The 144,179-nt window shown below is 44.9% G+C and overlaps 1 protein-coding gene and 1 long non-coding RNA gene across 2 annotated transcripts; both read left to right on the top strand.

Annotated features, from left to right (window-relative positions):
- Window positions 1-33,248: 33,248 nt before the first annotated feature.
- On the top strand, window positions 33,249-122,431 carry LOC147453323 (putative protein phosphatase 2C 80). The gene is made up of 9 exons (XM_086518726.1): window positions 33,249-33,538; window positions 54,497-54,759; window positions 100,412-100,473; window positions 120,461-120,524; window positions 120,641-120,728; window positions 120,958-121,121; window positions 121,201-121,344; window positions 121,486-121,614; window positions 121,710-122,431. Exons 1-9 carry the CDS (start codon window positions 33,286-33,288, stop codon window positions 121,860-121,862), a joined length of 1,320 nt encoding a protein of 439 aa, XP_086374852.1. The 5' UTR covers window positions 33,249-33,285; the 3' UTR covers window positions 121,863-122,431.
- On the top strand, window positions 100,501-103,294 carry LOC147453324 (uncharacterized). The gene is made up of 3 exons (XR_015188968.1): window positions 100,501-102,034; window positions 102,126-102,336; window positions 102,777-103,294. It is a non-coding gene; the product is annotated as an uncharacterized LOC147453324 (long non-coding RNA).
- Window positions 122,432-144,179: the final 21,748 nt, after the last annotated feature.

Below are 144,179 nucleotides of genomic sequence, written 5' to 3'. Positions count from 1 at the left end.
AAGGTATGTGTGCATATTATAGATGCTTCATTAAAAAATTCTCGTTAATAGCAAGCCCATTACATGACTTAACAAAAAAGAACGTTAAGTATTCATGAACTACAAAAGTGCAAGAAGCTTTTGAAGAAGCTTAAGGAGAATCTTATCTCTCAATGCGTGCTCACACTACTAGATCTCTTAAAGCCATTTGAGGTCCAATGTGATGCTTGTGGTATTTGTCTTGGAGCTATTTTACTTCAAGAAGGTCATACCATAGCATATGAGAGTCAAAGACTCAACTTCGATAAGTGAGTATTGGGAAACTATGAAAAAGAGCTACTAGCTATTCTATATGCCCTAAACACGTGGAAACACTATCTCTTGGGGACTCCATTCATCCTACGAATGGATCACAAAGCCTCAAGAACTTCATAATGCAAACCAAGCTCTCCGACAAACAAATGAGGTGGGCAAATCTCTCTTGCAATTTATATTTCATATTGCTCACATTGTTGGCAAGCACAATCAAGTGGTCGATGCACTTTCACAACGACCAAGGGTAAATGAGGTGTCTATAGCAATTCACAATTATCTATCTTTTATGATAGAATAGTATTCTACTGACCAAGACTTTAAGTATGTAATTCCATCCATTGCATTAGGGAAAAAAAAAAGAACCATTCACCTTGAAGGATGGTTATCTTCCAAACGGCAATAGGCTATGTGTTACTCACCCATACAATAAGAAATTCATGTATGAATCCCATACTTCTCCTTATGCGGGGGAAAAGGGCTTCCATAGTCTCCTCTTTGAGCAATAGAAATGTATTTCTGTTGTTCTACCATGAAAAGTAAACATACAAGAGTATGTTTCAAAATGTGTGGTATACCAAAAGTTGAAATTTGATCGAGGGAAGCAACTTGGATTGTTTCAATCGACAGGCTTAACAAGGAAACACACTCTATGCCTGTCAAAAAGATTGTTAAGGCACATCAAATGGCAACCCTCTTCAGATCTCAAATTTTCAAGCATCATGGCTTTCCAACATCCAAAGCGTTGGACAAAGATCCTAGAATGACTAGTAAGTTCTAGAAGTGTCTCTTTGAGAATCTAGGAAGTAGATTAAATTTCTCTTTCGGTCTATCATCCACAAACGGATGACCAAAGTGAAATAACTAATCTAACGATTCTTGATATACTAAAAGCCTATGTCATGGAAGTAGATCAATGTTCTCAAGGATAGAAGTACCTATCAATGCCAGAGTATGCGTACAATGATATTGTACATACTTCTATGGGAAAAGTACCTTTGGAGGTTAAAGAAGGAAGATCCAAAAGTCCTTTACTACTTAAAGTACATGGGAAGATCTTCACTGCTGATGAATATAGCCGAGACCTACAAGAATCTTTTCCAAAGATTAAAGGGGTTATATCCATCTCACAGAAAAGGCAAAAAGGGATGTTGCTAATAAGCACAGAAGAGCCTTAGCCTTTAAGGAAAATGATTGGGTCTTGCTAAAGTTTCTCAAGGCTCGTCCAAGGCATACTACGGGCAAGAATCCTATGGGCCACAAAGAGTATTATGCTAAACTAGCAAAAAGATACTATGGTCCTTAATATTCTTAAGCTAGTCAATGAGATGGCTTATCAATCAAAGTTACCCAACCATTGGCTCATGCACAATGTTTTCCATGAGAACCTACATAAGCCTTATAAAGGAGTGCCATCAAAAGAAGCAATAGTTGCAGACCCTCCAAAAATCAAAGATCCCTATATTTTTCCAAAAAGATTAAGATTATTTTTATAGTTCTTCATCGGAAAGCCGCGTGGAAACTGATCTAGATCGAGAACTGGGAGAAAAGGGGACTAACTTGATTGAAAGATAAAGTTAAGAGATAAGAATTAAGAAGAAAATTGGGGTCCAATAGGAATTAAGAAGAGAAATGGGGTCCAATGGCATTTGAAAAGAGAATTGGGATCCAATAGGAATTAAGAAGAAAACTGGGGTCCAATAGCATTTGAGAAGAGAAATGGGGTCCAATTGCAATTGAGAGGAGAATTGGGGTCCAATAGGATTTGAGAAGAGAATTGGGGTCCAATAGGAACTGAGAAGAGAATTAGGGTCCAATAGAAATTGAGAAAAGAATACCCACCATTTCCTATATAAGCACCCCCTCTCCTTTGTAATTTTAGAACACACATTATTGCTAAGCTACTTGCATACTTGCCATGCTCAAGATTATGCTTAAGTAAATCCAAGTTTCCATTAAACCTTGCTCTTGCTCTCTCCCTCTCTTGAAGGCCAAACCCTTGAGGGTTTTGTGAAGAAGCTCCTCTCTCCTTCCTCTTCATCCTAAATCCCTTTCCTTCCTCCTTGAGCCTCACATCTCTTCAAGAAGGACTTCAACCCCATTTCCCTCTTGTTTAGAGGAGGTAATCTTCATTTCTAATAGGATTAATTAATCCATGTGTTTTAATACTAGGAAGGTTTATGTGCATCATTTTAGGTTTAAGTTTTAATGGTAACCCTGGAATTAGGGTTAAGTGTTAATGGTATTTATGCATCACTAAGTTAAGCTTCAAAGGTAGAATTGCACTCGTAAGCTAAGCTTTAATGGTAACTTTGCACGTAGGTGTAAGCTTTAGTGTCTGCCTTGTATTTTAGGTTTAAGCTTTAATGGAAAGCTCGAAAACTCATAAATTATAGGACGACCTTCTAGCTTCCTAAATGGAAAGTTAGGCACCATAAGAAAAGAGTAGTTGTTTAAACTTGATAGAAGTAGTTCAATTTTTGGTATCGAAAAGTATTTCTAAAGTTGTCAATTTCAAGTTTGTTTGGAAATATGGGATGGGGGAGATAGGGGATAACTTCGCGGAATTGATCTCCGTATTGTTTGAACCAAAAACTCTACAAGCTTCCATGGATATGCCCCATGGATGGCAAAGGATTGCAAAAACTTGGGAATCATACAAAACGGGGATTGAACTTAAAAAGTTGGCATTTCCGAAGAGACATTAACCATCAAATGCCTATGGCAAAAACTCGCTTGTATTTTTTAAATAAACTTGGCTGGTAGATAATTAATGAAAGTAGGAATTAAGGATGATAAATGAATGAACCTGGAAATTACCAACTAGGAGTTAAAAAGGAATCTCGAGAGGTGATAGGGATAGCCCATTGCAAAACATAGATTTAACTAAGAGTTTTGAAGATTGTCTGGAAATGACCGAAAACCAAAATGGATCTTCTTGGGGTCAATTTGATTGAAAGGCTTGAGAGGATTCTCTTGGGGAACTTGACGGAGATTGGCCCTTTTCGGCTAGGGCAACGTAATCGGCAAGTTGTTATACCTAGGTCATTCATGCCCGAGGGATAAGGGATGAATGGGTTTGTTTTATTTTTGCCCAACCAGGTGAAGTACCCGTGGTATCTTATTGGAAATCGTTCATAATCCAGGTATGGCTTGATGCCAATAGTTGGATGAGAAGTTCATACTCAGGGAGGATGATGTGAATTTAATTAAGGAAATTTGTTCGACTTGGTTGCTTAAAAAGAAACTGGAAAGGCTAGGAATATAGGGGCTATCCTGTGCATCTGTCATCACCAGATGGTGCTATACCTCTCGAAATAAAATGCTTAGGAAGGAATGATTAAATTACTTCATGAGCCTTACCCAAACACTTAATTTTGGGAAAGATTGTGAAGGTGCTGCCATTTTGATGGCTTGTAACCGATTATCTTGGTCCTAAATGGGGAGGCAAGATGAATAGGTTGAAACTAAATGTGTTGCCTGATAACTTAGGAAACTAGTTACAATCTAATTATAGCACATAAAGAAAAGAAAATGAATTAAAAGTTTCTAAATAAAGATCTGGTGGGAACAACCAAATGAATTTCCCTGAACGAGGGTATGCAGTAGATTGCATGCTGCTTGTTGTTTGATGATGTCTGATGGACTGCTGTCTTCCTGATTTTGTAGTAGTTAAGTACTACCTCGGGAAGGGATTGTCATAAAATGGTTCGATGGGTGGGCGGATCCGGAGGGTCAGATGGCTAGATGTTGATTTAAAAATTTTATGTTAAACGCTAGGACTACATGGGATAAAAATGGGTAAACGGGGACGAGCGAGACCAGGTAGGATTGCAAGATCCCTCTTCTTAGGGGAAAGTGATAACTGCCATGCCAGCTTGTCAGGAAAAAGGGGTTATTGCCATGAACCAAGGGAGAACAAGAAAGCAAGAGCAAATCCTTAAGTTAAAGATCAAGAGAATCAAGACTAAGGACCACGATTTTGGGTGCGGAAAGCTGTCAAGGATAGATTGATTATGAGAAGCAGATAGAATCGTTGAATGAAGGGATGTACCCCCTTCGGTTGGCATTCGAGATAGATCGGAGTCCTGTCTGAGTGTCGGTCCCAAGTGGGAGGGATACATGCAGATAGATCTACGTCATTCCCTGGAACGGTCTGGAGGACTGAGGGAGGTGAGTAGGGTCGAGTCTCGGTATGGCCCTCACAAGTGGTATCAGAGCCAGAGTCAATTAAAAAATGAATGCGAACTACCAGAGTCAATTAAAAAAACTAAGGGTTTACCGTGGTAATCCCCTTGTGCTTCTAGTATAGAAAATTGCTTATTCTTACCACTTGGGTCCAGGGTTGCATAGATATGTGCCTGCTCCTCCAGCTCATCCGTTATAGTCGCATGGTTGGCTATAACCCTTGTGGGAGGTGGGTTGGGACGCTAAATAACTGGCCCAGTGTTCCTAGGGTTCCTTGCTTGATTTCTGTTAGCAGGTGGTTTCCTTTGAGGTCGCTGGTTTTGGTAATGAGGATCAGGATTTCTACTTCTCCGAGGACAATGTGTCTTCTTGTTTCCCCATTCTTGGCACTTGAAACATTGAATTTGTCTTCCGCCCTGAGTTACAGGAAGGGTGTTTACTCGAACAGGTTGAACGGCAGGCTGATTTCTAGATTGGTTCATATTCTGGAACTTTGGTGGCCTGTAAGATGGTTCAAAATGATGGGGTAGATCCCGCTTTCGCTCTCCTTGCTGATTATTGCTTTTGAGGAGGTTTCTTAGTTTGGTCTTAGCCCGTATTAGTGCATCTGCTAGATTTGCAGGGCGTAGAGCCTCTACTTCATCTACAAGCTTGCCTTCCAAACCCAAGATGAAGCGGCTGAGTTTCTGCTCTTCGTTGATCAGAGGGGCATATATGAAGGGATGTACCCCCTTGGGTTGGCATTCGAGATAGACCGTAGTCCTATCTGAGTGTCGGTCCCAAGTGGGAGGGATACCTGCAGATAGATCTACGTCATTTCCTGGAACGTTCTGGAGGACTCAGGGAGGTGACTAGGGTCGAGTCTGGGTATGGCCCACCACACACACACTCATTTTGTGGATTGATTCTCACTTGGTGAAAGTTGAGGAGCTCCACCTCCTCCTCCAAGCTTGTGAGAAGTGAGAGCCTACACCAACACTCTTGGCTATGGAATGCAAAACCAACCAAGAGCCATGCTTCAATGCTTAAGCTTGCCATCTTCTCCATCTTCATTACTATGCTATTATGTATGCTAGCAAGAAGAGTGATGATAAGTGAGGAACTATTTCTTTCTCCTATGGAATGTTTCTTCTTCCTCTTCCCTACCCTCATTCCCTGCTAGCTCTCTCCACCTTCAAAGGTGTTTGAGGCCTTAGGACTGAGGCTTGGGATAGTTAATGCTTTCTACAAATTTTATGTTACGTTTGTGATGCATGAAGTTTTCCATATTCATTGCATCACCTAGGTCACAAGGAACACAAAGATTGTATTGTACCAAGTCTCTCTTAATGGGAGAAACTATAATACAAATGCCTATAGGAGGGGGGACCGGCTTCGTATGAATCCGGTCATCAATTGTTGTCATGTTCTCTAAACTCTCTCTCTTGCAAAAGTATTGTTCATGCCAAGTTAACTAAGTACCATGTTTATGTTGCTACCATCAATTAAGTTCACCCACTATGCTCACAAAGTAATCTCACAACAGTGCTTCATCTAATTTCCTAATTCTGCTACTCTCAAAGTTCATAGGCCATTTCCATTACAGTTTGAGTGCAATAGTTATGTTTGTTATCTGCCATTATAGATGTATAAATTTGTCTTTGCTTAAGTTGATTGAACTAGAGTTTAATCTTATAGATGAGCCTTGAGATTAGGAGACCGTGACTTTAGGTTAACTCATTTACTTGACCACTAGTCCTAGTTGATAAAATTATCTATGTGTTTGAGAACTTAGGAATGTTTTAGACATAGAGAAGCTTTCTCACTTAAACAACAAAAGACACTAGTGAGAATACCAAGGAAATGGAAGCACAAAACATAAGTGCCACAAATGAAAAACCTTACACTGGAAGAGGAATCCTGGCTTGATTTGGTACTTCACTCACATGTATTGTCTATGGTACTAGAGCCCTAGAGGTTCCCAGTGTGGGCGCTTTTCCTTGAGAAGCAAAAAGCCTCCGACATACAAAATAAGCACACACATCAAATGATTGTGAACCAATGTAAAAGAAAAAAGAAAAAAACAAGACATTTAAAAGACTTCCATCGAGCTTACAGTTAAAATTTCGAGCGTTTGTTTGGAGTTGTGAGAGCTAGTTGGCTAATCAAAGGGGAAAAGCACAATTAGGGAATCTTGCATTTAGATAATCTTCTTAGCTTAGCTAGTACTAGAGTAGTTATTTTAACCTTAGTCATAGCTTACTAATTGATAAACTCACCCATAAGCCCAAAACTCTTGATTAATTAATTTCATCAAAGTGTAATTTATTTGTCCTTAATGGCAGTCTAGCATTTCATAAATCTTGTATTTACTCATTCCCACATGTACTTTACATTCCTCTCATGATTTATTGCCATATGATTCCGCTTGCATAAAACAATGACTTTGCCTTGCATATTCAAATCCAGATGCTCTACAACATGGACAAAACGGGCTTTCTCTCACTAGCTTCCGAGGCGGAATCTACATCAGAAAGGGGGGCATGTTACCACCAAGCGACCACCTTTTATGTAGCCATGGGCCGGGATTGTCGGACCCGCTAGTAGTGTATTATGTTATTGGCCGGGCTTGTCGGTCAGGTAGGCATGGTTAAGAGTGATCGCCGATGAGAGGTGCACTCTAAAACTGGAACCTATAATGTTTGGGTAAGATTGGCTAAGTGTGGACGCCCAAATGTGAACGGGCAAGCCCATATAAAAGTCAATCTAAACCTAAAATACCTCATTATCTCATTTGTGCAATGCAAGAAGAGTGCTCTTGCTCCATCTCCTTCTCCGTCTCCTTTGTGTAGTAGTGTGTGTGTGTGTGTGTGTGTGTGTGTGTGTGTGTGTGTGTGTGTGTGTGTGTGTGCGTGCGTGCTTGAGAGAGAGAGAGAGAGAGCATTGCGGTGGCACGACGGCGGCGAGGCGGTTGACTGCGGTGCAACGGCGGCTCCCTCTTCTTCGCGTCGAGGAATCCTCCACAATAGCAAGTGTAATGGGGTGAGTGACACACCATTGTCATCTTTGAGCTTACTAATTTAAGCTAGTTGTGTTCTTGGAGCCATCTGAAGCTTGTACATAGTGTTAGGCAAGTCCCTTGCTTCGATACGTGCGGCAGAAGCCCACACCACTCTACAAAATCGGATGGAAAAACATTTGCAAACATGATCTAGCAATGGAAATCTTACAATCATCAAAAGCAATGTACAAGGCAAAAATACTAAATAGACAACCTAAAAACTTAAAGAGGAGTAAAATTACAGTATGCAGGAAACCTCGATGAAGCCACTGTTGTCCCTAGCTTCAGTTGTGAAGCAACATACACATGTTGCACCTTTGCAAGCTTCTTGCCGTCTCTTGTTTGCTTGAATTCCATGATTCTTCCCTTCTAGTGGTGTGCTCAAGAAGCCATGTGTCTCCCTGAAACCTTGTGTGCACCTCTTGAGCTGGGCTACATTGTCGACCACATCATTCATTTGAACTCCATCGTCACCCAATATCCAATGGCGTCTTGTAAATTGCTGCATGAAATGTAGTCAATGACACTCCTAGGTCGTCAAGTACTTGATGATGCCATGGGGAATAGTGGCACAACCTACAGACAACCACTTATGATTAGACATTGCACATCCATGTTCTCAACTGTATAAGGAGCAAGATTCTTGATGGTACACAAAGAAGATTGACTCCACTTACTGCAATACTGCTCCACCTGCTTGTTGGCTTAATGGGGAAGATAATGTTGCAAATCTTGAGAGGGAAGTAGATCCTCTCTAGAGAGCTTAATGGAGAAGGAGCAGGAAACCTCTTGAGGAAAGAAAGAGGGGTAATCTAGTAGAAGGATATGTTGCAGATCTTCAACTTTAGGTAGAGGTGTTTAGTGAGACTCATTGAGAAATGGAGAACATCAGCTTGAGGATAATGCAATAAGCTTGAGGAGAGAAAGGAGGTTCAAACTTCTATTGAATAGCTTTTGGGAGGGAAAACTGAAAGGAAGGAAAGAGAAGCAACTTGCAACGTGAAGTGAAGAGAAGTGAGAGATGGTACAATAAAGAGAGAGAGAGGGAATGATCAACACATTTTTGGAGGGATCCCCTTTTAGGAGAGAGCGGGAGAGAAACTGGCAACCACTACAGAGAGAAAGGATTGGTTTTTACTCAACTATTTAGAGAAAAGTTCAATTTTTTGAATTTATAAGAGATTTTCTCTTTATATTTTATAAAAAAGTACACGTTTGACCACTTACTTTTAGGCCCTGCCATACCCACCATTTTAATCCACATGGCATCCACCCATTTGCTCCTTTTATAATCTCCTTTTTTATCCCATGGCAAATAAAGAGGCCCCCTTAGACCCCATTCCCTTCCTAACGGAGGAGGTACTACCTGGGCTGGTGGGGCATACTGTCACTCTCTCACATATCCCTTGTTGTAGTAACACTCTTCCGTCACATGATTTGTCCATTTTTTCTCGATGGCACACCACTTGGGTTGCTTAGCTTGTGGCTTAGCAAATGGGCTTATCCTTTTGAGCACTTCTTCAATAAGTTGCTCTTGACTTACAACTGTCTCGCTCTTTTTTGCTGATTTTGTGGACTTTGATCCACTATGATGTGATGATGAATCATCATATAAGTCTTTATAGTCACCTTCCTTGTAGACATCACATTTGTCTACTATGTATAGAGCTTCTTTGGTCAACCTGTTTAGAGTTATCCTCATATGCAGATCCTTCTAAATGTTAGAATTCCTCAGTCATTGGATGAACATCAACACGAGTCTGGATTGCATTGGTAACTCTTCCACATGGAAGAATTTTATGTAATGTTTCAGTCTTAAATCTGCTTTTCGTACATATTCTCCTTCTTTTTGCTTGAACTTAGGATTGGCGAGATCGTATTGTGGGCTATCCCTCTTTGAGAGCATTCCTCAATAAACTCGTCAAATAACTCCTCCATTGACTTAAAATCTCTATGTTCAACTCAATCAAACCAGGTGGCAACATCCTCCTCTAGAGTTAATCCAACTCCTACGGGCTATGTGGGAAAGTCTAGGACTTCCTCAGCTCTAATAATGTGCACAAATGTTGCCACGTGATCCCTTGGGTCCCTGTTTCTTGAATATTTCTGTTAACCCCATTTTTGGACTTGAGATGATTTGATTCTATGCTAAGCCATCAATCTAAGCATAGGATCCCCCATTCCTCCTCTATGGGCTCATTCTAGTCCCAGATATGGCACATGTTCCTCACCGAGGGGTGCTCCTAATCCGTAATTTCTGGGTAAGTGGCCGTTCCTCTGCTCGACCCCTTTCTTCTTGTTCTTGTTCTTGATGTAGTGGCTTCAATCCTAGTCAAATTTGGCATTCTCACTCTACTCTCATCTTGATATTGCTGATGGAGTGGTGGTTTTGGTGGTGTTTCTATCCCTAACATGGCTTGGTATCCACCTCCTTTCATGTTCATGTTACCTGCTATCGACCTCCAACGCTTGAAATGATAGCGGTGATGTTTGAGTTCGGGTCTTTGACAATGAGGTAGTGGTTTCCCTCCTCATCGCAAAACCTATCACCATCGTTGTTTACCATAGTTACTGCCAATCCTTTCACTGGCCATTATTCAATACAAATGCATTGACATCCTTAAACATCAACATACACTAGGGATCCATGGGTGTTTGTTTCCTTTAGGAAGATTGCTGTGTAATTTGGTATGTCTAATGGTTTTTGGGAGGTGCTACCCCCCAGAGTCCCTTGCTATTGGAAACCTCCGAGCTCTTTGTTAGCCATCCACTAATATGATCCATCGGAAGAGGTATCAGTATCATTGCCCTCCTCTATGATTGGTGCTAGTGGATCTATGCTTTCTTGGTTTACACTCTCTTTTGCCGACACTAAGCTAACCTGGTCTCCTCCCACTTCTTCAGTCTCTTTGAAGACACCTACAAGATCTCAAATTCATCATACCTTTCCCACAAATAACTATCAACCCAAACCTCTTTCCTTAGAAGTCTTCTCGCAGCTGCTCTTTGCTCTGATTTGCTTTCAACCACTTTTCCAACTTGTAAAGTACTTTGCACTCCACAATGATCACTAACTTGTAGGATCCTTGATTCTGGCTCTCTAATTGTGTGTTCACGTACGATCTTTCTTGAATAAATTAGTCGACTGCCCTGGTAACACAATAATTGGGAAATGCAATAAGTTACTCCCTCAATATGTGTATATATTATACATAACTGCCAAAAGCCATAAATAGTGTAGTTTTTACTTATATTGTGTGTTATCTAGCCAAAATCATTATGAAAATGGAGCAGTCCACAGAAATATGACCAAATAATAATTTTAGAAGTGTTTTAATATTTTTTGCGTATAGGATGGAATTTTTTGAGCAGTTAGGTTATTTTTCCTTTAATTTTGCTAATAAAAGCTAATAAAAGCCAAGAAAATAAAAAATAATAAGTAGGAATGTCGAAATTGGATTCCAACTTCAAGCGCCAAATTCCGAAGCTCACTGGAAAAGCCAAAAAAAAATTGAAGCAAATTCGATCAAAAAACTCGGCGGCCACTCTAACTCACTAATCATCTGGAACAGAATGCAACAAAAAGGTCACTGTAAGGCCTATTAGGCTCACCAACAGGTAGGCATTGGACAGGGGGTGTCGGAAAATTCCAAGTATGTATAGTCCCTTGGGCCATTTTCCCCCTCATTTACATTCTAGACTTTAGAGAGAGAGCTCCGGGTTGTGGATTTTGGCAACCTTCCACACTCTCCTACACCCTATTTGTCGGCTCTTACTCACTCCAGCCATGAGGGGTAAGTTCCTAACTATGTCTAAAAGCATTTTGAATATCGCATTGTCAACCACACGAGCAATAGGAGGCACAGCAACACAGACCAATCTAGGAGCTTTCAAGATCAGAACCAATAACATCGGCCACACTAGACCTCCATACAAAAGTGAACCAGAGGCTAGTAGGTCATCATATTGTTAGGGTCAAAGATGCAAAAAGTCTCAGAATAACTGACCTAGTAGCTTCGACGCACCAAAGATAGAGGATCCAGATCTAAACCAAATTTCACACATTTGTTGGGAATATCATGTTAGGGGTTTCTCGAGAGTGAGGGATGCAATGGAGTTTCAGTCATCAATGAACATCAAGATGACCATATCCTTACTACAAAGTGACATTTTGCACCACAATGCAAAATTGTGAAATCCCCAACCCGCCAATACAAGGATTGGGACGGGATCCTTCACAGGTCTCTAGGTCTAATAAAAATCAGAGTCTCTAAACAAGAAAAATCCAAGGAACAGACCTTTACCATTTGACAATGGCTTGGGTCTATAGACTTAGAAGAAGACCTAGTCCTGTCTCACAGCGAAGACGGGACAATGTATTAAAAGTCCAAAAAAACTATTTCGGCCCTATAACTACCACAATTGGGCTAGGTATCCTCAACCAACGCTTTTTTTTCCCCCTAACAGATGTGAGGGCACAGTCGCGCTGGTGGACTCCTCTTCCAAGTGAAGAAGTTTTCTAAACGTTTTACTGCGCAGGGATAGATAGTTATTCGACTAATCAAGTCCACCCGTCCATGATTGACAACCTTAGTCAATCCCCACTTACCACCCCACACTCACACATGATTCTTTTGTTATTTAATTACTACCACATTCTTATCACAATTAAAATAGTGATTCCTTTTATCCTTCACAGCAAGATTTTATTAAAACAACCCTTGAACACAGTATTGAAAACATTCGTTTAGCAAACAGACATCTTTAAACTTAAGACAGGGTACTGTCAATCAAAACATTGTTCATAATAACCATGACCAGTACTCTTCTTGTCTCAAGACCACCTGAGGGTGAAAAAACGGCACCCATTCCTTATTCATAATCTAGAGTGGATAAACCCCCACCCAAGGTTCCGGGTGCCCATACACCAAACCAGTTGCCCATACAACCGGGCGGCTCCCCTAGGATAAAAAACGGTATCCTAACTTATGTAGAAACATCAAGACATGACACGGAGTAGAAACTCATTGTTCATCGGGGTAACTGACTTATCCATGGCTGAAAAGCCATCATTATCATCAATTTATACCAAGGAGTCGGAGGTGTCTTGAGACAAATTGTCTTAAGGATGATCAATCATATCTTTCCTAATTCAACCAGTTTTAACCCAAACAATTCTTTCTTACAATATAAACAAATGCACGTTGGAAGTTACCTTCCATTTTTGGTCAATTATTCCTTTTCTGATTCTCTCACACCTTACGTATGCAATGCTAACTTATAAAAGAACTTAAACTGTTTAAAGACTTAATTTAATAACGGGAAACCCACCTGAGATTGATCGTCCATCTGGCGCCTGAAGACTCTCCTCCGTAGGCCTACTACTAGGCCCGGCTTCGTCGTCGTGCGACGCTCTAGTTCGTTTTGGAGCTACGTCCTCATAATTAGATGTAGGATTTTCTTGGGTCATTTTAGGTACCATAACTTCTTATCCTTATAAAAAGGACGTCTAATCATTAGGTAAATTATCTGAAACCTAGATTCAACCTTTGTATTCAACCGTAACCCATCCAAGGTTAAATTTATAGTCTTAATTGGTAAATTTTGGACCTAGTAATTTCTTATTTGCCTATCGGCAAGATAACTTTTTCCGCATTGAGAAGAAACGTGCCCAAGGGAGTCAATTATGCCCAGTACCTACATGAGCAAGTAATTGGAATGGGAATGGACAAGCAGCTGCACATTGGAGGTGGAGAAGTTTTAACAAAGATTGCATACAAAGCTATTGGAGCAAGAGGACAGTGGCCAGACCCGCCAACCCAAAATGAGTGGTTGAGGCTTAAAGAAGATACAAACCACCAATGGCACCACCTGCCGCGACACAGCTCAGGAGAAAGCTAGAGCTAGTACAAGAGGAAAAATCTGAAGAACCACCAAAGAAGAAAGGAAAAACGTTGATAACAAAGGAGCATAAACCAAAAAAAAAAAGTCAAAAGGTAGCTTGAATCGAGAGATTGATCAAGAAATTAAAGGTTGAACAAGTGCTTAAAGGGGACTTTGAGGTACCTATTGGTATTAGGGTTGTAGGAAAACATAGTCAGCTTGGAGAAGACAAAGGAAGCTCAAGGCCCACAATGGAGAGTGTATTACTTAGTGTGCAATTGAAAGATAGATAGCCCTAGAGTGATGGGCGTATATGCAATGCATGGGTGAAAAAACCTCCTAAAGAGGGAAAAAATGCCCCGACGGTCCTAAGTGTGTTCACACACATCACTACCACATGTATATGGTAACAAATCCCCCCTGGAGTGATGCAGTGAATGTGAGCTCGCACATGAATAAAGGAAAGTGCCATGCCCTAAGGACATGATCAGTCCACAAAGGGGAGTAAGCCCAAAGCTTTGCGGAAAGCTTTGAACTTCTCACAAGACAATGCCTTTGTGAAAAGATATATAAGGTTGTCCTGTGTTGGCACATAAGCCAAGTTGATCTCTCTTGTTGAGAGCCTCTCCCTCACGTAGTGGTAATGCACCTCAATGTGCTATATGCGAGGATGAAAAACTGGGTTCCTTGCATTTGCCAATGCTCTCTGACTGTCAGTGTAGATAGTGTTGAGACAGTGTCCTGTCCAACACCCAAATCAGCCATAAGGCGTCTGAGCCATACACACTCAACTGTAGCTGTGAAGACTGCCCTGTACTCAGCCTCACAACTAGAAGTGGCCACAGTAGATTGCTTCTTGCTCAACCATGATATACATGAACTACCAAGCATGACACAAACACCACTTGTGGACACTCGCCTGTCAAAACAACCAACCCAATCTGATTCCGAAAAAGCATGTAAGTCTGGCGGTAATGATCCCCCCTTGGGATAAAACAAGCCAAGATGTAAAGTGCCACTAAGGTAGCGGAAAATCCTCTTAACAGCCTGCCAATGCTTAGACCCTGGGCTATGCATAAATCTGTTGACCTGTGAGATTGCAAACTGAATATCCAGCCTCGTGTTGCATACATAAATGAGGCAGCCAATAGCAGTTTGGTAAAGAGTGACATCTACAGGATCACCGGCATCATGAAGATTCAATTTCAAACCTGTTTCCATGGGAGTGGCAATAGGTTTGCAATCCTCAAGTCCAAACTTACATAGCAATGTTTCTATGTAACTTTTCTGAAACAAGGCAATACCACCATCACACTGCTTAAATTGTATACCCAAGTAATGATGCAATAGCCCCAAATCTTTCATCTTGAAAATAGCATTCAAATCAACCTTAAATTCGGCAATATGTCTCTCATTTGGTCCAATGATCAGCAAACCATCCACATAAAGAACCAGAATGAGAAGCACATCACCCTCAAGTTTTACATACAATGTGCTTTCTGTTGGGACTATTACAAAAGCCTCGTTTTACCAAATGAATGTCAGCCTTCTCATACCAAGCACGAGGAGATTGCTTCAACCCATACAAAGCTTTGTTACATTTGCACACATTATCCTCTTGTCCTTTCTTGACAAAACACCATTCAAGAAAGCAGTAACAATGTGTGATTGATGTACATCCCAACCAAAGTGAGCTGCCAATGCACATAAAAAACAGACAGTAGTCATACGACAAGTGGGAGCAAAGGTTTCTTCATAATCTATGCCTTTTTGCTATGCATAGCCTTTTGCAACAAGTTGAGCCTTATGGCGATCAACCTCACCATCCGGTTTGCATTTCAACTTGTAAACCCACTTTGTACCAATGGCCTTTTTTCCAGGAGGCAAATCACATAAATTCCATGTGTCATTTTCTATAAGTGCATCATATTCTGATTGCATGGTAGCCATCCAATTTTTTGAATTTTGTGCTTCATCAAAAGACAGAGGTTCCACAACATCATGTAAGCTAGACACATCCAAAGCATAACAATCTAATGCATACGATGCATGGCAAGAGCCTGAGTGAGTGCGACTAGACAAAGGTGCATTCAATTTACTGTCACACAATGTATGTACCAACCATTTTGGCATACCTCTAGCTTGCTCATTTTCAGCCCTTTCCTCATCAAGTACATCATGTACATCTACATCAGTAATGGCTGATCTATAACGTTTTTAGAAACCCCCATAGGCTGTACATTTTCCCTCATTGGATTTTACATTCGTACTTCCACCACTGAAAAGAGGCAAAAAAGTGTCATAAATATCCTGTGAGCTTACATTACTGTCTCTAGTACATGACAGCAAGTGCTGAACAAAATCTTCCACAAACATAACATCCCGTGAAACCAAAATATGCTTTGTTTGTGGATGATACAACCTATAACCTTTGCTTTCATCACTACAACCAACAAAAATACATTTGACAGCCTTATCATCCAATTTTTTGCGATGTGTTTGTGGCACCAAAGCATATGCCAAACAGCCAAAAACATGCATGTGCTCAATAGAAGGCTTTTTATCATGCCATGCTTCATATGGAGTAATAGACTGCAAAGCTTTCATAGGACACCTTTTTAGTACATAACTGGCACACATGATGGCCTCAAGCCAAAAAAATTGCAGCAAAGCTTGACTTTTGACCATACATCGTGCCATTTCCGTAAGTGACCTGTTTTTCCTCTCAACAACACCATTTTGCTGAGGTGTACAAGGCACTGTACATTGGTGTTTTATCCTACAATTAGCCAAAAATGCATTAAATTCACGAGACATATACTCCCCCTCTCGATCGGAACAAAGGGTGCCCATAGTACATTTTGAGACATTTTCAGCCATAGCCAGAAATTGTTTGAAGCACATAAATACTTTAGACTTCACTTTACGCGAAAATACCCATGCATGCCTGGAGTAATCATGAATGAAAGACATGAAGTAAAGGTAATTGCCCAAGGACAGAGTTTGCATGGACCCACAAACATCACTATGCACAAGTCGCAATGTGCATGTGGCCCTAACTGAACCATCCTTTGGAAACTTAGAACGTTGCATCTTACCCAAAATGCAGCCTTCACAAACATGTTTGACAAGTGCTTCAAGAGGTGGTAAAGAAGCAACCATATCAAATTTTTGCAAACGCAACAAACTGGAAAAATTCAGATGCCCAAATTGTGCATGCCAAAGTTTTGCATCTGAAATAGCCTTAGAATCCACAACTGCATTTTGCAAATTCTTCCCACACTTGTTATACAAAGTGAGCTTATATAGTCCACAACATAATATGCCAGATGCAACAGTTTCATCACCAAAACTAAGATCATGGACTGTACATCTATCATCCACAAACTTGACTAAAAGTCCAAGTCTGCCGATACAGACAAAAGATTCTTCTTGATCCCAGGTACATAAAGTGCATCAACAAGTGTGAAAGAACTGCCATTTGCAGCAGCAAGTACAATCTTTCCAACTCCTTGAACCGGATAAGAGGCATTGTTTGCACAAGTGATTGAATTCCCATGAGGGACAGACGAGAGAGAGGTGAACAATTCACGATATGAGGTAATGTGCTTTGTAGCACCACTTTCAAAATACCACACATGTGAATCTACAACAACTCACATGCATGCATGATGACAGCAAGATTGTAAGTGCACTATGCACTAAAAGCCCATTCGGCATCAACATCAACATCACAATCTCCTTTCACAAAAGACTCAACAATGGCTGCATTTGTAGTGGAACCAACAAGTTTGCAGTGGAACCACCCCCTTTCTTCTTAGCCTCTTTGACCTTCAACTTAGGACACTGCTTGATCAAGTGATTATTAGCTTTACAACTTATCACCAGAAATTTCCAGACAAATTGTTGCCAGCAGAAGCATTAGGAACATGTGATTCTCCACTTGCAGAAGAACCATAAGAAGTGGCTGCATTGTTGTTACCATCCTTTCTTTGAGTAGTAATAAAAGCATGTTCAACTGCACACTGTCTAGTCTTGTTTTTTGTTGGAAAGTGACTCTTGCAACAGCAATGTGCACAATGCATCAAACTTGACAACTTCAAGATTTCCTTGGGTCATGAGTCTCCAAGTACTAGCAAAAGTTTGGTAAGAATCTGGTAAGGCATCAAGAACAATCTGCACAAGGGAAATTTTGAAATGACTTCACCTATAGAAATAAGTTGCTCATTGATATCTTGACACTAGCAAGGAAAGTGTCCATATCATCGTCCTCACATGCATAATCTTCGACTCCATCTCTTTACGTAGCAATGCAATTTTTGCCCCAGCCAGAATATCCCAAGCCTGTTTTGCAGATTTTGTTGAACGAATGTGAGGAGTAATAGTGTGCTTCACAGACAATGCAATCAATCTTGAGCCCGTGCATCCTTTACATCCCAATGAGCTTGTTCTGTCGTAGGCAAAATAACTCTAACAGGAGCAATCCTTGCAGCAAGACCTGCAACATCCTTAACATCGCCTACATCCTCATAATATTCCAAGCCCATTTTACAGATTTTGTTGAACGAATGTGAGGAGTAATGGTGCGCTTCACAGACAATGCAATCAACACTTGAGCCTGCGCATCCTTTACATTCCAACGAGCTTGTTCTGCCATAGGCAAAACAACTCTAACAGCAGCAATCCTTGCAGCAAGACCTTCAACATCCTCAACATCGCCTACATCCTCAGAACCAGGACGTACATCAATGCCCTGCACAATATTTCAGACGCCCTTTGACACAAGAACATGTTGCATCATGTAAGACCACATAGGGTAATTGTCCCCATCCAATCTTTCCTCAGCAGCAAACATCTTGAACACATCTACGTTGTTGTCAACCATGGTAAATGTTGTACCTGATGTGAAAATTGTTCGAAAAGAGGAGAAACAAAGCGAGAACAACACGTGCTATATAGCACAAACTGTAGAAGATTGTAAGGGACCTGTTATGCAAAAAATGGCACTGACAGAAATTCTGCACAAAATGAAAAAATAGCATGTGCAGTACTGCCTGTAGTGGAAACGGAGGCCGAAATGAGCCCGAATAAGAAATCTGAGCAAACTAAGCTCTACGAGATTTCCCAAAAAAATTGACGACCTACGAATGCCCGCCAAAGCTTAGAGAAATCGGAGAAAGTGAGCAGGGTGTGCTGGAGCTGTTGGCGACTAAGCCCGAGAGGACGCAACCTGCTCTGATACCAATTGATGGAATTAGGGTTGCAGGAAACCACACTCATCTTGGAGAAGACAAAGAAAACTCAAGACACAAAATGGAGAGTGTATTACTTAGTGTACAATGGAAAGATAGATATCCCTAGAGTGATGGACGTATATGCAATGCACGGGGGGGAAAACCTCCTAAAGAGGGAAAAAATGCCGCGATGGTCCTAAGTGTGTTCACACACATCACTACCACATGTATATGGTAATAGTACCGGATCCAATAAAGATCGGGGTAACTCCTCAAGGCCGCTAGAGGATCAATTTGATCACTATATTCGAGCTTATGAAGAATCTAAAAGAGTGATCGAACAACAAAATTTAGAGCCCTTCACGGTCGAAGAGGTACAAGATATAAAAAGGAAGTTGAAAGAGATGCCAGAAACACAAGTGAAGGAGGACAGAGAAAGTGAGCAAGGAAGAAGTACCCCGCCACCAGAACCTTCCACGTGACCTATCTCCCAACCGCCAAGCCCAAACCTCTCTACATTGCAATAGATAGATTTGCCAAAGAAGGCATTGAAGGCTGGACCAACACCAACAAACAAGGGGAAGAATGACATGAATAATTATGAAGACCTCCTTAACATTGGATACACAATAGAAGAGGCTTCTGAAGTCATTTATGGGCTAGGATGACCAAGAAAAAGGACAACCAGAAGCTCAAGATACACAAAGAAGGATGGCATAAATGCAGTCCCCACAACCTGGAGTACTAGGGTTGGTACAGATTCACCTGCACCAGCCCTTGGAGACCTCCTCCAGTAGGGGTATTGCTAAGTATGGGGCACCACGTTCCACTATCAGGACCACTCCCCAGACAATCGATAAGAAACATAATGGTTGCTAATGAAGAAGATGTGAGAGACGCTCATCAAATACTAAACAAAATCAGAACACGATCTCTCACACTAGTAGAGGAAAACAGTATGTTCCAAAAGAGGGAGGGGAATATCCAAGGAGAATATGAATACCTCTCAAGAACTCTCCAGGTAACAAGTCAAAGAGCTAAGGTGATGGAGTGAGAGCTTGAGGCTCTCATTAAAACACTAAGGGACGCTCAGAGCGAAAGAGACACCCTTACACTGCAGATGGCAGAGGTCCCAAGTGAGATAAAAGGCCTGCATGACGAGAAAGACAAGATAGAAGATGAGTTGACAGCAGCCAAGGATGAGGTGGTGGAGCTAGAGGCTAAATTAGAGCTCCTAGATCTAACAATATAAAGGCTCGGAGCAACCCCAAGGGCTGCACGAGCAAGTGCAGGAGCAGATAGCTAAGCCATACAAACCTTGGAAGCCTAGGTCACTTCACTACAGAAGGAATTGAGACTGGAATAAAAAAAAGGATACATATGGCAGAAGGTTCTTTAGCCACGGAGGAAAGATTAATGCCCCACCAGCAAGAGCTTCAAAAGGAGAATGACCAGCTCAAGCTCCAATTAGAAAATCTGCAAGAGCTGTTATTCAATCAAGCAAAAGAAGCCACAAAAAGAGGACAACCTTGTACAACAACAACTATTGAATCTCTAGTAAGAAGTAGAGGAAGCATCGTCACTGGAGATGGAGCCAAGTCCTAGTGGCCTTGGCATCAACGCACAAAATGAGCGCATGGAAATCCCTAAAGGTGCGGAAGATCCCCATCACCTGGAGGCACAGTTATACACGCAAGAAGAGAAGGAAAAACCTTTAATGATAGCTTGTTTTGTCCAGTACCCTACGTACGCTCATGGGAAAATCATGAGAGGCTTCTGAAGAGGCATCCTACTTGGCTCAACTACCCATCAATGCCACCACCCAAGGAGGGAGAGAGAATAAGTGTCTCTTATATGGTGAAAACCCTAAAGGGCACCATTAATACTTTCATTAGCCCTCCTGACCTAGCGTGTTGATGATCAAAAAAATATGCAAGACCCTCCTGGCTTGCCTCAAAGTGTTCGTGCCGTCCAAAGCAATGAACTCACATTACTATCCACGGGCGACACAGTCACCAAAATGACTTATGATTTGTCAAAGCATCCATCCTCGGAGGTGCTACACTTGTTTTATAAAAGGTTAATGTTCTTGCCAAGTTACCACATGCAAGCATTTAAGGAATCCTTCTACACTGGCTTTTTCACTTACGACAACAAAATCTTTGGCCCTACAGTGACCATGGGAAATACTAGATATGAGTCCTATCTTAAGTTTTTAAAGCCACCAGGTTTCCATTGACGAAAACAATAGAAGATTGCTAAAAACTCAGAAGATAAGGGCTAGCAGCGCTATAAAGACAGGCCTTGACACAAGGGAAGATCATGTCGAGGACGACATGGACGCGGAGGGGGGGAGTATTGATAGTTGAACATGGGAAAGCTACACCGTTTTTGTATTATTTAACTTGACGAACTCAATTGTAATTATATTTGGGACTCAATCAAGTTTCTAGACTGTGACTTATTAAATATTCGGATTAGCTAAACCCATGGTAGAAAATAGGAGGTAATTTTGATGAGTTAATACCTCCAATGCTAAGGTATATAAGCCAACTTGTATAACCCTAAAGACAACTTTTGAATTAATCATCTTTTGAGCTCAACTAAGCGTGTCGTGACTGTGTATTTTGTGTGAGAGAGTGAGTGAGGTCCTCATGCGCACAAATGGAAGCTACATGGTGAAGGCGACTATACTATCGTGTTAGCAATGGCGAGAGCTACACTTCAATGCCAAGCTTGCACGATTCTAGACTCTTCGCGAAGAGCTCTCCCACGAGCTTCGAAATGAGTTTTCTCTCTAACCGTGTATCCATCTTGTGATTACTATATGTCATTGCATTCAAGTGAGTTGAACTACACTTTTAAGCCTAAGCATGTCGAGAATTGGTGACCTCTAATTTTGGGCATGTCTTCATACATGTTTTTTGCACCAAGTATTTGCAGGTAGTAAGTTGGGTTAGAGAATTTAGGGTAGTGTCCTCTAGGTATGTAGACGTTACCCCTCATGTTTCATGACGATTCGACAACGTTAGGTCATGTTTCAGAGAGCGTAGTTGTCATAGGTTGTAGCGGTTGTGCATACATAGTGTGCTTTGAGATGATTTCCCTTGGTAATGATTGTCTCTAGAAGGTCAAGTAGGTGATTGACACCCATCTATTTGTTTCCATGCGCCTACGAGTCAAGCTTCATCCTTGGTTGACATCTTGTTTGTTGGCCTAATTCTCACTTAACTAGCAACTGCGAGCAGCGTATCTGCCTGGCAACAGTGGAGATGCACTCGAGGATAGTCCAAGGGTAGTCTCAAAGGTAATTGTTTTCAAACTCAAAAGAAAGATATGAGAGCTTTGGAAATGTCTTTGTAGTCAAGCTAGAAGTACCCCAATCTGTAATGCCACAATAAACACCCTTGTCAACAAAATGCAGCATAATGTTGCGAGGGTGAAGGTCATTGTGAAAAAAATCACGGTGATGTAAGTACTTCAATTTTTTTAGAAGAGCATTGACAATGTGTAAAATATTGTCTTGGAAGCGCTTTATACTGCCAGCTGTGTGCAAAATCTCTTTAATGGCAAGCTTTCTTCCATCCGAGTGACATGCTTGTATCCATTGCTCCACATGGCCGTCATTTCAATATCTGAAGATAAGCATTGGCCCTGGGGACTGTTGCATGATTCCAAGTGGTAGGATTATGCCTCCATGTTGGATATTTAAATATGTGGCTTCTTCCATGGCTCGTTGTGCAGTAGTTGGCCCGTGTGGTTGGATCTTGAATACTTTAGTTGCATACACAAGGTCTTAGAAAGCAAGATGTAGTACACGAACTTGCTTGACATATGCCCATCTGCCTTCTCTGAGTTGAGGTGCTTGTAAGTGGAAAACATGTCGCTCCTGTAGGAGGTGCACCACTAGTGGATCATTGCCTTGGGCTAGTGCTCCCATGACAGTAGGCTGAGCGGGAGTTTCTACTTTTGTCTCAATGGCTAGCTCGGGAGGATCAATCACTCTCGATCTTTTGCTAGGGCCTTCTAGCTTGCTTTTTCATTTCATTTCTGCATGCAATTTATGAACCAATTGCATTCTTTCGCGTACTAGAGAGAGAGAGAGAGAGAGAGAGAGAGAGAGAGAGAGAGAGAGAGAGAGAGAGAGAGAGAGTGGACTTCAAAGATTTTGCATAGCATCAAAAGCAACCAAGATTCGACTCAAGACTTCCTTGACAAGTCCCCGCGTTTGACCGCCACTGAAAATTGCAATATCAAATGATATTGTGTGGAATGATTGTTGTAAGCGCTCAAAACAACGTTTTTTGAACGTATTGACATCATTGAAAATGGAAGGCTCTTTAGTTTCAAACATCAACGTAACTGCTTCTCTTCAACACCATGTAGATAATGAACAATAGCTTCAATGGCAAGTTTTTTATGTGCTCCTGATAGCTTCGTCTTTGACATGGCTATTAAAACAAACAATGATACATTAACAGAAAGAGAATAATTCAAATATGCTCAAATATCTAGACATGTTTCATAATATCAATGTTGAATATTTAGACAGATTTAAAGTGAAAAATTTGTTGTACCAAATGAAATATATACAATTTTTAACGATTATGATCTTTGAATAAGAAATTATTATCAATAATTGAATAAATGTATAATCAATTCAACTGTAATGCAGTGGAAGATAAAATTCTAAAAAACAAATCACTAAAAGTTTATGTTATGAAAAAGTAGTCCAATTGTGTGAGTTAACAACTTTAACACAAGAGTAGACACTACTAAACACAGAACACTAGAAGTTTACATCACACAAAAGTAGTCTATTAGACTACTAAAAGTGTACATTATGCACAAGTAGCCCAATTGTGTGTGAGTTAATAGCTCTAACACAAAGAGTGGTCACTACTTAAATGATTGAAATATTAAACAATCAATTGGTCACTGTTGAAGTGTGAGCAAACCTCTAGCACAATGCAACAGTAAAACCATTAATCATCACTTCTATATAAATCTACTTGTCATAGCTACAAATAACACATAGATATCTTTACTCACCTATTGTGAGTAGTAGACAGTGATGAAAAGAGAAGCAAAGCTTCAACTTAGCACTCACTATTTGTTACTATTGTTTAAGTGAGTTGGATACATAAACAATATAGTGCAAATAAAATATAAACATTGATACATTTGTAGATGAAGAGAAAGTTAAACTTAACACTTCACTCTTTAAATGTGCCAATGCGTATACTTTATTTATGCTATACTTTAGCTTTTTCTCTAACGTGTAAGGTAAACGATAATGGATATCAATACTCTAAATATGTTTGTACATTTTGTCAACTTTTAAATAAAAGTATTCTCATACACAACACGAAGTGACAAACTCCTTCCCATCATTGAAGTGTGAGGAAGTAACCTTTACACATCACGAGTGGAATTCTACAATCCCTATGACTCTCTCTGGAGTGTGACCGATAAGTCTACACAACCACGAGACAAAGTGCTAATGTCTATCTATTCCAAGAGTGTGACTATGTCGACAACCTCGGAATAGTCCTATGCACCTGCAAACTAATTATGTGTGCGAGGAGAACCTCTAGCACAACATGAATTAGCAGAAAAAAATGAAAAAACAATATTGCAAGAAATATTTTACCTGCTTACTCTTCTGTCGCTGATCACTTTGCTGGCAAGGAGTGATGTGAGCTCTTTTGATCAAAGCACGTATATATTAAACGGTCTTTTCTATTGGTCAATGATATTGTCGTCCCCATGTAATTGTTTATGTAAATGGCTTAAATGAAATACCGGATGGACACGAGAGTGTGTCGGTAACGAGAGTTTCTAGGCACGATCACCAACTCGCTTGAGTATCTACAATATCTTGGAGATAATTTAGGTGTTGGCCCAGTCTTCAGACTTTCCGAATGCTTTGGCACATGCAAAGACATTTCTTCCCCTTCCTCGAAGGTAACTTGCCGATGTTTCTCATCAATGTACTTCTTATACCGATCCTGCACTTGCCGGACATTCTGACAAGTGATTTTCAGCATATCATGATTTACGTACGCGACATCATGCATGTTGAAAAGCTTTAATCAAGTGGAAAGAGTGACCTGAAGAAGACGCCACTTGGGAAAACAATAGTGCTCTTAAGAAGAAGTTTCCCACTTTTGTTTTTGAGGACGAAAACACTTCTCCAAGGGGGGAGTAATGTCAGGCCAAGGGCATACCCAGGGGGGTCACGGACAGGGCCAAGAGGCCACCGCTAGTGTGGACTGGGGATTTAGAGGCTAAGGGGCTATATATGGGAGGTTGGGCGGTGAATCCAAGTCAAGGCAATCCCTGGGCATTATACTGGTATCAGAGCATGGTTCTATTTTGGGGACAGAGGACGTGGAGCCACCCACTTGCTTTGCATGTTACCTTAAGGCGGGGAGGTAAGGCGTGGAAACTCTCTACACAGGGGAAGCTGCTGCAGGGGCAACACCGCTTGTAAGGAGGGAAGTCAAAACCTTGACTTGCATAAAATTGTCCGAGGCCGCGGGCTTGACGGCTGTGCCTCATCAATCCAGGGCTCTCTCAACAGAGGAGGGCCATCAACCAAACACTGTATCGAGCGGGATCTCGTCCTCTCTCTCTCCCCTATGCACCTCCTGCTCGCTGTGCCGCTATAACCTCTTGGAGGGTTACATATTAAACGGCCTTCCAAAGGGTTATTTTGGGTCTTGAAGGCAAGCAAGGGTGTGTGCCGGGGTCAAGGCAAGCAAGGGTGCGTGCCCACCCCGGCACACACCCCTTTTCCATAGTTTTGCTTTGGAGCTCGGCAAGGTGTCGATTGGCGGTCGAAGTTTTCCCTAATTTCAAGCATATCATAACTTCTGCGTTCCCTGCAGCATTTTACCTATTAATTGAGGTTGAATTTCAAAATTCTTTTTTTCAACGTGACCTTCATGTCTACAAACGATGACGGTTGCAACCGTTAGCCATCAAACTTGGTATCGGATTAGCAGACAACTAATCAAGAAGTGCAGCTTTGGGACTTTGTTTTGGATCACATGCAATGTGGTTATTTTTGGTAACAATATCCCAATTGGTAAGGTTCACATCATTGACGACCAAAGGCGACTGAGAGAGTTCACCTTTTCAACCATACCAACACAGCTTGGTTTCTCGGCATTCATACATTTTTGACTTGCGGTTGCGGGGTCTAATTAACACGGCTAATTATCGACATTGGTGGTGCATTCTATAGCTATGAACTTTCTTTGGAATCAAGATATTCTTCTTCTTTTTCCTACCACTGCACAGTCGCCATGGATTCCGATATCAACATGACTTTTGACTTTGAGCGCAATATGCCCGATCCTCCAATGATGGCTCGCGGCTGGATACTCTCACGGAGGGTACCCGCAAAGCTACGGGAAGAGATGACGCTTATGAATTGCTCGATATCCAAGAATTTGGAGCACTTCAAGCACGCATATCAGTGATGGAAACCAATTTTGCATCCTTAAATGAAAATGTCAATAAATTATCCACTTTAGTGATACAGTTTATGCAACAGTAGGCCAAGGGTCCTGTTGACACACACATGCATGAGCACGTAGCCGATCAGGGACAAGGCCATCTGGTCATGGACAAGGTCCATCTCCGGATTCTTTGCACTCTCTCACTGCAAAGGAGGTGGACGATTTGTTGAAAAATACAAAGCCACCAACTTTTAAGGGAGAGGACTGAGACCGCAAAAAGGATGTAGTGAATATTGTTCTCAGCAAGTGGGACGGAATTCACGCCTTACGGCGTACTCCGGATGCAGTCAAAGAATTGCATACAAGTTTGACTCTGGAAGGCAAGGCCTTAAATAGTGGATGCAAGGAGAAGAATATCATACCACAGAGTTTGGCAGCCTTTGAGGCTATGTTTCCAAAAGAGTTTCTGCCCACGAATGAGGCAGATAGAAATTTGACAACTTGAGACACGTGTTCCATGCGCCAACACCCATCATTGCTTGAATATATCTCTCACTATCGGAATGTTATCCTCAAGTTGGAAGGGCTAGACACCTTTCAACAAGTACGTGGGTTTATCCGTGGTCTGATGCGAGAACTTAAGAAGCACGTCAAGACTGAGGACCCTAAAACCCTTGAGAATGCCATAGTGAAAGCCCACATTTATGATGATCCAAATGAAAAGAAATCACATAATAATCATGTGCTTGCTAATACACATGGTAATACATGCCCACAACATGGGCACCATAAAAGGAAATTTCTAGTAGCCAATTCTGAAGCCACTAAAAAACCCAAGGGGTCTTGCGGGCCTCTCTCTTTTGAGGAATTTGAGAAGGCTAAAAAAGAGAAGTTATGCTTTCAATGCTTAGGAAGCGGCTATGGCAAAAAGGATTGTCCTAAGGAGAAATCTGCTGCTCAAAGCAAGGAGAAAGCAGTGCACACGGTGCATGTGCTACCTCTTGAGTCTTCCTCACGTTTCTCCAAGGTGGAGGTAACACACACCGAGGTGGTGCATGAATGCTGTATCACATCTTCCATGTGGCAAGTTAGTGCGTATGCATATATCTCTTCAAGAAAACAAGGTGCGTATCTTGGTAGATGACGGTGTTACTCACAATTTCATTAACTACGGATTAGTGAAAAAACTCACATTGCCCCAAACTCCGAGTTCCCACCGCTACAAGGTAGCAATGATGAACGGTTATGATGCCGAAGTATGGGATACTCAAGTCAGAGATGTACCATTGGAAATTCAAGGCTATTTCACATCCTTGGATTTCCAGGGTTATGAATATGGAGCGGGCATATATGGTACTTGGTAGAGAATGGTTGCATAGCCTAGGACCATCACTAGAGCGTAGCTACGAGCACAACAGTTTGATGTTTGAATCCCATGGCGCACATGTGTTGTTGTTAGGAGAGAAGGATGCGCCTTCCTCACCATTGATATATAGAGCAGAGCTTATGAAGCTCACTTCTAATAATGAAATAGAAGAAGTTTTCTTGTGTTACTCATTGTGTCATTTTCTTTCCAATGTTGAATCTATTGAACATTCCTCAACGCCGCATGCTTCTCTCTCATCTCTTCCAGCAATGGCTACTTCTCAACAAGCAAAGGTTGCTAATCAGTTAAAACAATTATTAAAGGAATTTCACGATGTTTTCCTAATGATTTGCCATCAGGATTATCATCGACACCATCTATGCAACATATCATAGACGTGGTTGCAAGCAATAAACCAGTCAGTAAACCACCCTACAGAATGAGTTATTCTGAAGCTGCTGAGGTGGAACCTCAACTTGTTGACTATCTTAGTAGAGGTTTTATTCAACCAAGTTCTTCACCATGGGCTTCTCCTATCCTATTAGTGAAGAAAAAGGATGGTAGTATGCGCATGTGCGTAGACTACCGTGGATTAAATGCGGTCACTGTTAAGAAAAAATACCCATTACCACGCATGGATGAGTTGTTCGATAATCTCACTCATGCTAGTATTTTTATGAAGATAGACTTGCGGTCGAGCTATCACCAAGTACGTATTCGACTTGCTGATATACCAAAAACTGCATTTCGAACAAGGTTTGGACATCATGAGTTTTTGGTTATGCCTTTTGGGTTAACCAATGCGCCCGCAACAGTCATGAAACTCATGGATAGTGTCTTGAGACCGTACTTGGGTAAATTTGTTATCGTTTTTCTCGATGACATTCTCGTATATAGTGCTTCTGAGGAAGAGCAATTGCAACATCTAAGGCAGGTGTTTGAATTGTTACGAACAAATAATTTATATGCCAAAGTATCCAAGTGTGATTTTCTCAAGGAGGAAATTCACTATCTTGGGCATGTTATCTCAGCTATTGGGCTGCATATGGATCAATCCAAAGTGGATGCCATTCGGAGGTGGCCTTCTCCTAAAAATCTGAAAGAGTTACAGCTTTTCTTGGGATTTGCAGGTTTTTATCGAAGGTTCATTAAAAACTATACTAATGTTGTCGTTCCAATGACGGACCAACTGAAAGGAAAAGGAAAGACCTTCCAATGGGGGGCCACTCAGCAGCATAGTTTTGATACACTCAAGGATGCATTAGCTACAACTCCTATTCTAGCTATTTTAGATCCTTTGAAGCCATTCGTTTTGGAAACGGATGCCAGCAACCATGCTATTGGAGAAGTCCTTCTACAGGAGGGGAGGCCAATTGCATTTGAAAGCAAGAAGCTTGATTTAGTGCAGTAGAATTATTCTGCTTATGAACGCAAACTCTATGCAAGTGTCTGCCTTAAAGACATGGCGACATTATTGGTATGGAGCTCAGTTTGAGATTGTGTTTGACCATGAAAGCATAAAATGGTTTACACAACAAACAAACTTGAAGGATCGAAAGGCCAGGTGGGCTGAGATCCTTCAGGAGTATGACACAAAGCTCTAGTATCATAAAGGACAATACAATGTGGTGGTTGATGCTCTTAGTTGTATGCCTGAGATCAATTCACTTTTGTTCACGGAACTTCGCAATTAATTTTGGATTCCCTGAAGGGCAAATATGAGCATGATGATGCATAGTCCAAAGTGTGGAGCCTTGTCACTCCAATGTTGGTAGTGTGTCGTTAACCTCCACACACAGTTCTCCACCGTTGAGTGATGAACTACAACAATGGAAGAATTTTTCCATCGATAATGGGTACCTACTCCACAAGGGGAGAGTTTGTGTACTGATGGACACAGACATTCAACGCCAAATTCTTTATGAATGTCATGACAGTCCAAGTGCAGGGCACCCGGGTATTAAAAATACTTATGCTCTCATTCGACGACAGTTTTACTCGCCAGGTTTACATGGCTTTGTTCAAGACTATGTCTTGCATTGCCAAAAATGTCAAGTTAACAAAGCAGAGCGCCTGAAGGCAGGAGGACTCTTACATCCTTTGGAGATTCCCAATGGGAAATGGAAAAGTATCTCTATGGATTTTATGGTGGGTTTACCAACCACTATACGAGGTCATGACTCCGTATGGAAGGTCGTAGACCAATTGACTAAACTGCAAGTTTATTCCAACCAAGTCGATCATAATGACTCCATAATTAGCTGAGTTATTCATTTTCGGAGGGCTGTGTTTAAACGATTGGGTACACAACTCAACCTCAGTACAACAGATAATCTAGAAACGGATGGTCAAACTGAACGAGTTAACCAAGTGCGAGAGGATATGCTTCGCGCATACGTTAGTAAGAAACAAACAGACTGGAAGAGTGTCTACCTCTTCTTGAGTTTGCTTACAACAGTGCTAAGCATGTCACGAATGGATTTAGTCCTTTCATGCTCATGTATGTTTTTCAACCTAGGTCACCCATTACGGTGGGGTTAGCAACCGGAAAACTTCAGCAGGTTAAGGATTTTCTCCAAGACCATATGGATATGCTGAAACTCGCTCGTCAGAATGTCCGGCAAGCACACGATCGGTATAAGAAGTACACTGATGAGAAACGTCGGCAAGTTACCTTTGAGGAAGGGGAAGAAGTGTTTTTGCATATACCAGAGCATTTAGAAAGTCTGAAGACAGGGCTAACACCTAAATTATCTCCAAGATATTGTGGGCCTTTCAAGATACTCAAGCGAGTTGGTGATCGTGCTTACAAACTCTCGTTATCGACACACTCTCGTGTCCATCCCGTATTTCATGTAAACCGTTTACATAAACGATTACATGGGGACAACAATGTCATTGATCAATAGATTCTGGTCGATTTCGTTGAACCTCCTACCCATCGCATGAATTTGAGAGGATTCTTGACTATCGTGATTTACGTACGCGTCATCATGTACGTTGACAAGCTTTAATCAAGTGGAAAGATCGACTTGAAGAAGGCGCCACTTGGGAAAACATTAGTGCTCTTAAGAAGAAATTTCCCACTTTTGTTTTCGAGGACGAAAACACTTCTCCAAGGGGGGAGTAATGTCAGGCCAAGGGCATACCCAGGGGGGTCACGGACCCGGGCCAAGAGGCCGGTTGCCAATATGACTGGGGATTTAGAGGCTAAGGGGCTATATATGGGAGGTTGGGCGGTGAATCCAAGGCAAGACAGTCCCTGGGCATTATAGTCTTCCTTCGATCGAAGAAATCTTTCGATTATACGTTTTACATCGTATTATTCGGAAAAACACCGTATAATCCGAATAATACATATAATTTTCATTATACGGTCGTATAAATGCAACCCAGATTCACGATTGAAACGATGACACTCGATATTTGACATCGGAGAAGTGGACGACATGGAGAAGTGTCACGGCTCATTAAACAATACTGTTTAAAGCCAACCGAGTAAATATCATCCTCTCTGTCATGGTTTCTTTGTCTTTTATACTTCGGTCATGCCAATCATATCTAGCCCAATCTGTAGTCATGGAGTTATGGGTGTTGTGAATAAATTGTTTATTGTCTGACTGTAGAGCAAGGGGTTTTGGCATTGTTTTTATTGCGCTGGGTCATGCTTTTTTTTAAAATCACGCTAGTCTTATCAAATGGCAAAAGTCTTCAACTCGCAAGCCATTTGTGTTACAATTAGCTTCGCTCCCAAGCCGATCACTTGCTTCTCTATCTGCTGCTTGGTATAAAATGGATTGCATATGGTGACCATGCCACATTGCATTGTGGCATCCAAAAAAACGAGCACAAATTTGGCGCAATTGGGCAACAAAAGCATCAGAGCGTTCCCTCCCTCCACCCCTTATAAGCTGGCAAGCCCTGTTGCGACTCTCTATGCATAGATCTCCACCTCTCCATATGTGTAGCTCTTGCATGCCTTGCTTGCAACATGCATGGCTTACTAGCAATCTGACCAATGGCCTTGGCACAATGCACAACCTCACAACAAAATAGCACTTGTGAGTGTTGTTGTTGCTGCAAGAAATATGATGCTCCCCCAACACGTATGCCTCCACATGAAGAGGAACTTGCTGGCCTCAACGCTCTCTGAAACTTCAATACTGTATGCCTCTTTGCTTGTATTAATTCTCTCTATTGTTTCCCTCATGTGTGATCCCATCCTCAACCTCGACCTCGAACGACCTCCCCCTATTCCCGTTGCTATGAGAAAAAAAACCTACGAGGTCGCTGGACTTTTCAGCGTTGCATTAATAATAAATTTTTATTGCGTTGTTTGCTTTTAGGCGCTGGTAATTATAGCTTGCTTTTGAGTGCTTGTAAATATGGCCGTGCGATTGGGGTTCAATGGAACGGTGTAGATGATGCCAAGCGCCAACTTTGGGCTCAAGAATCCAAGGAAGCACATTAGGCTTACCAAGTAAAATACGATTTGTGTTGATTTCGTCAAACATCATGGGAAAATCATAGTGCATTTATGCGGGTTGCCAAGTGCCAACAACCTGAACAACTCCTACCAAGGAGCCCGCGCAAGGAGCCCTATGTATACAAGCATTTGGATATTAGGGTTTTCTACATTATTAGCACTACAACAACAATAGAGACTTAATTGAATATCAACAAGCTGTGATCTCTCTTGCAGGCAATGTTATCGTTCTTAGCATCCTCTAGATTTCTAGCCCTAATTGCCATTAGCAACACACCAGCTAGATTCACACTGCAACATGCAGTAGTGCTTGCTTTCAGCAAACGATCGGTCTAACTAAGCGCGAGTCACGTCTTCAATGCACACTCACCTCTTTGATCGATCGGTTGTGACGATGCATGTGAGACATGGCTTTGCCCATGAAAGAACCATGGCTAGGGGAGGGTGACAACAACAGTGCTTATGGAGCGAGTGGCCAACTATACGCCATCCCCCAAGTAGTCGGGGACAAATATCAGAGTATTAGATGGAATAGACAATCAGGTTGGAGAGCTAGGCGGTGCTGATGATCATCAACACATGCATCATCGTAGCGTAGGTGTGCAGTACTTACCTTACGAGGGATGTTACGACCAAAACTTCGCATACTTTGACCCAAGACAATTAATCGATTGACTTCATTATGACCAACAAAGAAGACCCCTATTGTGGCAGCTTGTAGGCCACCAACATCAGCCAGGGCACCAACGACAACCTCTGTCTCTGCCTGTTGGATCATGTTTGGTCATGGAACACTAGCACGTAAGTACATAAAGACACCGACTTCGCCAAGTTGTTTGCAAGAGAGAGAGAGAGAGAGAGAGAGAGAGAGAGAGAGAGAGAGAGAGAGAGAGAGAGAGAGAGCTGTTATGTGATACCTGTGCCGCAAGTAAGATTGATATCATTCTTCTACAAACTTGATCGTGAATAAAATAAGGCTGCTGGGTTCGTACTGATGTTTATAAAGACTCTTCGAGCAAAAAGCAACCAAGCACATGAGTTTTTGGGGTGGATAATATCTATACTATATATTAAGGAGTTTGGTTTTCCAATGCCGCGTGTCAAAGTTTGCTGCATCTGGTGAGTTCCGGTTTATATGAGTGAGGGGGAGGGAGAGGCCGCCGAAGGCGGTTGGCCGTACTAGTGGCAATAAAAAGCAATTGCGCAAGAGAATTTGGGCCGTCAAGAGCAACGACTAAGATGATGCCAAGTGGCCTCGTGTATTAACTAGCTCACGGTAATGTTAATTGAAAATGCCGAAGTCTGTTGCCTAAAGACGAGCGAGAGAGATGGCGCACATGCTGGCTGCTAGCCGGGGGCTAGGGATTTTGAGCCTGTCTTGGAAGTTGGGTTGCAAGCAGAAGCTGTCTGTGGTGGGACGCATTCATCCGGCTACAATCAAAGAGCTCCCGAGACACAAGCCGCAGAGAGGGCATCCGCCCCTCAACACTTGCCTTCCTCGTCAGTTTGCCCTTAACTGCGCCTTATCTGATTCTTCTTTTTCCTCGTCCCAAGATGATCCTGTCATACTTTCCTCCAAAGGTATAAGCATTTATCACATCTCGTTTTACATAGCTGCATGGACGTATGAAATTTGTGCTTGTACCTTCAAAACACATTTTCTCTTTTTCTTTGATACGATAAATGCTTGATGCATGTCATGTCCCCAGTTCTGCCACATTTTGCTTGCTTATGTTGCTGATTGCAGAGAGTCTTTGTTGACAAGGTGATGATGCTAGTGATGTTCGATTGGATTTTTTTTTCTTTTGGGTTCTGGAGGAAGACTGGGGTATGAGAGGAAATTAATGTGGGCTGATGGACTGCTGGTCCTTGGAAAGATTTTGCAAAATTTGGTGATACATTGTCAATAGATTGTGTCAAAGTTCATAATACGAGGCCCTCTTGCGGTTTATTCTTTGATTTGAAATTGGTTGCCTTTTAGCATGGGATAAGTGTCCAATGTCCATTTGATACTACATGTCATGATGTGACACAATTGTCTGTATGAGGCAGTATTTGCCAATGGCCATGCTGTCACTTACGGCTGTCTGGCTGGCAGGTGGGTGTGTCATGTTTTGCTTCTTGGAAGCCTTTGGAAGCCATGCTTTTGTTTTCCATCGGAATTGGAGGTCTTGGGAGGCAATTGACACAGGAACCCTTTCCTAGAGGAGGCCGCTTATTGCGGATTTTTGTATCCTTGAGCTTGTACATGCCTTCCTTGTAAGATACATGGAGGTGGACTAACTTGTTGGTTGTAAGCATTATCTTACACTTGTGGATGGTTTTTCGCGCTAAGACATGGGTATGCTTTCTTCCTAAGAAGAAGCACTTCATAACTATAAAGGATGGATATAACAAGTTGAAAGTTAAGCCAACTTTGAATTTCCTTGTCGTGCGATCTTTGTAAAGGTTGCTTAACTTTGTTGTAAGCTGTGTCTTAAGTCTTGCACGACGAAAGTGGCAAGTCACATGACATGGTGGTAAAACAATGTGACAATTGTCAAAGTCGACGATGCCGAATTAGGGAGAGTTTGCACGAGAGAGAGAGAGAAAGAGAGAGCGAGTTTGCTGGAACCAACCAGCTTCACAATGAATTAGATGATTATAAAATGGGGCAAAGGTCATAATAAATACTAGGACCACATTGGGCATTCGCTCGAGATGCATAAAACACCCTCTCTAAAACTCATAATGAACATACGTAGGAAGACTAAGTCGATGAAGAAGCTACCATGGCCACCCCAACAGAAGGCCTTTGACTATTGGATACACCTAGGATTTGCTATTACCAACCTGTCGAGTTTCTCCAATGAAGCGGATAGCCCTCGAGGTGCAGTTGAGGACCTTGGATGCGAAGCACTCTTCCATGTGGGATCATATTAATAAGATGCAAGAGCTTCAACAGGAGATACTTCATATGGGAAAGCTTATCAATTTAGAGGATATGGCCATCTAGCTTTTGGCCCAAATGCCTCCTCGATACACCAACATCTATTCTTCCTTGATTACGAGTGGCCGACTGAATACTATCTCTTGGGACGAGATTGTTTCAATGGTATTGGACCAGGAGGAGAGGTTCAATACGGAAAGAAGTCAAGCTCCGAAGCCTTGACATGTTCTTCCAACAACAAGAAGCAGAAAAGTAAGAAGAAAAGCAACAACACCAAAGACAAGAAGAGTGATGCCGAACGGGACACCTTAAAGGCGGAACGGCCTTGCAACACTTGCGGTAAGAAGGGACATTATTGAAGGAAGTGTCCAAAGCAAGTTGGGGATGCTTCAACCTCTTCGGCGGCAATGGTGCAGTCACCAACCTTTGTTCATTTGGAGATTCTCCCTTCACAGGACTCTCCAGGGACATTGATGGTTGTGTCAACCCTTGTGCTTCGAGATGATCGTGATCAGCGTCACCATGAAACGCGTTTCGACTGGTCAGGACAGGTGAAACGTTTCGGGCCTTGAAACGTTTCGCTCACCAAGTGAAACACAAGCCGTTTCACTAACAAGAAGTTACCTGAGTTTTAGTTTTAAAGTCGCTAAACGCACGTTTCGGTCTCACGTTTCACTGTGCTCTCATTTTGGACTGAAACGTTTCGTGGTGAAACGCCGCGTTTCAAGGTGAAACGTTTTGGCCTTGAAACGTTTCGCGGTTACACTAATCGTGATTGGATTCTTGACAGTGGTGCTTCATGGCACATGAAACCTTTGAAGGATCTTTTGTCCAACATGCGACGACAATGTGGTCCCATCTTCATTGGTGACAAATGTGAGAGACTTAAGTGCTAGGCAGTGGGTACTTGGTGCTTGGTACTGCGGGTACTTGGTACTTGGTACTACGGGGTACTTTGGGTACTTAAGGTACTTGGGTGCTAAGGACACGAAGGTGATAATGATCCCTACGATAAGCTAGGTAGGAGCCAAGCCAAACGCAAGGGATGCTAGATGTTGTGGTACTGCGACGACGATGACGACGATGCTTGGGAGAGATGTTGTATTGTGAGGCTATGGCTAACATGCAAAAACGCTAGGGATTGATGGCCCTGATCTACAACTACCTAACTGGCAATGAAGGGGCTGAAATCTGCATGCTGAAAACGCTGAACTGCTGGTTGAATTCTGAGATGCTCCATGCTGAAAAAGGTTGGTGCTAAAGGGCTGAAATCATTGGTCCGAGGAGGCTGAAAACGTTGATGAGAAGGGCTGGAAAACGTTGGGTACTTGGTCCTGCGGGTACTAGTACTGCTTCCTGCCTCTCTTGCCTTGAGCATTGGCCATGGCTGCATATAGAGCCTTCATAAACGGGTCGAGCAGTGCAAGAGAGACCCCACAATTTGTATTAAGTGGTAAAACTTATAATAAAATGCAATGCTAAGAGGTGGTTCACATGCGGTAAATTGCATATATACCGACTGACCATACTGTGCAAGAGAGGGTATGCAAACTATGACCGGCCTGGACATGCACGTCATGTTAGAGGCTCACAAGGGTGCAAGGCTAGGTCCTAAGCTAAGACTGACGCTAGACTGTAGCAGAAGTCTTGCTGAGAAGGTGCACTTGATGGCGGTCTCCTGGCTCTTCTGCCCAAAAGTACTAGCGCTAGGGTTTCTTATATACTTGCTTGGTCAGTTTGCCCTACTGATGAAAACGCTGAATTGGCTGAGGTTTGTCTGGCGTTAGTGGTTGCTAAAAACGCTAATCTGACCAAGGCAAAAACGCTAGCTCTCACTGCTTGCTGGCGATTTTGCATGGGAGGAAAAACGCTAAGGCAGCCAGAGGAATGGGCGATCCCAAGTTGAGGATGATGCGGGGGAAATGGGCCTCACCAAGATGCTTGGAGAGGGTCTTGCTGAGAGAGGGAGGGAACACTTGTTGCTTGGTAGCCTGCTGTGCTCCTTGGCTCATTTGCCAATTTGTGCTAACTTGGGTTTGCTTATATATTAACTTACCCAATTTGCCCTAATGAATACCCAACAAAAGTCACTTAATAAATAAGTGAAAAATGTCAAAAATAGGGAAAAATGGGATAAAGTCATATGAAAAAACCCCAAACTGACTCTGATGGAATCTGATGGAAATGCTTTATATATGCAAGGTGCAACCAGAGGATATGCATCTACACTGAGTGATTGGGCATGCACGGTCTACGAATACTCACAAAAGTGCCAGATGTTGCTAAACTGGCTTTATTTGACAAGAAAATAATTCTAAATGAATTATTGGATTTATAAGTGAGAGGGTTTTCTCGCTTGGAACAACAGGAAAAATAATTCTAAATGAATTATTGGAATTTTAAGTGAGAGGGTTTTTCTCACTGGAGACATCCGAGTACAGAGTATTCCTACTGCGTCGTTCAAAGTAATGACGGAAGCTCTGAGAATGGGAATATCTGTAAGGCCACCAGGAACGGGTACTTCCGATGCGTCACATCGGATGGGTGACAGGGAGCATCGGAAAGAAGTATCCGACCATCCAGGAACGGACATCTCTGATGCGTCATAGGATGGGTGACATAGAGCATCGTGAAGGAGATTGTACCGTAAGTTCGGTAGGAAAGGACTAGGTGATGGGTATTCCTGATGCGTCACAAGGTGGGTGACGGGTGCATCGGAAAGGGAATATCCATAGTCGGGAGGAAATTCCGTACTGTGTTAGAATTGTGCACAAGGAAAAGCAAGCACTTGAATGAAGATGGGTTCAGAGGAAACTTTGAGGAAAAACAGACGCTTTCTGAGAAAGCGGGATTGCTTTTCGGGAAAGTAGATGCTTTCCCGCGAGGAAGTCTATGTCTGCATTGCAACTGTGCATGTGATTGCATCCAGGGACGCCTGGGAAGTGCTGTGAAAGCATTGTTTTTAACTTATAAGGTTTTATTGAGTTTTTGGGCAGGTTCAGATTATTTTTAAAATACGCCGGCCGCCCACTTAATAAGTGGGCAGCCATCTGATAAATAAGGCAACAGATCAGCCAGCGTTTCCTCTCTCTTTTTCCGGCAGAACAGAAAAAAAAAAAAGGCCGCGATCTCTACGCGAGCAGCTATTCGTGCCCGTGGCTAGGAGCTATAAAAGCATCACATGCCCTCACTCAGAGGGGAGGACCAATCTTTGCAAGGAGGAGATGCTGCTGCAGATTTCAGCCGTAAAGAAGACGTTGCCGGTGATGCCCATGGCTGCCCCAAGTGTACCAGATGTCGCCAAGACTCAGTGCGCGAGTTCCCTCGCGAAGAAGTGCCTACGAAGCGTGTTTCCATTGCGACAAGTTGCTGTTTTTCTCTGTTTTCAGCCCATAAACGTTGTAGACGGGGCTGATTTACGAGAAGGAACCCGAGAACACACCTCTTTTGTGTGTAGGATTGGAAGAGAGGATTTCCTATGGAGAGATCTCTTCCGAGGAATTGCTTTTCGAGAATCGAGTTGCGTTTCAAGCGTCGAGACTTTGAAGGTAACGATTTTCATGTTCTGATCTTTGAGTATTTGATTGCAGGTGTACTTCCTCTTCGTGAGGGAGTAGGAGCAGAGGAAGGCATGAGCCTTTGCAGGAGAAAAGCGATCTGAGGAACTAGAGCCAGATCAGCCCAGGGGTTTCGTACCCGAGTTTGGGAAGTAGATCCATGGAGTGGAGAGAGGTAGTCTCTCAAGTTGTGATCCGGAAGTTAGGATTCCCAAGTAAGGACTTCGTGTCCAGGAAAGCAGAGTTGTTCTGCGGGAAGAGGACTCTGGAAACAGAGTTGGAAAACAGAGTTGCAGGGATGTCATTCCCTGAGTCTGGAAGGTGAGATCCAGAGGCGAGAACCTTGATTCTCGAGGAATTGGAATAAGGAACGGAAGTTCCTTGGAATAGGGTTTTGCCCTAGGAATCGGAAGCTGAGGCTTCCAGGAACCATCAAGTCTTATTCTAGAACGAACGTGGTAATACGTTCGGTTCAAGTGCTTGTATAGACTTCTCCTTAGTAATAAAGATACTATTACGGGGGGGGACCAACCCATCTTCTGGTCCCCAGTACTGTGTCGATCTTCTCACTCTCTATCTCTCTCTATATCCTCTGGCTTCAGTAATAAGTGATAAATCCTATTTATCCGAATGTATTTTATATTGTTATGCGCTCCCGTTTGTGACACCAGATCACTTCTAATCTAACTTGACTGGACTTGACGGAAACCCTGCTATGGTGTAGCTTGTCCACGGACACATAGGGTTGGGATGTGTCACGTGACATCCCCTCCTTTTTAAAGTGAGGTACTGGTACCGAGTTGCATGGCTTCCTTGTAGTCTGCCAACAACTTTGGATAATCCTTGAAGAACTCTTCGTCTACCCACACCGCTTCATGGGTTCCTCGATCTTTGAACTTCAAAAAATACTGTCGTACTTGTTTCTTTGAACCATGGCGAAACCGATGCAACAAGACTTGCTCCGGCTCCATGACTTTTGCTTCATCGATGATCTCCGGTGGTTCTTCTTCCGAAACGTCCTTTGGAGGTATTCCCTGAAACACTTTCAACCAAGAAACATGGAAAACGTTGTGCATTGACCATGAGTTAGGCAACTTCAATTTCATTGAAACCTCATTAATCTTTTTGATGACTAGAAATGGATCATACATACGAAAAGATAATTTAGGACATTTCTTTCCAACTTGCTTAAGACGCTGTTTCATAATTCGTAGATACACCCAATCTCCTTCCTTGATCGAGACCTCCTTACGATGCTTGTTGGCCTGTCGAGAATAAGATTCCTGAGCCTTGCTTAGCCGAAGCTTCACACTCTCTCGGAAATCTCATCCAATGATTGACTCTCAGCTTTGGCATCAGGCATTTGACTGACCGATCGAGTCAAGAGTGACTGGAATCGGCGGCCAAAAGCTGCCTCATACGGAGTTCGACCAATAGCAGAAGAGAAGGAATCATTGAGAATAGTCTGAACCAATGGGAGATAGAGCTCCCATTGAGACTGCTGATCATGAACATAAGACTTCAACACATCAAAAGCCAACTGATCATAAATTTCCGTTTGACCATCTGATTGTGGATGAAAAGCGGATGAAAAATTCAACTTTGTGCCAAAATTTTCAAAGAGTGCACGCCAAAAGTTAGACATAAACTTAACATCCCTATCTGAAACAATGGACTTTGGCAAACCACAGAGGGGGTACCAATGCTTTATGAACAATTGTGCAACATCCTGTGCAGTAACTGTGGCCTTACAAGGAATCAACATGCAGAATTTGCTGAAACGATCAACAATAGTTAAACATTGAGTGTTCCTTGAATGCTGACTTGGTGGTAAGTTAGTCACAAAATCCATAGAGATATCCTGAAAAGGTCCCTCGGGAATAGGCAGCGGAAGCAAGAGGCCTTGCTGCTTACTCCGAGGAGCTTTCACTTTTTGACATACAGTGCAATGTGTGACATAACTAAACACATGTTTTCGCATTTTAGGCCAATAGAAAAATCGTTCAATCTTTTCCAATGTGGTCTTCATACCCCTGTGCCCACCCGTGAGAGAGTCATGTACATCATGCAATATGGCTGGCCTGAGAGAGGGCAACACACATAGACGCTGACGAAAAAATAACAATCCATCACGAATGAGATAGTTGTTGGGCCCTTGGGAAGCAAGAGCTTGCAACCAATACTTACCAAACTCCGAATCTGCATACTGATTCTTCATGCTGTCGAAAGACTCACCTTGTATAGAAAAAGTGGTTCTTGACTCGAGCCAAAATCTGTCCTTTGCGACTCAACGCATCTGCAACAGGGTTAGCTTTTCCAGGCACATACTCAATCAAACCGCCAAATTGCTCAAAAAATTGTGACCACCGCGCTTGGCGATCACTCCAATGTGCACTAGGCATACACTGCAGCCACTTGAGGGCTTGATGATCAGTGCGCATTGTAAACTCTCTACCATACAAAAAATGCTTCCAATGCTTAAGAGAGTGAATGACAGACAAAAGTTCTTTATCATAAACTGAATAATGCTTTTCCGCACTGTTGAGCTTCCGGCTAAGGAAAGCTACTGGGCGACCATGCTGCTGGAGCACAGCGCCTATGGCGACATTGCTCGCATCCGTCCATACCTCAAAGGGATCATCCCAAGAAGCAAGGATAAGACACGGAGCTTCCGTCACCGCAACCTTGAGAGCTGCGAAAGCCTCAATGGCTGCCTCGGGCAAGTCTACGCGTTGGCGGCGAGTCTTTACCCCTTTCAAAACATCAGTCATAGGTGTAGCAATGCGTGCAAAATTATCTATGTGCGAACTATATGCTTGACATAACCCAAGAAAGGAACGCACATCATATGCAGTTTTGAGCAAATCCCAATTACAAACCTGTTCCACCTTCATGGGGTCGAGCTTGACGCCTTCTGCAGAAATGATATAACCCAGATAAGTGACTTCAGTAAGAAAAAATTCAGACTTCTTAGCTGCAATGTACAACTGACACTTATCCAAACGAGTTAGTACCCTTTCAACATCTCTTTCATGTTGTTCCCACGATGCAGAAAAAATGAGAATATCATCTAAAAAGATGAACACACATACGCCTACCATATCGCCGAACGACCTACCATGAGACGATTGAACGTACCCATGGCTCCTGTCAATCCAAAAGATATAACAATATACTCCCATTGCCCTCGTTCGGTGCGAAAGGCGGTCTTGAAAATGTCGCCTTTGAATACCCGTACCTGATGGTATCCACTTTTGAGATTGCTGAAAACCTTTGCCCCATTGAGCCTATCGAAGATATACTCAATGCGAGGCATCGGAAACTTGTTCTTGACGGTCATCTTGTTTAATGCCACTAGGACGTATGAATCCTCTAGCCACCAACTCCGTGAGTTGTCGCTCTAACTCTTCTTCTTGAGACTTGTTCAAACGGTAGGGAGCCTTACTGACCGGCTGCGCTCCCTCCGTAAGCTTGATGCGATGGTCCTCCGGCCGCTCCGGTGGAAGACGAGGTGGAAGATCATCCTGCAAAAAGAGATGTTTAAATTTCGTAAACAACTCCGAATACTTACCTGGAGCCTGAATGCTCTGGGAAACTAGGGCAGCATAGATGAATGCCGCTTGTGCTCCTCGTCGTAATTCATGCTTTACCTGCACATGCGAGATGAGAGGCAAAGAATGCAAGCCCTCCTCAACTCGAATGGTGAGGGGGGAATCTGTTTTGGCATGCCAAGTGAGAGTGAGAGCCTCCCAATCAACGAGAGGGTTCAGTTCACGAAACCATTTCATGTCTAAAATCATATCACATCCTGAGAGAGGAGACACAAGAAATTTCCTACGAAAAGAAGCTTGCTGAACGGTAAACATCACATCAAGGCACTCCTTCGTGATGAGAGAGTCCATCCCAGGAGCGAAGCTAGAAACCTCGATAGGAGATTTCTGACTAACCTCTAGGCGGACTCTCTCAACAAGAGGGGGACTAATCACATCATGCATACTGCGTGGATCAAACAATATGATAAAACGCTGTCCTTTTACATGACCAAAACACTTCATGAGAGATTCATTAATGTGTGTGTCAGAGTCATGAGAAGATGCAGGTTGTGTTGTGACAGAGTTTGTGGTAGTTGTGGGTGCCTTTGGTTCTTTAGGTGGAACTGTCTTAGGACAGGTCTTCTTAATGTGACCCTTGACATGACATTGAAAACATCTACCTTATTTACATAAATCACTTGTTCTTCTGCCGTGATGTATCCTCCTATAATTCCTTGAGAAGCTTTTTCATTAGGGGTTAGCTTAGGTTTTGCAGGTGTTTTAGCTTTACCTTTAGATTCATTGTTAGAGTTCTTTTCCGAGGAATTAGAGGAAGAAGGACTAGAAGAATTACCATTCTTACCATTCTTATCGTTCTTACCATGCTGTGTGATCTGAGAATTATGAGATGTCCCTTAAGAAGACTTGTTCTCCTTAGGCTTTCCCTTGTTGTGCTTCATCTCTTGGGCGAGAGCGATTGCTACCGCCTTGTTGAGATCCGCGGGGTCAAAGACTTCAACATCAAACTTGATGTATTCGTCTAACCCAAAGAGAGAAGCCTCTTTGCGCTCATCATCCGACTTGCGTAGTTGAGTGCCTAGCTGCAAAACACGGTTAGAAAAGACATGACTGGCATACCATGTTGCTTGAGATTACGCCAATCCTCTTTCAAGCGTGCAAGGTACTGAGGTAGCATAAACTGCGCCTTGAGCTTGTCTTGGAAATCAGCCCAACTAAAAGAGGGGCGTGAAATCGTCGGCTGCCTCTAGGTGTGCGGCTAGCTGTGCCTCTTGCCATGCATGGTACCAATTGATGGCATCACCGGCAAGGTACATAGCTGTTGTCAAAACTTTGCTATTTCCTGTTTTCTTAGTTGTCGCAAAATAAGCATTAAATTGATGCAACCAAGAATGAATAACTGTAGCATCCATCTTACCGTCATACGTACTAAAAGTCAACTTTTTTGTAACTGGATGGTTGGAATCCGCATCGTGGCTTGCACCACTTGACGAACTTCCACGATCTTTGGTTGGTTCGGTCTTCGAGGCTAGGACATGGGAAATAAATTCTTGATTACGAATCTCCCTTTGAGCTTCTCGCTCGGCGTCCCTTTCTGCTTTGTGTTCTTTTCGTTCAGCGTGCTCTCGTTCGAGAGCAAGTCGATTTTCTTCTTGTTGTGCGGCCAATCTTGCGTTTCTTTCGTCGCGCTCGCGTTCTAAAGCAAGGCGCTTGTCTTCCTGTCTATCCATCATGGCCATCATTTGCTTCATCATTGCCTCCATAGGGTCTGGCGTAGATGGCAAAGGGGGAGGGTTGGAAAAATCTCCTGGTGGGGAAAATCCTTCGTCGCCTCTCTCATGCTCATCACCTGAATGCGAAGTATCCATGCCGCTTCGGGTGATGACCATGCACTATGATCTTGGGGTCTGAAGCTCGCGAGGAACTTGGGTTCTTGAGGGTCTTGAGGTCCTTGATTCGTGAGAATCTTGGGTTCTTGAGGTTCTTGAGGGGTTCTTTCGCTTGCAAATCGCATTGGAGAAGGATCTCCTCTTCACCCGAGTTCTACCCTTTTCTGCGGCGCACCCCTTGGCGGCCTTGCGCTCACACCAAGGTTGCTTTTTCCCACCTCACGTCGATTGGCCGGCCGCTAAGTGCACGGTCCGCTCTCAATGAGTGAAAAGAGACACAAGGGGAGGCTGGACAAGCTCTTCTTTCTTGGGATTCCTGTCACTCTTCAACAAAACACGATTAGGAATCACCACGCCCAAGTAAACTTGGGTTCGTGCGATCGCAACAAGCAAAAAATTCTTGTGGTTCTTTTCCTTGAGTAATGCAGAACACTTCCAAAGCTCTGATACCAATGTAACGTGCAACGGAATAAATGTTGTATTTTCTCAAGATTAGTGATCTTTACTGCTCAAGGTTCCTTTTAGTTCTTAGGGAAAGAGAGAGCTTTCCGTCTTATGGGGAATGCTATGATCACGAACAAAGTGAGTGGATATTGTGCGTGCAAGTGAATGAGACTGAGAGAAAGAGAGAGAAGAGATACGACACCGAGAGGTTGTAAAACCCTCCTCCGAAGGCCCCACTCTCGTCGGCGAGAGTGGTCTACTTGATTGCACAAAAGCGTACAATGCGAATGCAATAGACTGATGCAATGGGACTATGCCGACGACGACGACGGTGATGACGACGGCGACTTAGGCTGAAATCCGTGACTTTCTTGGTGGCTGAAAATGATTGTTTCTCGCTGTTTTAATGGCTGAAAAATGACTGTTTTGTCGGGATCGAAAAGGTGATGAAAAACGCTGCTGTCATCTGCTTCTTGGCTGCGTTTTCGGGGAGAAGTTCCTTGCTGAAAAACGCTGGGACAGCAGAGGGTTTCTTGCTGAAATTTGCAGGTTTTCAAGTGCTTAATAACTCCTTACCCGGCTATGGTGATCTGCTGCAAATTGCTTGATGAAAACGCTGAATTGGCTGAGGTTTGTGTGGTGTTAGTGGTTGCTAAAAACGCTGATCTGACCAAGGCAAAAACGCTAGCTCTCACTGCTTGCTGGCGATCTCTGCATGGGAGGAAAAACGCTAAGGCAGCCAGAGGAATGGGCGATCCCAAGTTGAGGATGATGCGGGGGAAATGGGCCTCACCAAGATGCTTGGAGAGGGTCTTGCTGAGAGAGGGAGGGAACACTTGTTGCTTGGTAGCCTGCTGTGCTCCTTGGCTCATCTGCCAATTTGTGCTAACTTGGGTTTGTTTATATATTAACTTACCCAATTTGCCCTACTGAGTACCCAACAAAAGTCACTTAATAAATAAGTGAAAAAATGTCAAAAATAGGGAAAAATGGGATAAAGTCATCTGAAAAATCCCCAAACTGACTCTGATGGAATCTGATGGAAATGCTTATGCTTATGCAAGGTGCAACCAGAGGATATGCATCTACATTGAGTGACTGGGCATGCACGGTCTACGAATAGACTCACAAAAGTGTCAGATCACTTCTAATCTAACTTGACTGGACTTGACGGAAACCCTGCTATGGTGTAGCTTGTCCACGGACACATAGGGTTGGAATGTGTCACGTGACAACCCAGTTTCCCAACAAAAGTCACTTAGAAGTAATAAGTGAAAAATGGCTAAAATAGGGAAATAGGTTCTTTGAACTGTAAAATGCTCCTGATGGAATCTGATAGTAATGCTGATGATCATGCTGTGTGCAACCAAAGGATATGCATCTACTCTAAGTACCTGGACATGCACGGTTGCGAACACTCACAAAAGTGCCAGAACACTTCCTAGCTAAGCTAACTGAACTGAACTAAACGCTTGTCATGAAGTAGCTTATCCACGTACACATAGGGTTAGATGTGCACGTGACATCCCCTCCTTTTCAAAGTGAGGTACTGGTACTGAACTGTATGGCGTCGAGGGAAATTGTCAACAGCGTTTGGAATCCTGGAAAGGACTCTTCGCCGGGCCACTCCGATGCGTGGTACTTGAACTTCATAAAGGTCTGCAACGCTTGCTTCTCTGGGCCGTGCTGGAAATGACACAAAGTCATCTGTGGCTCCTTCAATGCTTCAACTTCGTCTATAGTCATGTGTCTACCTTCTTCAAGAATCTCCGAGGTCGAAAATTCCTGAAACCACTTCCAACACAAAAACATGAACATACCCATTCCATGTAAAGTGACTGGAAAAATACTATTTCTTCGAAAAAACTATGCATGCAATGCAGAAGAACAAAGTGACGGAGTGCCAATCCGTTCATCAAACACACGCAAACAATGGGGTTGAATCTTGACTTTTTAATCTAAATCAATTAACTGTGGCAAAACACAATGGAAATGCCGATGCTTGATGCTCAATCCTTCTTGTGCTCTTTTGGAAACTGTGTCATGCCAAGGAAGAGACATGGAATGTGAATTCCTTGAATGCAAACATGTCATCTTTTCATGAGTAATCCGCATACATCCGTGCTCATTCATGAGTGAATCGTGCTCATCATACAATATGGCATGCCTGTGAAAAGGAATCACATAAGGAGGGTGACTAAAATACAGGAAAGCATCACGAATGAAATACTTGAACAATGCGTGCTGACTAATCATCCGAATACATAATACTTCCTGTGGGGGTTCTTTGGACCTCGACTCAAGGGCCAAGATCGGTTCTTCGTGATTGATTGAATCTGCAATGAGGTTAGCTTCACTAGACAAAGTATCAACTAAACCATCGTACTTGTGAACAATCACATCTTTATCCTGCAAATCATCATGCTCGTGAATAATCACATCTTTATCATGCAAATCATCATGCTTATCATTATCATGCAAATCATGTGTGTCATGCTTTGGAGAACACAAGACTGAGAGAGTCTCCTTCTCCTGAGTCTTTTCAATCTTCACCTGCACATTAGAAATGAGAGATGAAGAACGAATAACTTGCTCCCCACGAATGACAATGGGAGAGTCACTTTTGGCATTGAAAGTGAACGTATTTTCCGCCCAATCAATGAGAGGGTTATGCTCACGAAACCATCGAATGCCCAAAAGCACATCACATCTTGAAAGAGGAGAGATTACAAATTTTCTGCGAAAGGACGCTTGTTGAACAGTGAACAAAACATCAAGGCACTCATGCGTGATAAGAGAGTCCATACCGGGAGAGAAGCCTGACACCTCGAAAGGAAATGTCTTGCTAACCTCCAAGCGGGCTCTTTCGACAAGAGAGTCACTAATCAAATCATGCATACTGCCTGGGTTAAACAATATGACAAAATGCTGACCCTTCACATGACCATAACACTTAATGAGAGACTCATCAATGGGAGGATCATGAGAAACTTAAGTCACTCGTGTTCTCATTTATTGCATTGACAGAGGAAGTGGGTTCTTTAGATTCGTTAGAGTCAAGCTTAGGATATGTTCTTTTTATGTGACCCTTGATGTGACAATGAAAACAACGACATTCCTTAGAATAAATGCTTTGCTCTTGCGACGCGATGTATCCTCCTAAAATTCCTTTTTCTGCCTTTTCATATGGAGTGAGCTTAGGTTTAGCAATTGTGTTAGCTTTACCCTTTAGGTTCATTTGGAGAGTTCTTTTCTTAGAGACTAGATGAAGATTGGTTAGAAGTGTTACCATTTTTACCATTCTTACCGTTCTTACTATTCAGAGGGTTCTGAGAAGTCTGAGTGGTACTTGGAGAAGTCTTGTTTTCCTTAGGCTTCCCCTTGTTGTGCTTCATCTCTTGGGAGAGAGCAATTGCTACCGCCTTGTTGAGATCCGCAGGGTCGAAGACTTTTACATCAAACTTGATATATTTGTCCAACCCAAAAAGGAAAGCCTCTTTGCGCTCATCCTCCGATTTGCGTAATTGGGTACCGAGCTACAAAACCTGATTAGAGAAAAACATAACTGACAGACCATTTTGCTTGAGACTGCGCCAATCGTCTTTCAACCGTGCTAGGTGCTGTGGTGGCATAAACCGCGCCTTGAGCTTGTCTTGGAAGTCCGCCCAATTGAAAGAAAGGGGCGCGCCTTGCTCGGCTTCCTCTAGATGCGCGGTCAACTGTGCCTCTTGCCATGCGTGGTACCAATTAATGGCATCACCGGCAAGGTACATGGCTGCCGTTAAAAAACCTTGCTATTTCCTGTCTTCTTAGTTGTCGCAAAATAAGCATTAAATTGATGCAACCAAGAATGAATAATCGTAGCATCCATCTTACCATCATACTTACTGAACGTGATCTTCTCTGTGACGGGGTTGTTGGAGTATGAATCTCGGCTTGTGCCACTTGAGGAACTACCAACATCTTTGGCCGGCTCGGATTTCGAGGTGATAGCCTGTTGGACCAACTCTTGCATGCGTTGGTCTCTCTGCGCCTCACGCTTTGCCTCCAAAGCCGCTCGTCTCTCTTCGGCCGCCTCCTTTCTTGCTTCGGCCGCCAAGCGCGCTTGCTCACGCTCACGCTCAATAGCTGCGTGCCTTTCTTTGGCTGCCAAGCGCGCTTGCTCACGCTCACGCTCAATGGCTGCCTTTCTTTCTGCTTTTCTTTCTTTTCGTTCCTTAGCTGCCAAGCGCGATTGCTCACGCTCGCGATCCAAGGATGCCTGTCGTTCTTGGCGATCTCGTTCCATGGATTCCTTTCTTTCTTGGCGCTCACGCTCCAAGGTATCCCATCGCGCTTCTTGATGTAACATCATGTCCATCATCGATTTGACCAAAGCCTCCATAGGATTTGGTGCAATCCTTGGCGTAGATGGGGAAGGGGGAGGGTCAAAAAAACCTCTTGGTGGGAAAAATTCTTCGTCGCCACTGCCATGCTCATCACCTCCATGCGAAGTATCCATTCCGCTTCAGGTAATGACCATACACTGAAGTCTTTGGTTCTTAAGTTCACGAGGAACCGGATTTGAAAATCCGCATCTTGCGGTGACGTCTGCGGTTATCCCTCTTGAACTGTGGCTTCTCTTTAGTATTATGTGGGGAAGTAGTAGGAGTTTTTTTCTTGGGAGGAGATTTAGATACTGTATGAGAAGTAGATGTAGTAGTATAGTGCTAGGTGCAGTGGAATGATTGTTTGCGCTTTGCTCATGATGAGTGCTCCGAACTGTGCTCAAGGTTCCTTTTAGTTCTTATGGAAGGGAGAGCCTTCCGTTCTTAATGGAAAGTGCTATGATCACAAACAAAGTGAATGGACACTGTGCGTGCAAGTGTATGAGACTGAGAGATAGAGAGAAGGGAGATACGACACTAGAGACGTTGTAAAACCCTCCTCCGAAGGCCCCACTCTCGTCGGTGAGAGTGGTCTACTTAATTGATTGTACAAAGTGGTACAATGCGGATGCAATGGACGTATGCAACTTTGGACTATGCCGATGACGACGACAGTGACGACGACGACGACTTTAGGGCTGAAATCTGTGGTCTTCTAACTGCTGAAAATCTGCAAATCTTTGGGCTGTGTCGGGTGGCTGAAAATGACTGTTTTGGCTGTGTTTTCGAGGGCTGAAAATGGGGGTCTTCTGCAATGCTTCAAGGGCTAAATCTGCTATTGTGGGGAATGCTGAAAACACTGCTGTACCTGCTGTATTTATGACTGAAAACCAAAAACGCTGGGCTGTCTCTGCTGCGGAATGGGTTGGACACCAAAACGTTGGGCTGCCTCTGCTAACGCTAGTGGAAACGCTGAGGTTGTGGCATGTGGCAATATCTGCAAAGCTGAAAAACGCCCAAGCCTGAGGGAGGTGCTGATGGAGATGAAAAACGTTAGGTGCAAGGAGAGGGAAACGCCAAGGTTGGGGGGTACTGCGGGTTCTTGCTGAGAAGTTGCCTGTTGAGCGGGAAGCTCCTGCTGCCTCTTCTGCCATTTAGTGCTAACTTGGGTTTGCTTATATATTAACTTAGCAAAATTGCCCTACCTACTTTTGTTGGAAAGTCACTTAAAAATAATAAGTGGAAATACCAAAAATAGGAAAAATAGGCTAAATTGTCACGATTGTGACTTGTTACACTCTTCTTGATTCATTACAGATGCAGATGCGAAGTGTGACTAACCCAGGAGGACTCCTGTTCTCGAATGGTCACACCCCTTCGCCCAAAAGACATACCTCTTCGCCAAAAGCCACACTCCTTCGACGACTCGTCACACCCCTTCACCTTACGGATGCGACTTTTCACCCGATGGTTGCAGCTCTTCGCCGAAAGGATGTCTTTTCGCCTAAAGTCATGTCTCTTCACAAAGAGACATGCCTCTTCACTGATGACTATTCAATTCCTATAAAAGGAACCCTTGTATCACACTTTCAATCAATCAAACACAGAGTCTTCTAAGTCTTGTTCTAAGTTCAGTTTCAGTTTCTTAAGTCTTAATCATGAGTTTAAGTACTTAATTAAGGATTAGCGACTAGAATCCTTACAGTGGTATCAAAGCAAATTTTTCCCGGGACCTGAAGGTTGTGAGCCTCTCACCCTCGCCGCTACTCTCCCCCTTCCCGGAGTTGTATGGAAGCAGAAGAAAGATGGCCAGGACCCATGTCAGCATGAGGTAATCTTTTCTCAAACACATACATAAAGATAAGCAGAAGATGGCAGACAGAGAAAGTGTTGCGGCGTACCGGTTGCAATACCAGACTCTTCGCGAGGACAGGATGAGCTGCACTTTTTCCTTCTTGCGCAATTGACGCAAGCTTGTGCTTCCAGGCCATCCCTTCACAAGGCAGTGCTTCCAGGCCTTCCCTTCACCCCGCACCTCACTCACGGCAGCCCAAACGTGGCAGCGCTGTCTGTTTTTCCAAGAGGCAGCAGCGTTCGATTTAAAAAGACAACTGCGCATCGTTTGGGATTACATTTAAAAGCCAGCGCTGGATTTTAAAACAAGGCCACCCTTTTACTTAAAAGGATTTTTGGCCGGCCGCCCAACCTAATTTTAAGTGGGCACCCTTGGGCACCCCTTTGTGGAATAATTAAACAAAAAAAAAAACCAAGAGGCCAGCGGCAGCCAGCGCAATGACAAAACAGCGCTATCGTGAGAGAAATTCAGCGCACCCTCTTCTGCTAATTCCTAGCGCCACCAATTCTGGCCATCAACAGACGCGCACGCGGGCTTGTTCAGAGTCATGGACGACGATGCCTTCGGTCAATTTTCTCTCGTACATAGACGAGGTACCCGAAGAAATATTGCCAGAAAATCCTCCTCCAGCTCCCGAAGTGATAATTATACCAGATACCCCCGAAGCAGAACCCGTACCCAAACCGGAACCCGCATTCGAACGGGAAGTCATTCTCATTTCGGATTCCCCGTCTCCAGTTCCAGTTCCAGAGGAAAGACAGGTTCCCGACTTCATTCCGGCACCCGAGCCTGCTCCTGTACCTGCATTACAACCAGCAGTGTTGCCCCAAAATTATCTGGTTTATGTCACTCATCGGCATGCATCGCGCTCACAGGGCTGGGTGGTGTGGCATATCATCGTTACGTGCGAGCCTCTTCATTTGCCACACTATGAGCACATACTGAGCCGGTACCCTCACTTGGCCTATTCTCTGACGGAGTGTCGCGTGGATTCAGTAAACGACATCATTTCCTAGCAGCCTTTAGTTCGGATTCACAGCGAGTTACAGCTTCCGGACTACACGCCTTTGACGCGAGATGACACACCTCCTATCGACGAGGTGGAAGATATCGAGGATTCGGATCTTGGACCAGATTTCTTAGAGGAGTGGGACGTAGCATCAGCAGTAGCTTCACCCTTTTACGGCAACCACACCTCTCCAGCTTCTCCGAGATATTTCCTCTGAGCCGTCAGAATGTCAGAGACAGGCAGTGCTGCACCAAAAGATCCGATAGCCATCCTCAGAGAACAGATGTTTGTCCTCCAGGAGGCCCTCTCCACCGGTCTTGCATCGATGACCGCACGTTTGGATGTCCTGCAAGCCTTTTCTTCTTCGAGGACGCAGCCAGCTACCCATTCAGTTTCTTCGGTAGCAGAGTCAGTTCCTGAGCAAGTCGACGCTCCAGAACCAGAGGTAGACAATCCTGAATTGAAAGATAATAAACATAGCACAAAAAAAGAAGATAGATGCAAAGTTGCCCAAGCCATACAACGGTCGCCGCGATAAGCGCGTGCTGGACCATTGGCTTTTCAAAATGGAGGTTTACTTTTCAAATACTGATCTCATTGAAAGCAAGAAAGTTGCTTTGGCTAGCTCTCTACTAAAGGATACTGCATTCCTTTGGTGGCGTCGCCGCATCAAAGATGGAAAAATCACCGCTACTTGGGACAAATTCCGGCGCGTTCTTTGCAAGGCTTTTGAGCCTGCAAATGCAGATTTCCACGCCCGGTCTTCTCTCCGCCGCCTGAGCCAAACTGGCTCCTTGGCCGCGTACATCTCAGAGTTTCAGAAATTAACTCTTGAGATAGAGACACTCAGTCCTTCCGACAAACTCCACAGTTTTGTCAACGGACTTGAGCCTTCCCTGCGAGATGATGTCCATAAATTTAACCCTGCCACACTGGATGCTGCAATCGCTTATGTTGAGCGTCTTGGTGACAATCGGCGCCCACTCAGAAGTTTCCTTCCTGGTGATCGAGTTTCCAATTCTGCAAGCTCTTCACAACGTAATTACCAAGGACAAGGTGGTCAGAATCAACGTTCTTTCTCAGGAGCTCACTCTTCGAGACAATACTCTGCTGGACAAACTTCTTTCCGACCCCAATGTCGACGACGACGACGGGGATGATGAGGCCGACACTAGGGCTGAAATCTGCAATCTTGTATCTGCTGTCCAAAAACGCTATGGGCTGAAATCTGCGGCTAGTCCAAAAACGCTGATTTTGGGGGCTGTTTCTGTAGGTCTTTGTCGTTGAAAATCTGCAGGTTTAGGGCTGAAAACTGTTGGTCTTTCCTGGGCTGATTTTGCTACTTTTAGGGCTGAATCTTCTATGATAAAAAACGCTAGGTGCTAGGGTTGGTATTGGTGAAGATCTGATGCAAAAACACTAGCTGAGGATCTCCAGAAACGCTAGGTGCTGAAGCTCCAAAAATGCTAGGTATGATGTTTCTGTTGCTGACGACAAGGATTGAAAACGCTGATGTTTGCAGTTTTACCGGCGATGGGACTTTGCAAAAACGCTAGGGATGGGAGGATCTGCTGGCGATGATGCAAAAGACTAGGGTTGAGTCTTGCTTGGAGGGAAGTCCACCAAGGGGTCTTGTTGAGAAGTTGCCTGAGCTTGGCTCTTGTTGCCTCTTCTGCCATTTAGTGCTAGTTTAGGTTTGCTTATATACAAACTTACTCAATTTGCCCTACCTACTTTCCAACAAAAGTCACTTAAAAATAATAAGGGAAAAATGTCAAAAATAAGTAAAATAGGCTAAATGCATTGGAAAATTCCCCTGAAGGATTATGATGGGAATGCTTACGATCATGTTGTGTGCAACCAGAGGATATGCATCTACATTAAGTGACTGGGCATGCACGGTCTACGAATAGACTCACAAAAGTGCCAGATCACTTCTAAATCTAGACTGACTTGACTGACTAAACCCTGGTCATGCCGTAGCTTGTCGACGGACACACAGGGTTGGATGTGTCACGTGACACGTGTGGCACCTTGACTGCTCTACATTACCAGCGTGCTCACCCTCTGTACCTCCTGCTGGCGACAACTATAGAACTGCCTATGGGTGCTGTTTGATACACGCATGCTACCTCAGGGGAGAGAGAGAGAGAGAGAGAGAGAGAGAGAGAGAGATGAAATGTTATATTAATGTCTTCTGAAGGCATATTGACCTATGAGACTCGAGAGTTACATCATGCTGAGGTTGATACAAGGTTTGGATAAAAAGAAAGAAAGAAACTAACTAAACAGAAACACTACTAGAGCTGTAAAAGGTGGGTATCAAGAGCCTTAGAGGTACATATACAAAAAGTGGGTGTGTATTTGAGAGAGAAGAAGAAGAAGGAGAAGAAGAGAGTTTTAACGTCGTAGGAAACTATCCCAAGAGACATTAAAGATCTAGCCGACGAGGACAGTTGAACTCAAGACCTGTTATTCAAGAGGGAAATGGCATAACCAATCTACCACACTTGGGTGATAGAAAGGTTATACCATTTTCCTCTTTTATTAGCACACACACTCACACCCACACACACACCCGAGAAGAAGAGAGTTTTAACGTCGTAGGAAACTATCCCAAGAGACCTTAAAGATCTAGCCGACGAGGAGAGTTGAACTCAAGACCTCTTATTCAAGAGGGAAATGGCATAACCAATCTACCACACTTGAGAGAGAGAGAGAGAGAGAGAGAGAGAGAGAGAGAGAGCATCTTCAAAAAATTCCCCATTTTTTATTCTTTCATAATCTTGCATACCTACTTTCTTTGACTATTTCTTGTCTTTTTCAAAACACTGCAAACTTATGATCCTTGTAATGCTGTTCAGAGTTATTTTAAAAAGAATATTCTACCAAAGTATAGCGTGTTTGACAATTATTTCTTATGGTTCCCTTTGTACAGAATGTCCAGATGGTAGCATATTGTTTGTGTTTGGTAGTCCAGGACATCAAGTTTCAGAGGAACTTACTGCTGACGCAGGCAAAATTTCAGAATCAGACAACGATGGTATTTGTGATGCACATATCAGGCATAATGGATCAACAACAAAAGAAGCAAAAATTGACGACAAAGGGACAGAAGTAATTTCGGTGGAAGATACCAAATTGGAAGAGCAGTTGGAGTCATTGTCCATCAAGGGCAGTACTAGTAAAGCAAGTCCAGAGGTAGAATTCGTTCCATCATATTTTTTCTGATTGTAGCTTTATGCGAAATTGACACTGCAGGTTGCTCGTTTTCAAAAAGCTTGGCACATCATTTTGTGGTTCTCCTTTGTTTGTGTTTCATCGAATATATATATTATTATACACATATCTTTCATCATTTTTATTGTTCTGGTTCACTTCATCTCCTCCATATTCACCTTATATGTAGAATGATTCTGAGCAGCTCTGCTGGTTGTCCCTCTTGTGCCTGGGCTGACTGACCAACATGGTTTTTGGGCTCTTTAGGTTCCTAAAAGTCCTCTTTGCAAGAGGCCTGTACTGTGTACTTTACGTATATGTATGCATACATACATACATATACATGACACACATACATACACTTACATGTGTGTGTGTGTCATTTTTCTTTTCATTAAAGTTTAGCATCTTTGAGTTTCAAGCTTGCAAACATAGCATATTATATACTATGAACCTAATGCACCACAAACTAACGAGCAAGTCAACATGTTTTGCAATTTGGCTATTAACAACCTGGGTCAAGTAAGGGGGTATATATATATAGATAGATAGATAGATAGATAGATAGAGAGAGAGAGAGAGAGAGAGAGAGAGAGAGAGAGAGAGAGAGAGAGAGAGAGAGAGAGAGAGAGAGAGAGAATCGCGCGACTTGCTTGCTGCCCTGCCGCGACCTGCATCTGCCCTGCCTGCGCGTGAAACACCATCTGCCCTGCTGCGCGATTCTGCCCTGCTGCCATGCGCGACCCTGCAGACAGCTGCCTGCCTGCGCTGCCTGCGCGAACCCTAAAAGTCGCCTGCAGCCTGTGCGTACCTGCTGCTGCCTGCGCGAACCCTAACTGTGCGAAAACTGAACACTGCGAAACCCTAACTGTGCGAAACCCTAACAGCCCGAAACCCTAACTGCCCGAAACCCTAACTGTGCTCAGCGCGCATTTATCTACTGCCTGCAAGAGAGAGAGAGAGAGAGAGAGAGAGAGAGAGAGAGAGAGAGAGAGAGAGAGAAATGAAATGAAATGAAATGATATATTAACGTCTACAAGAGGCCAAAATGACCTATGAGACCAACTGATTACAATGATGAGTCTAGTACCAAGTCTGGGTACAAACAAGAAAACTACAAACAAAGAACTGATAGGAGTTCTACCGACTCCTATGGGTGGCTGGTAGGCTGAGCAATGGTATCATGCCATAAAGGTACAAAGTGGGGATCAGTGTCACCATGATACAATATAGCAGTAGCATGAAGCCTATCCTGATCGACATTGTGGGTGTCGTGCTAGAATCCTGTGGATCCTCTGCCGCAATCTCCGCCGGTGCTGCGTGGCTCCCCTCCTCAGTCGCGGTCGTCTCGATCTCCCTAACTCTATAGCTCGATCAATGAGAGTACCGCTGATGTGTGTATGGGTGGGAACCGAGCTCTCTGGTGGTGGTGTCCCCTCTGACTCTGTGGTACTCAGACTGAAGAAATCTGAGATGCGTCTCTGGGACTGTCTCTGTCTTTGCCCATTCAATAGAGCGTCTCTATGTCTCTGAATCTCAAGTAGGAATAATCCGAGACATCTTTGATCCTGGTATCTCATGACTCTGTCTAACGAGTCAAAACCATCTCTGAATAGACAATGAAAGCGTCCCCGTATCTCATAGTAGACTGTGCATCGACATATGTAGTGAAACTCTGTCTCTGGCTCTGCATGGCATAACTGACATATCCTACTGTCTGCTGGTATGCCTCTGAATCTACCTGTCTCAATCCCAAGCTGGTGTGAAGATGTGCGAATCTGGCCAATAGCACATCGTAACCTATGAGATAGATGTGTGTCCATGTAACTGGGCCGTGTGACAAATCCGTCTGTCGTGAGTTGAAGAAGATGTTCTCTATAGAAAACCCTCTTCGTACCCAACTCCCGTGATGGTTCTATCCATGTCCTCTTGCTATCAAGCTGGATAAGATCCTGCCGAATGAGTCTAGTAGTCTCCATCGGTGTAAGAGCCAAGGATGGTGCATCAAGAGAATACTGGAAAGGGGGCAGCCTGTCCATGCTGAAACCATGCCTCTGAAACCATGTGCTCATCTGTGCATACCAACATGATGTATCTCCCTGTAATGCCAGCTGTCTGGATGACTCGAGAGCAAGCCTGGCATACCTGTCCCTGGTGGTGTCCCATAAGCTGTGTACAAATGATACTGACCTGGTGAGTGCCTCAACCTCCATAGGTGGGGCAGCCAGCTCCGCTCGTATGATGTCATGTGGGACTGAGGCCTTGGCTCTAATCAGCCTAGAAATCATAGATATCAGGGGTCTCTCCATATTAGTCCATCCAGCACTGCCAATAGACGGTCCCCAAACCTGAACCGCGTAGTGCATAACTGAAGCGACCAAAGTATCGAAAAGCCAGAGCTTTGTTCGAGGTTCCTGGAACTGAACTTGCGAACAAATCCTCTCTAAACCACCTAGGGCTGCATAGGCACGAGTCAATCTAGTGTCTGCTGCCACTTTCAGTGTGAACCTCGGTCCACTAAAGACCACCCCAAGATATGTGTATGCATCAGTGTACTCCATACTGTCCTGTCCATATGTGAAAGTAGGTGCTGATCTCCTAACCCACTGTGGCGTGGTATTAAATACCATGACCTTGGTTTTACCAAGGTTGACAGACAATCCACTATCCTCTGCAAAACTATGCAATGCGTCCAAATGTCTCTGCATACCCTCTGGCGATTCAGATATCAGCACGATATCGTCAGCATACAATAAAAGAGGGATCCATGTCCCTGCAAGCTGAGCACCTCTATCTCCTCCTCTGTCAATATAATCAGAGACCCCATCAACATACATACCAAATAAAGTAGAGGACAGTGGGCATCCCTGTTTCACTCCGATGGTGGAGTGAACTATGTCGGATATCCCCTCTGATGTGCGTACATGACCCATCACTGAACTGTACAATGCCATGATCCCCCACATCAGCTCTGTGGGTACCCCCAATTCCATAAGCCGGTGCATCAATCTGGCCCTCGGCACTGTGTCAAAGGCTTTGCGAAAATCCACAAAGCTGCAGTATATCCGTCTACCATGTGCTCGACCCTCCTCAATGATAGCTCTGAGTGTAAAGACATGATCTAGTGTGGAGAAACCCCTTCTGAAACCAGCCTGCCCAGGTGCTCGTATGCCCATAATCTCTGCCCAACTGCTCAGCCTATGCTCGAGGATGGATGCATATAACCGTGCCAATGTGTGTCCTACCATGATAGTACGGTAATTCCCCGGCACTGTGGGGTCACCTGTCTTGAAGATAGGTACAATAGTAGATAATCTCCAAGACTCAGGGAGACCCTCACACATGACACGGTTGAATAGCCGTGCAAGCATCTCTGCCAACAAATCCCCAGCATGTATAATGTGCTCTGCTGCCAAACCCTCATGATCCTGTGCCCGTCTGGTCTTCATCCTGTCAATGGCCTCCTGTACCATCTCAGTGGTAAAGAAGGTGCTCGTAGCCGGACATGGCTGTGGTGGGTCTGGTAATGGTGGTTGTCCAGGTACAGTGTATAAAGATGTTGCATACTGCCCCCATATCTCTGTAGAAGTAATCACTGGTGGGGGAGACTTCTCATGGAATAGACGCCAAGCCTCTCCTGAATCTCTACTAAGGAAGAGCTGATATAAATCTTGCTCCATCTAGACCAAGAAAGCTCGCTTCTTCCGCCGCACTAGTCGTCGTGTAGCAATGCGAGACTGTCTATAGGTGATCACTCCCAATGTCAGGTCCCGCTGTATCTGAGCTCTCCTCTGTCGACACTCCTCATCATACCAGTTGTTCTGAGGCATGTGCCCAGAACGACGTCTGTGCCCAGGCTGAGTGTGTGGATATGCCTCTGTCGCTGCCCCATGTAATGTCACTGTCAGCATAGATGTGATCTCCTCCATTGTGTATACTGGCTCTGATGTGCATAAAAGCCTATGTATCTCCTCTACATAGACTGAGTCAGTCTTTGGTGTAAAAGTATAGCGTGTATGTCCACCACCCCGTGAGGCCTGAGATGTATTGTACTCAAAGGAGACTGATAATGTTAAAAGTGCATGATCTACTGCTATCCCAACTGGCCTGGACCCCACTGTGAAATCCTGAATGTGAGATATAAAGCTCGGATGTGTCAGAACATAGTCTACAGTGCTGGACCCATGTCTATGTGGAAAACAAGTAAAACCTGTAGACAATGGGAAAGTCGTTAAGCCATTCAGTATGGCTAAACTGTGAGTAGTCGTCAACTCTCTCAGGTATCTCCCATACTCTGTATGCTCTCTGTCGTGTGAGCATCTCTCAAGTCCCAACTCCTCTGGCTCTAGCTCTCTAAGCATCTCCTCTGATGTGTCATAGAAGACTGTCTGTGAGCTGCCTGTACGGGCATTGAAATCCCCCAGGAGTATGATGTCTCCATCTCTGGAGAACTCCCAGATATCATCATCAAGTACAGAGTAAGGAGACTGTCCTCTGGGTGAAGCATATACTGAAGTGCTGGGAGGAAAATAGCATATGGCGATGTACAAGAAACGTCCAGTCTCTGCCCTCAGCCTCACCCACAAGTATCTGGCCTGATCATCTCTCCGAACTATGTGCAATAGTGGTTGGAGCTCCTCTCTGAAAAGAACTGCTACACCTCCTGATCCTCTAGTCCCATGCGCAGTTCTGGTGCATGTCCTACAAGCTGTCTCCCATCTGTATCCTGATATGTGCGGCATCAACTGTCCTGGAGCCTGATGAGTCTCTGAGTAGAAAACAATGTCTCTGTCTCTGAAGCTATCCTCAAAGGCCCCCACATCAAGTCTATACGAACCATTACATTTCCAAACTGCCATCCTGAGAGTGGTCCCATAGGTCTCGCACCGTCATGTAGAGCGGTGCTCTGTAATCACTACTCGTCCATTTCTGTAGAAAGCTAACTTCCCCTTCTCCCTTGCTGCTATAATCTCTGGCATGACCTCTCTCATATGTGCAAGCTGTGAGAGCGTAAGATCATCTCCTAAAAAGATACCTGTTTTCTTGAGGGTTGGCCTCTTCTTTAAAAAGTCTTTCTTTTCTTCCATGGAGGGAAAGCGCAAAATGAGAGCCCGTCCTTTTGAACTCTCCCCATTACCTTCACTCTTCTTGCCCACTCTCCAAGCTTGTGTGTGCGAGGGCTTCTCCACCCCCATCATGGACATGAGGCTCTTCACCTCTTGGTCCACCATATCTGAATCTTTTAGGCCGGTCACTCTCACGTGTAGAGCGCGTACCCTTCTTCGTTGTTCCTCTTCTAGTGTTTTGTTGATGATGTCGGGTGTAGTCGGAATTTCCTTGCCCTTTCCCTTCTTGACAACTTCAATCCATTTTTCAGCCTCGTCCATTTTCTTTTGCGTTTTGGAGAGAACCTCCACCCATGAGGTCTTCATTTCTCCTTCCTCCTTTATTTCTTTGACTTGTGCTCGTATACTATTCAGCTCGTCAATCATTGATGGCTGAATTTCCCCATCTTCAAGGCGTCTTCCCTCTTTGGTTTCGTCGAGTTCCTCCCGAAGGGCTGAGATGCTACTTTTTAAAGCTTGAATTTCATCCCGGAACTCCTTGCGTTCTAGTTCCCTCGCCTGTTCCTCCCTCTTTTTCCATTCGAGAATTAAATTCTTCTCTTTCTTCCACTCATCCATGTGGGCTTTGCATTCTTTCAACTCCTTTTCAATGGCTGTCATCCTCTTGCTTGTGACCATGTAGTGCGCCGCCATTTGTCTTGCCTTATTTGTTTCACTTTCTGAGAGAGAGGAGAGAGCAACCTATACGCACCGCATTATGCATACATATGTTTCCCCATTCAGCCTACATGGCATGTGTTTGCTTTCTGTATGTGTCAATTTGCAATATCTGTGAGCTCTGCAGTTTCCAAATTCCTTGCAAATAAATCCCTGCAGGTCTGAAAGTACAGGATTTTGAGAATGCGAAAATTCGGAAAAATCCGGAAAGGCCGAGATTGAAAGCTCCTGTAGGAATTCCTCCTGTGTTTTGAACTTTTGCAATTTTGCCGTATGTACCTGCGGGCTGAAAATCTACGGGCTCGCTGTCACAGCAGCAGATGGGCGGGCTGAAAATCTACGGGCGCGCTGTCACAGCAGCAAATGGGCGGGAGGTGGGGGAGTTTGTGCGCGCTGTCCCAGCAGCAGCGCGAGAGCAAGCAGAGCGGGCAGAGCAGAGAGAGAGAGAGAGAGAGAGAGAGAGAGAGAGAGAGAGAGAGAGAGAGAGAGAGAGAGAGAGAGAGAGAGAGAGAGAGAGAGAGAGTCCAAGCTTCACTTCGGGTCTTGCTTTTACCGTTTGCCAGTCTCGCCCATTCTTCATGGCGGCTTTGCCGGTCTCGAGTGCTACACATGGCGCTCCATCACCACTTGCCTGTCGCGTGGACTGCACTGGCGACCTATTGACACGCATTGACTCCAAAGTACACACTTGGCTCAGCATGCCTTGGTTGGCCGGATGATTGGACAGTCTCCACCTCGATCTTCTATACGTGATTGGTGTCAGACTGCATTGGCCACTACTCTGGGACGGATCTCGGAGCTTACATTCCTTGGCAGGGGCATATTCATGGTACGTCTTTCAGATCCCGCCACTGCCTCAGCTCTCCTGGCTCGCTCTCCGATACTCTCTGATCGCAGGATGATATACTTGAGGAGGTGGTATCCCGAGTTTTCCACTGAGGAGTTTGACAGTCGACACCTTATTCCCAGATTCCCTCTGATGCTCTCCTTCCCGAATATGCCTCTCCATTTTATTGATGAGCATCTCCTTCAGATGATTGCTGCTCATTTTGGCTCGGTAGTTCCAGGATCCTGCATCTTCTCATCTGGCCCACCTCGCATTCAGGTCTTGGTGTTTGGGGATACTTCATTACCAAATACAGTTACTGTGGCTGTGCACGATCGAGACTCTCTCCAAATGGTAGTCACTGGCCGCCCAGGACAGTGCTTACGCTGTCACGAGATGGGGCACTTGGCGCGAGATTGCCTCACCCTGCCACGCCATTGGCGGCAACAACAGCCGGCTCGTGGCAGTCATGCTCAGCCACGTGGTCAGCGTCAACAGCCGGTTCCTCCTCCTACTACTCAAGCACCTCAGCAGCCTACAGGCGCTCCTCGAGTATCGACCCTCCATGTTCCTCCCTCTGCTTCAGCTCCCACTGAGGCAGCATGGCAGACAGTGGGTCGTAATCATTCCTTCCGTCCTCGTTTGCAACCTACAATGCATGCAGCCCTCAGTGTTACCTCTCCTGCTCCCTCTCAAGTTTCCACCACCCCCTTACCCCGTGCATCTCCTGGTCATTCTTCTTCTTTGGCACAGGATCACTTACCTCTGCTACTAGCTCCTCCTTCACCTGCAGTTCCCCCGCCCGCTCCTTCCCCTCTTCCCGAGGTCCTTGTTCCCATGCAGATGGATCATTCACCGCTACTACCTCTCCCTTCTCCTCCTCTTCCTCTCGCCCTTACTCTCCCCCCTCCACCTTCTGGTCCTCCCCCTCCCTCAGCAGCTCATACTTACGTCTCACACAGTTTTCTCAGCTCTTGCCCTCTTTCCTGGGGCACTCATCGGGCTGAGATGTGCGGTGACTCAGAAGGGCCATTGCGGGTGCAGCTCTACCTTATGCATCACAAGACAGGTTGTGTTCCCTCTTTAATAGGTAGTCGCTCTCAGCCTACCCATTCCTTTTTCCTTCCATTCCACGCTGCTCAGGAATGGTCTGAGGATCAGGTTCTACATTTTGTGCACGCACAGACTATGGCTCAGCTTCATTTATGGTTGTCTACTTCTGCTCCTGATGTTTGGTCTCCTCACTACCCTTCGTGTATTGGTGCTATGGAGTGGAGTGATGTTTATGCTTGCTATTCATTGCCTATGGTCATTGATGTATCCTCAGATGTGGTGCTTCTTATGTCTATGCGCATTTGGGGTGTCAAAGCTGCAGCATCGGTAATGCAATGTAAACAAGCTGAGGTCCGCAGTTGGTGCAATGAGACACCATATCTTAGAGAGGGCTTGCGGGTTGCTTTCCTACCGCCTGAAGCTCACCCCTTGGATGGCCCAGTTGCCTCCAAGGAGATGCGCAGTTAGTCAGATGCTCTACAAACTCTTTCATGCAGTCTATGGATTTACATGTAGTTTCCTGGAATGCTAATGGTTTATGGACTTCTCGGGTAAAAGGTTCCCGTAAGCTTTTACTTCGCAGAGATTTACACGCTCATGTAGTGGGCACTGTGGATATATTACTAGTACAGGAGCATAAGATTGCCACTCCCTTTGTCAATCTCATGCCCTCGGGCGCCCGCACTTTTTGGGAGCCTGCTCTGGGCCTTCATGGACAGAGTTGCGGTGTATGCATCTCAATGGGACCACGTTACTTGGTCTCAGTTCAGCAGCATGGCACCCTTGTCGCTGGCAGAGCAGTTTATGTTTCTATTCGGATTCGGGAATCTATCATTGGTTTTATGTCAGTCTATGCATCCACTACTCCTCGGGAGAGGGCTACTTCTTGGTCCTCCTTGGCTGCTGTTCTACCTGCTGTAGACTCTTGGGTTGTTGGAGGCGACTTCAACAATGTTGAGAGCGACTCTGATTGGCGAGTCATCACACCTCCAGTTCTATCATCCATTTCTCCTGATGAGCAGCCAGCTTGGGATCGATTTCTTCTAGCTATTCAAGGTGTTGACGCCTGGCACATACCCTCTTTTGGTCACCACCCTGCTACACTTCATTACTCGTGGGGGTTTCAGAGACAGCAGGGGAGATTATTAGAGCGACTTGATCGTTTTTACATTGGCCCTTGGGCAGCAGCTCTAGGCGGATTTACTACTATTTGGAGAGGGACCAGCCTCTCAGATCATTTACCCATCTCATTGTTTATCTCCTTCACTAGATCCTTTGCATAGAGACGAGGCTGCCGCATCCCTGACAGCGTTCTCACCACTCAAGTATTGCAGCAGCAGATTCGTGACTTATGGTCCACGGGTGCTTCTTATTGTGGACCCCCTGGAGAGTTTCTTGCTCATTGCATTACTCAGTCTAGTATTTACTGCCGTGATTAGACTGCTATTATTCATCGTCAGTTGAGAGTACGCGAGTCTGATCTTCACATCCCTCTTGGTTCCACTCAGCGCTTGCTTGAGGAGTGGCCTCAGGATGCTTATCTCGCTGCTAGACCTACAGAGCTCACAGAGGAGATTCGTCGCGTACAGGAGGCTAGGTCTGAGTTCACTCATCATGCTTTAGTATCTCATTGGATAGCTAAAGGTGATCGAATGAATAAAGACTTTTTCGCTGCGCATAAAGAGCGCCCTCCTGGCACCACCCTTCGGACTTTGTGCGATGCTCAGGGGACACTACATATGCATCCTGATGTTATTCTTGATATGTCTGCAGATTATTTTGAGACATCGTTCACTGCTGATGTATGCACTACTGAGGTTTTACTTGCCCGTGAGCAGATCTGGCATCACACTCAACACCGTTGTACAGACACTATGGCAGAGATCTTGTTGGCACCCTTCACACTTGCAGAGCTCCATGCTGCTATAGAGAGTCTTGATCCATCCTCCTGTCCAGGAGAGGATGGCCTCACTAGAGCTTTCTTTTTGACATATTGGGATGTATTGCATATACCACTGCTTCGCGGTTGTCAGGACATCTTTGCATCAGGATATATGCATCCGGATCTTTGTTCAGGTCTCATATCTCTTATTCCGAAGGGGGGTGACACCACTCAGCTCCGATAGTGGAGACCTATTACCCTACTCCCTTCAGTCTATAAGATATTAGCGTTACTGATCAGCCATCGCTTGCGACCGTTCTTACCAGGTATTATTCAGACTTCGCAGACAGGCTTTGTCATGGATCGATGCATCCTGGATAATATCTTCACTTTTTATGAGGCAGTAGAGTGGGCCGGATCATCTTCTGAACCTCTCGCTTTTTTCATCCTTGACTTCGAGAAAGCATACGATCGTGTTGAGTGGGACTTTCTCGAAGGATCTTTAGCCAGGATGGGTTTCCCTTCGAGATGGATCTCAGGCATTTCCGCTCTCTTCAGGACTGCCAGCAGTGCTATTACTATTGGTGGCCGTGTCAGTCGCAGTTTTGAGCTTTCTTGATCTGTCCGTCAGGGATGTCCTTTAGCAGCATATCTGTATCTGTTTGTAGGAGAGACTATGTCCGACTTTCTTCGTGCTCAGAGTTATGCATTTCGTGGCTTGACCATGCCAGTCAGTACCTATAGCTCCGGACCTTATCGATCAGGAGTTTGTTGATGACACTATGCTAATGTTGCGCTATTTGCTAGCTGCTCTTGATGCCATGCGGGAGGCCCTAGAGGTTTTTTGCATTGCCAGTGGTGCACGCATTAACTGGCATAAATCCTATGGGTTATTGGTTGGCAGTGATGACATACCTACTTGGGGGGTAGCTGATGGTTTCACATGGCTGCAGCCGGGTCAGACATGCAGATATTTGGGCTTTCAAGTTGGATTTGATGTTTCCTCACAGCAGCAGTTTGCACCCGTACTACAGTCTATTCGCAGGAAGCTATGCCATTGGTCTTCACGTCATCTGTCGTTGGCTGGCCGTGCATTGGTCGCCAACCAAGTCATTCTGGCTACAATATGGTATACGGCCTCTTGTTGGATGCTACATTCTGGTGTGAGCTTAGCTCCGCCGACTATTGCGGAACTTTTTATGGAGTGGCACAGATGGGACTACTGATACTCGTGCTCGAGTTCGCTGGTCCACGATTATTCGTCCTAGGTCAGAGGGAGGCCTTGGCATTATTGATCCAGAGTTACAGAGCCGCCCCCTTCTTACCAAGCTTATTGTTCGGGGTCTTTTTCCCGGCCAAGAACCTTGGAAGATGCTTCTTCAGGCCGCTCTTTGCACAGTGACTCCACGCCTCGGCACTAGAGATGGTCATACTTGGCATACATGGTATCGTTTTCTCTTTATGGATGCCCCCTTGTCCACCACCACCCTCTCACCCTTCATCCGATCGCTCCTTCAGATTTGGGTTTCCATGCGACGGGCTATCATACGCTCACCTCCCTCATGTCGTGAGGAGATTGAGCGCCAGCCTCTCATTTGGAATGCTGCAGTTCTTGATTCTTCGGTTAATCCACCCCGTCAGCTTGGAGAGAGGACTCACATTGATTGGGCTGCTTGGGACACTGGCCCTGTTGCCTCTATGCGGTTGTTTCATGAGACACGTATGCTGGATGCAGATTTTGTGGCAGAACATTATGACATTGGTCGCGGGGTGACAGATAGACTGCTTGAGATTGATTCCGCCGTTCCTTCACAATGGGATGCAGTCATGCGAGGCACGGGTCAGATGCCTCCCCATTGTGGCTGGGAAACATAGTTACCAAGAACGAGAAACCGGAACGGGAACGCGGAACGGGAATGCGGAACAAAATGCCATTCCTTGTTACGGGTACTCACGTTTGAGACATGGAACGGGGATTCGGAACGGGAACTTGGAAAGGGAACGGGGAACGGAGACCTGAAAACGGCCATTCCCTGTTACTATGCTGGGAAGGCCTCTTTGCTCAGAGCACTCTCTTATTAGTTCGTTTAGACACCATGCTGTTCACAGTTGATACTGACTACTCTCAGGGGATTCATGCTAGATTGACATATGATGCCACCTCTCCGCACCTTGTCTCCCCCGGCGCTCGATGGGAGGCCATACGAGTAGTTGGCTCCCGAGGGAAGCGTCGTTGTGTTGACCCCCGTTTCGCTTCCGTTGATGCTGCACTTTGGAGGCTTTGGGTGTGGGAGGGTCGTGCCCTATCTCAGCTTTATTGGGACCCATGAGAGTGGCATTGGCCTCACTCTGACCCCACCGGTACACCTGTATCATTCTTTGAGTACACTGTCAGGATTGGAAGGTTAGCATTGATGAGACAGCAACCAGAGCAGCCCACTCGTATGTGTTTCTGGTTACATTCAGGCCTCTCCCATGCCTATCTGCAGCAGTTTTGGTCCGCCATTTGGGATTTACATGCGGCTCGTCGTATTTATTTTTTCATGTGGATGATTGCACATGCAGGACTTCCAGTTGGGACTTGGCTAGCTACTATGGGTCATGATCCGTTATGTACTCGCTGTCCTTTGCGACTACTTGAGTCACCTGCACACTGTCTTTGGTCATGCTCAACTTCCCATGTAGTGTGGCTTGCAGTTTTCTTTTTACTTAGCAGAGCGGGTGTTCAGCACGGATTTCTCACTTGGGGATCTGTCTCATGGTTGATGCCGATGCCCGGCCCGCATCTTTTCTACGAGGGCTCAGACACAGATCCAGCCTTTATGCTTACCTCGATTGGTTATCGGCGAGGGACTTTGGCTATGCTACCACAGATTGCTTGGCAGGGGGATTCTTAGACACGTGATGAAGTTTTTTCAGTCATCACTAGTATTACATTATGGAATGTTTGGAGAGCTCGTTGTCTTAACATTCTAAGTGCGGCTCCACAGCTCCTTCAGGATACCCTCACTGCCATTTGGCTGGACATCATTCACACCCTGATTTGGCAGTGGGATTCTTCCTCAGGTACATCTCGAGCAGCCGAGGCTCGCCGATTTGCCTTCCTTTGGCGGTGGGCCCGATCCCCACTCTTCTTCACACTTACAGGTGGCCAGATTACGTGGCATTATGCCCCTCCTCGGTGGTTTCTCCTCCACTCATCACACCGACCACCATGAGATTGTTCTAGTCGAGTTGTCACTATAGTGGCTCTCATCCTTACATTCAGCTTGTACACCCCACGTGATAGGCTATTTTGGCATCCGCTGGGGATTATATTGTACTCAGTAATATACAGCCCTGACTTTTGCCAAAAAAAAAAAAAGAAAAAAGAGAGAGAGAGAGAGAGAGAGAGAGAGAGAGAGAGAGAGAGAGAGAGAGAGAGAGAGAGAGAGAGAGATGAAATGAAGTGTAACATTAACGTCTTCAAGAGGCAAAAATGACCTATGAGACCAAAAGGTTACATGTGGTGAATCTAATACTAGGTCTTGGTACAAAAAGTACAAAGAACTGAAAAGAAAATAGTGGGTAGGGATGGGTTGAAAGCTGATACAAAGGGAATACAAAGGGTGAGTTGATACAATGGAGCTCTCTGACAGTCGAGGCATCATATACATAATACATCAGTATCCAAAAGGCTATAGAGATTCAATGTCCTCCAGGGTAGGCACTTTGTCGGGACGGCTCCTATGTCGCGCCAGGGTGGTATGGATCCTCTGTCGCAATCTGCGTCTATGTCGAGAGGGCCCCCTCATCCATGGGCGACGGGACCGCCCCAACTCTATCGTCCATGTTGCTAATTGTACTATTTTCTTATTTTTAATGATTAATCTCTTTTTTAGGATATTTTATTATGTGCACTAAGAACTGTTAAAAGATTGTAGCTACAGGAACTGCCATCAAGAACGGACAACTCTGATGTGTCATTTGATGGGTGACGGTAAACATCGCGAATGATGGGTGACGGGTGCATAAGTAAGGGGGCATCCCGTAGGCTAAGGAGGAAATCCGAACTGAGTAAGAAAATACGCGTAAGAACGCAAGCACAAGAATAAAGATGGGTTCAATGAAGCTTTTTACGAAAAGCAGGAACAGTCGCGGGAGGACAGATGTTTTCTCGCGAGGAGTCTGTGTCTGCATTGCATCTGTGTCGTGTCTTGCACCCGGGGACGCTTGGAATGTGTCCGTGTAGCATTGTTTTCATTAACTAAGTGAGTTTTTAAAGTTTGAACAGGTTCACACTTTATTTTATTAAAGTGGCCGGTCACTTTTAAAGTGACCAGGCCTTTATTAATAAAATAAAGCAAGTCCCTCAAAAAAAGGCCTTTATTAATAAAATAAAGCAAGTCCCTCAAAAAAAGGCCGCGCTAAAAAGCTACGTAGGGGAGGGAGGGCTGAATTTGCGATCTTTCTCTCTCCTCTCTCTAGGAGCGCCAGGCTTTGCTTTTTGGGCCTCTATTCCCGCCGGGTGCCAGGGCCTATAAAAGGACAACCAGCGTTCAGTTTCTGTACATGCCGGAAGCAGCAGAAAGCACTAGCGCTGGGATTCTGGAGCAGAGATTGGCGACGGAAACTGCAAGTGTTCGTGTGACGACTGAGTACGGAGGTCGCTTTTCCGAGTAAGGAGCAACAGGTATACAATGTTGATACGCATTGAGAATGGTTGCTTTGTGTGGTTTGTTTTGCAGGAACCTCCCGTCTTACGGGAAAGTCCCTCACGGGAAGTACGGCTTCACGCCTAAGTCCCTTACGGGAAAGTACGGCTTCGCGCCTAAGTCCCTTACGGGAAGGAACGGCCTTGTGCCCAAGCCCTTTACGGGAAAGCACGACCTTTGGGTCTAAGATTACAGAACGGAGGGGTTTCCTCAGGTTCTCGTGCTTGTATAAGAATTCTCCCTGAATAAAGAATACTCTTGACGGGGGGGGGGGGACCAACCCATCTTCTGGTCCCCACTACTGTGTCGATCTTCTCCCTTCTCTCACTTTTGCAAAGTAGTTTATTTTTCAGATTTCTAAGTGCTCGTGTACGCTCCCGTTTTGTGACAGTGGTATCAGAGTTCGGACCCCTCTCTTTCTCTGCAAAGAAGGTTGATTCTGGGAAGAACCATGTCGGGCCAAGGGAGAAGCGTTGAAGAGGAGCTTCAACAAGTGCAAGCTCACCTTGCGGATTTGCAACAAATCTTATTGTTGCCAGACGTCCAAAAGCTCTTGGGCGGAATGAAGAAAACGAATGGAACTGATGCAGCCAAGCATCCAGAAAACACTGTTGGCGTGAGACCACAGGAGGCAAGAGAAGAAGAATGTGCCGAGGTGCACAAAGGATCTTCGGATCGGAATGAACGGCCTACTTCAAGGAAAGGCCAGGAAAAAGCGCTCTCTCTGCTAGACGAGAGCAAGGACATCTCTATCTCATCTCCATCTTACTCTCCTGACTATACTTCTACTTCTCGATCATCTCGTCAAAAGAAGGAAGCCGCTACTACTGCCACTACCCTACATCAACCTAAAGATAAGCCTCGATTCAAGAAGCATGGTCACAAGTCTCAACATCGCATGAGAGTCTTCAAATCGGGCGACAAGGACATCAAGTTCGAAACCTACAACGGACGGAGAGACATCTCCAAAGCACTGTCCTTCATCAGACAGTTTGAAGTCGCCTTTACCAATGGGCACTTCACAGAAAGATCCAAATTACGCCATGTGGGGATGCACCTCAAGGAAACGGCAAGTAATTGGTGGTTAGCCAAGATTCTGGAAGGTTCTCAGGCCAGAACTTGGGAGAGCTTCAAATCTGAATTTTATGAACAATTTCTTCCACCTGACTTCGAACAGGACATATGGAAGGAATGGGACTGGCTTGCCCAGAAGGAACATGAAAGAGTAACGACCGTATTGGTCGGTTCTTCTGAAGGTCACTCCCTTCATGAAGATTGCTGAAACCGGCCTGTAGGGCGGTAGGCGTTGGCTTTCACCCGAAATTCTTTACTTTATACACACACACAGAGCACTTTGCAAGGAGAACCTGTAATGGGAATTAACACTTAATCACACACACAGCTCGGAAGCTAGAATGCTCCGAGCAGACGCCGACAACCTGTAGGCCCCAAAATTGGCGCCCCTTACGGTATTTCTTTATTCTTTAGGAGGGTAAACTACAAGGTAAGGTCCTGGGAATCCTTCACGTGTATCCACCTAGATACCATTTGATTTGGCCAAATTTCGGCAGCATAACAGCCCCAAAACTTGCGCGAAACCAATTCCCCTGCTGGAACTCGCTTGCACTGTCGTATACCCTCTGATTCCTGTCCAAAAACAGTAAATTCAGCACACTGTATTTACTGGTTTTTGCCTTGTTTTCAGCCCCAAACAGTCCCCTAACTGTCCTTTGCCAGTGGGGCACGATTCCCAATGATCCTGGTGTCCGTACGGCTGAAAAACAGTGAATTTACAGCGCATACACAGCGCTGATTTTGCACCTGTACGGTGAGGTTATGACCCTCACCAGTGCCTGCTTTGGAGCAGCAGATAGCTACCCCTGTTCCTGCTCAAGGAGGCTCTTGCCTCAGCACAAAAGCATGAACCCACACAACTGTACATCAGTCAAATGAGTAGCCCTCTTGTGGGGCATCACATAACTGCACGTAGGGGAGAGAGAGAGCAGTGTGTAGTGTGCAGGGCATCACTCCTAGCACCACACTGTACATGAGAGGGAAAGGAAGCACTCCATAGCTCTTAACCTGTGACAAAAGCTGAAATGAGGCCTCTCCCAGCATAAAAATCAGCGCCCATTTTTTTGCAAGAGGAAAGTTCACGAAAATGTGACACTTGGCGTATTTTCAAGCATTTTCCCGTTTCGGGTTTGCCGCTTAAAAATATCCTGACCGGTTGCCCAGTTGACTTCGCGGCAGAGTTATAAAATGTTCCCCTGGTCATACCGGAGGTAATGACGCGAACACATTTCACGGCCCAGAATAGCAGTTTCCTAAATTTTAGGAGATGCTTCCGTTGGGCTGCCACTGGTCTTCTGACCATCTATCCTCATTGGGACCGCATCCAAAAGTGCAATGTGGCCCAAATGTCGGATACTTTTTGTTGGTAGTCCCACCTTGACTTTACGCCTTAATTGAGTTCACTTCCTAGTATCCACCAACTTGCTAAGTGCGACGGGGGGACCTATATGATCTTGCTCTGAGCCTAGACATCCTACCATACGAATTCCAGTGCCGACCACTTCTCGTCTGCGGGTGAATCTACCGTTCACATTGGCCATACAATGTCCGACCGTTTGCTACTTCAAAAAGAGGGTCTTAAACAAATAAAATAAACCCCATTGGAAAGAAATCAACAACCAAGGTTAGCAGTTGCCACATCTCTGTGACATGGTTAATAACTGCCACGTCCTCGTGACATACCCCCCTCTTGAAATCGCAAACGTCCTCGATTGCATACCATAAATACACGCCACTGATGATCTTGTGCTATTAACACTCTTTTATCATCGCATGTATCCGCAAGAAAGGTCGTAACATACTGAGGCGGTCCGGGGCGGGCAACAAGGAGAGCAACCTCTAGACACCCTTCAAGGCTCCCGTGCTGCTCAATGGGGCTGGGGCACAACACAATACAAACCAAAACAACAAATCCACAGCCAAATCCCAACTACACAAGGGGCACCACCTAGTTTAAGAGCGAACTAGGACGCAAAAGAGGAGAATCGTTAGAGCAACCCACAAACAAGCAAGGAATTTACACTAACCCTAACACCAATGGAACACTCTCGCACACTAAAACACGAGAGAGAGAGAGAGAGAGAGAGAGAGAGAGAGAGAGAGAGAGAGAGAGAGAGAGAGAGAGAGAGAGAGAGATATAGTGCTCGGGCTGCTTTGAAACGTATCGGCAATGATCAAGCAAACACAACTATATATTTAAGAAAGAGAGAGAAAGGGGGAGGGGGTGCTTGTTGCATTAATACCTTCTTACAAATCTGTCATGACAAATCAAAGTGAAATTAGTATTTGTTCAACATAGCTTGCGTAAATTTCACCACAACACATCACAAGAAAAGCCACCCCAATCACTGTCTTAAAGCCAGGGGAGTCCTCTCCACCCTGTCGCCCTCTTACAGTATTTGGGATTATGGCTAGATTGATGACAACACCAGAGACAAGCTATCAAGAACTTAACAAAAAACACCAAGACACTTACGCATCATTGTTGTCCATTACTTCACGTTGGAAGGGAGACAAAATATCCAAGCTTAGTCCAAATCCACCCTCCTTGATTCAACAAATGTTGGGCTTACACTAGTAGGTGAAATGATAGATTTCCTACTCTCAATTGAATGATCACTCTCTCTCTTACAATGGCATAGAGTTCCCTTGCTAATCCCCTATTACAACACATGCACATGCATAAGACAATGAGCTTCCACTCAAGAGCTCCTTCTAGAGAGGTTGAGCTTGGCTTCTCAAGCTATAGCATAGTGCTCTTGCTTATGGCTCTCTCTTTTGTGCTAGCTACACCCTCCTTTTATAGCAATTTTGAAGGCTAGGGTTACTCCTCTAACCATGGTTGGGTTAGATTTTCAGCAATTTATCTAATTTCTTTTGCTTGGAATTATCAAGAAGTTGGTGAGGAAAGAGAGAGGTATGAGTTCACCATGGTTTCTCTTATTCTTCAAGGTTGAGGAGAAGGTGAGTAGTGTGTAGAGAGGAGTGGTGAGAGAGATGGGGATGATGAGTGGAGAAGTGTGTGTGAAAGAGGAAAATGATAAAGTGGAAGAGAGAGTGTGGCTGCATAGCATGGGAAAACTGGGGTCCACTAAAAAAATCATAGCTCACAGCTCGTAGCTCAAAAAAATATGAAAAAATGTGAGGCAAAAGTTCAGCCCACGAGCTACAACTTTTGTTTGTATCACCTTTTCAAATTCGGAGAGCAAGTGAACTTTAAAAATTCAGCAAAACCGACCGTTTTTTTCCACTGCAAGGTCCTTGTGGGGTCCTTCTTTGGATGATTCTTTTGAATACCTCCAAGAGTGAGCCCTCCATAGTGCATGTATGCATGCCACCTACCCTTGACCTTATTTGGTAGGTCTATAATTGAAGATATTGTTGAGATTAGGATATAAGTGAATAGTATAACTAAGAAAATCAAATATTGAGGGGTCTAAAAAATATGTACATGTCAAATATAAATAATATAAGTGGAAAAAATATAAAGGGGTCAAAAGAAATCTCTCTCATTATGAGGCTACCATAAAAAGATAAATATTTTTGGTGTTCTAATTTTTTAGAAAAAAAACAAAATAGATGTAGGAAGGAAAAAATCAAAATAGTGAAAAAATATACACATAAATAAAACTAGTTTTTTTGGATTTTTGTTGGGGTGGAGTTACACCAAATATAAGAGAAGCTTACATGAAAATATTTCTATATGGAATAAAGAGTATGAAAAAATGGTAAGAAAAATTGTGGTAATGGTGAGGCAATGTACAGAGCATAAATAACACACACCTAGGTAGAAATATTTAAATAAATATCAAAATAATTATGAAAAAATATTTTATTTAGGCCCTATATACAAAGAAATATTTACATATGCATTGGCCATAATATACTTATTTTTTTATTTTTTTTTATTTTTTTTGGCTCAACTAGCCCAATGACTAGCTAATTGAGGGTTTTTTTAAGAAGATATGGGAAAAGTCCCGTGACTCACGCACGCCTATGTACAGTGAAATGGTAGGGATAGCCACAGTGTTTGGGTGATTTTGGTAGGGTGAGGTAACTCACTGTGGCAATTACAAAGAGCCGAAAAACGGCTATCATTAGCCCTTCCCCAGGATGATGGTATATTCATGTACCATCATAGAGCATCTTTTCCAATGAGAGTGCTTCAGAGTCCTTGACGAGATCTTTATTGTTTGGCCCCTCAGAATTTTGGCTAGAGTTACACTCATGCTTCATGTAACAATACTTACATGAGACAGTGGCCTTTTGACAGATCTTTGGTAGATCCTTTGGTAGAAGGCGACTCAAATAGGGCTTCAAGCGATACCCGTTTACTTTCCTGGAGTGCTCTTTACCATTCAAGTCCATAAGCTGATAGTAACTTGAATTGAAAGCCTTCTTGACTATGTATGGCCCTTGCCATCTAGTTTCAAACTTGGCATCAAAACGATTATCGAGTCGATTGTCATACCTTAGCACCAGATCTCCTTCATTGATGCCTTTGTCCTTTAGTTTCTTCTCAAGCTTCTCCTTCGCCTGCGTAGCTTTCCTCTTGTAGCACTCGTATGCTGCTTCTCTTTTCCACTCAAGCTCAGCTAAGGTAAGAAGTCGATCCATCCATGCTTCTTGATCATCTTGTGCTGATTTGCCATGAAGTCGCATTGTTGGAATGTTTAGTTCAATTGGCTGTAAAGCCTCTTGACCATAGACCAAGTGAAATGGTGTGAACTCCGTGGCTTCCCTATATGTGGTTCGATACGCCCACAAGGCACCATCCAAGAAGTCATCCCACAACTTTGTCTTGTTTTTCACCATCTTTCTAATGATGCCTGCAATGACACCATTAGCTTTTTCTACCAAACCATTTGATTGGGGATAGTAGGGTGTACTGTGACGATGTAGAATGTGAAGTTCTTCACAGACTTCTGTGAGCAATCCCTTTCTAAACCCTGGACCATTATCGGAAACAATCTCCAAAGGTGTGCCAAATCTACAACAAATGTGAGTGTAGACGAATTTGCTCACTGTTTTCTCATTTACCTTTGCCACACTCTGTGCTTCCACCCACCTAGTCATATAGTCTACAGCCACTAGAATGTAGAGTTTACCATTTTTTGTCCTAGGCAGAGGACCCATGGCATCAATGCCCCACTTTTCAAAGGGTCGATTTGCAATCACTATTTGCCTCGGGTTTGAAGGATCCACCTCAATGCCTTTATAGGAAACCTTGTGACCGAGCAAGATCACTTCATCCTCACCTATGTGGCACTTGTCGGGGTTGAGTTGACCTCCCATGTCGTAGAGCTTCTTTAAACCTTCTTCTACCCTTTGTAGATGCAATGATTTTGAGCTATAAATACAAAAATCATCAATGAACACCCTAATTGACTTTCCAAAGAATGCTTGAAACACCATGTTCATGAAACGTTGGAATGTTGCAGGAGCATTTGTCAGACCAAATGGCATGACTCTAAAAGCATAACAACCCCAAGGAGTGATAAAGGTTGTTTTCAATTGATCCTCCAATGCAATCCCTATTTGAAAGTAACCTGAGTAGCCATCACACACAATGTACTTCTCATGACCAGCTACCTCATTTAGTATCTCATCCTGAAATGGGAGGGGAAAGTGATCTCTTTTTGTTGCCTCATTGAGTGGACGGTAATCCACACACACCCTCCACTTTCCGTTTTTCTTAGGAGTGACAACAACGGGAGAGACCCACTCTGAATTCTCCACTGGATAAATGAAACCTGCTGTTAGAAGCTTTCTTACCTCCTTGAGTAAAGCCTGCTCCTTGATGACTCCTAGCCTTCGTAGCTTCTGAGCCTTAGGTGTGGCCTCTGGCTTCAACTCAATTTTGTGTTGAACACCATCTACTCCACGCACATCGGTGTAGTCTTTAGCAAAAAGCCTAGGAAACTTCCTTAGCACACATTTGAACTCCTCTCTTTCATCCTTTGTAAGTGTTGTTGATAGCATACCTTCCAGCATCCCTTCATCTTGAACACCTTCGTTCTCTTGAGGACCTACCTCCTCCAAGCCTTGACAAGAGGTCTCTTGGTTGCTTGGCTTAAACCTTACCCCCATGACTTCGATGGAAGACTCCTCTTCAGTAATGCTGCCGCTACTTTCTTCTTCTGAAGTGTTATCGGTCCAGCCTTCTTCCGTCTCACTTTGAGATGATTCTTCATGGAGCTCCTCTTGGCGTTGCTTCTTCATGTCAAAGACAACCTTCTTATGATTGTCGTTCATGCAAATTAGCTTTCCACTCTCCCAATCCTGCAAAGCTCGCATTTTCATTAGCCATGGTCTCCCTAGGATAAATGGGTAACCATTTCCTTTGGTAGACATGACATGGAAATCATGTTTGCCCATCGCATATGCTTTTCGGATAACTTTGACTGTGTCAAGAAGTATCGCAAGGTCTGATGATCTGTTTGGACAACAAAATCAGCACCTAAGAGGTAGTGCTTCCAGCTAGAAAGCGCATGAATCACGGCCAAGAGCTCTTTCTCATAGACTTGCATAGTCCTCTCTGGCCCTTGCAAAATTCGGCTTTCATAAGCTACTACCCGTCCATCTTGCATTAGCACTGCTCCGATGCTACTGCCACACACGTCACACTGGACCACAAATGACTTGCTGAGATCTGGCAAAACAATAACTGGATCTGAAGTCAACTTTTCCTTTAAGAGACTAAAAGCTGAAATCTCTTTTTGGGTCCATTTGAAAGTGACCTCTTTCTTTTGCAATGCGTGAAGAGGTGATGCTATCTCTGCAAAATTTATGTTAAACCTTCTATAGTAGGAACACAATCCCAAGAAGCTTCTGACATCGTGCACAGTCTTCAAGTCTGGCCATGTCTTGATAGCTTCGACCTTTGCGGGATCCATTCTAACACCATCCTTTGAGACTATGTGGCCCATATGTGGCCCAGAAAGTGGATCTCTTCGAGGAAGAATTCACTTTTCTTAGGATTGACAAGTAACCTGTGACTGCGCAGCTCTTCGAACACAATGGTCAAGTGACGCCTATGCTCCTCTTCATTCTTCGAATACACAATCATGTCATCGAAGAATGTTCCAACAAACTGTTGATGCGAGCGGAAAATCCGGTCCATCATTCTGTTGAACGTGGCAGGAGCATTTGTTAGCCCAAACGGCATCACTAGAAACTCATAAAGACCAAATGTCGTTCTAAACGCAGTCTTGTGCACATCCTCTGGGCTTATACGAATCTGATGGTACCCACTCTTAAGGTCTATCCTGCTGAAAATTGCAGCACCCTCTAAACGATCGAGAATATCATCAATGCGAGGAGTAGGGAACCTATTCTTGATGGTATTCTTATTCAACGCACGGTAATCAATACACATGCGCCATGAGCCATCCTTCTTCTGCACTAGGAGCACTGGGGAGCAAAAGGGTGAAGAACTAGGCTGAATCAGCCCCTTCTCTAATAACTCCTCAACCTGGCCCATAATCTCTTTCTGCTGCGCCGCACTAACCCTGTAGGGAGGTCTATTTGGTGGGCTACACCCTGGCACCAAATCTATCCGATGGTCCTCAGGTCTCTCTGGCGGCAATTGCGACGGTAATGAATCAGAAAAACAGTCACTAAACTTTTGCAAAAATGCTGACCTTTCTTTATCTAACACAGATAAATTTGACTGATCATTATCTGAGACATCACGTGCAAAAATCAGGTACACAGAAAGATGATTCTTTATTACAGAAGTGATAGCAGAAGCAGATACAATAGGGACTGACTCTCCTTTAAGCTTTACATCCAAGATGTGAGTTTTGCCCCTATGCTGTACAGTGATCTTTTTGTTGTAGGCATCCAAGACTCCATGCACTCGGAACATCCACGGGATCCCCAACAAGGCGTCACAACCTTCCAGCGGCATGATGTAAAACTCTTCAGTGTCCACATACGACTGAATATGCAGACGTAGTTTTCCAATGATGGGAGTAACACACTCTGAGTGGCCAGGACATGCCAACCCTGCCTCTGCGGTGTATCCCATCTCTTCAGCTCTGATGCCGAGCTTCATAGCTAACTCTGGTGAGATAAAGTTGTCTTTGGCACCTGGATCAAAGAAGATGAGTGCCGTCTGATCCCTAACTTTACCCCATGCCCTGCATAACTCACTGGCATCTGTGCTGGGCCTGTCACCCACCATGTCTGGCACTAAACCTGCCGTGGGTTTTGGCTTCTTGCCTTTCTGGTCTTCTTTATCCTCTGAGTCAGCTGGCCTTTTCCTTTGTGGACAATTGATAGAAATATGACCAGGCTGCTCGCATATAAAGCATTTGTTCTCAGCCATTAGGACCTTCTTTTCCTCGAGCGACTTGCGCACAAAAGGCTTCCTTTTCTGTTTCTTTGCCTGCGCTCCAGAAGTCCCAACTGAGTCCTTGTCTTTGGTGGCCTGTTCTGACCCCTGTGACACATCAGGAGCCGTTTTCACAAAGGGCTTCTTCGCTGAATTTTTCTTTTGCTGCCCTCCTTTATCACTGCTCGGAAATCCACTGTCCTCTCCTTTCAATAGGGCAAGACCAGTGTTCGCAACTTCCATAAGCTGAGTAAGGGTAGCCACTCTGTTCTTTGTACAGTAATCACGAAGCCCTTTAGGCAACCCACAACAATACTTCTCTATCTGCTCTGTCAATGGCACAAATCTGTAGGAGGTCACTGAGAGTAATGCTTTACAAAACCTCCTATTGTACTCCAGCAAGCTCTTGCACGAAGCTGCCGTAAGCTGGTGCCAATCTGTCAGGACATCGGCTTCAAATTCATTTGATAGCCAAGCAGATGCAAACATTTGCTTGAAGTAAACCCAAGTGGCGGGTGCCTGTCCTTGCATTAACAATGTCGTCCACCATGTAAGCGCATTGTCCTTTAAGAAAGTAGCAGCTTTCCTGACCTTCGAGGCCTTTGTAAAATTCCCCCCCCGCATAAGCTGTATCAAACTCCTGGAGGAAAGTGAGTGCCTTTGTCTTGTCCTTGAAACCACTGAAGGTACTGAACTTTACTGCTGCACCACCCTCTTTGTAAGCCTTCCGCTTCTCTAGTGCCCCCAAGTTGTCATACGGAATGGTCTGCAACATGGGCACTGTACTAGGCATGATCGGCACGCCTTGGCCATTCACATTTTGCGTCAGAGGTGCGATATCTGGCTGCTGTCCAGAAAAACCAGCCATGCCAAAATGACCCTGTGGCACCCCAAACTGGCCCTGGTTGCCGTAGAAACCTTGTTGCATGCCGATAGTACCATACATGGGGTTTGGCATGATGCCTTGCATACCCCCGAACACTGTTCCTGGCATGTACGGCTGACTTCCAGACGCATAACCAGCCATACTTTGGAACACTGATCCACCCTTGAAATACCCAGGATGTACCGTGGGTGGTGGAAAAACTGAGTGCATAGCCTGGTATCCAGCTCCCTGTCCATTCAAGACAGCATGTCGGCTCTGAAAGGTGGCGGGCTGAACTGGCATAACCTGTGGAATAGGCGTTCTAGCCACCTGTTCAAGCACGGGAGGAACCTGCTTTGGAGCCCCCGACTCCGCAACATGCGAGTGTTCCCTTTCCTCCTGCGCCTCATGAAGTACCTGGGCTTGAGCTTCAACAAGCTCCGTACGCGGCATAGGTTGCCTATTTTGCTGTTGCACTGGTGGCGCTTGCAAGAATTCCATAAACCTCGGATTCTGCACCAGCTGCGAAAAGACATTCACCGCGGCAACTAACTGAGTCTTAAACGCATCATCCTCAAGTTGCCCTGTCATAAAGCCCTGTACTACTGGAGGGACATTCACGTTGACAGGAGGTACAGACTGACGTGGCTGTGAGCTCTCGCCAATCTCAAAAACCATAGGAATCTCCTGCCTCTCCTTTGGAGAGGAACCCTCTTCCATAATTCCCTTCCCCTTGTCGGCCATAGTGTAATCCCCGTGTTCTTGCACTGTGTGTCTTTACCCTGAACAATCCAGGCTCACTCTTTGAGGAAAAAGTGATTGATGTCTCGGCAACGGAACCATGAAACCGGCCCGTAGGGCGGTAGGCGTTGGCTTTCACCCGAAATTCTTTACTTTATACACACACACACAGCACTTTGCAAAGAGAACCTGTAATGGGAATTAACACTTAATCAGACACACAGCTCGGAAGCTAGAATGCTCCGAGCAGACGCCGACAACCTGTAGGCCCCAAAATTGGCGCCCCTTTCGGTATTTCTTTATTCTTTAGGAGGGTAAACTACAAGGTAAGGTCCTGGGAATCCTTCACGTGTATCCACCTAGATACCATTTGATTTGGCCAAATTTCGGCAGCATAACAGCCCCAAAACTTGCGCGAAACCAATTCCCCTGCTGGAACTCGCTTGCACTGTCGTATACCCTCTGATTCCTGTCCAAAAACAGTAAATTCAGCACGCTGTATTTACTGGTTTTTGCCCTGTTTTCAGCCCCAAACAGTCCCCTAACTGTCCTTTGCCAGTGGGGCACGATTCCCAATGATCCTGGCGTCCGTACGGCTGGAAAACAGTGAATTTACAGCGCATACACAGCGCTGTTTTGCACCTGTACGGTGAGGTTATGACCCTCACCAGTGCCTGCTTTGGAGCAGCAGTTAGCTACCCCTGTTCCTGCTCAAGGAGGCTCTTGCCTCAGCACAAAAGCATGAACCCACACAACTGTACATCAGTCAAATGAGTAGCCCTCTTGTGGGGCATCACATAACTGCACGTAGGGGAGAGAGAGAGAGCAGCGTGTAGTGTGCAGGGCATCACTCCTAGCACCACACTGTACATGAGAGGGAAAGGAAGCACTCCATAGCTCTTAACCTGTGACAAAAGCTGAAATGAGGCCTCTCCCAGCATAAAAATCAGCGCCCATTTTTTTGCAAGAGGAAAGTTCACGAAAATGTGACACTTGGCGCATTTTCAAGCATTTTCCCGTTTTGGGTTTGCCGCTTAAAAGTATCCTGACCGGTTGCCCAGTTGACTTCGCGGCAGAGTTATAAAATGTTCCCCTAGTCATACCGGAGGTAATGACGCGAACACATTTCACGGCCCAGAATAGCAGTTCCCTAAATTTTAGGAGATGCTTCCGTTGGGCTGCCACTGGTCTTCTGACCATCTATCCTCATTGGGACCGCATCCAAAAGTGCAATGTGGCCCAAATGTCGGATACTTTTTGTTGGTAGTCCCACCTTGACTTTACGCCTTAATTGAGTTCACTTCCTAGTATCCACCAACTTGCTAAGTGCGACGGGGGGACCTATATGATCTTGCTCTGAGCCTAGACATCCTCTTACCATACGAATTCCAGTGCTGACCACTTCTCGTCTGCGGGTGAATCTACCGTTCACATTGGCCATACAATGTCCGACCGTTTGCTACTTCAAAAAGAGGGTCTTAAACAAATAAAATAAACCCCATTGGAAAGAAACCAACACCCAAGGTTAGCAGTTGCCACATCTCTGTGACATGGTTAATAACTGCCACGTCCTCGTGACAATTGCCGACGAGGAAAAGAAATGAAGGTTCGAAGCGGGTCTCCAACCGCAGCTTCGAAAGAGTATGAAAGTGTATCCGCATGATACTCTTCAGAGGATGATGGAGTCAGCAATCATTGCTGAGGATTTGCACTCAACTGGGACGCCCAGAAAAATGGAGGATAGCACTTACCGTTCAAGACAAAGAGGGGTCTACGATGACCAATGGGGCCAAGGAAGAAAACGTCCTCCATCTAGGGACTATGATCATTCTAAGAAGCCAGAGGGCAATGGCAAGCGAACTAAGTATCTCTCTCCTACTCAACTACAAACTTTCGGAGAGGAAGGAAGATGCTTCTACTGTGGCGAGAAAGGACATATGAAACGTGATTGCCCGCTAAAGCAGCAACGGCAAGAACAAGCCTCTACAAGGCAAGAGAAAGCAAGGAAGGAACCAGCGCCACCAAGCTCGAACTCAATTCCAGATGTTCAAGGAAACACAGAAACGGAGAAAGGGAAGCGTCAACTTCTGAAGGGCTGGGGGTCTTTGAACAACCAGCGAGTACTGATTCTTTATGATCCAGGATCCACGGATAACTTCATCTCCCTTGATACTGTGGAACATTTGTGCCTCACACCGGCTCAGCTTGGCACACCGGTTACATCCGGATCGGCATTCGAGGGGTTGACAACCAATGCAACTCCCGTGCAAGGACAGCTCAATCTTCGGATTGGCGAGTACAAGGACCGCAAATCATTTTTGATGGCACCCATCGAGGGATGTGATATCATCTTGGGTATGCCATGGCACTTCCACATGACACCTATTCCCGATTATGTGGAAAAGACCCTCACTTTTGATCATGGGGGCAAGAAAATAAAGATTCATGCTGATGTAGGAGATTGGTAGTTCCCAATTGTAAGTCATATCTCCATTAAGAAAGAAATGAAGAAGTGTATTTTTGCTTACTTGACTTTTGCACGTGAGAAGGATAAAACTAGTGGGGACTCTCTCTCTAGTCTAGAAATTAAGCGTCTTCAATTTATTGAAAAGTAAAAAGATTGTTTCACGGAAACACTTCCTGATGAACTCCCTCCGGTACGCCCGGAAGATCACCGCATAGATCTCATACCGGGTAGCTCGCCTCCCAATCAACCCCCTTATCGGGTAAGTCTTGCTCAGCAAGAGGAAATTTTGAAGCAAGTCAACGAGCTTCTAGAGAAAGGGTTAGTACGGCCAAGTGCTTCACCCTACTGCTCTCGAGTTCTACTGGTGCAGAAGAAAGATGGCACGTTTCGAATGTGCATAGACTATAGGTCTTTAAACAAGATCACGATCAAGAATCGCTTTCCGATCCCTCGGATTGATGATATACTTGATAAGTTGCAGGGTGCAAGTGTCTTTAGTCGTATAGACTTAAAGAGTGGGTATCATCAGATACGGATCGCCCCTGAGGATGTCCATAAGACTGCTTTCCGCACAACCTTTGGACTATATGAATTTTTGGTAATGCCTTTCGGCTTGACCAATGCTCCTGCGACGTTCAATCGCATGATGGACCGCATTTTCAGCCCGTATCGAGCTTTTATGGGAGTATTCTTTGACGACATACTTATCTTCTCTAAGTCAGAAGAGGAACATCGGAAGCACTTGGACTTAGTGTTTCAAGAATTGCGAAAGCATGAGTTGCATGTGAATGCAAAGAAGAGCGAGTTCTTTCTCTCAGAGATACACTATCTCGGCCATATAGTCTCTCACAATCAAGTGAGTATGGATCCTGCCAAGATCCGAGTGGTAGAAGATTGGCCTATTCCCACTACGGTACATGATGTACGTAGCTTTCTAGGATTATGTTCATATTATCGAAGGTTTGTCCGAGGATTTGCGCATGTAGCAGGACCACTTCATGATTTGACAAAGAAGAAGATTCCCTTCAGATGGGGATCTAGACAACAAGGAGCTTTTGATCGGCTCAAGTACTTGCTAAGCCATGGGCCTATTTTGATAGTGCCTGACTTAAGGAAACCATTCGAGGTTCACTGCGATGCTTCAGGCGATTGCATCGGAGCAGTGTTAAACCAAGAAGGCCATGCAGTGGCCTACGAAAGCAGACGGCTTAAGGATGCAGAGTTGCATGCATCAATCTACGAAAAGGAACTCACGGCTGTGATTCACGCCTTATCCAACTGGAAGCACTATCTTCTAGGAGCGGATTTTGTGATCAAGATTGATCACCAGAGTTTGCGGTATTTTCTTACGCAAAGAAAACTATCTGAGAAGCAGATGAGATGGGCAAACTTTTTGTCTATGTTTCACTTCCAGATCCTTCACACGGCTGGGAGTAAGAATGTGGTTGCGGACACATTGTCTAGGCGGCCAAGGGTGAACGCTATCACTTCGGTGTATCACCAAGAATTAGAAGCACTACCGGATTTGTATCGGAATGATCCAGACTTCTCCACCATTTGGGGAAAGCTACATCGTGGAGAGAATGAGTTTCCCTATTCCATTCGGGACGGTTATCTCTACCACCATCAGGCCATATGTGTGGCGGAACCATTAAGAAAGAAGATCATGGATGAAGCACACGCTTCGCCTTATGCGGGTCATCGGGGTATTCTCCCTACAACCTTAGCAATGGAAAGATATTTCTTTTGGCCTAGCCTTAAAGCAGCCATTGATAAGTATGTCAGGGAATGCTTGGTTTGCCAAAAAGTGAAGTATGATCTGCATAAGACGCCTGGGTTGCTACAACCTTTGCCTGTGCCTAATGAACCTTGGGAAAGTATTGCCATGGACTTCATCATGGACCTCCCTAGAACTCAGACTGGAAATGACGCGATCTGGACCATTGTGGACAGGTTTAGCAAGCAAGCACACTTTATACCAGTCAAGAAAACGATCAAAGCAGATCATATGGCTAGGGTCTTTCTAGCACAGATCTTTAAGCATCATGGAATGCCTAAGTCTATTGTGAGCGATCGAGATCCTCGCATGAGAGGAAATTTTTGGCGTGCCTTGATGGATAATCTTGGTACAAAGCTGAATTTTTCATCTGCCTACCATCCTCAAACGAACGGGCAAAGTGAGATAGCCAATTCCACAATATTGGATATGTTAAAAGCTTATGTGTCAGACCGGCAATTTGACTGGGAGAAATATTTGCCTCTTGTCGAGTATGTGTATAACAATACCATACACTTATTGACGGGAAAGCACCTTTTGAGATTCTCTATTGTAAGCCTTTGCTTCCACCCATCCTTTTAACTAAGGATAAGATCTTTGCAGCAGATGAATTTGTCCGGGATTTGGACACCGCCTACGGGCAAGTTAGGAGAGCTATTCTACGCTCTTTGAAAAAGCATAAGAAAGTTGCAGACAAGCACAGAAGGAATCTAGACTTAACAGTCGGACAGTTAGTCTTACTCAAGTTTGAGAAGGCAAGACTTAAGAAACAAGCGTCTCATAAGGGGAAAGTGGTAAAACTTTCTACCCGTTATTATGGGCCGTTTAAGATCACTGAGCGAGTGAATGATGTCACTTTCCGATTAGAGCTACCGCCTAATTGGAAGATCCATAATGCTTTCCATGTCAGTTTACTCTGGCCGTATATGGGACCGCCTCCGAGCCAGCCTAGTGCTGAGGAACCTCCTGAGGTTGAGGAAACAGAAGAAATACTCCAACCACAGCAGATAGTAAGTCATCAGGAGCGGCCTCTCAAATCCGGAAAGATAACACGGAAGTATTTGGTTAAGTTTAAGAACTATTCGAATCTAGATGCTCAGTGGATGACGCAGGAGGAATTAGCAGCTTATCTCGAGATACTGGAGACATATGTCCAAGCACTACAGTTGAGGTCAACTGTTTAGTAGCCAGAGGGATGTTGCTAATTGGACTATTTTCTTATTTTTAATGATTAATCTCTTTTTTAGGATATTTTATTATGTGCACTAAGAACTGTTAAAAGATTGTAGCTACAGGAACTGCCATCAAGAACGGACAACTCTGATGTGTCATTTGATGGGTGACGCGTCGTAAACATCGCGAAGGAGTTTCCGTAAGTTCGGTGGAAAGGGCCGGGTTACGAGTGCCCCTGATGCGTCACATGATGGGTGACAGGGGCATCAGTAAGGGGGCATCCCGTAGGCTAAGGAGGAAATCCGAACTGAGTAAGAAAATACGCGTAAGAACGCAAGCACAAGAATAAAGATGGGTTCAATGAAGCTTTTTACGAAAAGCAGGAACAGTCGCGGGAGGACAGATGTTTTCCCGCGAGGAGTTTGTGTCTGCATTGCATCTGTGTCGTGTCCTACACCCGGGGACGCCTGGAATGTGTCCGTGTAGCATTGTTTTCATTAACTAAGTGAGTTTTTAAAGTTTGAACAGGTTCACACTTTATTTTATTAAAGTGGCCTGTCACTTTTAAAGTGACCAGGCCTTTATTAATAAAATAAAGCAAGTCCCTCAAAAAAAGGCCGCGCTAAAAAGCTACGCAGGGGGGGGGGGGGGCTGAATTTGCGATCTTTCTCTCTCCTCTCTCTAGGAGCGCCAGGCTTTGCTTTTTGGGCCTCTATTCCCGCCGGGTGCCAGGGCCTATAAAAGGACAGTCAGCGTTCAGTTTCTGTACATGCCGGAAGCAGCAGAAAGCACTAGCGCTGGGATTCTGGAGCAGAGACTGGCGACGGAAACTGCTAGTGTTCGTGTGACAACTGAGTACGGAGGTCGCTTTTCCGAGTAAGGAGCGACAGGTATACAGTGTTGATACGCATTGAGAATTGTTTCTTTGTGTGGTTTGTTTTGCAGGAACCTTCCGTCTTACGGGAAAGTCCCTCACGGGAAGTACGGCTTCACGCCTAAGTCCCTTACGGGAAAGTACGGCTTCGCGCCTAAGTCCCTTATGGGAAGGAACGGCCTTGTGCCCAAGCCCTTTACGGGAAAGCACGACCTTCGGGTCTAAAGTTATAGAACGGAGGGGTTTCCTCGGGTTCTCGTGCTTGTATAAGAATTCTCCCTGAATAAAGAATACTCTTGACGGGGGGGGGACCAGCCCATCTTCTGGTCCCCACTATTGTGTCGATCATCTCCCTTCTCTCACTTTTGCAAAGTAGTTTATTTTTCAGATTTCTAAGTGCTCGTGTACGCTCCCGTTTTGTGACAGTTTGATCAAGCAATATGCCTCTGGTGCCTCTGGTGAGAGAGACGTAAAACGTTGGCAAGCACTGATGATAACTGAACAAATGTACAATTGATGGGCACCCCCTCCCTATATAGAAAAAGCTGAAAATTGCGCGAGCTCCCCAATAAAATGTTAGACTTACACCACTTTGTTGCTTCATAGGTCTCGGGCATACTTGTACGGCTAGTATGTCTCCGGGTTGACTAGCCACCCATAGCCTAGGTTTCTCTTGGTCCGGCCGCCCACTTTTACCCGTGCACCCACGTATATTTTCATATATCACTTTTTTGCTGGGTGGTGGGGATTTTTATCAAGCCTTGCCCTACCTCCCCTTGGGCACCTATTTATAGGGGCAGGGGGGTACCCACTTCCACATCTCATAGAGATTACATCATCTGTTGTATTGAGGTGTACATCAGTATATGCACCACCCAGAGGACAATGTACATCAGTATATGCACCACCCAGAGGACAGTCCCCCTTTTCTATTTTGGATGACGACATATGGGAGTTCTCTAGAGATGGTGACATCATCATTCTAGGGGACTTCAATGCTAGGACTGCCCATCATCAGACAGTATTTTATGATACTTCAAAGGAGATGTTGAGAGAGCTAGATGTTGCAGAGACGGGCCTATCCAGACTATCACAGGATGGGAAATATATTGAGTATGGACGACACTTGATAGACATGGGGACTGCACATGGATTGGCCATCTTGAATGGCCTACAGAGATTTCTCGCTACGAGTGGTTTTACATGCTTTCCACATAGACATGGAGCCAGCACAGTGGATTATGTCATGACACAGCCGAGCCTCATCTCTAGTATCCAGGATCTCACGATTGGACCCAGACCTGTTGGTGTGGTAGTGGATCATGCTCTTGTGTCGTTGACCATCTCTTTCCAGTTTAGTGTAGCACACAGGCTACGGGCAGCAGCCCCTACTCGCTACACCTTCACGCGGGAGACGGACTTTGTATACATAGATGGGATCTACAGACGCCTGTGCACAGAGGAGCTAGGGCGACCTCTGAAGGAGCTTACTACTATTTTGACATAGACATTACATGATGCAGCAGCAGAGGCATACCCACACACCCAACCTGAGCAGAGACGCCGTTCAGGGAGCATGCCCTAGAACAGCTGGTATGATGAGGAATGCCGCGAGACTAGAGCTAGACTTCAGAGAGAGGTGCTTTTGGGGGACATTACTCACAGATAGTCATAGATTGACTTTCGATGCCTAGTGCGGCAGAAGAAGAGGGCATTTTTGGCTCACCTAGAATAGGATCTATACTAGCTATTCTTGAGTCAGGACTCACGTGAGGCATGGAGGCTCTTTCATGAGCACCCCCCCCCCCCCCCCGCCCCCCTTCTGCCATCACTTTATAGAGACCTGGGGGCCGGGGCCAGTATGCATCATCTTTGTACACAGTTCCTGAGCAGCCCCCCCTTCCCAACCCCCCCGATCCATGCCCACACACATGTGCTTTTTTCACCGCTAAGATGGTGAGGAAGGCCATTGACAGGATGAGGACTGGGAGAGCATATGATCATGATGGCTTACTGGCTGAGCATTTCACGCATGCGAGAGATTTACTAGCAGAGCTTCTAGCAGTTATGTTTAACCGTGCCATGTGTGAGGGCTTGCCTGATACTTGGAGCCTATCTACTATTGTACCTATCTTCAAGTCAGGAGACCCTACGTGGGAATTATCGCACTATCATGATTGGACGCACATTGGCGCGGTTGTACGCATCCATTCTTGAGCAGCAACTGAGTAGATGGGCAGAGAGGGAGGGGATACGCGCAGTCGGACAGGCAGGGTTCAAGAGAGTTTTTTCTACTCTTGACCATATCTTGACACTCAGAGCCATCATTGAGGAGGGCAGATCACATGGGAGATGTATCCATTGTAGCTTTGTGGACTTCCGCAAAGCATTTGACACAGTACCCAAAGTTAGACTGATGCGCAGATTACAGGAGATGGGAGTACCCACAAAGCTCATTTGGGGGGTCATGGCATTATACAGGTCAGTAGTGGGACATGTACGCACCTCGGAGGGTCTATCTACACCGGTTTACTCCACTATTGGGGTGAAGCAGGGCTGCCCGCTCTCTCCTACTCTATTTGGTATGTATGTGGATGAGGTTTCTGACTACATTGAGAGAGATGCTGATAGAGGTGAACAGTTGGCAGGGACATGGATTCCACTATTGTTATATGCTGATGATATTGTGTTGATCTTTGATTCTCCAAAGGGGATGCATCGTCACTTGGATGCTTTGCATAGGTTTGCCCATGAAAGTGGTTTATCTGTCAACCTTGGTAAAACCAAGGTCATGGTATTTAATACCACCCCACAGTGGATCAGGAGGTCAGCACCAGCATTCACATACGGCCAGGAGACTGTGGAGTATACAGATGCGTACACTTACCTCGGAGTGGTTTTTAGTGGGCCAACATTTTCATTGAGGAGGGCAACAGAGACTAGACTGACCAGAGCCCATGCAGCATTGGGTAGATTGGAAAGGATGTGTTCATAGGTTCAGTTTCAGGAGCCTAGGACGAAGCTCTGGCTCTTTGACACTTTGGTGGCTTCTGCATTGCTTTATGGAGCTGAGATCTGGGGACCTTCATTAGATCATCACGGGAGGACAAACCGCAGTGATGGATGGGGGGACATGGAGAAGCCTCTGGTCTCTATGATCTCGCGGCTCATTAGAGCCAAGGCCTCAGTACCACGTGCTATTGTTCGAGCAGAGCTAGCTGCCCCCCCCACTAGTGGTTGAGGCGCTCACCAGATCGGTCTCCTTCATACACCGCATGTGGGAACTTCCCAGAGACAGATATGCCCGCCTTGCACTTGAGTCCTCTCGACAGTTAGCCATGCAGGGAGATACAACATGCTGGTATGGGGAGATGACATCATGGTTTCAGGCGCATGGGTTCAGCATAGACAGATTGTCTCCCTTCCAGTACTCACTGGATGCACCCTCTCTGACTCTTACACAGTCCGAAATCACCAGGCTCATCGTCCAGGACTTGACTCAGCTAGAACGCCAGGAGGACATGGATATAGCCAGTACAGGAGCTGGGCATGAAGATGGCTTTCTACTGAGAGCATTTTCTCCAGCCCACGGAGGACGGTTTTGTGACGAGGCCCAGATACATTGACACCCACTTGTCTCATGGGATACGATGTGCATTGGCCAGATACGCACATCTTCACACCAGCTGCGGATGGAGACTGGGAGATACAGCGGAGTACTAGCAGAGGCCAGGACATGCCCCATGTGTGACATGGAGCCTGAGACAGAGTTGCACTACACATGCCACTGCCCCGTCTACTACGAGATACGAGGCCGCTTCCACTGCTTGTTCAGAGAGGGATTTGGACCACTCTCTAGAGTCATGCGGTACGAGGATCAGAGATGCCTGGGTTTGTTTTTGCTCGAGCTGTGCAGACACAGAGAGAGCTTGACGAGAGGACAGACTAGGCAATCTCAGAGACAGATCATAGACTTCTTTAGAGCAGACACTGGACACCCGGAGGAGTTACCACCATAGCAGAGTTTGTCGCCTTACACCAGAGGTACACTGATCGATTGAGCGACCGAGATGGGGAGATCGAGACACCCACGACTGCGGAGGACTACACAGCATCGACGAAGGTTGCATCAGAGGATCCGAATCACTTTGGCCCGACATGCACGACGCCCGGTCAGACTACTGACTATGGAGGAGATTGATGAGATCCGCCAGCCATAGTTACATGGGACGGCGGGTCAGGGTCGGGAACGGGGTCGGTCAGGAAACGGGGACGGGGGTCGGAACGGCAAAAAAAAAAAGAGAGTTTTTTTGGCATTTTTTGACCTACACACATGCCACACACATAGAGCATCACTTTGACCATAAATTTACACTAAATAGACCAAAGAACACGAGTCATATAGACTGAAATGTGCTAATAAAACATCGATGATCGATGGATACAAAATGAGAAGTGCATGCCACAAGGGCTCAAGAGTCAAAAAGCCTAAAGGACTTAGGACAAGCCTGAGGCCTCAAGGATAACAAAAAGTACAAAGGGCTATGTAGTAGGTAGAGTCGTAGACTCGAGAGTCGAGTGATCAATGATCATCAAACTCAAGAAGTGCTCGCCTGCTGAATCTCCACATCGTCGTCGTAGTCGAGGTCGTCAGCAACGTATGAGGGCTCCGGCTCGGGAGGCTCGCATTGAGGCTCAAAATCCTCCTCTAGCTCCTCCAAAAGAGTATCGGCCATAGATGGATTCTCTTGTGCCATCTCCCACTCAGTGAAAGGATCTGCCTTGTGTGTGACGCTCTTGGCAAGCATGCACAAGTTAGCGCTCACAAACACCAAATCATTGGCCCTCTGAACGCCAAGGCGATTCCTCTTCTTAGAAGCAATGTGGCTGTACACACTCCATAGTTGCTCCAAGCAACTAGTGGTACATGCTTGGCTAAGGACACGAACAGCCAAGCGCTGCAAATGTGGGCCATCTCCTCCATAGTCCTCCCACCACAAAACCGAGCCAATCTTGTTGCGATCAAGCTGTGCATCTACACATCCATAGGAGCCCTTCTTTTACTTGTAGTTGAGTAGCTCGTCTCTAATCTTGCGCCTAATGTCACTGCTAGGCTCAAGGCGCTCCAATGCAAGCCGCCATCCTTTGCTCACCTCCTTGTCGGTCTCTTGACGCCTTCCTTGAAACTCAGGGTCAAGCACATAAGCTGCCGCATGAAGTGGAGAGTAGTATCCATTCCACCGCGACTAACACAAGCCATGAATCTCCGCATACTGAACAGGGTCAGGCACAAGCTTCTCAAGTGCCTCTATCATCCGATCCATGGCTTCGTAGACTTTGCCAATGCATGGCTGCAAGCCATCCACCACTCGAAGTAGGTGTAGAATAGGCTTGACCATGGCGTCAAGAGTCTTCACCTCCTCCCACCAAGCGGCGTCGTCGGCCCATTCTCGGCATTTCAATCCTACTGCTGATGTAGACTCCGGCATGGCCTGGAACTCATCACTGAGAAAGAGGCTCCTTAAGGCTCCGCCACATGTAGACAAGCGGCCTAGCATAAGCCAATTGAATGCAAATCTTGTCTCTGAATATTTGAGCAAAGACAAGTGGCTCCTCTTTGAGAATTCATGGCGCACTTTTTGATGGTTGAGCACAAAGGAGACAATTCGAGAGGCGTCACCAATGGTGGGTGAAATCCATGACAAGTTCCCTATGTCCTTGAGGAGGTTATTGAGGCAATGCGCGATGCAAAATGTGACATGGATGCTGGGATACATGCCCTCAATGATAGCTCCGGCTGCCCTATTTGACGCCTCTCCATCTGCAACCATACAAAGGACATTCTCCGGGCCGGTGATCTCTATGGTGCTTGTCCACTCCGCAGCAAGCATCTCGGCGGCCTTGCCACTATCGGATGCATCATGTGACTCCACAAAGTACATCTGCCCCCGAGAGTAGGCCACCACCCCGTGGATGGACCGCTTGCGGGTGTCGCTCCATCCATCTACAAGAAGAGAGACGCCATTGGTCTCCCACAAATCCTTTGTTGCTTGGGCCGCTTGCTCCACGGCAAGCTTCTCTTTGTCAAGGAGGGTGGTGCGAAGCCTCTCCGATGAAGGTGGCACATAAGAGGAGCCATATTCCCCTATTTTCGTAACCATGGTTCGAAAGTATGGAGACCTATCCACACAAAATAGAGCATGTTGCGTTAGTATGGAGAATCGAGAAATTATAACCCATTATGAATACAAAATGGAAGATTGCAATGTGCATATGCCAAGGGAAACTCACCGCGAAGCATGGAAGGCAATGTGGTCGTGGAAGAAGAATCGGGCAACCGACCTATCTACCTCTTCCTTCAATTTAGGATTCCAATTTTCGTTGAGAGTGGTTTGGCGATGCGGAAGGGAAGATGACGGTGTAGATCCATGGCTCTTGAAGGTTCGAGAGATGTCGTCAAGGTTGGCTTCCCTTTGCTCTCGCGGTGTCGCCGTGGCGGAGGGATCAACGGCAACAAAACGGCCCCTCTTGGCCGCTTCCGCAACCTCATACACCGTGAGTTTCTCAAGAAGATCCAACCTCTTCTCGGGAGCTACATGAGGGCAAAACTTCACCTCGTGACCGGGTTCATGAAGAAGATGGGCTCACACTTTGTTTGAACCACCCGATCTCTTGTATGGACATAGCTTGCACGTCCATGGTCTTGCACCGCCACCTTTGCCACGCGAGCTAAAGTCGACTTCATCCCACCACAACCACGTTTGCACGGCGGGCCTCCTTCGAGAAGAAGCGGCTTGAGAAGTGGAGTTGGCTTGAGATGACATGATGGTGGAGAGACTTGAGAGAGTAGAGCTTAGAAGTTAGAAGGGTTAGAGGAGAGCTTGTGTGGAGAGAGAGTAAAGGAGAGCTTCAAAGTGGGTAGAAGAGGGAGAGGAGAGCTTCAAAGTTCAAACTTGAGCCTTGAGCTTGAGGGAAATGGAATGAGCTTAAGCCTTGAGCTTGAGGGAAATGGAATGAGCATTGAGCATTGAGACTATGAGTATTAAGAGGCCCAAGGGAGCCTTTTATAGCCTCCCAAGGGCCAAGGCTTAAAAAATATGGCAGTTGGGGCTGCATAGAGCCGTTGCAAACGGTCAAAAACGGCCACTTTTTTGAATCCGACCCCGGCCGACCCCTGCCGTCCCCGACTGGTCCGTCCGACCCCGGTCCGGCCCCGGCCGTCCCCGGTCCGTCCCCCCCTGCGACCCGCCCGTCCGGCCCGTTTTCCGTCCGTCCCTCGGCGTTCCCAGCCGTTCCCGGCCCGGTTACGGCCGTTCCCCGGCCCTAGGGCCCGTCCCCCCCGTCCCCTGTAACTATGCCGCCAGCGACCGATGCTGGATCTCTTGTGATCTATCTTGTGATTTAGCTATCCCAGCTAGCTGCTTAGTTCACACCTAGCAGTTTAGGATTCCATAGCATAGTATTTTCATTTTGTCATTTTGTTACTATTGTTACTCTGACTTTGTATCAGATCCACCACATTTTAACTTTTTTGGTCTCATAGGTCACTTTGGCCTTTTGAAGACGTTAATATAACATAACATTTTCTTGCTTTGGTAGTCAGTGGGGGGCTGATGTCCCCCTTTCCTACACATTGCGTTTGTGGTCTCTCTCTCTCTCTCTCTCTCTCTCTCTCTCTCTCTCTCTCTCTCTCTCTCTCACGCTTCCGCACACGCGCACTCTCACATGGTATTAGAGCAGAAGACCCAATACACAATGATCAGATATATGAGAGCATCATTTGCAGAGCACCTGCTCTCTCTCTCTCTCTCTCTCTCTCTCTCTCTCTCAGGTACACAGCAGGTAGCCGACCCTTTTGGGGGCTGCGTTATTGGCTTTTGGTTGTGGTATATGCTGTGTACCCTGCGGGGTTGTCACTTTATCGTAAGCTCCCCCAATCCAGGGGACTGTGCAAGTTTATGTTTGGAAGGTCACACGGATTTATCACAGGACAGCGGGTGCAAAACCTTCATTTGAGTTGCTTTGGTTGCTAACGCCCGAAGTGGGCTGAGTTGATGTATAGACCACCATCGGGTTGTGGTATTTTGTTTTCTCCGCCTGGACTCTGCCGAGCCAGAGGGTCGAGCTATTTTGGAGGTTGTGCTGACTCCTCGAATGGGCCACGAACCCACATCTTTGTATGCCAGTAGTTGGGTGAGCCAGCGTGCTTCGATCCCTCACCATTTTGTATTGTAAGCCGTGTTGGGCTCGCCGAGCGAAGGAGGATATACCCTCGCTCGTCTATCCTTGTTTTTGGATTGGTTTCTAGTGTGCCCAATCCGCATGGACTCAGTCGAGCCAGAGCATCGAGCTTTACCCGCATCACCAATGGAGGCCATGAACGCTTCGCCAGTGGAGGTCATGATCATTTCGCCAGTATGTAAGCCCCATACGAAGGCAACCTTTGTGCTTACAAACAAGCGGATAACACAAATGGAAAGAGAGATGAAAGAATGGAAAGCAGAGACGGAGGGATGGTGGAAAGAGAAGGCCAACCTTCAAATGTTTCTCAATGAAGGCGCGCAATGGAAGCAGGAGAAAGAGGACTTGCACGCAGAGCTACAAGCATTTAAGGCGGATTCACAAGCACTTATAGAAGAGGTCACAACCCTCAAGCGAGAGCTTGCGGATAGAGTAAGCAGTGGACTGGAAGAAGGGGAATTTCAGCCCTCGGTGATAGACGACATCAAGGTCATCAAGGAGCAGGTACGGATGATCACTGAGGAGGAGAAACAGAAGGTGGTAAAGACGTCTTCGTGGATGGATGTGATCACGAAGACGCAGAAGAAGGCGGATGAGGCCAAGAAATGGATAGAAGTCGCTAAGAAAGGAAAAGGGAAAGAAACCACATCCGTGCCCACTCCTACAATCATCATCATGACTCTAGAAGAAGAGCAGCGAAGGAAAACTAGAGCCTTGCATATAAGAGTAACCGGTCTAAAAGACTGAGATGATGTGGAAGGGGAAGTCGAAGAACTTCTCCGCATGATGGGTAGTGAGGCTACTCATACAAAGGCATGGAGGGTAGGGAAGAAGACGCAAGGCAATGGGGAGACTTCAAAAGGGAGAGCTTTAATCATCCGTTTCCTATCCATGGAGGCAAAGAAGGACTTCTTGAAGAAGCGCCCTACACTAAAGAAAACGCGCATATTCCTTGGAGATGACCTCACTCTCACACAGCTTGCGCATATAAGAGAGGTAATGCCAGAGATTCAAGCGGCATGGGAGAAGGGAAAGACGGCCTTCTACAGAGATGGCCGGGTGGTGATTGTAGAGCGGCGCTCCACATGACAGTGCGAGACCTATGGGACCACACTCAAAGTTGTAACTTGGAATTGTAATGGATCTATGCGCCTTGATGTGGGTGCTTTTGAGGATAGTTTTACGGGAAGAGACATCGTCTTCTACTCTGAGATACATCAGGCCCTGGGACAATCTATGCCTCACATTAGTGGATATAGATGGGAGACAGCCTGTAGACAGGAGACACGATCAGAGCATAGAGGGCGGGGCTCAGGAGGAGTGGCAGTGTTATTCAGGGAGGAGTTGTAGCCATTGATACATATAGCTTGCAGGGATGAGCAAGCTAGGTACGTGGGTGAGATTGAGAGCAGAGACAGGCCGATATCTTTACATTGCTATTTGCTACTTTCCCCCGAGTACGTCAGTTTATGCACCACCCAGAGGACAATCCCCCTTCTCTATTCTGGATGATGACATGGGAGTTCTGTAGAGATGGTGACATCATCATTCTAGGGGATTCCAATGCTAGGACTGCCCATCATCAGACAGTATTTTATGATACTTCAGAGGAGATGCTGAGAGAGTTGGATGTTGCAGAGACGAGCCTATCCAGACTATCACAGGATGGAGAACACACTGAGTATGGACGACACTTGATAGACATGGGGATTGCACATGGATTGGCCATCTTGAATGGCCTACAGAGATTTCCTGCTGCGGGGGGTTTTACATGCTTTCCACACAGACATGGAGCCAGCACAGTGGATTATGTCATTTCCACACAGACATGAAGCCAGCACAATAAATTATGTCATGGCACAGCCGAGCCTCATCTCTAGTATCCAGGACCTCACAGTTGGACCCAGACCTGTTGGTGTGGCAGTGGATCATGCTTTTGTGTCGCTGACCATTTCTTTTCAATTTAGTGTAGCACACAGGCTACAGGCAGCAGCCCCTACTCGCTACACCTGCACGCGGCAGACTGACTCTGTATACATAGATGGGATCTACAGACGCCTGTGCACAGAGGAGCTTACTACTATACTAACACAGAAACTACATGATGCAGTAGCAGAGGCATACCCACATACCCAGCCTGAGCAGAGACGCCGTTCGGGGAGCATGCCCCATAATAGTTGGTATGATGAGGAATGCCGGGATACTAGAGCTAGAATTCAGAGGGAGGTGCTTTTGGGGGACATCGCTCACAGGCAGTCAGATTGACTTCTGACGCCTAGTACGGCGGAAGAAGAGGGCATTTTTGACTCGCCTAGAGGAGGATCTATACCAGCTATTATTGAGTCATGACTCACGTGAGGCATGGAGGCTCTTTCATGAGCACCCCCCCCCCCCCCCCCCCCCCCCCCCCCTACTGCCATCACTTTAAAGAGACCTGGGACCAGTATGCATCATCTCTGTACACAGTTCTTGAGCAGCCCCCCCTTCCCGACCCCCCCGATCCATGCCCACACACATGTGCTTTTTTCACCGCTGAGATGGTGAGGAAGGCCATTGACAGGATGAGGACTGGGAGAGCATATGATCATGATGGCTTAGTGGCTGAGCATTTCACGCATGCGAGAGATTTACTAGCAGAGCTTCTAGTAGTTATGTTTAACCGTGCCATGTGTGAGGGCTTGCCTGATACTTGGAGCCTATCTACTATTGTACCTATCTTCAAGTCAGGAGACCCTATGGAGCTTGGGAATTATCGCACTATCATGATTGGACGCACATTGGCGCAGTTGTACGCATCCATTCTTGAGCAGCAACTGAGTAGATGGGCAGAGAGGGAGGGGATACGCGCAGTCGGACTGGCAGGGTTCAAGAGAGTTTTTTCTACTCTTGACCATATCTTGACACTCAGAGCCATCATTGAGGAGGGCAGATCACATGGGAGATGTATCCATTGTAGCTTTGTGGACTTCCGCAAAGCATTTGACACAGTACCCAAAGTTAGACTGATGCGCAGATTACAGGAGATGGGAGTACCCACAAAGCTCATTTGGGGGGTCATGGCATTATACAGGTCAGTAGTGGGACATGTACGCACCTCGGAGGGTCTATCTACACCAGTTTACTCCACTATTGGGGTGATGCAGGGCTGCCCGCTCTCTCCTACTCTATTTGGTATGTATGTTGATGAGGTTTCTGGCTACATTGAGAGAGAGATGTTGATAGAGGTGCACAACTGGCAGGGACATGGATTCCACTATTGTTATATGCTGATGATATTGTGTTGATCTTTGACTCTCCAAAGGGGATGCAACGTCAATTGGATGCTTTGCATAGGTTTGCCCAGGAAAGTGGTTTGTCCGTCAACCTTGGTAAAACCAAGGTCATGGTATTTAATACCACCCCACAGTGGATCAGGAGGTCAGCACCCACATTCACATATGGCCTGGAGACAGTGGAGTTCACAGATGCTTACACTTACCTTGGAGTGGTTTTTAGTGGACCAGCATTTTCATTGAGGAGGGCAGCAGAGACTAGATTGACTAGAGCCCATGCAGCATTGGGTAGATTGGAAAGGATGTGTTCACAGGTTCAGTTTCAAGAGCCTCGGACGAAGCTCTGGCTCTTTGACACTTTGGTGGCTTCTGCATTGCTTTATGGAGCTGAGATTTGGGGAGCTTCACTGGATCATCACGGGGGTGGAGTACCGCAGTTTGCTACATTGCACGTGACGGCACTTTACCATGGAGATCTCTTGGAGGTTGGTACACCCTAGACTGCCGCAGACATCGCAGTAGACATCTTCATCATTTGCCTCATATCTTCGGCTTTATGCGGTTTGTTCAGCGTGAGGTGCTAAGAGGGGGTGTTAGATTTACACCACTCTGATGTTTCACAGGTCTAGGGCATACTTGTACGGCTAGTATGTCTGGCCACCCATAGCCTAGGTCTCTCCTGGTCCGACCACCCGAGTTTGGGGCCGGCCGTCCACTTTTGTCCGACCGCCCACATATATTTCCATATATCATTTTTTTGTTGGGTAGTGGGGATTTTTATCAGGCTTTGCCCTCCTCCCCTTGGGCACCTATTTATAGGGCCAGGGGGGTACCCACTATCACATCTCACAGAGATCATATCATCTGTTGTATTGAGGTTCTCTTATTGGCATTCTCATAGACTGAGCATTGGAGCTAGGGAGATCTAGACGACCCCGAGGGAGGAGCTACACAATTTCGAAGGAGGCTACGGCGAAGGATTCAAGCCATACTCTTTCGTCGTCCAGAGTGCAGATGAAGATGGATCTCTACTCCCCTCCCATATTGTCTTCACATTGTACTGCTTAGTTCAGGATCCCGCAGTATTTATATTTTGTTATCCTAGTTTAATTTATTTTGTTAATCTGACTTTGTATCAGATACACCGCATTGTAACTTTCTGGTCTCATAGGTCACTTTGGCCTTTTGGAGACGTTAATATAACATTTCATTTCATTTCATTTCTTGCTCTGGTAGTCACTGTGGGGCTGATCGCCCCCTTTCCTACACATTGCGTTTGTGGTCTACTCTCTCTCTCTCTCTCTCTCTCTCTCTCTCTCTCTCTCTCTCTTCCGCACACGCGCACTCTCACATAAAACCCCACGAGTCATAAATGGGGCGAAGCTGGGAAAAAACCTGGTAAAAGACCTAAAAACTGCCCGTAGGTACAATCCAATGGTACTACATATCAAGGAAAAATACCCCTGACTTGGACCACCAAGAGGCAAACTATGTCACTACGAGCAGTACAGAGCTTGCAAACAAATGGCGGGAGTAGGCAATAATGAGCAAACTACCTCACATAGACCGAGCATAGCAGCCCTCACTCCCTATGGTCAGTCCTTTATAGATACTTGGGCATTAGTAGCTCTGCCAGGACCTGTCGTAGGGGTGACAAACTCTAATATAATCAAGGCCCCACAAGCATTCACAATCGGGGTTCAGGTCAACGGCAGACTCCCCATTGACACCAGTTTTACACACAGAATCTGGACTCGATCGTGCTAGGGAAAGGTTAAACTTCATCTGGTACATGGGGAGACCGTACAGTTTGTACATCTTCACAAAGTTTTCAGGTTGACTGTCAGGTGCAGTGGAAGGGTTTAAGGATTTTAACTCAGATCTAGTACTTTGCACAAACACAAGGTTACTTTACTTCACTGCTGAAATTGACCTTCAACTCACCAGAAAGCTTCCAAAATGCAAGGGAAAATACCTTAGACGCGTACTTTTGATCTACACGGGTGTTGACGTTGTCATGTTGCCGAATTTGGGTCCAAAACCTGAAATTACTGTCCTTAACAGGTTTGGACAGCTTGGTGGGAGTTAGGTGAAAGTGTTCGGGTCATTTATTTGCAACAAGAATAAAGAAATACTGAAAGGGGCGCCAATCTTTGGGGCCTATAGGGTGTCGCTGTCTACTTGGGAGCGCTCTAGCTACCAAGTCGTGAAGTGTCAATAAAGTATCCATTTTTGTGCCATAACATATTGGCAACCGTGTGGCAGGCAGTGCAAGTCTGATTTTCATGTGGATGTAAAGGTGAGTTTGTCATTTTTTCAATGTCAAATATCTCTGCAAGTTGTAGTATTGCTTAGGTGCTTATGTCAATCTTTATGAACTAGTTTATACGTAATCGACATATGTGAAGTTTTTATGTCGATAAATGCTGTATAGTGGCTATTCAAAACAGAAATCACTAGAAGTAAATGTGCATATTTGAAGGCATTACAAATTCTCTGATTGTTAGTAAGGAGGATGTCTTCATGATCTGGCTGTTTAATAACACATGGACTTACTATTTTCTTACGTTTCAGGAGGTGCAAACAACGGATGCTAGTGGTCTCATAGAAGCTGAGTCCTTGGATTCGAGAAAGAGGTAATTTTTCATAATTAGTCAATTTCACATTCTGTACGAAAGAAATGCTTCTACACAATATTGTATAGAGAAAAACATGGATCTTGTGAGGATGTTTTCAGGGAGCAGGGAGAAATGTGGTGGGGCTTGCTCATGATGGAGTGATTCTATAAGAGAGTGCCAAGCCTAGTGCTGGGGTTTTACACGAGAGTGCCAAACCCAGTGCTGGGAATTGGTGGATGGTGCTCTCATCCTTCTTTCTATGCTTTGGCTCATTGTGCTGTTTTTCAAAAACAGCTAGTAGATTTTATTAACTTGTGCTGTCGCCTTACAATAGCGAAGTAGAGCATTGTGTAGCCTGTCTTTACCAGCAAAGATATTTCCTGCTGTAATTTGAGTCCTGCATTTCTGCTGCCACAAATACAAACCAACATGGGGCAGAAAACTATGTCATAGACTGCCTTTGTTTTGGGAAGCTGGATACAACCATGAAGTGCACTACATGAGCTGCATGACAGCTGTTGTGATAATCTGGGGTTGCACCTTCCAAAATCCGTAGTATCACGCATGATTCGAGACGAATAAAAAAATTCCTCTACACATTTTGCAAATTGGAATAAAACTACCCCTCTTTCTCATAAACTTACAACTTTTTTTGAAAGTTGGATAGAAAAGCCCCTCTTGTAAGTGTAGATTTGTAACTCTCAAGAAGTATAAATACCCTCCTGTTTAGCGCACGTGATACACCTACATACGTAGAAGGTGCACCTTCCAGGTTCTGATATGAGGCACAAAAGTCTGGTGTGCTGCTTTCAATTTAATGGATAGGGCATTGAAGTGCACTAGATGAGTTGTGTGACACCTTCAATTGTCATATATGAGGAAACATTAGGTTGAAGTAGATGGTAAAGTCAAAGGTGTTGATGGGATGGATGGGTGTGAAGGATAGAGTGGAGCTGGCAAGTAGGAGTAAGTTTGATATACTTCTGTCATTCAAAAGAGAGAGATGCAGATAGATGAAACAACGAAAGAAAAATGAATGTTTACAGATGGCCAGATTAGTGAACAATGAGACAATGTTGAAGGTACAAATCCAGGCTCCTTGAATGTCATGGATTGTGTGACTAAATTTGCTCTATGCGATCAAGCTAGATTACCATTCTGACTCGAATCACAATGCCATTCTTGCTATGAAAGCACAGTTATGCTTTATGTGGCAGCTAATTCCGTTATGTAGAAATCCTTAGATCTTTTTTATCATACGAGAGGGCCTTGGCTATGCTGTTTATCAAAATATTGGCCAATGAGGGCCTGATATTTTGATGAGTCTTATGGATTTGTTTGCGCATGTCTTGCTAGAAGACCTTACTCTTGTTAAACACTTTCATGGAGTAATCTACCATCACAAATTGATTTTCGGGGATATATTGGTACGCAGAGAAGTTGTTCCAGTTATTATTTTGTGGCTTCATAAAAGCTGATAAAATTTTTCCCTTTCGGGTGAAGGTCCTCCTATCTCTGGCCAACACTCAACTCTGGCTCTCGGAGAGCAAGCTCTCCTGTAGCAGTTTGGAAGCTGAGGGTAAGAGAACAATTTTCATATACAATAAGCAATACTTCTGGACTTCGTTAAATGGGAATTTGAAACCCAGACCCAAATTGTGCATCTGCAGCATAGGGCTCCCTTTCACCGCACATAAGGACGAGCAGCAGGAATTGTACCTTGAAGTTCTAGACTCATCCCTATGTTCTGGAGAGAGAGTCAGGATTCCTCTTGAATGGGAGAGAAGATGCAGGGTTGGTGAATGCTTCTTAGTTTTGGTGGGATCATTAATTTGGTTTCTGAAAACAAGGCTGGACTAGAGCTTCCCAGTTGGTCTTCTGGTGGGTATCATTCTTATAATTTATTTGGAAAATATTAGGGAGCATGACATATCCCGCACTGCTTATAGAGACTCTCCCTAAAGTCCACATGCATGATTACATATCCCAAATGATTCCCATATATGTATACATGGCCCGTGGACCTTTTTAGGCATAATACACTTGCATTTAAAGCCAATGGATAGGTCAAAAACAGCCCCAAAAAGATGTACACGAGTTTTTCCACTTGATGATCTCCTCTTGGGCTGATTTGAATGATCTCTCACACCTCACCGATGATGTAAGCGAGATACCTCTTCCTTCTCCTGTATAAGGAGCTCATTTGTACTCATTTGATGATGAATTAAGAAGATACATTATGTACTTTCCAATCATGAATGGCTCAGTGTTTCTGCCATAACTTTTCAGAAGATGAGGTGTGGATCTTGACGTGTTTGCAGGCCCATCATGACTGTGGATAGTCCATGCAGCCAGAGACGACTAGGAGGCGATTGTGGTGCGAGGATATCTTCAATCTATCTCGGATGGAAGACTACCATACATGGAGTTAGACTACAGGTTAACATGGGATCACCTGCTCTCTCTAGCAATCTACTGGACTTATTCTCTACTGAAGCAGAGTAAAGAAAAGCTTGTTTGATGACTCTTGGGGTGTTTGGACTTTCCTTTGCCCGGATCCACATTGCCATTGCGTAGAATCCAAGATAAGACCTCCTTATCACTCGGGATTCTTAGAAAAAAAATTGTTTTCTCCAAAGATTCGCTAGCCCTCTCTTACACTCTACTCTGTTGTAGCCTGTATTTCAAAAGCCGCACTGCCTCTATCACTCCTCCATCCCCCTCATTCATCTGTAGCCCTGTGCTCCCCCTCCTCCTTTGTAACACTACCACCCAGCCGGTGATCTCTCTCGTAGTTCTGCCACATTGTCCCCATCATCATCCTCCCATAAAAAGCACCACCAAGTGACATGTTTCGCCAACAGCCGATGCCTTCTCTGTGATGGCTTAATGCATCCTTTGTGTGTGTGTGCGCGCGTGCCACAAAAGTGGCCTTCTGATCAGCCCAAAGGCCCAGAAAAGAAGCCAAAGGGAGCAAAGAAGAGTAAATTTCTAACTCCCTCTCAACTGAAGGCCTTTATGGAAGAGGGTATATGTTTCTATTATGGCGAGAAAGGCCATAGGAAACCAGATTGTCCACATCTTAAGAAAGATTCTCCTCCTCTTGCATCAAGTTCAGAACTTGACGTACAAGCCAACACCAAGAAGGAGAAAGGAAAAAGGCAGCTACTCAAAGGGTGGTGTAGCTTGAATGGGTAGAGAGTACTGATCTTGTTTGATCCAGGCTCCCACTGATGATTTCATTTCCTTGGATACCTCAGAATCTCTTGGACTTACTCCCAAGAACTCCTATGAGTTTAGGATTAGCCTTCTAAGGGTTGACTACGAATTCCACTCCAATGTAAGGGCAATTGAATTTGAAGAGTGGGAAGTACTTTGATCGAGTCTTTCCTAGCTGCTCCCATACAAGGATGCGATGTTATTTTGGGAATGCCTTTGCATTACAAAATTCATCCTCATATTATGTAAATAAGAAATCGTCCTTCACTTTCAAAGGGCATCAGTATGATGTAGATGCAAGTGCTAGTGACTGGCCAATACCCATGGTCAGTCACATCACTGTAAAAAGCAAATGAGAAAGTGTCTTTTTTCTTGATTTTTGTCAAAGACAGAGGGATGAGTGGTGAAAATGTCTTGTCAAATTTAGATAAAGATCGACTAACTTTTCTTAATCAGTATCATGATTGTTTTACTGACACTCCCGAGATGAATTACCTCCTGAAAGACCGGAAGATCATTGAATTGATCCTATTTTGGACGTTCACCCCTAAATCAGCCACCTTACAGAGTTAGTCTCTTACAACAAGAAGAAATTCTTAGACAAGTGAATGAAATTTTGGAGAAGGGTCTTGCTCGCCCTAGTACTTCTCCTTATTGTTGACCAATATTGCTTGTTCAAAAGAAAGATGACACTCTTTGAATATGCATTGACTATCGTCCTCTCAACAAGATTATGATCAAAAATAGATTTCCGATTCTCCGAATTGATGATATCTTAGACAAGCTACAAGGGGTACGAATTTTCAGCCGCATAGATCTCAAGAGCACAACTTTCGGATTGTATGAGTTCTTAGTAATGCCTTTCGGCCTTACTAACGCTCCAACAACTTTCATCGAATGATGGACCAAATTTTTCGTTCTCATCAACAGTTCACAAGTATCTTCTTTGATGGCATTCTAGTCTTCTCTTACATAGAGGAGAAACACAAACGACGCCTATAGCCCGTGTTCAAAGAATTGCAACAGAATAAACTTTAAGTTAATTGCTAAGAAAAGTGAATTTTTCTTGACACAGATTCACTGTCTGGGACACATTGTCTCCCATAGTCAAGTATGCATGGACCCAACCAAGGTAGCCACAGCCTGCTTCGGTTCATGATGTCCGAAGTTTCCTTGGCTTGTGTTCCTACTACAGACGTTTTATTCGCCATTTTGCTCAAGTTGCTGTACCTCTCCACAATCTTACTAAGAAACCTATATCTTTTGTATGGGGGGCTAAGTAGAAGGAAGCTTTTGAAAAGCTTAGGTACCTTCTCACCCATGGACCCATCCTCATTGTACTTGATCTTTGGAAACCATTTGAAGTGCATTGTGATGCTTCAAGCGATTGCATTGGCTCAGTTTTAAATCAAGAAGGCCATGCAATAGCTTATGAAAGTAGACACTTCGTGATGCGGAGCTTCATGCTTCCATCTATGAGAAGGAACTCGTGGTAGTTATTCACGCTCTCTCAATTTGGAAACACTATCATCTGGGAGCAGAATTTATGATCAAGACGGATCATCAAAGACTCATGCATTCTCTCTCTCAATGTAAGTTGTCTGAAAAGTAAATGAGGTGGGCCAATTTTCTCTCCATGTTTCACTTCCAAATTCTACACACTTTTGGAAGCAAGAATGCGATGGCAAATGCTATAACAAGTAAGTATACATCATCAAAAGTTGGAATCTCTACTCGAGATGCACCCTAACGACTCCAACTTTGGTGAAATTTGACAATAGCTACGAATTGGTACTGCAATTTTTTCCTACTCTATTAAAGATGGTCACCTTTATTTTCATCAAGGTCTTTGTGTGGCGCGTCTACTTAGAATAAAGGTGATGGATGAAGCACATGCTTCTTCTTACACAGGACATAGAGGCATAATATCCACAACACAGGCCTTAGAAAGATATTTTAATTTGCCAACACTACAAGCTGACATAGACAATTAGCCCCTACCAGCACCTTAGGTTCCCTTGGAAAGTATTGCCATGGATTTTATAATGGATTTTCCAGGAATCCCGAATGGAAATGATGCAGTTTGGACTATTATAGACAAATTCAGTAAGCAAGCTCATTTCATTCGAGTAAGAAAGACCATTAAAGCTGATCACATTGTCAAGATCTTTCTTGCCCAGATTTTTAAGCATCATGGCATGTCCCAAAACGATTATAAGTGATCGCGATCCATGAATGACCAGTAATTTTTGACGAGCGCTTTTTACGAACTTAGGAACTAAGCTGAATTTTTCTTCAACTTATCATCATCAGATAGATGGACAAAGCGAAATCGCTAACTCCACATTCCTAGACATTTAAAGTGCTATGTCTCATATAACCGACGAGAATGGGAGAAGTATCTACCTCACAAAATTTGCCTATAATAACACTGTATATTCCTCTACAGTAAAAGCTCCTTTTGAGGTTATTTATGGCAAACCACATCTTCTCCCAATCCTTCTCACCAAGGATAAAATATTCGCAGCTGATGATTTTGTTCAAGGTCTGGATACCGTTTACACGTGCGTGAAACGTGCTATCCTTAGATCTTAAGAAAAACATAAGAAAGTAGCGGACAAACATCATTGTGATCTGAAGGACAATTTGTTCTTCTTAAGTTTGATAAAGTGCGACTTAAGAAACAAGCCAATCAAAAAGGGAAAGCTGTAAAACTTTTGAACAGATATTAAGGCCCTTTTAAGAGTACAGAACAAATCAATGATGTAGCATTTAGATTGGATCTTCCAGAGGCTTGGAAAATCTATAATGCTTTTCACATGAGCCTTCTATGACCTTTCGTTGGAAAACCTCTTGTAGAACTTGCTATAGAAGAGCCCCCTGAGGTAGATGAAATTGAAGAAATACTTCTTCTAGAACAAATGATTCACCATCAGGAGCGCCAACTAAAGTTTGGAAGAACTCATTGTAAGTACTTAGTAATGTTTACAAATTACTCCCCTCTATATGCTGAGTGGATGATGGAATCAGAACTGCAAGATTTCCCAGACATCTTGCATTAGTACCATGAAGCCGTACAATTGAGGATAGCTATTTAGAAGACAGAGGGATTTAATACTTTTAGCTACAACTACAAATAAATGAAAATGATTTTTGTGCACACAATGAACTTATGAATTTATGAATTTATTGGTACCAATTATGAATGGGTAAATTTTCCGGTGCAATGTATCATCTGGAAATTTATTTGTGTCGGGATAGTATGATAAGTAGAACAGTAGCCAAACGCAGTGCAGAATAGTTCAGAACAGGCACATGAATAAGATGGTGTACCCAATTTGCTAAGAAAAGCTACAACTTAATAGTTTTGCGGTAGCCGCCCAAGAATGTGGCCGACCGAGCACTATAGAAATACGACCTGGCGGGAGCCGGCAGACTGAGTCGGGAGTGACATGAAATTGATCGAGTTATAAGTGCTCCAAAATGGCCAGAAATTCGGGTTTTAACGCTCATTTTTAAGTCTAAGGTTTAAAACTAAAAAAAAAAGAGTGGCCGGGTCAGTATGAACGTGGTGAAATGTTTTTAACATTAAAATAAGATAAAAAACTCAGCAACTAGTGTAGGATTTAGAAAATCGGCAATTTGCGAGCTTCTCTCTCTCTCGCGTGCCATCGGAATCAGCATGCGCTAGGCTTGTAAGCAAGTAGCGGTACCTATCGAGGTTGCCAGAGGTTTACACACACACACACACACACACACAAAGATATCTCTCTCTCTCAGTACTCAGTTCAACCCTCTCTCTCTTGCAAGATTGTGTGATTGCTTGCCCCCCCCCTCTCTCTCTCTCGCTCATGGACTGTTGTTGGTGACGAGGGGCTGCTGTTGCTATTGCTGATGGGCTGTTGATAGGCTCCTGTTGCCTGTGCGCTACTACTGCTGCTGCCTGCCCCAGCTCGGTATGCAGACCCTAAAACACAGCAGCGCGAGCTCTTACACCTATCCCAGCCTGGTGCGCGAACGCTAAAACACAGCAGTGCGAGCACCTACACGTGTCCCAGCCTGCTACCCGAACCCTAAAACATAGCAGTGTGCGAAACACATAGCAATGCCCAAATCCTAAACCGTAGCAACCGCACCTGCGCCAAATTCTATTGGCAGCTTGCCTGTCATGATTGTGACTATGTTGCAGTATTACATCTACTCTTAGTTGCACGTACGCGAAGTGCCATGCGAAGGACCCCTATGCTTGGATGGTCACATCCCTTCGCCCAAAAGACGTGCCTCTTCGCCAAAAGCCACACTCCTTCGACGACTGGTCACACCCCTTCGCTCTATGGTTGTGACTCTTCGCCCAATGGTTGCAGCTCTTCGCCGAAAGAATGTGTCTTTACGTCTAAAGTCGCGTCCCTTCACCATGAGACATGTCTTTTCATGTGTGTCTCTTCGTCTTCTATATAAGGAGCCTATTGTACTCAGTTTTCAGGCATTCAATCAATCAAACACAGAGTCTTCTGAGTCTTATCTCTGAGTCAAGTTCAAGTTTTTAAAGTCTTATTCATGAGTTTTAAGTTCTTAATTAAGGATCCGTACCTAGAATCCTTACAGTGGTATCAGAGCAAAATTTTTCTCGGGACTCGAAGATTGTGAGTCTCTCACCCTTGCCGCTACACTCTACCCTTCCCGGAGTTGCATGGAAGCAATTGAAAGATGAAATACACATAGACAAGTATAAGGTAATCCGAAATCCTCTATTCTAAATACATAAATAAATAAAGAGAAGAAGATGTGTGTATGCGGCATACCTGCTGAAATTCTCGACGTATGCCTCTTCATCGAGTCGTGTCTCTTCGATTCAAAGGGTAGCGCCTCTTCATTGGCTAGCACCCTTTCGAATCTCTGGACACTTCACAAGAGAACAACACCTCTTCATGAATATGTGCCAATCTTGGCACGCACCTCTCCGAAAGGTTGCACCTCTTGCGCTCACCTCTTGCCTGGCGTAGCATCATGCGCTCACCTCTTGCAGATGAAGGGTCGCAGCCTCACAATTACGCAGCCAGCGATTTGGGTTTTTTAATGCTAGTGGTCAAATTTTTAAGCCATTATTGGCCGGCCACTTTAAATATGGCTGGACCAATTTAACCCAAAGTGTGGAAGTTTCAAGACACCCCTTCACAAAAAAAAAAACAAAAACAAACAACCAGCCAATGTTACGTGCGATGCAGCGTGGGCCATCACTGTGCGCTCCTCTCTCACCCAGCATTCGCGCTGGCCATTTGGGTCGTCTCCCGCCTCCTTCCTGCGCGCGGTATACCCTCTTGCTATGACGCGAATCGGTGGACAGATTTCCCTTACATTTCGTACATAGACGAGGTTCTCGACACAGAATTGCTGGCATACACGGCACCCAAACTCATCATCATTCCCGATACCCGGAGCCAGTACCGGAACCAGCACACGAACCAGAAGTGATCATAATTCCGAATTCCCCAACGTCCAGAACTTGCTCATGCACTTGTTCCAGTTCCTATTCTCCTCGTTATTCTCTTTGAGGAGCAACCATGCCGACATCTCAGGACACAGAAGGCCTGAGATAGCAGTTCTCAAAAAGCAGACGACAATAATTTCAACAAGCCTCGCATTGATTCACACTCACTTGGATCAGATGCAGATGTAAACCTTTGAATCGACCAAATCGAAGGTTTCACAACCAAAATTTTCTTACCCAAAGTGGTTTCTCAGAGACAACTAGACACAAAGTACCTTCGTGCGAGCATCAAAAAAAGTCTCCGCATAAATATTCTTGGAAGTGCTACAGTTCTAAGCAACTAACTTCTTATCGGAATCATCAGTACCAGAAGCAGCAACATGAAGCTTCCAAAGGATCTCATCTTAAGAAGCAATTAGGCATATCAAGATGGACTTACTTAGTGGCACATATATCCGACCCTAGTCGAGACTCGGTCGTGAATGCCGCGACGCTGTACAAGTTCCCCCTTGCGAGCCATGCCTACATTTAAGTCTTTCTTATCTGATGGTGGTAAAGTTGAAGATTTATTGATCCTTTCCTTGTGCAAAAGAATTCTTCAGAGGTCTAAGAAGCAACAGCTTCCTCGACCTTCCCCTTGTCAATTGGAAGCCTTAATTCTCGCTGAGAAAGCTGAAGATTCAAAAGATTCCGGCTCTTGTGTGATAACAGACAAGCACATAATCCCTTCTTTGGCCGTGATCCAGGCAGAAAAAGTTGCCTCGTCACCCCCTTGTAGAATAAAGTCTTTGTCTCTGAACACATACCCAATGCAGTGGTGAATGATAATCCTTCAAACTTGAAGATTCCAGTTCTTGCCTTCAGCGGTGCAAAGGATAAATCAAATGCAAACTCTTGCAGCACGACTTCAGTCGCTGCAATTGAATCTTTGGACACAACTTGTTTTACAGATAAACCTTTACAGATGGATATACCTTCAAATACTACTCTGTCTTGTCTACAACATCCCTTCAGGAGGATTTTATTGTTCTAGACAAACCAATGGATTACCTTACAGATTTCCAACAAGTGGTCATCATCCAACAAGTCAGTTTACCAATAGTTTCACTCGAAGCAAATAAAGATTCAATCTTTTCTTGGACAAAGCTCGACGTTACAAATGACTTTGACAAAAGTACTAATCAAGTTGTAGATGTGATACTCATGTCTTTTTCAAAGATGAGACAAGTTGCAGATATGATCAGTTTTCAGTTTGGCAAAATAGTTATGGTCAATAACAGTGCCATGACGTGGGACTTAATAGAAAGAGCTTTGGATGCAGAAGCACTACAACAATACATTTTAAATGGGAGGGAATGTCATGATTGTGACTATGTTGCAGTATTACATCGACTCCTAGTTGCAGATACGCGAAGTGCCATGCCAAGGAGGACCCCTACGCTTGGATGGTCACACCCCTTCGCCCAAAAGACGTGCCTCTTCGCCAAAAGCCACACTCCTTCGACGACTGGTCACACCCCTTTGCTCTATGGTTGCGACTCTTCGCCGAAAGGATGTGTCTTTACGTCTAAAGTTGCGTCCCTTCACCATGAGACGTGTCTTTTCATTTGTGTCTCTTCCTCTCCTATATAAGGAGCCTATTGTACTCAGTTTTCAGGCATTAAATCAATCAAACACAGAGTCTTTTGAGTCTTATCTCTTAGTCAAGTTCAAGTTTCTAAAGTCTTAATCATGAGTTTGAGTTCTTAATTAAGGATTAGTACCTAGAATTCTTACATTGCCAAACGACAGTGCTTCTTCCTTTGTTGGATATGGTTCCACCCCCTCTCATTGAGGGGTTGGTGCGGTCGTGAGATGGGGAGAAGTGTGCGTAGCTGGGGATGGCTATTATAGGGTTTTGGTACAGGTAGTTTATGCGAAGTCTCATGGGAGGTGCTTGAGGATGGACCAACCAATCGATGTCGGGGATGACAATATTTTTGAAACCCCGCCTAAATCGAAAGCGACGTTTAGAGCCCCATAGTTATAGGGAATGGCCATTTTCAGGTCTCCGTTCCCCGTTCCTATCCCAATTTCCCGTTTCGCTCCCCACTCCGTGTTTCAGATGTGAGTATCCGAAACAGGGAATGGCATTTCATGCATATTGCTGTTCCGTATTCCCGTTCCAAATTCCCATTCTGGGAAAACTATGGTTTAAACGGAGGTTTCGAGAGAGCACACTATCGGTAGGTTCTTTGAGAGCATATAAACTTTCTAGAGTCAAAGATGACTTAATGTATGAGAAGGTACAGGTGATGATTAAGGTGAAGCTGAGCCTTTTGAGGGGTGACGTTTGAAAAAGAGATGTATGCAAATGCGGAAACTTACAAAATCGCTATGTATGCAGATATGAGGAAAGAATTGGACAAAGAGATGATTAGTAAGCATGACGAGATGCACACATCATTAAAGGCCGAAATGCAGACGATTGTGAGGGCAGAAGTGAACATAATGGAATGTATGACGCAGACAAGATTAGAGGATTGTAAGGTGCAGCGGAATGAATGTTGAACTTTGCTCAAGATGAGTGCTCCGAACTGTGCTCAAGGTTTCTTTTTCTTAGGGAAGGGAGAGCCTTCCGTTCTTTAATGAGAGAGTGCAATTGACACAAATAAAGTGAGTGGACACAGTGAATGGAAGTGCATGAGATTGAGAGATAGAGAAGAGAATACGACACCAGAGACGTTGTAAAACCCTCCTCCGAAGGCCCCACTCTCTATGGCGAGAGCGGTCTACTTATGATTGCACAAATCTCTACAATGCTTGGACTTGCCGACGATGTCGACGACAATGAGGACGACGACGAGACGGGCTGAAATCTGAAAATGCCAAGGGACTGAAATCTGCAAATCTTGTATCTGCTGAATTCTGACTCTATGTCGATGACGACGATGCGACGACGACGCGCTGAAAACGCAGATGCTGAAACCTGCGTTTTTTGGGCTGAAACTGTAAACCTTGCAGAAACTAACCGTGCGGTGAGGAATTGTTGCAGGAAGGTGAGATCTGCGAGGTTCGGGACTTGATCTGCGGTGTCGAAGGGCTGAAAACTGAAAACGCTGGTGGTTCTTGATGTTCCGTCGTGATGATCTGCAAAAACGTTGAGGTTGTGATGCAAACCAAAAACGCTAGGGCTAAAATTGTCTTCTGCTGTCGCCGGATGTCCTGCAAATGCAAAACGCTAGGCTGATTTGCTGTGTCGTGTTGACACCGGGCTGATCTGCTGTGCACAAATCGCCAAGGCTGGTCTGGTAGATGAAAAACGCTAGGGTTGTCCTGCTGATGCAAAAAACGCTAGGCCTCTTGGGTTCTGCTGAGAAGTTACCTGTTGAGCGAGTGCTCCTGCTCCTGCTGCCTCTTCTGCCAGAAAGTACTAGCTCTGGTTTGCTTATATATTAACTTAGCAAAATTGCCCTACCTACTTTCCAACAAAAGTCACTTAAATTAATAAGTGAAAAATGTCAAAAATAGGGAAAATAGATTAAATGCACTGGAAAATTCCCCTGAAGGATTTTGATGGGAGTGCTTATGATCATGCTGTGTGCAACCGGAGGATATGCATCTAATCTAAGTGACTGATCATGCACGGTCTGCGAACAGACTCACATATGTGCCAGATCACTTCCTATTCTAGACTGACTGGACTGATTGAACCCTGATCATGCTGTAGCTTGTCCACGAACACATAGGGTTGGATGTGTCACGTGACATCCCCTCCTTTTCAAAGTGAGGTACTGGTACCGAACTGTATGGCGTCTAGGGAGATCGCCAATAGCATCCGGAATCCTGGAAGGGACTCTTCGCTGGCCCACTCTGATGTGTGGGTCGTGCGGTACTTGAACTTCATAAAGGTCTGCAATGCTTGCTTCTTTGGGCCGCGCCGAAAGCGACACAAAGTCATCTTCAATGCTTCAAATTCGTCGAGAGTCATGCTTCTTTCTTCTTCAAGAATCTCCATGGCTGAAAATTCCTGAAACCATTTCCAACACAAAACCATGAACATACCTATTCCATGTAAAGTGACTGGAAAAAATCTTGTCTTTCTCAAAGACTGTGCATGCAATGTAGATGAACAAAGAGATGGAGTGCTAACCCGTTCACCACACACGCAAACAATGAGATCGAATCTTTTCGTGCGGATCTAAATCAATCAACTGTGGCAATTCATAATGAAAATGCCTATGCTTGATGCTCAATCTTTCTTGTGCTCTTTCTACAACTATGTCGTGCCAAGGAAGAGACATGAAATGTTACTTCCTTGATTGCATATTTTTCAGCTTTTCATGAACAATCCTCATACATTCGTGCTCATTTCATCATACCCAGGAAAAGGGATCACACAAAGACGCTGACTAAAATACAGGAAACGATCACGAATAAAACACTCGATCAATGCGTGCTGACTAATCATGCAAACACATAATACTTCCTGTGAGGGTTCCTTGGACCTAAGCTCAAGAGCCAAGATCGGTTCTTCCTGAGGTGGTTCTTTGGACCTTGACTCGAGAGCCAAGATTGGTTCTTCGTGATCGATCAAATCTGCAATGAGGTTAGCTTCACTACAAAAAGTATCAACTAACACATCATCCTTGTGAACAATCACATCATCTTCATGCAAACCATCATGCTCGTGAGAAATCACATCTCGATTATGCAAACCATCATGCTTGTCATTGTCATCCAAATCATCATGCTTATCATTATCATGCAATTCATCATGCTTATCATCATGCAAATCCTGTTTGTCATGCTTTGGAGAAGACGAGACCGAGAGAGTCTCCTTCTCTTGAATCTGTTCAACCTTCGCCTGCACATTAGAAATGAGAGATGGAGAATGAACAACTTGTCCACGAATGACAATGGGAGAGTCACTTTTGGCATTGAAAGTGAACGTATTTTCCACCCAATCAATGAGAGGGTTATGCTCACGAAACCATCGAATGCCCAAAATCATATCACATCCTGAGAGAGGAGAGACAAAAAATTTTCTTCTGAAAGCAGCTTGTTGAACTGTAAACAACACATCAAGGCACTCTTTCGTGATGAGAGAGCCATACCGGGAGCGAAGCCAGAGACCTCGAGAGGAGATTTCTGACTAACCTCTAAGCGGGCTCTCTCAACAAGAGAGGGACTGATCACATCATGCATACTGCCTGGGTCAAACAATATGACAAAACGCTGCCCCGTCATATGACCATAACATTTAATGAGAGACTCATCAATGGGAGGGTCAGGAGAAACTTGGGGCACATTCTTGTTGTCATTGATTGCATTGACAAAGGAAGTGGGTTCTGTGGATTCTTTAGATTCATTAGAGTCAAGCTTAGGATGTGTTCTTTTTATGTGACCCTTAATGTGACAATGAAAACAACGACCTTTCTTAGAATAAGTGCTTTGCTCTTCCGATGTGATGTATCCTCCTAAAATTCCTTATGCTACCTTTTCATCTGGAGTGAGCTTAGGTTTAGCAATTGTGTTAGCCTTACCCTTAGGCTCATTGGAAGAGTTCTTTTCTGAGAGACTGTTGGAAGATTGGTTAGAAGAGTTACTGTTCTTACCGTTCTTACCATTCTGAGGGTATTGAGAAGTTTGGGAGCTACTTGTGGATGTCTTGTTTTCCTTAGGCTTTCCCTTGTTGTGCTTCATCTCCTGTGTGAGAGCAATCACTACCGTCTTGTTGAGATCGATTGGATCGAGCACCTGGACATTGTACTTGATATACTCGTCCAATCCATAAAGGAATGCCTCCTTGTGCTCATCATCCGACTTGCGTAATTGGGTACCTAGTTGCAAAACACGATTAGAGAAAGACATCACTGGCATACCATTTTGCTTGAGAGCGCGCCAATCGTCCTTCAATTGTGCGAGGTACTGAGGTGGCATAAACCGCGCCTTGAGCTTGCCTTGGAAATCAACCCAATTGAAGGAAAGGGATGTGAATTCGTCAGCTTCCTCTAGGTGCGCGGCTAACTGTGCGTGGTACCAACTGATGGCATCACCGGCAAGGTACATAGCTGCCGTGAAAACCTTGCTATTTTCTGTCTTCTCAGTTGTCGCAAAATAAGCATTAAATTGATGCAACCAAGAATGAATAACCGTAGTATCCATCTTACCATCATACTTACTGAACTGGATCTTCTCTGTGACTGGGTTGTTGGAGTCCGAATCACGGCTTGCGCCACTTTAGGAACTACCAACATTTTTGACTGGTTCAGACTTCGAGACAAGAACCTGTCGAATCAATTCTTGAGTGCGGAGGTCCCTCTGAACCTCACGATCGGCCTCCAAGGCCGCTCGTCTTGCTTCGGTTTCCTCCTTTCTTTGTGCTTTTCTTTCTTTTCGTGCATCGTGCTTGCGTTCCAAAGCAATGCGAGTCGCTTCTTATTGTTCTGCTTTTCTTTCTAGTTGTGCCATCGCAACGCGATTCGTTTCTTGTTGTTGTGCCATCATCTCCAACATCGACTTGACCATCGCCTCCATAGGATTTGGTACAACTCGTGGCGTAGATGGGGAAGGGGGAGGGTCAGGAAAGCCTCCTAGTGGGGAAAACTCTTCTTCGCCACTCCCATGCTCACCACCTTCATGCGAAGTATCCATTCCGCTTCGGGTGATGACCATGCACTGTGATCTTTGGTTCTTAGGTTCACGAGGAACTTGGGTTCTTGTGGGTCTTGGGTTCTTGGGTTCTTGAGGGTCTTGAGTTCTTGAGGTTCTTCTTTCGCTTGCAATCTGTGTTTGAGAAGGATCTCTTCACCCGAGTTTTGCTCTTTTCCTCGGGCGTACCTCTTGGCGGCCTTGCGCTCACACCAAGGTTGCTTTTTCCCGCCTCATGTCGATTGGCCGGCCGCTAAGTGCACGGTCCGCTCTCAATGAGTGGAAAGAGGCACAAGGGGAGGCTGGACAAGCCCTTCTTTCTTGGGTTTCCTGTCACTCTTCAAAAACACGATTAGGAATCGACACGCCCAAGTGAACTTGGGTTCGTGCGACCTCAACAAGCAAAAAAAATCTTGTGGTTCTTTCCTTGAGTGATACAGAACACTGCCAAAGCTTTGATACCAATGTAAGGTGCAGCAAAATGAATGTTGTATTTTCTCAAGATTAGTGATCTTTATTGCTCAAGGTTACTTTTAGTTCTTAGGGAAAGAGAGAGCTTTCCGTCTTATGGAGAGTACTGTGATCACGAACAAAGTGAGTGGATATTGTGCGTGCAAGTGAATGAGACTGAGAGAAGGAGAGAGAAGAGATACGACACCGAGAGGTTGTAAAACCCTCCTCCGAAGGCCCCACTCTCGTCGGCGAGAGTGGTCTACTTTGATTGCACAAGGTGTACAATGCGTATGCAATGGACTGGTGCAATGGGACTATGCCGATGACGACGACGACTTTGTGGCTGAAAATTGGGATCTTCAATATGCTGATTTTCATGGACTGTTTCGAACTGAAATGGGCTGTTTCTACTGCTGTTTTAAGGCTGAAAACGACTGTTTCGTAGGGGCTTAATGGATGATCAAAAACGCTGAATGACTTGCTCTTTAGGCTGCATTTTTGGAGATGTTGCCTTGGCTGAAAACGCTGAATCTGGGGGTCTATTCCATGCTGGAAACGCTGCAATGGGCAGCAATTGCTAGTGTTAGTGGTTTTGCTGAATCGCTGAAGGAAATGCTGATCATGCAGATTGCCTAGCGTTAGTAAAAACGCCAGGGCTGGTTGTGGTTGCTGAGGTCAGAATCGCTATGGCTGGTCTGCTGCTGATGGTTAAAACCGCCAAGCAATGGAGGACATGGAGGCGATGCTGGATCTGGGGAAACGCCAAGGAAGTGGGAGGATGGCGATGCTGATGCTCGAAGATGCTAGGGTGCTGAGGGGGGGTACTGCTGAGAAGTTGCCTGTTGAGCGGGAAGCTCCTGTTGCCTCTTCTCCCAATTACTGCTAACTTGGGTTTGCTTATATATTAACTTAGCAAAATTGCCCTACCTACTTTTGTTGGAAAGTCACTTAAAAATAATAAGTGAAAATAACCAAAAATAGGAAAATAGGCTAAATGCACTGGAAAATTCCCCTGACTGAATCTAATGGATCCTGAAGGGAATATTGATGATCATGCTGTGTGCAACCGGAGGATATACATCTATACTCAGTGACTGGGGATGCACGTTCTACGAATAGACTCACAAAAGTGCCAGACCACTGCTAATCTAGACTTGACTGAACTGATTGAACCCTGCTGTGGTGTAGCTTGTCCACGGACACATAGGGTTGGGATGTGTCACGTGACAACCAATGTAAGGTGCAACGGACTGAATGTTGAACTTGCTCAAGATGAGTGCTCCGAACTGTGCTCAAGGTGTCACGTGATACATCCAATCCTATGTGTCCGTGGACAAGCTACAGCATGATTAGGGTTCAGTCAGTCCAGTCAGTCTAGATTTAGAAGTGATCTGGCACTTTTAGAAGTGATCTGGCACTTTTGTGAGTCTATTCGTAGACCGTGCATGCCTAGTCACTTAGTGTAGATGCATATCCTCTGGTTGCACACAGCATGATCATCAGTATTCCCATCAGAATCCATCAGATTCCATCAAGGGAATTTTATAGTGCATTTAGCCTATTTTACCTATTTTTATTTTAAGTGACTTTCCAACAAAAGTAGGTAGGGCAATTTTGCTAAGTTTGTATATAAGCAAACTAGAGCTAGCACTATTTGGCAGAAGAGGCAATAGAAGCCAAGCTCAGCAGGCAACTTCTCAACAAGACCCCTTGGCGGTTTTCCCCTCCAAGCAAGAAGAACCATCAGCATCCCCTAGCGTTTCCACATTCAGCATCAGCAACCATCTCCAAGCAAGGCCCAGCCTGGCGTTTTTGCATCAGATCTTCACCGCTGGCATATCTCAGCCCTAGAGTTAGTAAAATCCATCATCGACATCAGTTTTGGCCTAGCGTTTTCAGCAGTTATGAGCAGCGTTTTTCAGCCATGAAGAGCCTGCAATTTCACCCCTAAAGAAGTGACAGATTCAGCCCTGAAAGACCATCAGTTTTCAGCCTAAAGAAACCTCAGTTTTCAGCCCTAAACCTGCAGATTTTCAGCGACAAAGACCAACAGAAACAGCCCCCCAAATCAGCGTTTTTGGATTGTAGCAGATTTCAGCCCATAGCATATTTGGACAGCAGTAGAAAGATTGCAGATTTCAGCCCTTAGGTCGGTCTCGTCATCACCGTCGTCATCGCGGACATAGCCTAGACTTGCATCAGTCCCATGCATTCAGTTTGTACCAGTTTGTGCAATCATAAGTAGACCACTCTCATCGACGAAAGTGGGGCCTTCGGAGGAGGGTTTTACAACGTCTCTGGTGTCGTATCTCTCCTCTCTCTCTATCTCTCAATCTCATACACTTGCACGCACAGTGTCCACTCACTTTGTTGTGATCATAGCATTCTCTCATTAAGAACGGAAGGCTCTCCCTTCCATAAGAACAAAAGGAACCTTGAGCACAGTTCGGAGCACTCATTTTGAGCAAAGCGTAAACATTCATTCTGCTGCACCTAACACAAGGTTCCTTTGTCTTAGGGAAGGGAGAGCCTTCCGTTCTTTAATGAGAGTGCAATTGACACAAACAAAGTGAGTGGACACAGTGAATGGAAGTGCATGAGATTGAGAGATAGAGAAGAGAATACGACACCAGAGACGTTGTAAAACCCTTCTCCGAAGGCCCCACTCTCTATGGCGAGAGCGGTCTACTTATGATTGCACAAATCTCTACAATGCTTGGACTTGCCAACGATGTCGACGACGACGAGACGGGCTGAAATCTGAAAATGCTAAGGGGCTGAATCTGCAAATCTTGTATCTGTTGAATTCTGACTCTATGTCGATGACGACGATGCGACGACGACGCGCTGAAAACGCAGATGCTGAAATCTGCGTTTTCCGGGTTGAAACTGTAAACCTTGCGGAAACTGACCGTGCGGCGAGGAACTGCTGCGGGAAGGTGAGGTCTGTTAGGTTCAAGACTTGATCTGCGGTGTCTAAGGGCTGAAAATTGAAAACACTGGTGGTCCTTGATGTTCCGTCGTGATGATCTTCAAAAACGCTGAGGTTGTGATGCAAACCAAAAACGCTAGGGCTGAAATTGTCTTCTGCTGTCGCCGGATGTCCTGCAAATGCAAAACGCTAGGCTGATCTGTTGTGTCGTGTTGACGTCGGGCTGATCTGCTGTGCACAAATCGCCAAGGCTCGTCTTGCAGATGGAGATGGGGATGTCTGCCTCCTCTACCAGAACATCCGAAGCAGGGTCAAAACCATGTCTCCACTGTCGAAAGTGGGCTCGAGCTGCTCGGATGGTCAACGGACTCATGTGATGACCTTGGACGCCATCGCAGAGGTCTCAAACTCGATCTGCTAGTAGCCTCGTCAGAGTATCTGTACGTCCAAGATCTTGCCCACCTCTGCAAGTAGGCGGGCTTGGAGAAGGTCACGCAGCTCTCCTATGCTGGGTCGGGGACCGAAAATCTTGCAGATGATAGAAGTCACCTGCAAGCGCTCTACCTCTGCGGCTAGGCTCGCTTGCTCTGTCGGTGAAAGAGCAAGTCGAATGGTGGGCTCAGCGGGGTCGGGCGAGGGGGCTTCGGTAGAGTCTCTCTATGGCGAAGCTAGAGCCTCCATCTGTGTCTGCTGCTGAGTTGAAGAAGGTGAGAAGGACGCAAAGCTCCCAGCAGGCCGTGGAGACAGCCTCCTGCGAGCAAAAACGTGGGGGATGCAGGGGGGGGGGAGGCAATGTACACGGGAGAGAAGGGGGCGTGCGGGGGGGGGGGGAGGGGGGTTGGAGGCGGCTAAGCTATGGGCGGGGCAGCGGCCGGGGGGGGGGGGGGGGGGGGGGGCAGGCAGCGTCAGGCGGAGGTAGGCAGCGGGGGGCAGCGGGCGGGGTTGCGGGCAGGAGCAGCGGGGGAGGAGGGGGCTGCGCACACAGGGGACGGGCAGCAGCCTGCGCGCGCAGGGAGCAGGAGGGGGGGGATACGCGAAGGCGGGGGGAGGAGGGCACAGGCAGCAGCGAGCTCGCAGTTCGGGTAGCAGTTTAGTTATTCAATGAAAAGTGAGTATGGAGGCCACAATTTGAAGGTGCTGTATCCTCGAGGGTACAATATGCATCCACCATGAATTATTGTAGTATGGGAGCATGCTTTTGTATCAGTACCAGGTGTGGACGTGGAAATTTAATCTCTTGTATTGTATGGAATCTCATCTTGTCTATTTCCCTTCTTCAGTGCAAATGAACAAGGGATGCTGAGACTGCGCACCGGGGGAGCAATTCGGCCACACCCCACCAAGGTGTGCAAAGCTTTGTAGCCATAACTTAAAGCAAAGGTTGTTGTTTAGAGTATCGTCCTTCACTTTGCTAGGACAACTTTTTTTGCTTTGTTTTACCTCTTTTACGCATATTGCAGGAAAAGACTGGTGGTGAAGATGCCTACCTTATTGAAGGAGACTCTTGGGCAGGTGTAGCAGATGGTGTCGGGGGCTGGGCTATGAGTGGTTAGTCTGAATGTTTTCAATCCCCTTTTCAAGCATTTAAACTGTGTTTAATCGTATATCTTGTGGGGATGGAAATTAATCATACAAGGTACTAATTGGAAAGGGAAGGTAAATTGTGTTGATGATTACTAATCTCTGTTTCTACTAGTGATGCTTATTCCAAGGAATTTTTATGGCTGCTTTTGCATAATTCACTTATGCGGTAATTTACCATCTGTTTGACAAACAGGCATTGATTCCGGTTTATACTCAAGAGAGCTGATGAAAAATTGCGGGCTTCTTGCAAATTCTGAGAATGGCATACCTAATCCAAAGTCAGTCATTATCAAAGGGGTGAATAGAACTAAAGCTATAGGATCTTGCACTGCCGTACTTGCTGCTTTGCACAAACAGGTTTACATGCAGCTGAAGGTCCTTTTTACTGATTTTAGACGCACTGTCATGTCTTACCTGAGCCAATTTTTTCTTGCAGACCCTGTATGTTGCAAATATAGGAGATTCTGGTTTTATTGTGGTGAGAGATGGGATGGTGTTAGCCAAGTCAAAACCGATGCAACATGGCTTCAATTTTCCTCATCAGATAGGGAGTGAAGGTGATGATCCAGCAACTGCAGAGGCAGGTTTTTGAGCTCATGCACTGTGCTTCCTCTCTTTAGAGAGAGGGTCTTGGTCTTTTTAAGCATTTACTGGTTGACGCTGATTTTTTAACACAGTAAGTTGCTATATGTGCCTTACCTCGTTGGAACTGTGCCTACAGACGTTTGAAGTCAATGTAGCTTCAGGAGATGTGCTTGTGCTGGCTACAGATGGGGTTTATGACAATCTGTATGAAAGAGAAATAGTGGACATTGTAAATTCAGGGCAAAAGAAAGGAATCGAACCCGGGGTAATACTAGATATTGAATGTGAAGCCAAAACTTTGCTTATGTTGCTTCCTGAAAACATCAAATATTCGGTTTTTTTTGTGTTGGTTTGTTGCAGACTGTAGCGATGTGGCTTGTTAAGCTAGCTCATGAAGCAGGGTTAAACACTAAAGGTAGGAGCCCTTTTAGTGATGCGGCACATGCAGCTGGCTACAGTTATGAAGGTGGAAAGCTGGATGATGCAACTGTTGTCGTGTCGTATGTGGAGTAAGTATGTTTACAGGATGCAGGAGCTCATGAGCGTTACACAGCTGAATAAGACGGTTCAATCTTCAAAAGCAGAAATGATGATCCTTGGTTAGACTGATGGGCATTTAGGAAATGTAATTGTGGCAGCAGGTCAAACACAGTGTAGAGGCCATGAGGATGAGAGTTGGGGGACATGAATAACTGGTGAGAATTGTCCGATGCTCCTACTGAATTACATTCGGATGCCGAAGGTTCAATGCTCCTTACTGAATGTTATATACATTCCATAATTTTATCAGACTTGCAATGTGAAGACTTGGTACTCAACAACACAATTTTGCCTCCTTTGGTCACTGACAAAATACATGGGGCTCACCCTCAACCTTTTGTAATTGCTCAGGAACCTTGTACCCATAGAGCACACATGCCCTTAAGCATCGCGAGTGTCTGAGGAAACAAGAAGGGATTTGTTAATTCTAGAGGCCAGAGATGATTTGAAAATCAATTGGATTGGCCATGCGATCTGTATTTGATGTATGTAGGATGAAACTGGTAACCCAAAATAAAAGGACCCTGGAGTTACTGGAGTTATGTGGTGACTCTCTCTCTCTCTCTCTCTCTCTCTCTCTCTCTCTCTCTCTCCCCCCGTGCGGATTCATCTTCTAGAGGTGTCATCTGGGTGAGATGCCTGTGCCCACCAAGGAGGAGACTTGTAAACCTTCACGATAGACAAATCAGGAATCTATATGTGAGAGTCATAGGAGGAAGATGCCAAGGCAATTCAATCATGTAGAGATGCATCTTGTCATTAGAGATACCTTGAGAAAGAGCTTGCCTATAAAATCCTGTTTATAATAGGTTATGGATGTACTTTCAAGTAGAGAATTATCATCCTTTTAGCTTTAGGTTTGGTTTTTCCATTTCCCATAGATAGATTTTGTGTGTATGGTTTTGGTCTCATAGGCTACATTGCCTGTGCCAGACATTAATACTCTCTCTCTCTCTCTCTCTCTCTCTCTCTCTCTCTCTCTCTCTCTCTCATACCATGATTCAGCCCCACATAGTACAAATATATCTTTGGTCTCATGGGTCATATTATCCTTTTAGCTTCAGGCTTTTTTCTATTTCCCATAGATACATTTTCATTGTATGTATTGTTTTGGTCTCATAGACTACATTGGCCTGTGTGAGACATAAATACTCCCCCCCCCCCCAACAAACCCCACCCCACCCCGGCGTTAGTACATCACTTGTATCTTTGATCCCATAGGTCATATAGGAGTTTTTTGGTTGAATATTATAATTCTTATTGTAAGTCTTAATTGAGACTATTTTTGATGTGTTTGTTTGCATGTTTGGGAGCAATTATGAAGCCCCATCTTCCAAACATGAGGGAGGTTGAGATTGTGCAAAGCTTATGGCTTTTATTCTCTAAAGTGTAGATGTTTTCCTTAATTTGTTTGTGGCGTTTTTATAAATATTTACTTGCTTTTTTTACTTCCTTGGTGGCAATTGATCATAGTTGGAGCTATGGCATTGTAGAGAAAAGCTAGTCGAGTGTGGGTGACGTGATTGTGTATAAGAGTGCGATTCTTCTTGCAAGAAATACTTTTTTAATCCTCATCTATCGTGTGCATTTGAAGGTGTTATAGAGGCCACCCACAAATCATTCATATGTTTTGGTGTTACACAACGGGATTTTTTTGGTGTTATGTACTTGGAAATATTGGGAATTAAGGCCTTGTGTTTTTTGGATAGAAAAATGATTTTCAGGACTACGATTACTCAAGAAGGTAACTGAAAGGATATGATAATGTATTTGTTTGCAGACTTGAGGATGTTGAGACAAGGATTTCTCTTTTTTATTGCTTGCCAACATTGGCACTTTGAGTTCGTCTAGGTGATTTTAAAGTGCATTGCGGAGCATGCTATCTATGAACTATGTGGAAGTTGGTCAAGGACTAAGTATGGTCTCAAGGAGAGTCAAATTGTTCCAATGACACTTTACAACAGGATAAGAAATAAATTGTATTTGACAACATGTGCTCGGAATAAGGTAATGCAATTTGCCAATTTGAACTTTATATGAACAAGATCATTGGAGAAAGGACAAGGTGGAGATGGGCGGCACCAGTACCCCCCACGACTGATTTCAAAGAGGATGAAGAGAAGAACAAGGCAAAGGTCACATGTTGCAAAAGGAGATGCAAACTTGTGGATGTGGGTAGTCGTACAGTTGAATGTGCTTCAAATGTCTCATTTTCATCTCACGTTGAAAAAAAAAACTTTTGATTTAAATGTTGTTGAGGGTTTTCTTGATCCCTTGTTCTATGCATGAGATTGAGATTGATAATTGTAGAAGTTATGCTAGAGTTTCATGTGCAAGCACCCCTAATTGTAGAAGTTGGATGATGCTATGCTTTGTGATCTCGTATGTGATGAGAAGCAATGTTGCTACCTGAGTCCACATGTGCATATGGAAAGGGATGATATGAGACATGCTCTATAGTTTTAGTTATGATAAGACTCAATACTCCATGTGTTCCACTAGATGTTTTCAAAATAGGAGTTTGGAGCAAGTTATGCAATAATTTTGAAAATGATTCCATGCTATATGGGAAATCGCTTGCTTCAAGCGGAGTTTGTTTCAAGGTGAAAAATGATGGTGTTTGGCCTTTTTCTTAATATAAGGATTTTGATGATAATTTGTAGGACTTTATGGATAAACTGAGAGATGAAATAGAGGCATTTGACTTTGTGGATCTTTGATTTAAAGACTCTAATACTATGTGTTTGGTCGAGGTAAGGGATGGATCCCCAAGACCTCAAACACCTTCGATCTTTGATTTAAAGACTCTAATACTATGTGTTTGGTCGAGGTAAGGGATGGATCCCCAAGACCTCAAACACCTTCAAAGGTGGAGAGAGCTAGCAGGGAATGAGGGTAGGGAAGAGGAAGAAGAAACATTTCATAGGAGAAATAACTAATTCCTCATTTATCATCACTCTTTTTTTTCCCCCCGAGAAAAAGATCCTTCTATTAGTTAATGAAACTGCCCATAGGGCTACAATCACCTCTATAAAAGAGAGCTACAACAATCATGATAGGGAGACTCCCCCAATGAAAAAACAACATATGTACAATGAGGCTAAATCAAGAGGTGGGAGGAGGGAAAGCCACATAGGTGGACGGTAGTGCCATGTGAGCACACCTTGGACCATGGTGAAAAAAGGCCCAGGGCGCCAGAGTCAAAGGAAAGCCTCTTTGTGCTCCGTTATGCGGTCGGAGTTGCCTTGGAGTCTCTCGAACTGTCCTCTGAGAGTATGGATCAGCTTTAGCCAAAGATCCCGAAAGGGCGAGCCTCGAAGATACGGAAGTAACGGGCCCGCCAGATGAACCAAAGTGTCAGGCTGCAGATGAGCTCCCAACACTCCTCTCTCTCCCTTCACCACTCCTTTGGAGTAAGCTCTGTAGTAGCAGGCTGGAGTGTAGGTTGATCCCCTTGAATCACTATCATCCTGTTGGTGGAGGATAGCTCAAACTGAAGTGCCGGTGGGCCCCGTGAGAGTGGACCAAGCAGTTGCCCCCCAAGTGTACTGCCGAGCTCTAGAAAGAGCTGGCATCAGCCAAAGAACACGAAGCCAAACCTGTTGTGCCAAAGGATAGTCCCAAAGACAGTGACGCTGTCGGGGGATATGTGTTCGCTACGTGAGCCAGGCAGGCACCGGGCCTTTGGTTGTGGGAGGTGTAAAAGAGAGAGAACAAGAACAACAGGTGAAAAAGGCTCTGTCAATCACCATAACCTTCAATTAATCAATTTAAGTTCTGAGTACATTTTACTGGCAATAGCCAAGTCGGGTTGTTAACAACACTGACACTTAGGTTCACTGAAATCAAGGAGTTTAGGCTCCCGTTACAATTACCCGGGCCGTTAACAGCTTCGCAATTCATCAAAAAGAAATAACTAGTTTAAGTTGCCGTTGACAAATAAAATCTACTGCGAGTTTTCTTAGATCGGTTGTTCTACTGCTTGATATGTCTTCAATTACTGTCTTCAAATCCCTTCTTGCCTCTTCTTTAGCTTAAGAACGAGAGAGAGATTCCCTTTTCCAAACTCGGAAGAGAGAGAGAGAGAGAGAGATTTCCCCTCCTTGACCTCGACTCAAGCTTCTCGCTGCTTGCTTGCCTTGACCTCGACAAGACTTTCTTGCTTTGGCTTGTTCAAGCCTCACTTGGAATCCCCTTTAAAGCACCTTCCTTGCATGCAATTGCCTTGACCAAGCTCCGAGCCTTGGCTTGACCAAGCTCGGAGCCATGGCTTGACCAATCTCACCTCGAGAGCCTTTGTTGCTTCCACCAAGCTCGAGAGGGAGAGAAAAATTCCTTCTTGCTTTGGTTGTCCAAGCTTTCCCTTTCTTAGTGCTTCACCGGCTTCAAGCCTCGAGCCTGCTCTCCACAGTAGAGAGAGAGAGAGAGAGAGAGAGAGAGAGAGAGAGAGAGAGAGAGAGAGAGATAACCCTCCTGGCTCCCTATGTCGCCATGGCCGAGAGAGAGAGATAGAGAACCCTCTCTTGCTTTGATTGGAGATGGAGAGAGAGAGAGAGAGACCTCGCCTTGGCTGCCTTCACCTCCTCGCCTTAGTCCTCCTCACCTTGGTTCTCCTTTACCTCCTCGCCTTGGTCCTCCTCGTTAATAGCCTTCTCCTTTAATTAGCCTCTTTGCTGCCCTAAAATAGCCCCCCCAATTTCTTCCTCGGCCCATCAGTCACGGCACCGTGACTGATGTGGTGCGGGACCCGTCATGATGACGTGGCAAGCTCAGACAGTGACCAACACGGAATTTGATGTAGCTACTACCGAAAAGGGTCGCCTTGACGTGCCGATGAGATTTCGCTTCAGGCTCGCCGGCTTTTGCGCGTTCTACAAGCCGCTGCAACCTCCTCTCTGCGCAGGGATTTGTCTCTCGCCATGCTTGCGCCATTTTCCTGCTATTCCCTTTGTTCACACTTTCTTTTTAAGAAAATAGGGTTGCCTCCCTTTTCGGTTAGCAAGTGGGCGGACACTAAATGAATGGGCGGCCAAGACACTTGCAAGGGCATCACATTTAGCATACATGTCGGCCAAAGCACTGCCAAGCACAACTTATTTCTCCCCACAGTCCTTGGCTAATAATGTCTTCATGAATTTCAATGTCGTAAAGTCTTGAATAGTGCCACATGCCCGCAAGATGCAAGTATAAATGATTGCATTTGAAGTAATTTCTTCCCATCGCATTCAGTCAAAGATGATCAGACTAGCAAGGCATTGCCAGGTACGACTACCGCCGGCCAACATTGGGCAGTCATTGGCGTACATACCGGCCAAGGCAATGTAGTAGGCATCAAATTTGGCGTACATATTTATTAAAGCACTGCTATCTCAAGCACTTATTCTGCCGTAATCAAAACCCTTGCTGTTACTCAAAACTCCCAGACGGAACACCGACCGAGCGGATCAAACTGGTGCGGAGCTGGCCTCGCCAAATCTTTAACGGCTAATATCTTGGCAACCGGAAGTCCGATCGCTGATTTGAAAAGACCGAGGTGCTCCACAAAATGAGCACTTCGGGCCCGTGCATTCATTTCATTTCTCTCACCTAAGTTGCAGGTGCCCAATCCGGTATAGATCTGCAATTGACTTAAACTTCAAACTGCGATAACTTCTTCACCGTAGCTCTAATCGACGAGTCGTAAAGACAGGCCGGTAGAGCACTTCAAGTACTGCAGTTCTACATCATAATCTTCCATGTATTCTCACTTCAAGCATACTCATGTTTGGCATCATTAAGGCATCTGTTGGCCCTTTTAAGCCGCATCTAGCATACATTAATCATTAGGCTTGGCTTGTTAATAATCCCTGATCATTGACCATTAAATGTGTACGCTTCAAAGAAGCTTAGATTGCTTTTGTTTGCTCTTTTTCTCTACATGGCATCGGAGCTGCATGACATACACCCCCTCTGAACCTGCACAGCCTCTAGTTTGTGCCAACTGCACTTCAATCTGCATCTACTTTAGGTACCTTAAGGTCTTTACCATCATCAGACTCACGTAAGTGGTAAACGTACGAAAAATGAAATAAGGCTTATACCCTATCGTCAATGTTCTAGCTTAATCATTATGTAGCTGCCCATAAAAAATCTCTGAACTGTATCTGCCTTATCTTCAAAGCATTCAATCATGGATAACTTGTTTAATGAACCCCGCCAGACTCAAGTGCTCCAGTTAATGATGCACATGGCTTGACCATTAAGCTCTCTTTAAGGAACCCTGTCAAGCTCAAGTATGCCTTACTCTGTCTGCACACGGAATGGCCGTCAAGTCCTTTACCTCAAGTTCTGGTAGTAGAACCAACTTAAAAGATGTGAAGATACTTCATCAATTGTCCAAAGATGTGAAGATACTTCATCAATTGTCCACAGAAGTCAGTTGGAAGCCAATCATGTAATCTTATTGAACGCATAACCAAACAGTCTTCTCACTTAACATAATCTAGAAAACAAAACCTTGCATCATGCTGCCTGCTACATCAGGCATCTAGTATCCTCTGCATCTGCTATGGGTACCTTAAGCTCTTTCCCATCATTAGACTCACGTAACTGGTAAACATATGAAAAACGAAATAAGGTTTATACCCTATCATCAATGTTCTAGCTTAATCATTATGTAGCTGCCCATCAAAAATCTCTGAACTGTATCTGTCGTATCTTCAAAGCATTCAATCATGGATAACTTGTTCAGTGAACCCCGCCAGACTCTAGTGCTCCAGCTAATGATGCACACGGCTTGACCATTAAGCTCTCTTTAAGGAACCCTGTCAAACTCAAGTATGCCTTACTCTGTCTGCACATGGAATGGCCATCAAGTCCTTTACCTTAAGTTCTGGTAACAGAACCAATTCAAAAGATATGAAGATACTTCATCAATTGTCCAAAGAATTCAGTTGGAAGCCAACCATGTAACCTTATTGAATGCATAACGAGAAACTCTTCTGACTTAGCATAATCTAGAAAACAAAACCTGGCTTCATGCAGCCTGCTACATCAGGCATCTGGTATCCTCTGCATCTGTAACTTGCACTTTAGTAACCCCCAGGATCAAATGGGGTAATAAGGAATTGCCCAAATACTAGAGAATCATAATTTCCACATGAGCATACATTTCCTGTTTCAATCATCATCAAGCATTTTTGGTGCAAATATGCTATCCCTGCTTCAAATAGCACGCAATTACTATGCATACTTAACAATATCCATCCATATTGAATCTGCTTATGAATATTCTTAGAATCTCCTGGATCAAACATCATCGAGATCACATAGCATTGATGGGCTCCGCAATATACTAGAGCTTCACCTGAAGCATAGTGCAACACCCACATCCTGTAAACTGTTGGCAACTTAAGCTCGTTACCAGAAAGCATTAAAGAAATTTGGCTCCCTTTTACTGGCAGCCAAGACATCACTGACGTAAGCATCAATAGGAATAGCATCCAAATCCAGCCACATCTGGCACATTGTCCAAGCAAATGAAAAACCCTGTGCATTTTATGCAGTATCAAGGATGATTTAGCATCATCACCCCCTCTAGCTTCATAGCCATCATGAAAAACCTTGGGAGTCTCTCGACCTGTATCATCAAAAGAATTTTCACCCATTGGGATTTCAGCTTGATCATGAAAAACAGCTTTAGCATGTAGATCTTCATCCATAACATCCTCGGGAAAATCACCCTTGGAAGTCTCAACATTAATCAAAACTGTAGGAGTTATCTCCTTATGCAACCCATGTAGAAGCATAGATGTAAAATCCCTATCTATAATCTGTTCACAATCAACATGATCCGAGCAATCTTCACACTCATCCATATCATCCTCTGCTTCCTCATCTGCACTTAGCAATACATTATAGAATTGTAAAGGCTCATCTGGTATCCCCTCTGAAGAGGTATACGCATCAGAAAGCTCTTCTATACTGCCATAAACATCTCCTTCAGATCTAGACAAAAAATCATCGATTATAGCATCCTCTTCTGTGATAGCAACATCTTCAAGCATATTGTTAGTAGAAATCATAGGTTCATTGAAATCCTCAGGCTCATCCTGTGCTGGGTCCTTAGTCTTGGCCAGTGCATCAACTACTGTGTATATAATAGCTTTATTTATGCACTCATCTGCACCAAACATGTTTTCCTGCTCGGCTATAGTGCTGATAGTTTTAGTAATGTCCTATAGAGGCTCATCTGCTTGATGAACTCCTTCATAATAACCCATGTCAAGGTCAACAACTTGCAAACCACTTGCTGTACAGTCTATGTCTTCACTGGAACCATTATTAGAGGTAGCGTCCATGCAAGCAATCTTTGAAAAAAATTCATATAAGCCTGTTTCAGCATTAAATTCATCGTTTACCTTGTCTTCGTTGCTCAAAATAAGCTCCTCTAAAATTAAATCTGCTACTTTTAACTCCGCATTTTCTTTGGCTTTACTTCTTGCAGAAATATGCTCCCAGAATTCATCATAGTTGAGGATCTGCATCTGATCCCCTTCACCTTTACTGAAGACAACCTTACTTCGTTCAGTAATCTCCTTTATTTCCCAATCTAGAATCTCTGAGCTTTCGTAAATAAATTCCTCTGCAAAATACTCCCACCGTGTGGGATATTCTTCTGCCAGTTCTTGAACTTGCTTTTTAAAATCCGAGTTTACAAACTCCTCAAAATCTGCAATCATCCGATGTTCTGGAACATTTCGACTCTTCATCTCAGCTTCGTAACATGCAATAAAACCTTCTGGATCATATCCTTGAAAAATATAATACTTGCTCCCGAGCAACATCAAGTGCTAGCTCTACTACATCATCAATCTGCCTCTTTATCTGCATGGCTTTTGCTTCCTGCAGACATCCTTGAACTAATTCCATCATTTTTGGCAAATCTGCAACTGGTAGATTTTTATCAAATCCATTGGCATGGAAATCTTCAATAAATTGCTTTAACTATTCTGGCATCTCCATCTTTACCTCCCACCCCGGATCGTTTCGCATCAGGTTCACCAAAGATGTCGGGGGATATGTGTTTGCTACGTGAGCAGGGTAGGCATCGGGCCTCTGGCTGTGGGAGGTGTAAAAGAGAGAGAACAAGAACAACAGGTGAAAAAGGCTTTGTCAATCACTGTAACCTTCAATTAATCAATTTAAGTTATGAGTACATTTTGTTGGCAATAGCCAAGTCGGGCTGTTAACAGCACCGACACTTAGGTTCACTGAAATCAAGGAGTTTAGGCTCCTGTTACAATTACCCAGGCCGTTAACGGCTCCGGAATTCATAAAAAATAAATCACTAGTTTAAGTTGCCGTTGACAAATAAAATCCTACTGTGCCGGTTTTCTTAGATCGGTTTTTCTACTGCTTGATATGTCTTCAATTACTGTCTTCAAATCCCTTCTTGCCTCTTCTTTAGCTTAAGAACAAGAGAGAGATTCCCTTGTCCAAACTCGGAAGACAGAGAGAGAGAGAGAGATTTCCCCTCCTTGACCTCGACTCGAGCTTCTTGCTGCTTGCTTGCCTCGACCTCGACAAGCCTTTCTTGCTTTGGCTTGTTCAAGCCTCTCTTGGAATCCCCTTTAAAGAACCTTCCTTGCATGCAATTGCCTTGACCAAGCTCCGAGCCTTGGCTTGACCAAGCTCGGAGCCATGGCTTGACCAATCTCACCTCGAGAGCCTTTGTTGCTTCCACCAAGCTTGAGAGGGAGAGAGAAATTCCTTCTTGCTTTGGTTGTCCAAGCTTTCCCTTTCTTAGTGCTTCACTGGCTTCAAGCCTCGAGCCTGCTCTCCACATGAGAGAGAGAGAGAGAGAGAGAGAGAGAGAGAGAGAGAGAGAGAGAGAGAGAGAGAGAGAGAGAGAGAGAGAGAGAGAGAGAGAGATTAACCCTCCTGGCTCCCCTATGTCGCCATGGCAGAGAGAGAATGATATAGAACCCTCTCTTGCTTTGATTGGAGATGGAGAGAGAGAGAGAGACCTCCCCTTGGCTCACTTCACCTCCTCGGCTTGGTCCTCCTCACCTTGGTTCTCCTTTACCTCCTCGCCTTGGTCCTCCTCATTAATAGCCTTATTCTTTAATCAGCCTCTTTGCTGCCCTAAAATAGCCCCCCCAATTTTTTCCTCGGCCCATCAGTCACGGCGCCTGACTGATGTGGCCTGGGACCCGTCATGATGACGTGGTAGGCTCAGACAGTGACCAACATGGAATTTGATGTAGCTGCTACCGAAAAGGGTCGTCTCGATGTGCTGATGAGATTTCGCTTCAGGCTCGCCGGCTTTTGCACGTTCTACAAGCCGATGCAACCTCCTCCCTGCTTAGCGATCTGTCTCTCGCCATGCTTGTGCCATTTTCCTGCTATTCCCTTTGTTCACACTTTCTTTTTAAGAAAATAGGGTTGCCTCCCTTTTCGGTTAGCAAGTGGGCGGACACTAAATGAAGGGGCGGCCAAGACACTTGCAAGGGCATCACATTTAGCATACATGCCGGCCAAAGCACTGCCAAGCACAACTTATTTCTCCCGATAGTCCTTGGCTAATAATGTCTTCATGAATTTCAATGTCGTAAAGTTTTGAATAGTGCCACATGCCCACAAGATGCAAGTATAAGTGATTGCATTTGACGTAAGTTCTTCCCATCGCGTTCAGTCAAAGATGGTCAGACTAGCCAGGCATTGCCAATTACGACTACCGCCGGCCAACATTGGGCAGTCATTGGCGTACATACCGGCCAAGGCAATGTAGTAGGCATCAAATTTGGCGTACATATTGATTAAAGCACTGCTATCTCAAGCACTTATTCTGCTCTAATCAAAACCCTTGCTGCTGCTCAAAACTCCCAGACAGAACACCGACCGAGCGGATCAAACTGGTACGGAGCCGGCCCCCGGCAAATCTTTAACGGCTAATATCTTGGCAACCGAAACTCCGATCGCTGATCTGAAAAGACCGAGGCGCTCCACAAAGTGAGCACTTCGGGCCCGTGCATTCATTTCATTTCTGTCACCTAAATTGCAGTTGCCCAATCCGGTATAGATCTGCAATCGACTTAAACTTCAAACTGCGATAACTTTTTTTATGAGTTTTTTTTTTGAGTATCGATCTCACCATTAACCTTACTCTTGCACAACATTTTTGAACCGAAATTGTGAGAAAAAACGGGTCCTATTTTTGGCTTTTTTTCAATTTTTGGCAACTATACCACTCTAAACTTCATGTTTGTGAGGTTTTGATGGCTAGAGGTTAGGACTTCATAGTTCTCAACACGTTTTGATGCTTGTAGGGAGAGCTAAGTGTTAAAATTGAAAGTTATGACCAATTTTCAAGAATTGCATAATCCTGTTTTTTGGCCAAAATTAGCACTTCTATGATTTTTTTGGTGGCTTTCTTGATATCCAAATTCAATTTTGATTGTCTAAGTGTAATGTATAACATAAAGCTAATCTTCCTTGAGTTTTGGGGGACCTAATATGCTATATAGCATAGTATATGATGATGGTTGAGCTTTTTGATTACTGAAGAATACGATACATTTTAGAGTAGCAAGTATAACTTTCTCAATATTGCTAGTTTCTTAGGCCAATTGTGTGTATTTTGTAGGTAGTGACCATATCTAATCATAGACTACAAACTTGGCTAGATATTGAGTAGTTCTATGGGTTTCTAGAGGTCATAATGCTAAACCCAGTTTTTTCATGTTTGCTGTATTTAGCACTTTATCATTGCCCCCAAGGTTCCAATTGTAAGAGATCCATTATCCTTTTGACATGCTCCATGGATCCTTTTGAATCCAAAGGCCCAAAGGGAACTAAGAAAACATGTATATAGTATCTGTATTGAGCATGACTATAGAAACTTTGATGATAGGTCCGTAGAATGGCAAAAATGTAACTTTTTTGTACCTATTTTTTTGCCCAAAAAAAAAATAGTCAGGTAAAAGCAACCATATGTTTTGGTCACCAACCCATTGAAGTTAATGGGGCATTTTATCTCATGTCCCACAAAAATCTCCACTTTTATTTATATGCAATCAACCGTAAGAAATTGCTGTTTTGGGCAAAATGCACTGGTCCATCAACTTTGGAGGCTTATAGTGACCAAGGGATGAGAAAAATTACAAGTTTCTCATTTTTTCCATATGTAGTAGTATTGAACTATAATCTCATGAAAGGATTTTTCAAAATGAGTGGATCTACTATCGTTTTGGAAATTTTTTCCATAACCCTAAAAGGACACTTTTATGTCCTGTTAGGTTACCATTCTAGTGTTAATCATTAGGCTTGGCTTTTTAACAAGCCCTGATCACTGACCATTAAATGTGTAGGCTTCAAAGAAGCTTAGCTTGCTTTTGTTTGCTCTTTTTCTCTACATGGCAGCGGAGCTGCACCGCAACGCCGACTCTCCACAAGATGGTCACAAGCTGTACATGCTGCCCAGAGGCCACTATGTACAAGCCAACTCCCAACTACTATAGCTCGATGTGCAACCAACCAACTGGAACAAAGTAACTCACCTCGGCTGTCTGGAGTCCCACAACCTCTCTCAAAAAGCTGCCAAGAACGCAGGTGTGAGACCCTCCTCCTGCCAATGAGGTGCTGCAGCATGACGAGCCTCTCTCTGTGTTGCCAGTATGTGACGTCCCAGTCAAACAGTGTATTGAAAGAAAGGGACACCTGGATGGTCTGCTGAGGAGAAAGGGTCCCTCCAAAACCACTCTCCAGGATCCCACTGTACTCGTGCTAGTGGAAAGCTCTCCCAAGCCCACAGTCTCCAGTGGCCAGTCTCAAGTGCTGCTGGGTCAGAATCTATGACACAAGTTCTCCCGCAGATGTCCACCACTTGGATCCTCTGAAAACAGCACTTTGCCACCTGTGGGGCCTCTATTGAAACTCGGTGTAAGCGTCCCTCGCCCTTTAGCTCAAAAAACAAGGAGGGTATAGTCTTTGAGCATGCCCTAACTAAGATGAGAACCTCTAGTTGCGTGAAGGCCCCCATCCATCTGGGTGCTGCTGACTTGAGAAGTGTGAGCCACTTAGTTGGTACTGCCTCTAAGATGTCCTAACACATGCTCTACACCCCTCTCATGCCCTGTAGCTGGATGCACTAAAGCTCCTCTGACAAGCCTGAAAACTGTAGCAAAGTGCGTGTTGGACCCTCTGCCATGGGACCCCAGGAACATGAGGCCGACTACCAACCAAGTGGCCTCTCTGAGTGCTAACCATGGGGTTCCAAATTGTCTTAGACGGTCCTCCGTGCAAGTAGGCTGACACTGCTCTAGGCCTCTCCGCAGCAGCTGCTCCCACGATCAGAGGAGACTCACAATGAAGGGGTCCTCCAGTCTCCTGCTAAAGCCAACTCTCTGAATCTTTGTGAAAATCCATCTGGTCGAAGGTCACCAGTAGCTCATCTCCCCGAATAGGGAGCGCTAAGCCACACAAACCAACCTGCTATGGAAGGGGGTAAGAGGGAAGCTCTGCCTGACCGAACATGTGAGCATGAAACGATCACCTCTACCTCCTGACAATAGTACCTGACTGTGTGCCCATCTGTATAGAGCTGACACACCTCTGATCCAAGCATTTGAGAAGCCCATCCTACGTAGAGTGCCCTCCAAAAAGTCCTAGTCAACTCTATAATAGGCCTTCTCAAAATTGAGGAGAAGAATTACGAGATCCTCACCAGGGAGCCGCGTGAGGGCAGAGGCCTCACAAAATGTAAAGATGTTGTCAAGGATACTATGCTCCTTGACAAAACCAGTATGTGTCCCATGTATAATGCTCTCTAGAAGTGGCTGAATCCTCAAACTTAGAGCCTTGGACATAAGTTTGTAGGATGAGTTGAGGATGGTGATGGGTCTCCAATGTCGAAGCTTATCCAAGGATCCACCCTCCTTGGGAATGAGGTAAATCAGGCCCTCAGTCACAATGGTGCATTGGGGGTCACTTCAACATGTTGGAGGACCCCTCTGACAGGATTGGTGGTAGCCATACTACTGTGCATGGAGTTGAGTTGGCATCTTGGGAGAGGTTTTGTATGACTCTGCGGGTTTCAGATGTATGGCAACATTCTAGCTTTGTGAGGCCCCCAGAAAGCCTGGCCTTTTCTCATTCGGACCGCAGAGTGGGAGGAGTGAATCTATCTGGGATAGATCGCTTCTACACTAGTGACCAGTTTTGTGACTTGACTGGGACAGTTGGCATTTTGGATGGTACTTCCTTTTCGGACCATGCACAAGTGATCCTCACAGTGACTGATAGCCAAGGGAGGGGGTCTTGCTCAACTCTGCGCTCAGGGAGCGTGTGGTGGCTCTTTGAACAGAGAGCTTAGACATGCACGATTCTCCTGCTGACAGAGTGGCCTTAGGACTTTCTCATCTTAGTCATCTTTCTTCAAGAGTCTTCGGCTCGCCTTGCTACAACGAGAGAGGAGGAGGAGCGTCTCGACCGGCCGTTGCTTCCTTTGCAGAGGATGTAGGAGTAGCATCTAAACAGTCCTTGGTTGGAGGAGCAGTTGTAGCAGGCTTGCCACAGGAGCTCGTCAGCACAAAGGAGAGGTGCCATGAGTTTTCTTTCCATATCGTCAGGCATCTTAGTGGACCCAGGTGGATGACAGAGTGACATGCACTTTCTTTGAGGCAGTGGGACACCGACATACGCATGTCAAGGTGAGTTAGTTGACGAGGCGCGATGGGTCCATTACTTTAGAGCCAGAGGACATGCGTGCAGTTGCTACTGGCTTCTATCGTGATCTACTGTCTGCAGAGCCTCAGTCAGAACGTTAGGATGCATGCAAAGAGCAGGTGTGGGCATAGATGTTTTCTCTTGTGACTGAGGAGATGCCCCGGAAGCTTGAGCTACCTCTTCAAGTAGAGAAGCTACACGCGGCTCTTAGAGCACTCCCCTGTGGTAGCTATCAAGGTGAGGATGGTTTGACTCCCAACACTCACCACATTGGGCGCATAGATGTTCAGGAAGCCCATGAGGAAACCCTGAACCTGCATAGCGATCCACTGAGCCTTGCCTGGCACAATAATCCATCTGCTCACAATTAGCTGCTATGCAAAGAATCTGCAATAGTCATACATACCCCACCCTGGATGCCTCCAGGTCCACAATTACAGCTGACAAAAAAGTCTCATATCGTCCAAGCTTCCTCGAGATAGGCGTGAATGCAAAGAGTGTCTAGCCGAAGCCCAAGCCCAAGTAGAACGAGCTGTGCGCAAAGCAACCTCCTCTATCAAGGAATCCTCATGTATGTGTACATACCATGGAGGGCTTTGCGTGTCAGCAAAGAAGTGAACCACAATGTGTCTACATTCTGCTGCGTCTGGAGGTGTCACACAAAACTTGGCCAAGGGCCAAAGAGTCTGAAGCAAGCCTGTAAGGTCTCCCATGTGAAGAAAGAAATATAGGGCCTATGTCTGCAGCCACTTTGACACCGAGTCTATAGTCCACTTAGTATGGTCCCTGCCGTGTAGGGGAAAATAGAAGCCAACCGCTGAGTCCAAGGCCTCTATCCCCATAGCTACAAGGAACAATACATGAACTCTGGAGCATGATGCCTCAAGGTCTAGTGAGGGGTCACCGAGAAACCGTGTAAAGTCCTAGGCAAAGAAATCCCAACGACAAAAAATGTCAAATCTCCTCAGAGCACGAGGAACTGCTGCAAAGGGGGACGTCTGCAAAACAAAAGAGGGGGTCGCAAGATAGGTCATCCCTCTCTTGCCAAGAGGCTTGTGGAAAAAGCGCTGCGAAGAGATCTCCTAGCAGTTGAGGAAGGCCCTACCCCTTGGGATGGCTGCGGGCCTAGAGCGGGAGGAGATGGGGGAGCATGGGGAGAAGGGGAGCAGCAAAGGGAGGTGGGCAAGATGGAGGGGCATATGGAGAAGGAGGAAAGGGGGGGGGAGGGAGGGGAGGGGGGGGGGGGAAGAGGTGGAAACTCAGGGGGAGGAGGGGTTGTCGAGGGTGAGGTTGAGGTGGAGGCTGGAACAGGGGCCTCGTCCTGCTGAAGAGGGTCGAATCGGTTCCCCATGGGAACCCACTACTGCTGGGCAGGAGCCTAGAGAACACTTTGAGTGCCACGCTGGTGCGGTGGCCCCTATCGACATCGACCACAAACCTGCTGTCAGCCCTCCTCCACTTGAGTCCCAGGCTCGGAGGGTAACTCTACTTTTGTACTCTGTGACTCTGACTACTGTTGCTGGCCAGCCCTTGAGGCCTGGGACTGGGCCTGTGGTGTAGGTCGGGGTCTCCTCCGTGGTGGACAAGATGGCCCATCTGTCGACAAATGAAACACTGATTCGGGAGGCCCAAATACTCCATGCTTTGTCAGAACCAACCCCCACTCACCCGAGGAAGTAGGATGACCTTCGGGAGAGTGTGGGTGTCCCTAACTAGAACACAAACGGAGGGGATGCCGGCCGCCTTGGCAACTACTGAGGCTCTCGTGCGAGGTGTCTCTAGGAAAATCCCAATCTCTGAGCCTATCCTGGATAGAAGTGGCAGGTACTACCTCCTCAAACTAGGAAAGCAGACGGAGATGGGAAGGTCTGCCTCTTCTACCAGAATGTCTATAGCTAGGTCAAAACCATGTCTACACTGTCGAAAGTGGGCTCGGATTTCTCCGATGGCCAAGGGGCTCATTGTGATGACCTTGGATGCCATCTTGGAGGTCTTGAACTCTATCTGATAGTAGACTCATCCGAGGAACTAAACATACAAGATCTTGTCCACCTCTACGTGAAGGCAGGCTCTGCCCAGAATCTTGTAGATGACGGAAGTCGCCTAAAGGCGTTCTACCTCTGCGGCTAGGCTCGCTTGCTCTGTCGGTGAGAAAGCAAGTCTAATGGTGGGCTCAACGGGGATGGGCGAGGGGACTTCATTGGAGTCCCTCTGTGGTGGATCTTGAGCCTGCATTTTTGTCTCTTGCTGTGAAGAAAAGGCAAAGAATCATCGGCGAGCGGAAAACCTCTTGCTGGGTGAGCACGTCGAGAGTGCTGTCGAGGCCAGTCAAGCAGGATTGGAGAGGCAAAAAATTTGGGGCAGTGTGCAGGCGACAGGGCAGCTGGCAGCGGCGGGCAACTAGGCAGGCGGGGTAGGTGGACGGATAGTGGCAGGGCCGTGGGTAGGGCAGGGCGTGATGTCGAGCAGGGGACGGGAGGGGAGCAGGGGGCGATGACGCAAGGCGAGTAGGGGGCCAGGGGGGGGGGGGGGGGGGGGGGGGAACAGCAGTAGCGAGTGTCAATAATAGCATAGTAATGAAGATGGAGAAGATGGCATTGAAGCATGGCTCTTGGTTGGATTTGCATTCCATAGCCAAGAGTGTTGGTGTAGGCTCTCAACCTCTCTACTTGCTTTGAGAAGGAGAGGGAGCTCTTGCACTTTCCGCTTCACACAACGAGAGAGAGAGAGAGAGAGAGAGAGAGAGAGAGAGAGAGAGAGAGAGAGAGAGAGAGAGAGAGAGAGAGAGAGAGAGAGAGAGAGAGAGAGTATACCCTCAAGCATGGCCCCTACTTGCTTTGGTCGACCCCCCCTTGTAGCTCATGCTTGAAGCTCATTGGACCCCTCAGATCTAGCCAATCACAAGCAAGAGCCATACCAAGCAACAAGGGTAGCCTTAGGACAAGTGTCCCCCTTTCCCCTTTGAGAGAGAGGGCTTGATAAATGATAAAAGAATTAATTAAATCCACTTAATTATCATTGGACCCCTTGGAAGACCAATGAATAGGCTTTAGGCACACCATGAGGGTAACCTAGCTAGGGGCTTGACATGTGTCTTACTTGCCTCTTGGGCAAGGGGTGCCCTTTGGGAGAGAGAGTGGTCAAGCAACCCCTCCCCCCCCCCCCCTTCTTGCATGGCTCGCCCCCTCCTTGTAGAGATTTGCTTTGACTTTTGTGCCACCTCAAGCTCCTCAACCTTGGGCCCATTTCTCACCACAAGCACAGACTTTAAGCCCCTCAATCTTGAGCTTGGTTCCCACCTCAAGTACAACCCTAGCATCTCAAGCATGGCAAGCATCTCAATCATCAAGCACTTCAAGCATCTCAGCCATCAAGCATGACAAGCACCTCAAGCTTGGGCCGAGTTCCCACCTCAAGCACATCATTAGCTTACCTAAGGTCAAAGGACTTTTAACACTAACTATTGGAGGTTTTCAATGAAGCAAAGGTCTTTATTCTCCATTGGTTAGCCTTTCTCTTTGACATACCATCTCTCATTTGGGCCCCTTTACCATTCGCCCCGTGCTGAGATAGATCTATAAGCACATGTCTATATCCTAACCCTTGTTCCCGTTTATTCTCCCACATTAAATGATCAGTTTAATATGAGAAAATCATTTGGGTTGGTTAGATATTAGATTTTATGACATTAACTCTCTCATGAAATCATGAGGTAGAAGAGATAAAGCCTTAAACATTAGTCAATCTCACTTAGCGGGTAGAGGATCCCTTTTTACCCTACGACATCTTTCCAAGATGGATGGCTAATCCATTTGGTTCTTGGGAGACATAGCTGCCGCAAGCATGTCTACTCCTTAGTCCAATTCATTCTCCCAAAGTAGAGTGACAAAAAAAATTCTACTTGGTGTTTGAGAGACGTCGTCATCACAAACATGATTCTAAGCATGCATACTATTTAAATTTGTGCATAACAAAGAGAGGATTAGTTTTATAAGACAAAAACATTGGTCATTTAAAAGAAATTTGTATATTTACTTACTCTAATGTAGCATTGTAAGCATTAAAAGGTGCATACTATCCTTAAGTTGTATTCGTTGCATCCATCTAGCATCTCCAAAAGGATATTTTTGGAACTTAATAAGATACCATCGGATAATCTTACCATGTCGTAGTATCTTGTCTTCATGCCGAAGGATAGCTTCGGGTTGTAGCACCTCTTCTTGGTCTTCAAATTTGGGAGGGTCTTCAATAATTGGTTCACTGGGTGGCTCTCCTTTGTAGGGCTTAAGTAGGCTCACATGAAAAGCATTGTGTATGAGCCAATGGTTGGGCAACTTAAGTTGATAAGCCATCTCATTGATGGGCTTCACGATTTGGAACGGACCATAGTATCTTTTTGCTAGCTTAGCATAATACTTTTGAAGGCCTGTATGATTTTTTCCCGTAGTTTGCCTCAATTGAGAGACCCAATCATTTTTTTTGAATGTTAAGGCCCTTCTGTGCTTGTCAGTAACAAATTTTTGCCTTTGTTGAGAGATGGATATAGCCTCCTTAATCTTTTGAAAATATTCTTGTAGGTCATGGCTATACTCATCGGCAACAAAGATCTTCCTATGTACTTTAAGTGCAACAAGGGACTTTAGGTCTTCTCTCAATGATTTCAAAAGGTGCTTTTCCCGTAGAAGTATGTACAATATTATTGTAGGCATAATCTACAAGAGGTAAGTACTTTTCTCATTGTGAGCGTTGATCTACTTCTGTAACATAAGTCTTTAGTAGATCGAGGATCGTGGGTGATATGCCGAAGAGAAATTCAATCTTCTTCATAGATTTTCAAAGAGACCTTTCCAAAAATTACTGGTCATTCTAGGGTCTCTAATTAACACGATGGATGTTGGTAATCCATGGTTTTTGAAGATCTGTGATATGAAGATAGTTGCCATTTGGTGTGCCTTAATAGTCTTTTTGACAGGAATAAAGTGTTCTTGCTTGCTAAACCTGTCAACTAATGTCTATATTCCCGTATTCCCATGGATAGACTTGGGTAATCCAAAGATAAAATCCATGGATATACTCTCCCATGGTGAATTTGGGATAGGCAATGGCTGGAGTAATCCAGGTTTCTTCCCTCTATCATATTTGGTCTTTTGGCATACTACACATTTTGAAACATACTCTTGTATGTTCACTTTCATGGTAGGCCAATAGAAGTACGTTTCTACTCCTCAAATAGTAGGTTGAATGCCTCTATGTCCTGCATAGGCAGGAGAATGGGATTCATACATGAATTTCTCACGAAAGGAGTGGGTAACACATAGCCTATCGCCGTGGAGAAGATAACCATCGTGCAAGGTGAATGGTTCCTCTTTCTTCTCCAAAGCAAGGGCTAACATTATGTCTCTAAAGTGAGGGTCAGTAGCATACTCATCTACCATAGATGATAGATCATTGTTAGTAGCTATAGACACCGCATTAACTTTTGGTCGTCCCTCCGTGAAAGTGCATCGGCCACTTGATTGTGCTTACCAGCAATGTGAGCAATATGGAAATTAAATTGTGAAAGAAAATTTTCCCATAGCATTTGTTTGCCAAAAATCGTGGTTTGCGTCATGAATTACTTGAGACATTGGTGGTCGGTTCGTAAAATAAATGGATTCCCCAATAAATAATGCTTTTATGTGTCTAGGATATATAGAACAACTAAAATCTCTTTCTCATAAATGCCTAAGACATGTTTACCGGTATTGAGCCTTCGGCTCTCATATGCTATGGTATGCCCTTCTTGAAGCAAGACTGCTCCAAGGCATTCACCACAAGCATCACATTGGACCTCAAATGGCTTTGAGAGATCCAGAATCATGAGGACAAGTTGGGAGGTAAGCTTCTGTTTGAGCTTGTCAAAGGCATTTTGCTCCTTAGCAGTCCCTAAATACTTAACACTCTTCTTTATTAAGTCCTGTAATGGTCCTGCTATTTGAGAGAATTTTTCTATGAAGCGTCTATAGTATGCACACATATCAATAAAGCTTCTTAGCTCATGTAGATTCCTTGGATTAGGCCATGCTTTTATTATCTCTAACTTCAATGGATCCATACAGATACCATCTTGAGAGATAATATGACCTAAGTATTGAATCTCTTGGAAGAAAAATTCGCTTTTCTGTTGGTTGAGGAAAAGCTTGTTCTCCCTCAATGCTTGAAAAATCACTTGGAGATGTTGCTTATGTTCCTCCAAGGACTTGGAGTAGATGATGATATTATTAAATAACACTAGTGAATTTGCGGTAGGGTCTAAATATTTTCTTCATTAATCGATTGAACATGGCCGGTGCATTAGCCAAGCCAAAATGCATGACTAGATATTCATAAAGAGCAAACATTGTGCGAAATGCGATCTTTAGGATATGTTCATTCACTATCCTTATTTAATGATAGCCACTTTTAAGGTCAATCCTACTGATGTAGGTAGAGCCTTGTCGCTTATCAAACATATCTTCTACCCGAGGCACGAGAAATATGTTTTTGATAGTGATATGGTTTAGTGCTCGATAGGCCACACACATACGGTGTGTACCATATTTCTTTTGCACTAAAAGGACTGGAGAACAAAAGGGAGACGAGCTAGGCCTCAGCATCCATTTGTCAACCAATTCTTGTATTTGCCTCATGATCTCCTCTTGTTGAGCTTGAGAAACTCAATAAGGATTCTTGTTAGGCGATGAGCTTCCTGGAAGGATCTCAATGCGATAGTCATCATCCCCTCGTTTTGGAGGTAAGTCCATAGGGATATCATCAATGAATACATCTTGGAATCCTTTTAGAAAATTAGACAAGTCTAACTCTTCTTGATTCCTACCATTTACATTTGATAAAACATTAGGATCTTTTAGGGACTCTTTGACAAAAACCATGGACGCAGGAATTGAGATCTTCATTGATTTATCAAAAGCAGGAGGATTTACAAGTGGTATAGTACGACCACACTCACTAGCATCTATATACATGTTCTTCACCCTATAGGTGAAGTAGAATCTCCTTTCAAGAAACTTCATGTTGATAGCCATGCGATCAAACCATGGCGTTCCTATGATAGCATCCTCATGTTGGAGATGAGAGATGAAAAAATCTTCTTTGTCAACATAGCTTTGGAGATGAAGCCTCAACTTCCCAATCAAGGGAGTAACAGAGGCTTGCTGTCCCTTGAAAGTTGTGTCAGCCGTTACAATATCTCCCATCTCAAAATCTAGAATGTCCAACTTGGTGGCCAACTTTGTTGATATGAAGTTGTGAGTAGAGACAGGGTCAAACAAGATGAAGGCATCATGCTCCCTTAACTTTTCCCAAGCATAGGAGAGAGATGATCCTTTGCAATGAGCATCCTCTTTTGGAGCTTTGATGGTGGAAGCCCTAGGAGTCTCATTGCAAGCATTTTTCTTGGGGCAAGCTCCCCACACTTAAAACACTTATGGTCCTTGCAAAAAGCTTCAAGCTCTTCAGAAGAGAGTTTGTTTTTGCCTTTGTAAACTCTCTTCTCCTTGGACCTATTGTTGTTGTTGTGGGAAGCTCCTTGGGAAGAATTTAGGG

This window comes from Adiantum capillus-veneris, chromosome 8 (assembly GCF_014529385.1).
Source record: "Adiantum capillus-veneris isolate H3 chromosome 8, ASM1452938v2, whole genome shotgun sequence".
Classification (NCBI taxonomy): domain Eukaryota; kingdom Viridiplantae; phylum Streptophyta; class Polypodiopsida; order Polypodiales; family Pteridaceae; genus Adiantum; species Adiantum capillus-veneris.
The sequence above is the reverse complement of the archived record's forward strand: the minus strand, read 5'-3'. Positions and strand labels throughout refer to the sequence as shown.

Excerpts from the sequence above, each read along its gene's own strand:
- LOC147453323 (XM_086518726.1), top strand. The coding sequence starts at position 33,286 with ATGGCGCACATGCTGGCTGCTAGCCGGGGGCTAGGGATTTTGAGCCTG. Across the intron at positions 33,539-54,496 it reads TGTCATACTTTCCTCCAAAG|AATGTCCAGATGGTAGCATA; the intron begins GTATAAGCATTT and ends CCCTTTGTACAG. Across the intron at positions 120,729-120,957 it reads CGGGGGCTGGGCTATGAGTG|GCATTGATTCCGGTTTATAC; the intron begins GTTAGTCTGAAT and ends TTTGACAAACAG.